The 111,609-nt window shown below is 44.9% G+C and overlaps 3 protein-coding genes, 1 long non-coding RNA gene and 2 other non-coding genes across 10 annotated transcripts; 4 read left to right on the forward strand and 2 right to left on the reverse strand.

Moving 5' to 3' along the window:
• Positions 1–23,074: 23,074 nt before the first annotated feature.
• Positions 23,075–57,385, reverse strand: LOC143804889 (uncharacterized). The gene is made up of 5 exons (XR_013221123.1): positions 57,316–57,385; positions 46,879–47,016; positions 46,536–46,736; positions 44,511–44,651; positions 23,075–24,670 (listed from the first exon to the last, which is right to left on the reverse strand). It is a non-coding gene; the product is annotated as an uncharacterized LOC143804889 (long non-coding RNA).
• DKC1 (dyskerin pseudouridine synthase 1) lies at positions 57,344–71,295 on the forward strand. 2 transcript variants are annotated; one of them, XM_077283441.1, is made up of 17 exons: positions 57,344–57,493; positions 57,567–57,616; positions 61,421–61,507; positions 62,089–62,180; positions 62,643–62,827; positions 62,913–62,977; positions 63,299–63,425; positions 63,927–64,057; positions 64,255–64,398; positions 64,493–64,613; positions 67,388–67,506; positions 67,729–67,832; positions 67,909–67,957; positions 68,180–68,242; positions 69,017–69,118; positions 70,140–70,238; positions 70,996–71,295. In XM_077283441.1, exons 1-17 carry the CDS (start codon positions 57,478–57,480, stop codon positions 71,047–71,049), a joined length of 1,608 nt encoding a protein of 535 aa, XP_077139556.1. In that variant the 5' UTR covers positions 57,344–57,477; the 3' UTR covers positions 71,050–71,295. The 2 variants fall into 2 exon arrangements, with proteins under 2 accessions (XP_077139556.1, XP_077139559.1); XM_077283444.1 differs by lacking the exon at positions 70,140–70,238 and having other exon boundaries at positions 57,397–57,493.
• Positions 63,784–63,858, forward strand: LOC143810803 (small nucleolar RNA SNORD83). The gene has a single exon (XR_013223187.1). It is a non-coding gene; the product is annotated as a small nucleolar RNA SNORD83 (small nucleolar RNA).
• LOC143810802 (small nucleolar RNA SNORD83) lies at positions 67,546–67,618 on the forward strand. The gene has a single exon (XR_013223186.1). It is a non-coding gene; the product is annotated as a small nucleolar RNA SNORD83 (small nucleolar RNA).
• A 13,753-nt stretch (positions 71,296–85,048) lies between the features above and the next one.
• CMC4 (C-X9-C motif containing 4) lies at positions 85,049–93,987 on the reverse strand. 4 transcript variants are annotated; one of them, XM_077283449.1, is made up of 4 exons: positions 93,906–93,987; positions 92,673–92,765; positions 87,318–87,385; positions 85,049–87,227 (listed from the first exon to the last, which is right to left on the reverse strand). In XM_077283449.1, exons 3-4 carry the CDS (start codon positions 87,376–87,378, stop codon positions 87,052–87,054), a joined length of 237 nt encoding a protein of 78 aa, XP_077139564.1. In that variant the 5' UTR covers positions 87,379–87,385; positions 92,673–92,765; positions 93,906–93,987; the 3' UTR covers positions 85,049–87,051. The 4 variants fall into 4 exon arrangements, with proteins under 4 accessions (XP_077139564.1, XP_077139562.1, XP_077139561.1 ...); XM_077283447.1 differs by having other exon boundaries at positions 93,835–93,964; XM_077283446.1 differs by having other exon boundaries at positions 93,816–93,950.
• A 12-nt stretch (positions 93,988–93,999) lies between these two features.
• BRCC3 (BRCA1/BRCA2-containing complex subunit 3) lies at positions 94,000–106,176 on the forward strand. The gene is made up of 8 exons (XM_077283445.1): positions 94,000–94,181; positions 95,321–95,440; positions 98,877–98,964; positions 99,159–99,247; positions 101,775–101,830; positions 104,050–104,181; positions 105,373–105,416; positions 105,716–106,176. The coding sequence occupies exons 1-8, from the start codon at positions 94,077–94,079 to the stop codon at positions 105,865–105,867; spliced, it is 786 nt and encodes a 261-aa protein (XP_077139560.1). The 5' UTR covers positions 94,000–94,076; the 3' UTR covers positions 105,868–106,176.
• The last annotated feature ends 5,433 nt before the right edge of the window (positions 106,177–111,609 follow it).

Raw genomic sequence — 111,609 nt, forward strand, 5'->3', positions numbered from 1 at the left:
TAAATCCCTGAGTGCCAAGAGCTGTAGCGGCACGTCCCCGCCATGTTCCCACTCCGTGGAGGAGAGGCGCTCTGAGCGCACATCTCCCATTCACATGATCCGGTCAGCTGACTGGATCTATAAGCAAGTCAATTTGGTCTTTAGTTTCTTTTATCCTACAGAGCTCTAAATCCCCTGCTTAGCCACAGAGTAAAACGATGCAATGCTAGGAGCCTTCACCCACCACTAGAGGGAGCTTGTGGTGAAATATGTGCATATATATATATATATGTATGTGTGTGTGCAATGGACTATGTATAGATTTATTGTGTCACTGGCAATAATATAATCTCTGTCTTGAAAGCTGCAGGTTCTTACCCAGGTGTTAATATGTATTTTCCTGAGACAAGTAGACTTCTGTCTCCAATCTCACCAGGGGGTCCTGCTAGAAGCCAAGAAGAAAGGGAACATTTGACATTCCTAGCTCTTGGAAGAGAGATGATAATTACGGCCTGATAGTATCTCTGTGAGAACTCTTACCAAAAGGATCTCAAGGGAAAATAATATATTCATTGGGGGCGCGGCCGTGGTCCAATCAAAAAAACAAGCAATTATGATATTAACCTGAGGGGCTGGTCTAGAAACCTGACCTCCAGACCAAAGCTATAAATTAGGGCTGTATACAGAGAATGGTGTTCACATGTGAGGTGTTATGGTTTCCAATGGCAAGGAAACATCAGAAGCGTAGAATAAACAGACAAGCTCTCGGGTGATGGAAACTAGAGCTGACCGCAATGCTAAACCTACACACCACACTAGAAGTAGCCAGGGGGCATTCCTGCGTTGTCTCTAGATGCCGCGCGCCAGCCGGAGAACTAACTACCCCTGGTAGAAGAAAACACAGTCCTGGCTTGCCTCCAGAGAATGTCCCCACAGGAGATAGCAGCCCCCCACATATAATAACGGTGAGAGCAGATGAAAAGACACACGTAGTATGAAAGCAGATTTAGCACAGAGAGGCCCGCTAACTAAATAGCAGAAAGATACAACAGAGGACTTCGCGGTCAGCTGCAAAACCCTTCAAAACACCATCCTGAAATTACCTTAACTCATGTGACAACTCATGCCACTGGAGTGGTAATTTCAGCCCAACAAGAGCTTCCAGCTGCAGAGATTCACATAAGTGCAAACTGGACAAAACATATAAAAATAGACTTAAGGACTAAAGTGTCCAACTTAGCTGAGCAGAAAACTGGGAGCAGGAACATGCAACAGAATCACTCTGGATACATTGATGGCCAGCATTAGAATGACTGAGGAGCAAGGTTAAATAGGATACTCCCACATCCTGATAGGAACAGGTGAACTGAGAAGGCAAAGCTTGCAGGACACCAGTACCACAAGAGACCACCGGGGGAGCCCACGAACCGAATCACAACAGTACCCCCCCCTTAAGGAGGGGGCACCGAACCCTCACAAGAACCACCAGGGCGATCTGGATGAGCCCTATGAAAGGCACGGACCAAATCAGAAGCATGAACATCAGAAGCTGTAACCCAAGAATTATCCTCTTGACCGTAGCCCTTCCATTTCACCAGATATTGAAGTCTCCGTCTGGAAACACGGGAGTCCAAGATTTTCTCCACCACGTACTCCAATTCACCCTCAACCAGCACAGGAGCAGGAGGCTCAACAGAAGGCACAAGTGGTACCTCATACCTCCGCAATAATGACCGATGGAAGACATTATGGATAGCAAAGGATGCTGGGAGGTCCAAACGAAAAGACACAGGGTTAAGAATTTCCAAAATCTTATAAGGACCGATGAACCGAGGCTTAAACTTAGGAGAAGAGACCCTCATAGGGACAAAACGAGAGGACAACCACACCAAGTCCCCAACACGAAGACGAGGACCAACACGACGATGGCGATTAGCAAAACGTTGAGTCTTCTCCTGGGACAACTCCAAATTGTCCACCACCTGCCCCCAAATACGATGCAACCTATCCACCATGGCATCCACTCCAGGACAATCCGAAGACTCCACCTGACCAGATGAAAAACGAGGATGGAACCCTGAATTGCAAAAGAAAGGGGAGACCAAAGTGGCAGAACTGGCCCGATTATTAAGGGCAAACTCAGCCAACGGCAAAAAGGAGACCCAGTCATCCTGATCAGCAGACACGAAACACCTCAAATAAGTCTCCAAGGTCTGATTAGTACATTCCGTCTGGCCATTTGTCTGGGGATGAAATGCAGACGAAAAAGACAAATCAATGCCCATCCTGGCACAAAACGCCCGCCAAAATCTGGACACAAACTGGGATCCCCTGTCGGAAACGATATTCTCCGGAATACCATGCAGCCGAACCACATTCTGAAAAAACAGGGGCACCAACTCAGATGAGGAAGGCAGCTTGGGCAAGGGCACCAAATGAACCATCTTAGAAAAGCGGTCACACACCACCCAAATGATGGACATCTTCTGAGAAACAGGGAGATCAGAAATAAAATCCATAGAGATGTGTGTCCAAGGCCTCTTAGGAACAGGCAAGGGCAACAACAACCCACTAGCCCGAGAACAACAAGGCTTGGCCCGAGCACAAACATCGCAAGACTGCACAAAAGTACGCACGTCCCGAGACAGGGAAGGCCACCAGAAGGACCTAGCCACCAAATCTCTGGTACCAAAAATTCCCGGATGACCTGCCAACGCAGAAGAATGAACCTCCGAGATGACTCTATTGGTCCACTCATCCGGCACAAACAATCTACCAGGCGGACAACGATCAGGCCGATCCGCCTGAAACTCTTGTAAAGCACGTCGCAGGTCTGGGAAGACAGCAGACAATATCACCCCATCCTTAAGTATACCCGTAGGTTTAGAATCACCAGGGGAATCAGGTTCAAAACTCCTAGAAAGGGCATCCGCCTTCACATTCTTAGTACCTGGCAGATACGAAACCACAAAATTAAACCGGGAGAAAAACAACGACCAGCGCGCCTGTCTAGGATTCAGACGTCTGGCCGACTCAAGATAAATCAAATTTTTGTGATCAGTCAAGACCACCACCTGATGTTTAGCACCCTCAAGCCAATGACGCCACTCCTCGAATGCCCACTTCATCGCCAAAAGCTCCCGATTACCGACGTCATAATTTCGCTCGGCGGGCGAAAATTTTCGAGAAAAGAACGCACAAGGTCTCATCACTGAACAATCTGAACTTTTCTGCGACAAAACCGCCCCCGCTCCGATCTCGGAAGCATCAACTTCCACCTGAAAAGGAAGAGAAACATCAGGCTGGCACAACACCGGACCAGAAGAAAAACGGCGCTTAAGCTCCCGAAAGGCCTCCACAGCAGCAGGAGACCAATCTGCAACATCAGCACCCTTTTTAGTCAAATCAGTCAAAGGCCTGACAACGCTAGAAAAACCAGTTATGAATCGACGATAAAAGTTAGCAAAGCCCAAAAATTTCTGAAGGCCCTTAAGAGAAGTCGGTTGCGTCCAGTCACAAATAGCCCGAACCTTCACAGGATCCATCGCAATAGAAGAGGGGGAAAAAATGTACCCCAAAAAAGAAATCTTCTGAACCCCAAAAACACACTTTGAACCTTTAACAAACAGAGAATTGGTCCGCAAAACCTGAAAAACCCTCCTAACTTGTTGAACATGAGATTCCCAGTCATCCGAAAAAATCAAGATATCGTCCAAATACACAATCATAAATTTATCCAGATATTCACGGAAAATATTGTGCATAAAAGACTGAAAGACCGAAGGGGCATTTGACAGACCAAAAGGCATCACCAAATACTCAAAATGGCCCTCGGGCGTATTAAATGCGGTTTTCCACTCATCCCCCTGCTTAATTCGCACCAAATTATACGCACCGCGAAGATCAATCTTAGAGAACCACTTCGCCCCCTCAATGCGAGCAAATAAATCTGTCAGCAATGGCAAAGGATACTGATACTTGACTGTGATCTTATTCAAGAGTCTATAATCAATACAAGGTCTCAAAGAACCATCGCTTTTAGCTACGAAAAAGAACCCCGCTCCAAGAGGAGACGAAGAAGGACAAATATGTCCCTTTTCCAAGGACTCCCTAAAATACTCTCGCATGGCAGCATGTTCAGGTACAGACAGATTGAATAGACGACCCTTAGGAAATTTACTGCCAGGGATCAAATCTATGGCGCAATCGCAATCTTTGTGAGGAGGAAGAGAATTAAGAGTAGATTCCTCAAAAACCTCACGATAATCAGACAAAAACTCAGGAATTTCAGAGGGAATAGATGAAGCAATGGAGACCAAAGATGTGTCCCCATGATTTCCCTGACATCCCCAGCTTAGTACAGACATTGTTTTCCAGTCAAGGACTGGGTTATGAGTTTGCAACCATGGCAATCCCAGCACCAACACATCATGAAGATTATACAGTACAAGGAAGCGAATCACCTCTTGATGGTCTGGAGTCATACGCATAGTCACTTGTGTCCAGTATTGTGGTTTATTACTAGCCAATGGTGTAGAATCAATACCCTTTAAAGGTATAGGAACTTCCAGAGGCTCTAGAAGATCAAACCCACAGCGCCTGGCAAAGGACCAATCCATAAGACTCAAAGCGGCGCCAGAATCCACATACGCATCCGCAACAATAGAAGATAACAAACAAATTAGAGTTACAGACAAAATAAACTTGGACTGCAAAGTGCCAATAGCAGAGGATTTATCAACTTTCTTTGTTCGTTTAGAGCATGCTGATATAACATGAGTAGAATTTCCACAATAGAAGCACAAATGATTTTTGCGCCTATAAATCTGTCGTTCGCTTCTGGACAGAAAGCTATCACATTGCATACTCTGTGGTGCCTCTTCAGAAGACACCGCCAACTGGTGCACAGGTTTGCGTTCCCGTAAACGCCGATCAATCTGAATTGCCATTGTCATGGACTCATTCAGACCAGTAGGCGCAGGAAACCCCACCATGACGTCTTTTACAGCATCAGAGAGACCTTCTCTGAAAATTGCCGCCAGAGCGCACTCATTCCACTGAGTAAGCACAGACCATTTTCGAAATTTTTGGCAATATATTTCGGCTTCATCTTGCCCCTGAGAGAGGGCTATTAGGGCTTTCTCAGCCTGAATCTCCAAATTTGGTTCCTCATAAAGCAACCCCAAAGCCAGAAAAAACGCATCCACATTGAGCAACGCAGGATCCCCTGGTGCCAATGAAAATGCCCAATTTTGGGGGTCACCCCGCAGTAAAGAAATAACAATTCTTACTTGCTGGGCAGGATCTCCAGCAGAATGAGATCTCAGCGAAAGAAACAATTTACAATTGTATTTAAAATTTAGAAAACAAGATCGATCTCCAGAAAAAAACTCCGGTATAGGAATTTTAGGTTCAGACCGAGGAGCATGTAACAAAAAATCTTGTATATTCTGAACTTTAGAGGCAAGATTATTCAAATTGGTAGCCAGACTCTGGGGATCCATATTTCAACAGATAAAGTCTGAGCCATTCAGGGGTTAAGAGGAGAGGAAAACAGGAGACTGCAATTAGAGCTGGAGTGCAACTTCAGAGGAAGGAGAAAAAAAAAAAAAAAGGTTTCACACAGTTCCTTTTCTCTCCTGCTTCAGCCTATAGATTAAACATTTGGGCTGGCCATACTGTTATGGTTTCCAATGGCAAGGAAACATCAGAAGCGTAGAATAAACAGACAAGCTCTCGGGTGATGGAAACTAGAGCTGACCGCGATGCTAAACCTACACACCACACTAGAAGTAGCCAGGGGGCATTCCTGCGTTGTCTCTAGATGCCGCGCGCCAGCCGGAGAACTAACTACCCCTGGTAGAAGAAAACACAGTCCTGGCTTGCCTCCAGAGAATGTCCCCACAGGAGATAGCAGCCCCCCACATATAATAACGGTGAGAGCAGATGAAAAGACACACGTAGTATGAAAGCAGATTTAGCACAGAGAGGCCCGCTAACTAAATAGCAGAAAGATACAACAGAGGACTTCGCGGTCAGCTGCAAAACCCTTCAAAACACCATCCTGAAATTACCTTAACTCATGTGACAACTCATGCCACTGGAGTGGTAATTTCAGCCCAACAAGAGCTTCCAGCTGCAGAGATTCACATAAGTGCAAACTGGACAAAACATATAAAAATAGACTTAAGGACTAAAGTGTCCAACTTAGCTGAGCAGAAAACTGGGAGCAGGAACATGCAACAGAATCACTCTGGATACATTGATGGCCAGCATTAGAATGACTGAGGAGCAAGGTTAAATAGGATACTCCCACATCCTGATAGGAACAGGTGAACTGAGAAGGCAAAGCTTGCAGGACACCAGTACCACAAGAGACCACCGGGGGAGCCCACGAACCGAATCACAACAGTGAGGGCAGCCTAAGACGCTGATGTGTTCCACCAACTCCATTTACCCCCCTCAGGGAGCAGAAAGCAAACTACCAGTCAGATGATTTCTGTAAGTTTCTCCTGTTTATATTTATACTGTTTTGCATAAGTTGTATGTCTTTTTATTATCATATTTTTATACCTTTTCTTACTTTAAGCACTGAACCTTTTTGTATTAAAGTATAAAACTTTAACAAGTTGAACCTTGAATGTTCTAAAAGAATCCATAGCCTAAGGTGTGTGAGCCTTATGAGTGGTAGACATTATTAGTACTAATATTTCCGGGACTCATCACCAGTGTATTCTGTAAGTGGTAGCAGTGTGTATGAGCGGGTGTGTGGCCTGGGTCGGTGTGTGATTTATGCTCCCATTACAGCATAGGACAGAGGTTGAATGCTGGACTGAAAGTGGGGAGATAGATTAACCCTTGCAGGCACAACCCAAGTCACGTGCTGAGAGCGGGCACATGATGAATTAGTACCCCACGGAGTAGGGATACGTGACAACTGGTGGCAGAGCGGTGGGATAGAATTATTTCTATTAGAGCATTAGTGCATGGTTTAAGCAATTATTCCCTGTACTACAGAATTGGTATCCTTGCGAGGAGTGCACCAGTTCTACAAGGTTCAACTCAGTGCTTACTTAGACATACTTGCAAACAGTTTCCCCTCCCCGTTTTTCTTTTCTATCTTTTATTTGGCAAAGGCTGTTCATCGATACGGCAGCCCAGTACATAACTTTTGGATATGGGATGGACCCCACTCCATCTTAAAACCACCATAACTACTGTAAACCTAGGTACTAAAATAAATACACAAAACACGTTATTTTGGTTGTCAATATGGCCACAGCTTTTATTCAAATCACAGGATTAAATAATCACAGTAGGAGTCAGGTGGAGTGCTAGTACATTGGGATTCACAAGTACTGTGATATCCCCAGCTGTCTGACACACAGCACCAGGACAGACAGCCATAAAGGTGCGGCACGCACTGGCTTGCCATTCAAGCAGAGCCAGTAAACTTTCAGGGCACCAGTGACCCTATTATCCTCACTCCTGTGCTTAACCACTGTGCCCGCCCCTGATTGATGTTACCATTACAACGTCCTTGAGGCTGGCCACCAAAGCCGAGCCTGCTCACCACCATGAGGTTTTACATCCTCTATTAGTTAAAATGAGTCCACCTTAACTTGTCTGCAACTTCCACCTGACTCCTAAACCGCAAAGCCGTGACGGGTTATAAATTCCAAGTCTCATTTGCCACTTTTTTTTTTTTTAATAATTAAATCATTTTTGTAAACTTAAAAACTAGAAGTCCCTGCAAAAGCATTAATGGGACTAAACTTGGCAAACCTCCGACTCACAAAGAGTCATCTTACAGCGCTCAGGAGAGGAAGAACCCCCTGTGGAGGAAACCTCCAGGGAACCATGGCTTAAGGATTGCCCTTCCCTTGGGCTTAGAAGGTTACCACAAATAATAACTCTTTATAGCCAATATACAATTGAACCTGGTACAAGATATACAATGACAAATTCAAAAATACAATAAAGCATCTATCATTATACAAGCAATAATTAAAAAGTTTTAGGACAGAGATAAACAGGGCTGGAGGGCGGGTAATGTTTCCTCCTGTCCATCCTGTGAGAGAAAGAGGGAGAGCCAGAGTTGCCTCCCCTATATAAGCCCCACCCTCCTCACAGTAATACACCAGGCACAACCAGAGAGCCAGCCGTGCCCGCCTGCCAGTGTTTCTGTTGTACCCGTCCGCGTGCCTGTGTCCCAGCCGGGTCTGCCAGAGTGCCCGCTTGCCTGTCTATGTTTCGTTCCCCGGTGGGATCAGCAGCCACAGCCAGACACCACCCTGGAGTGGTAGCTTCCTGCTGCACAAGTCTGACCTCACCATCATAGGCTCCAGCGAAGACCAAGGAAGCTACTTAGTTATGCCCCTTCCAGGGTAGTCTGGTCTGTGGTCCAGTGGGGCCACACCCCTGCACACCCGTGCCAACCAGTCTGGGCGCGAGCGTGACACCTACACAGTTCACTTACCGTAATTATATTAGTTATGTAAATGACTGAACAAAAATAGAAAACATTCAAAACATTATACAGACATTCAGCCAGGAGGCTGAGGCTGTTATGCTGTACAGCGTGACACCCAAACAATCTGTACCTACTATACATCTATCTACTGGCATGCCTATCTAAACCGCCTGCCTGTTACCTGTTTACACCTTGGGAACTGGGATAATTAACATACGGCCTCACCTGCAGTTCAGCACAACAGTTTACAATCTTACAATCAATGAACCCCCCAGGAAGAATTGATATTCTCTGAAAGATTCATCTGCATGTTTAACAGAGACCCTACATAGTCAGAACCAGTGGTAAATAGTGAAATCTTCTGCATGGCACATATAGCCATCCCTGTGCATTAAGATGATCTAATATAGCTGTAGTCCTTATTGACACCCGGGATACCAGCACAGTGCACTTCACTGACCTCATACATGTATGCACACCAGAGGTGTAGCTAGGGTTTTGGTTCAGGGGGAACGAAACTTCTGAGTGGGCCCCTAACCAGGTAACCTTCATTACAACTCAGTGACGCGCCCTAATAGTAGAGGAGAACCTCAGCAGATGACCGTGCTGTTACTGAAGATAATCTCTATATAAAGACCAATATGGATATTTCCGCCATATAGTCAGTGGTAGATACCAGCACTACAGAACATAGATCACAGCACAGTTACAGATACTATCTTACCGCTGACGTGCTTTCTGATGAAATCGTTCATTTTTCCCGTCTTTTCCATCTGGCCCAGACTGACATGACAACTTCTTCCAGCAACGACTCGTCTGCAGAGAATACAACAAAGACGTTTAACTTTTCATATTCCAGCCCCATCACCATCTATTCCCAACCTGCACAAAGTCCTCATCCTACTGATACCCCAATACTGAGCCGCTGCTGCCGTATGTGTCCCTATTACTGCCCCTGATACCCCAATACTGAGCCGCCGTGGCCGTATCTGTCCCTATTACTGAACCTGATACCCCAATACTGAGCCGCTGCTGCCGTATGTGTCCCTATTACTGCACCTGATACCCCAATACTGAGCCGCTGCTGCCGTATGTGTCCCTATTACTGCACCTGATACCCCAATACTGAGCCGCTGCTGCCGTATGTGTCCATATTACTGAACCTGATACCCCAATACTGAGCCACTGCTGCCGTATGTGTCCCTATTACTGCCCCTGATACCCCAATACTGAGCCGCCGTGGCCGTATGTGTCCCTATTACTGAACCTGATACCCCAATACTGAGCCGCTGCTGCCGTATGTGTCCCTATTACAGCACCTGATACCCCAATACTGAGCCGCCGTGGCCGTATGTGTCCCTATTACTGAACCTGATAGCCCAATACTGAGCGCTGCTGCCATATGTGTCCCTATTACTGCCCCTGATACCGCAATACTGAGCCGCCGTGGCCGTATGTGTCCCTATTACTGAACCTGATACCCCAATACTGAGCCGCTGCTGCCGTATGTGTCCCTATTACTGCCCGATACCCCAATACTGAGCCGCCGTGGCCATATGTGTCCCTATTACTGCCCCTGATACCCCAATACTGAGCCACTGCTGCCGTATGTGTCCCTATTACTGCCCCTGATACCCCAATACTGAGCCACTGCTGCCGTATGTGTCCCTATTACTGCACCTGATACCCCAATACTGAGCCGCTGCTGCCGTATGTGTCCCTATTACTGCCCCTGATACCCCAATACTGAGCCGCTGCTGCCGTATGTGACCCTATTACTGCCCCTGATACCCCAATACTGAGCCACTGCTGCCGTATGTGTCCCTATTACTGCCCCTGATACCCCAATACTGAGTCGCTGCTGCCGTATGTGACCCTATTACTGCCCCTGATACCCCAATACTGAGCCGCTGCTGCCGCATGTGTCCTTATTACTGCACCTGATACCCCAATACTGAGCCGCTGCTGCCGTATGTGTCCCTATTACTGCCCCTGATACCCCAATATTGAGCCACTGCTGCCGTATGTGTTCCTATTACTGCCCCTGATACCCCAATACTGAGCCGCTGCTGCCGTATGTGTCCCTATTACTGCCCCTGATACCCCAATACTGAGCCACTGCTGCCATATGTGTCCCTATTACTGCCCCTGATACCCCAATACTGAGTCGCTGCTGCCGTATGTGACCCTATTACTGCCCCTGATACCCCAATACTGAGCCACTGCTGCCATATGTGTCCCTATTACTGCCCCTGATACCCCAATACTGAGTCGCTGCTGCCGTATGTGACCCTATTACTGCCCCTGATACCCCAATACTGAGCCGCTGCTGCCGTATGTGACCCTATTACTGCACCTGATACCCCAATACTGAGCCGCTGCTGCAGTAGGTGTCCCTATTACTGCCCCGGATACCCCAATACTGAGCCTCTGCTGCCGTATGTGTCCGTATTACTGCCCCTGATACCCCAATACTGAGCCGCTGCTGCCGTATGTGTGCCTATTACTGCCCCTGATACCCCAATACTGAGCCACTGCTGCCGTATGTGTTCCTATTACTGCCCCTGATCTCCCAATACTGAGCCGCTGCTGCCGTATGTGTCCCAATTACTGCACCTGATACCCCAATACTGAGCCGCTGCTGCCGTATGTGTCCCTATTACTGCCCCTGATACCCCAATACTGAGCCGTTGCTGCCGTATGTCCCTATTACTGCCCCTGATACCCCAATACTGAGCCGCTGCTGCCGTATGTGTCCCTATTACTGCCCCTGATACCCCAATACTGAGCTGTTGCTGCCGTATGTCCCTATTACTGCCCCTGATACCCCAATACTGAGCCGCTGCTGCCGTATGTGTCCCTATTACTGCACCTGATACCCCAATACTGAGTCGCTGCTGCCGTGTGTCTTTATTACTGCACCTGATACCCCAATACTGAGCCGCTGCTGCCGTATGTCTCTATTACTGCCCCTGATACCCCCAATACTGAGCCGCTGCTGCCGTATGTGTCCCTATTACTGCCCCTGATACCCCAATACTGAGCCGCTGCTGCCATATGTGTCCCTATTACTGCACCTGATACCCCAATACTGAGCTGCTGCTGCCGTATGTGTCCCTATTACTGCACCTGATACCCCAATACTGAGCCGCTGCTGCCGTATGTGACCCTATTACTGCCCTTGATACCCCAATACTGAGCCGCTGTTGCCGTATGTGTCCCTATTACTGCACCTGATACCCCAATACTGAGTCGCTGCTGCCGTGTGTCCCTATTACTGCACCTGATACCCCAATACTGAGCCGCTGCTGCCGTATGTCTCTATTACTGCCCCTGATACCCAATACTGAGCCGCTGCTGCCGTATGTGTCCCTATTACTGCACCTGATACCCCAATACTGAGCCGCTGCTGCCGTATGTATCCCTACTACTGCCCCTGATACCCCAATACTGAGCCGCTGCTGCCGTATGTGTCCCTATTACTGCACCTGATACCCCAACACTGAGTCGCTGCTGCCGTATGTGTCCCTATTACTGCCCCTGATACCCCAATACTGAGCCGCTGCTGCCGTGTGTCCCTATTACTGCACCTGATACCCCAATACTGAGCCGCTGCTGCCGTATGTCTCTATTACTGCCCCTGATACCCAATACTGAGCCGCTGCTGCCGTATGTATCCCTACTACTGCCCCTGATACCCCAATACTGAGCCGCTGCTGCCGTATGTGTCCCTGTTACTGCACCTGATACCCCAACACTGAGTCGCTGCTGCCGTATGTGTCCCTATTACTGCCCCTGATACCCCAATACTGAGCCGCTGCTGCCGTATGTGTCCCTATTACTGCACCTGCTGAGTGGTTCTCTGTGCCCTCTAAATTCTAAAGCACCCCTCTAAAATATAGTAATGCCGGGTGCAAGTGCCCTAGAAAACAGTGCCCATATTTTGCCCCCTAGAAAGTAATATTGCCCTGTGTACCCTTTGATAGCCACAGTAACCTGCGTTCCCCTATAACAATAAGTGCCCACTTTACATTTAATAATGTCCTGAGTCGCTCCCCTATTCACAGCATGATGCTCCCTTACAGTATATTGACTCCTTAGTAGCCCCCAAACTGTTTGATGGCTCCAACAATTGATAATGACCCCCACACTGTAATCTCCATACTGTATGATGGCCCCTAGATAGCCTCCATATACAGTAGCATAATGCACCAAATAGTCCACAATATAGTATAATGCACTCCCCATAGGCAGACTCTATAGCATATGGCAGCCCCCATAGGCAGACACTGTAATTAGGCAGCACCCCCATAGTCAGACCGTGTAATAAGGCATCATCCCCATAGTCAGACCCTGTAATAAGGCAGCACTCCTATAGGCAGACCCTGTAATAATGCAGCACCACCATAGTCAGGCCCTGTAATAAGGCAGCCCCCATAGACAGACCCTGTAATAAGGCGGCAGATCCCCATAGGCAGACCCTGTAATAAGGCAGCACCCCTATAGGCAGACCCTGTAATAAGGCGGCAGATGCCCATAGGCAGACCCTGTAATAAGGCGGCAGATCCCCATAGGCAGACCCTGTAATAAGGCAGCACCCTCATAGTCAGACCCTGTAATAAGGTAGACCCTGTAATAAGGCGGCAGATCCCCATAGGCAGACCCTGTAATAAGGTGGCAGATCCCCATAGGCAGACCCTGTAATAAGGCAGCCCCCCATAGTCTGACCCTGTAATAAGGCTGCCCCGCCATAGGCAGACCGTGTAATAAGGCAGCCCCCATAGGCAGCACTCCCATAGTCAGACCCTGTAATAAGACAGCACCCCCATAGTCAGACCCTGTAATAAGGCAGCCCCCTTAGTCAGACCCTGTAATAAGGCAGCACCCCCATAGGCAGACCCTGTAATAAGGCAGCACCCCCATAGTCAGACCCTGTAATAAGACAGCACCCCCATAGTTAGACCCTGTAATAAGGCAGCACCCCCATTGGCAGACCTTGTAATAAGGCAGTGCCCCCATAGTCAGACCCTGTAATAAGGCAGCACCCCCATAGTCAGACCCTGTAATAAGGCAGCCCCCATAGTCAGACCCTGTAATAAAGCAGCCGCCAGTCAGACCCTGTAATAAGGCAGCCCCCCATAGGCAGACCCTGTAATAAGGCAGCACCCCCATAGTCAGACTCCGTAATAAGGCAGCCCCCCCATAGTCTGACCCTGTAATAAGGCTGCCCCGCCATAGGCAGACCGTGTAATAAGGCAGCCCCCATAGGCAGCACTCCCATAGTCAGACCCTGTAATAAGACAGCACCCCCATAGTCAGACCCTGTAATAAGGCAGCCCCCATAGTCAGACCCTGTAATAAGGCAGCCCCCATAGTCAGACCCTGTAATAAAGCAGCCGCCATAGTCAGACCCTGTAATAAGGCAGCCCCCCATAGGCAGACCCTGTAATAAGGCAGCACCCCCATAGTCAGACTCCGTAATAAGGCAGCCCCCCCATAGTCAGACCCTGTAATAAGGCAGCCCCCATAGTCAGACCCTGTAATAAAGCAGCCGCCATAGTCAGACCCTGTAATAAGGCAGCGCCCCCATAGTGAGACCCTGTAATAAGGCAGCGCCCATAGTCAGACTCCGTAATAAGGCAGCCCCCCCATAGGCAGACCCTGTAATAAGGCAGCAGCACCCATTAAAAAATAAATAAATACTCACCTCTCTTCTTCCTGGTTCCTGCGCTGCGCCCGATGATCTCCTGACAGCGGGCGCCGGGCAGTGATGTCATCGCGCCCGCTGTAAGTGTCGGCGATGTCAGACGCCGACACTGATGGGGATGATGGGAGAAGGAGCGCAGCGCTCCTTCTCCCATCAATGCGATCAGCTGTATCGGCTAAATGCTGGTACAGCTGATCTTCAGATGACGGGCGGAGGGCCACTGCTGGCACCAGGCCCCCCTGCCTGCTCAGGGGCCCCATAGCGGCTGGGCGGCAGAGCAGGGAGATCGATCCTCCCTGCTCTGCCGCAGAATGTAACTATCGGCTGCCGCGCCGATACAGTTACAGTAGCGTAGCTCCGGGTGGGCCCCCTCAGAGCACCGGGCCTGGGGTGCCTGCACCCTCTGCCCCCCATAGCTATGCTACTGGTTATGGCCTATTCTATTGATGGTGATAACATGGTGATAACATGGTAACTTGTTTTCAATAGACAACCCTTTTATACAACCCCTGGCAAAAATGATAGAATCACCGGCCTTGGAGGATGTTCATTCAGTTTAATTTTGTAGAAAAAAAGCAGATCACAGACATGGCACAAAACTGAAGTAATTTCAAATGGCAACTTTCTGGCTTTAAGAAACACTAAAAGAAATCAAGAACAAACATGTGGTTGTCAGTAATGGTTACTTTTTTAACCAAGCATAGGGGAATAATTATGGAATCACTCAATTCTGAGGAAAAAATTATGGAATCATGAAAAAAATACAAACAAAAAAACCCTCCAACACATCACTAGTATTTTGTTGCACCACCTCTGGCTTTTATATCAGCTTGCAGTCTCTGAGGCATGGACTTAATGAGTGCCAAACAGTTCTCTTCATCAATCTGGCTCCAACTTTCTCTGGTTGCTGTTGCCAGATCAGCTTTGCAGGTTGGAGCCTTGTCATGGACCATTTTCTTCAACTTCAACCAAAGATTTTCAATTGGATTGAGATCCAGACTACTTGCAGGCCATGACATTGACCTTATGTGTCTTTTGTCAAGGAATGTTTGCACTGTTTTTGCTCTATGGCAGGATGCATTATCATCTAGAAAAATGATTTCATCACCCCCAAACATCCTTTCAATTGATGGGATAAGAAAATTGTCCAAAATATCAACATAAACTTGTGCATTTACTGAAGATGTAATGACAGCCATCTCCCCAGTGCCTTTACCTGACATGCAGCCCCATATCATCAATGACTGTGGAAATTTGCATGTTCTCTTCAGGCAGTCATCTTTATAAATCTCATTGGAATGGCACCAAACAAAAGTTCCAGCATCATCACATTGCCCAATGCAGATTCGTGGTTCATCACTGAATATGACTTTCATCCAGTGATCCACAGTCCATGATTGCTTTTCCTTAGCCCAGTGTAACCTTGTTTTTTTTTGTTTAGGTGTTAATGATGGCTTTTGTATAGCTTTTCTGTATGTAAATCCCATTTCCTTTAGACAGTTTCTTACAGTTCGGTCACAGGCGTTGACTCCAGTTTCCACCCATCCGTTCCTCATTTGTTTTGTTGTGTATTACCTGTTTTGGAGACATATTGCTTTAATTTTCCGGTCTTGACGCTTTGATGTCTTCCTTGGTCTACCAGTATGTTTGCCTTTAACAACCTTCCCATGTTGTTTGGATTTGGTCCAGAGTTTAGACACAGCTGACTCTGAACAACCAACATCTTTTGCAACATTGTGTGGTGATTTACCCTCTTTTAAGAGTTTGATAATCCTCTCCTTTGTTTCAATTGACATCTCTCATGTTGGAGCCATGATTCATGTCAGTCCACTTGGTGCAACAGCTCTCCAAGATGAGATCACTCCTTTTTAGATGCAGACTAACGAGCAGATCTAATTTGATGCAGGTGTTCTTTTTTAATATGAAAATTTACAGGGTGATTCCATAATTTTTTCCTCAGAATTGAGTGATTCAATAATTTTTCCCCTATGCTTGGTTAAAAAAGTAACCATTACTATTAATGATTTCTTTTAGTGTTTCTTAAAGCCAGAAAGTTGCCATTTGAAATGACTTTAGTTTTGTGCCATTTCTGTGATCTGCTTTTTTTCTACAAAATTAAACAACTGAATGAACATCCTCCATGGCTGGTGATTCCATAATTTTTGCCAGGGGTTGTATAAGAAATATAAGACATGAATATCAAGATGAAAATAGTAATGGATACTTGTGCTTCAGCCACATATAAGATAGAAATAGCAGAACAGTAAAACACTCACATTTACACAGGGCAAACATTTGATATGTTATAGTCCTCGTATATATGAAATTGTTGCCTTCAAGAACTGTTATTGCATACCTCCCAACTTTTGAAGATGGGAAAGAGGGACAAAGTTTGCGGCGCGCTAAGCGTGCCGCGGCAAATTTTAGGCCGCGCCTCTGACCACACCCATTCATAATTAGTCACACCCATATCCACGTCCCAACCACACCCATTTAGCACTGCTGATCACACTGTTTCATATACAATAGTTATAAACAAAAAAATATGGCCACACAGTGCTCCATACCGTATAATGACCACACATGATGCCCCATACTGTATAATGGCCACACATGACGCTCCATACTGTATAATGGCCACACATGATGCTCCATACTGTATAATGGCCACACATGACGCTCCATACTGTATAATGGCCACACATGATGCTCCATATTGTATAATGACCGCACATGATGCTCCATACTGTATACTGGCTGCACATGATGCTCCATATTGTATAATGACTGCACATGATGCTCCATACTGTATAATGGCCACACATGATGCTCCATACTGTATAATGGCCACACATGATGCTCCATACTGTATAATGACCGCACATGATGCTCCATATTGTATAATGATCGCACATGACGCTCCATACTGTATAATGGCCACACATGACGCTCCATACTTTATAATAAACACACATGACGCTCCATACTGTATAATGACTGCACATGATGCTCCATACTGTATAATGGCCGCACATGATGCTCCATACTGTATAATGACGGCACATGATGCTCCATACCGTATAATGACCACACATGATGCCCCATACTGTATAATGGCCACATATGACGCTCCATACTGTATAATGGCCACACATGATGCTCCATACTGTATAATGACCGCACATGATGCTCCATATTGTATAATGACCGCACATGATGCTCCATACTGTATACTGGCTGCACATGATGCTCCATATTGTATAATGACTGCACATGATGCTCCATACTGTATAATGGCCGCACATGATGCTCCATACTGTATAATGACCGCACATGATGCTCCATACTGTATAATGACCGCACATGATGCCCCATACTGTATAATGGCCACACATGATGCTCCATACTGTATAATGAACACACATGACGCTCCATACTGTATAATGACGACATGCATACCGTATAATGGCCGCACATGATGCTCCATACTGTATAATGACTGCACATGATGCTCCATACCGTATAATGGCCGCACATGACGCTCCATACTGTATAATGACTGCACATGATGCTCCATACTGTATAATGACCGCACATGATGCTCCATACTGTATGATGACCACACATGATGCTCCATACTGTATGCTGGCTGCACATGATGCTCCATACTGTATAATGGCCACACATGATGCTCCATACTGTATAATGGCCACACATGATGCTCCATACTGTATAATGGCCACACATGATGCTCCATACTGTATAATGACCGCACATGATGCTCCATACTGTATGATGACCACACATGATGCTCCATACTGTATGCTGGCTGCACATGATGCTTCATACTGTATAATGACCGCACATGATGCTCCATACTGTATAATGGCCACAGTTCTCCATACTGTATAATGACATACAGGCACGCAGCTCACACACATGCACACGCACACAGCTCACACACACGCAGCACACACACAGCTCACACACGCACGCAGCTCACACACATGCAGCATCACACACACAGTATCACACATACACACGCAGCATCACAAACGCAGCTCAAACACATGCAGCTTTGACACAAATGCATCACATACGCAGCCATCACACACACACACAGCCATCACACACACACGCAGTCATCACACACACACGCAGTCATCACACACACGCAGCCATCACACACACACACGCAGCCATCACATACACACACGCAGCCATCACACACACACGCAGCCATCACACACACACGCAGCCATCACACACACACGCAGCCATCACACACACACACGCAGCCATCACACACACACACGCAGCCAACACACACACACACGCAGCCATCACACACACACACGCAGCCATCACACACACACACGCAGCCATCACATACACACACGCAGCCATCACACACACACACACACGCAGCCATCACACACACACGCAGCCATCACACACACGCAGCCATCACACACACACACACGCAGCCATCACACACACACACGCAGCCATCACACACACACACGCAGCCATCACACACACACACCCAGCCATCACACACACACCCAGCCATCACACACACACAGCCATCACACACACACGCAGCCATCACACACACACACGCAGCCATCACACACACACACACCCAGCCATCACACACACACACAAACAGCCATCACACACACACACACACAGCCATCACACACACACCCAGCCATCACACACACCAGATACCTCATACACACATAACACACACACAAATGCAGCATCACACACACACAATGACACACACATGCAGCATCAGACACACACACACATCTCACACACACACATCACACACACACACAATCTCCTCTGTGGTGCAGGGGCGGCTGATCTGTCCATGTGCAGCTCTTCAGTTTTTCCGGCTGCTCACAGCTCTGCACTGTCCCGGCACCTCCCCCGTCTCTCCTTCTCTGCCGGGATAGCAGCTAAGAGCAGGAGAAGCCGGAGCTCCGTGCACACACAGAAGGAAGTGAGTCGCTGACCTCTCATCTTGATCGCTGCTGGCTCTCTGCCTCAGCGTGGCAGCGCAGCGCAGCGCGGCACAGGGGGCGGGGGCGGGATCGGTCGGGAGGAGACCCAGCATGTATAAGAAAAAAAAAACAGCCACAAACCTAAGCTACTCAGGTGCCGCCCCCTGCATTGTCCCCGCCCTAGGCACGTAGTGCGGGACATTAGTGTCCCGCCCGGGATCCCGGGGCTGACTGTCAAAATCAGGACAGTCCCGCGGGATCCGGGACGGTTGGGAGGTATGTTATTGTATTGTGGTATTTTGTGTATAGAACTGTTATTTTCAAAAAAATAAAGGAAAATAGACACAATGTTTGTTATTCCAACATACAATTGTGCTCAAAAGTTTACATAGCCAGCAGAATTTTTGCTTTCTTGGCCTTTTTTTCAGAGAATATGAATGATAACACCAAAACTTTTTCTCCACTCATGGTTAGTGGTTAGGTGAAGACATTTATTGTCAAACTACTGTTTTCTCTTTTTAAATCATAATGACAACCCAAAAGTACACACGCTCTTTTACTAGTGTGGTATTGAGTCGCCCGCCAGGGCCATGGGATACCCGGTGCCGGGTCCGGTGTTCACAGAGGGATGTCACGGTGGTGACCCGATCCGTGGCCCTGGGTGCCCATGTAAAAGGGGAAATTGAATAAAGTTTATGTTCGTGACGCCACCTGTGGTATTCGGTCAGTGGGGACCGATGCTGCTTAGAGAGGTCCACTGGGGTGATGTTTTGGCAGCTAGATGGTATAACTTCCCGCAGGTGAAGTATATCCCCAGGGTTCCCGGTGTGTAGATGGAAGATGGTGAATGGTGCATTAAATAACAAGGACACAGGTTTGCAGTCTCTTTACCTTGATTACAGAAGACTTCAAGCAACGTGACTAAGCAGCTACCTTGGTGTTCACTGGAGCCTCTAGTGGTGAGGTCAGGCTTGTGCAACAGGTAGCTGCCAGGTACCACTCCAGGGTGGTGATTGGCAGTAGCAGCTGATCCCACAGGGGGACAGGACACTAACGACAGGTGCAGATGGGTACTGTAGATAGCTGATGTTCGGACTGGCAAGTACTGGTGGGCACGGATGATGTACAGGCAGGCACGGCTTGCATTTTGGCAGGCAGGCGGGCGTGGCTGGTACTCAGGCCAGCATGCAGGCACAGTTCAGACTGGACGAGCAGGAACAGTTTCGGGAAGGACTGGGACACAGGCAAGTACGAGGTCAACACAGGAACAGATAGAACTCAGTTTAGACAGGACAAACAAGGAGCCACAGAGCCGGAACGGGAGCAGAGCAGGGCCGCAGAAGCGGAAGAGGAGCAGAGCAGTGCTGCAGAGGTGGAACGAGAGCAGAGCAGGGCCGCAGAGGTGGAACAGGAGCAGAGCCGCTGATGTGGAGAAGGAGCAGAGCAGGGCCACAGAGGCAGAACAGGAGCAGAGCAGGGCCGCAGAGGTGGAACGGGAGCAGAGCCGCTGATGCGGAGGAGCAGAGCAGGGCCACAGAGGCAGAACGGGAGCAGAGCAGGACCAGAGAAGCAGAACGGGAGCAGAGCAGAGCGGCTGGTGCGGAGAAGGAGCAGAGCAGAGCCGCAGATGCGGAGAGGGAGGATCAGATTCACACAAGTACTTACATTGAAGTAACAAGTGTACACCAGGGGCACTAACGTTGTGCAGGGCCAACCGGATAGAGTCAGGTGCTGGTACAGGTACTGCGAGTTAAAGGATAGACACAGCAGGGTAGGGAAGGCTCCAGACAAGGATACAAACAAGTTCAGGTATAGGACTTAGTTTAGACATGGGAAAGGTAGGATACAGGTACAGACCTGGGTATACAGCCCCCAGAGTGGCGGAAGCAAAAGCAGAAACAGGACAGGACCTGGCAACTCAGTAGTAGAACACAGACTGAGTGAGAATGTTGCTCAGGTATTTTCCCATTGGTGGGGATGCCTTAAGTACCCGCTGCCTCTTGGCAATAGGCTAGGGACACATTAGGAATGCGCACACTGTCCCTTTAAGAATCAGGAAGTGCACCGCCCTAACCACAGTCAGGAAGTATGCATACACCAAGCAAAGGACACATGGTTTACAACATGGGGCAGTAGGAGGGCAGAACTTACAGCATGGCCCGGAGTGGTGAGTAAGTCAGTATATCAACCTGATGGGAGATGGAAAGTCATGCAGTGATGTCAGCAGGGATGTTACATTGTCCACTACTAGGACAACCCCTTCTTGATCAAAATGTTTGGCCACCATAAAATAATAAAGTCTATACTCACCTCCCTTGCCGGAGCCATTCCCGCAGTGTCAGCACTTGCTCTCTCCGGGCTTGGGCTAATCTCTGATTTCCTCTTCATGCTCAATATGACACGAGGCGGGGACAGTGACACCAGCGCTGACTGGATGCTAGGGTCACATGTCAAAACACAGCATGAGAGCTCTGAGGACAGAGTGAACACCGAGGGAACGACGCCGTCAATCTAGGTGCGTATAGGTTTTATTATGTTATCAGGGCCAAGCGTGGGGTATGAGAAAAAGTTGTCCAAGTAGTGGACAACTTCTTTAAGTTTAGGGACCCACTAAAAGTTTTGCTGTGACGTGGCAGTGGGCGTCATACAGTCTGATCATAACACTTATTAAAAAAAAACCTGGTTCAGTTTTTTAAATTTTTACTTAGCTGCAGTAGATCAGTGGATGTGCGGTTTATGACTTTTTTTATACAGTTATGTTGGATTCAATATAATTTCTGTTGCGTGGAAAGTTCTGCATTAATTCTCAGCCCTGAAGATGAGCCTGTCTAATCCACTGTAATTGAATTCTCCTTGAATTTTACAAAAACTTGTATTGTCCAAAATGTTTATTTTGCCATTCGATCCACAAGAATTCAACAAAATGGAGGCCAAATACTACCGTCATTTTGCTGAGCTGTAGAAGGGCAAGCAAATTGTTAAAAATAAAACCAGTGGTTGCCTCACTACTTACCTGTCCGGCCATCCTCACATCCCGCCAGTCCTTCCTCTGAGCCTCTTCTTTTCCCCTTTACAAGTCACATGGATTCCCTTTTCACTGTAGGATAGGATTTCCAGCATGACCAGGCCTCTGACATCTGACAAGTGTCATGCAATTTACAGCACGACTTCCAGTGATGTCTGAGGCCTGGTCATGCCAGGAATCCTGGCCTGGAGTGAAGAAGCTGAGAGAATGCATGCAACATAGAAAGAGGAAAGAATAGGAGAACCATTTGAAGCGCCAAACCCTAGAGCATAATAAGGAACATTCAATATGCTGTAAATCACATTTTCCTGGAACACCTGAGTGATCTGGCAAATTTGAATGTTGGCAAATCCGCTCATCTCTGTTCAGCAGCCAACAGCAAAGATGATGGAAACAACTAAGGGCTGGACACCATCTTTCAAAGAATCCCATTACTGCCACTTGGGTTGCTTCTATGGTACACCCCTGAGCAAGACGTATACATCTGCATTACACCTGAGACTTACATCTCCGAGGCCCCAGTGCAAAATCTCTACCTGGAACCTCCTCACAACATTTTCATCTTTTTAAATTACTGTATTTTTTGGACTATAAGATGCACTTTTTCCCCCAGATTTGGGGGGAAAATGGGGGTGCGTCTTATAGACCGAATGCAGCTTACCAAGGGGGTGGTGGTTGCAGAAGTTGGGCGAACCTGCGTTCCTGAGCTGGGAGAAGGTGGTGTTCGGCATCAATGGGCCCCCATTTGACGCATTGCATTTTTTCCCCTATTTTCCTCCTGAAAATTTGGGGTGCGTCTTATGGTCCGAAAAAAAACATGGTAGGTCATTTTTATTGATACAAATACAGAAATCAAAATAAAGACACAATCCTTTGACTAATGTATGGTAACACCCACTTGTCAATTTATTCATAAATGTTCAGGAGGAATAAGAGGAACATCACACTGTAGAGTTATAGGAAAAGATATTCACGTGCTGAGGTTGCAGAAGATACAAATGACTGGTAAGGCATGAGTGGGCCGACGGCCGGACATGGGAACATACCCTTAGGCAGTTCCATAAATCTCCCACATTGTATTTCAAATAATTTGCTACTTTACATAATTAGATTTAATTTACATAATTAGGATTAGTTTTATAGATTTATTGTTAGAAACTTTTGTATTGTGTTCATCCATTTTTAGATGAGGCGATATTACTCCAGCTAATAAGCCAACCAAAATTTCTTAAGTAGAGAGCTCATCAGACCATGTGGTGACAGCCTTATATGAAGAAACGAGAGGTCCAGGTAAAGTGCTCACCTGAGAGAGTTGTGTAGGTAGTACAAGTCCCGTAAAAGCTCCGTACCGGCAGCTGCCGCCTCACGGCTGGTGATGGCCTCCACCAAGATGCTTGACCAGAGGAGACAATTCACTCTTTCAGGCTGCACCACCTTGATCCAGACATGAGTTTGATAGTTTTTATTCCACAACGTGTTTCAATGTCGGCCTGTCGTCTTCATCAACACACCAATCCGGCATCGAAGCACGTTGTGGAATAAAAACGCCTTATTATATCTTCAGATGAAGGATCTTTATTTTGTAGTGCAGCCTATAACAGTGAATTGTCTCTTCTCACCACACATGCATTTCTTATATTCTCGATAATCACAATTTGATTTCCTTAAAGGGATCCTGTCCACTTCCCCAAGTCTCCCACACTGCCAACATTTCTTTATTACACTGTTAATATAGCTTAAAATAAACCCCTTTGGGTGACTTTTTGCTTTATATGTTACCCTAATATCATTTTATAAGTTGGCCAGTGATACAAAGCAAGGGGGCAGGTTTGAAACTATATTAAAAGTTGAAGATATACTTTGAGGAGGTTTGGGGGACATTTGGAAAGTGACTGGTTTCCTTTAATTGAATTTTTGTTTTTGCTTACATTCCCACAGTGACCTGAAAACACCTTATTTTTATACCTATATATTTTGTCCACATCACCAGGTCTGGACTGGTCCACGGGAGGACAGGAGAATCCTCCGGTGGGCCCCTGTGAAGGAGCGCTAATAAGTACTGCTGTTGCACTTGATTCACAATTTGCAGAAAAAGGTATAATATAATCATTCATTAAACAAGCTAGCCAAATTAATATTACATAGGGGAAAAGTACATTTGTGTACAGGGTCAGGATATTTTTGCATGTAGTTGAACGGTGGGCACAAAGAATTAATGTTACTGGTGGGCCTTTACCAAACCAGTCCGACACTGCACATCACCATTATAGTTCTTCAAATTCTTGCACGAGTAAGTATTTAATCCTTTGTGACACCAGTCCTCAAACAGCTTATCACAACTCCTCCAAGCATGAAAATACAGGATCCCCAGGCAAGTCCATAGCCCCAGCTGAACTGGGAATCGGGAAGAAGAAATTTTGCCGCCTGAAACTTTAGGGAAAATAGTATGAGAGCACTGATCTGCAATAAAACTACAGGGAGAAAAAGACAATTTATTAGCAAAGGACACATTTACAGGTTTTAATAAATGCATATGTCTGTATAACATTGTGCGAAAGGATAGCAAATATAGACATTGAGCAAAGAAATGAATCTATACAAAAAGAGAAAAGTATGACGGCACCAGGATAGGTGGTTTTAGATGGCCTTCAAGTGAGCAATTTACTGCGACAATCAAAGTCTTCTGTGGCAATCAGACCAATGGTGGAATACAATCGCACTGCGGTGCTCTACCAAACAGTAATTCGTATTGAACATCCAAAGAAAAAGAAAAGGTGGCACTCACCAAGCGATGTATTAAAAATCCTTTATTCTTCCATGTATTGGAGTAAGGACATGCCTTTAGGGCAAGCAGGTAAACGAGAGGCTGCGGGGAGTGATCCGGACGACGGCCGTTTCGCGCACAATGCGCTTCAACGGGTCCAGTTATGTGACTGGGAAGCAAAACCGTTCCTTTATAGTGAATACAAAAACAGCTGTGTGATATCACTAATTAATCTGTGCCTGGATAAATAGATACAATCTTAAAAAACAGTCATAATCACATAAATATGCAGAACAACAAATATATTGCAATAAACCAGTTATTTCTATAAAAAGACAGACATGTCTAACTTATCATTCAGACCCATTGGACCTTGAGCGTTAGCTCTCAGAATCCATTTTGCTTCCTGTTGTAGGAGAAGCTTGTTAGAATTTCCTCCCCTCGAGGAGTGTTTAACTATTTCCAATCCTGCAAAGTTCAGTAGTCTGGGGTTAGCATTATGCTTTTCCCGCATATGGTTAATCAACCGTAAGGAACCTTTTCCTGAACTAATAGAACTAAAATGTTCTCTAAATCTTGTGCACATTGGACGAATAGTTTTGCCTATGTAGTAAAAATGGCAAGGACAATAAAGAATATATTCAACATTTTTACTCCTACAGGAAATGAAATCTTTAGTAATATGTTCTATAGGACCTATTTTTAACGGACTATGTATTAAATGAAACTGGCAATAATTGCAATTTCCGCATCTGTAATTACCTGAACTGGAGGTGGTTTTTAACCAATTTTTGTTCCTCCGGTACTATGCGATTCTGCACCAACATATCTCCCAGATTTTTTGTGCGTCTATACGCAAATTGTGGATTGCCAATATTCATTCTGGCTAGATCCCGATCTGAGTGCAAAATGTGCCAGTTCCTTCTAGTGGCTGTGTGAACAGCTCTGTCCATTGGGCTGTGCTTAAAATTAAAAATCACCTTCTGTTCAGTTTTAGCTTTCTGGATGTCTATAGATTTATCCTTATATCTTTGCTTTTTAAGGAGATCGGTCTGTGTGACATTTTCTGCGCGTTTTTCTGCCTCATCAAGTAACAATTTCGGGTAACCCCTCTCCAAAAAACTTGACTTTAGATTTTTTAATTGTCCCTTATATACCTCATCTACATTAGTAATCTTACGATATTGGAGCATTTGGCTATAGGGCAAACCACGTTTTGTGTGAAAGGGGTGTGCACTTTCAAACAGCAACATATTATTTGTGGCTGTTGATTTTTTGTGTACACAGGTATTGATGTGTCCATCCACACTGTCAATCTTCACGTCCAAAAAAACTAAACTGTTGCCTCCAAAACAGGGTGTGAACCGCATGTTTTCAACATTCGCAGTATTTAAGTAATTTACAAATTCCTCAAATTGTTCTTTTGTCCCATCACATATAATAAATATGTCGTCAACATATCTTAAAAGCAACGTATATGTTTAAGAAGAGGATTAAGGGAGCTATAGATGTATTTATTTTCAAAAACCGCTATAAATAAGTTGGCAAAAATGCATGCGACCGGCGTACCCATAGCGGTACCGGTCTTTTGAATATACCACTTTTCAAGAAATTTAAAGGTATTATGTGATAATACAAAATGTAAACCTTCTAGGATAAAAGAAATAAGACTCTGATCTATGTCACTATATTTCAATACCTTTTCAATGGCTTATATGCCTATATTTTGTGGAATACGAGTATATAGGCTAACAACATCTATTGAAGCCAATGAAAAGGTAATTTGCCAATCATATTCTTTCAAACCCGACAAAAAATCCCCAGAATCTTTAACAAATGAAGGTACTTGTCTCAATAGTGGTTTTAATAACCAATCCAGGTATTGTGATAGCGGCTCAGTTAAAGAGCCAATCCCTGATATTATAGGGCGCCTTGGAGGTTTTATGGGATCTTTATGTATCTTAGGGATACTGTACCAGAACGCCATGTGGGGAAATTCAGGGAATAGATTCTCCCCTCTTTTTTTAGTCAAAACTCCAAGTGTTACATATTTATTTAATAAAGTTCTAAATTTTTCTCTATGTTTAAAGATTGGATTTCCATCTAGATGTGCATAGGTGTCAGAATCATTTAGTTGGGATAAAGCTTTTTCTATATAGTAACTACGATCAAGTAGAACAATATTCCCACGTTTATCCGCCTTGCGGAACACTACATCTGACCATTTTTTCATTTCCTGTAACGCACTCCTTTCTTGCTTTGTTAAGTTCTGATTAGGGGGATGATAAAGAATCACCTCCACGTCTCTGATGACTGAGTCGTGACAGAGGTCGATAGCATTCCCCGGAGAAATAGGCATGTAGTTAGAATGTACACCACCCTTAAACGGAACATTAGCACCTTGTGTACTACCTACATGAAAAGGTTCATCTATACTTTTCTGTTATGGTTCTCAATGGCAAGAGAACATAGCCCAGCGAACATAAGAACTAGCTCTTGGAAGGATGGAAACTAAACTGACCATGAACTAAACCTGCCGCACAATTAACAGTAGCCGGGTAGCGTTGCCTACGTTTTATCCCTAGACGCCCAGCGCCGGCCGGAGGACTAACTAATCCTGGCAGAGGAAAATACAGTCCTGGCTCACCTCTAGAGAAATTTCCCCGAAAGGCAGACAGAGGCCCCCACATATATTGGCGGTGATTTTAGATGAAAAAGACAAACGTAGTATGAAAATAGGTTTAGCAAAATTGAGGTCCGCTTACTAGATAGCAGGAAGACAGAAAGGACACTTTCATGGTCAGCTGAAAACCCTATCAAAACACCATCCTGAAATTACTTTAAGACTCTAGTATTAACTCATAACATCAGAGTGGCAATTTCAGATCACAAGAGCTTTCCAGACACAGAAACGAAACTACAGCTGTGAACTGGAACAAAATGCAAAAACAAACGAGGACTAAAGTCCAACTTAGCTGGGAGTTGTCTAGTAGCAGGAACATGCACAGAAAGGCTTCTGATTACAATGTTGACCGGCATGGAAGTGACAGAGGAGCAAGGCTAAATAGCGACTCCCACATCCTGATGGAAACAGGTGAACAGAGGGGATGATGCACACCAGTTCAATTCCACCAGTGGCCACCGGGGGAGCCCAAAATCTAAATTCACAACAGTACCCCCCCCTCAAGGAGGGGGCACCGAACCCTCACCAGAACCACCAGGGCGATCAGGATGAGCCCTATGAAAGGCACGGACCAGATCGGAGGCATGAACATCAGAGGCAGTCACCCAAGAATTATCCTCCTGACCGTATCCCTTCCATTTGACCAGATACTGGAGTTTCCGTCTGGAAACACGGGAGTCCAAGATTTTTTCCACAACGTACTCCAACTCGCCCTCAACCAACACCGGAGCAGGAGGCTCAACGGAAGGCACAACCGGTACCTCATACCTGCGCAATAATGACCGATGAAAAACATTATGAATAGAAAAAGATGCAGGGAGGTCCAAACGGAAGGACACAGGGTTAAGAATCTCCAATATCTTGTACGGGCCGATGAACCGAGGCTTAAACTTAGGAGAAGAAACCCTCATAGGGACAAAACGAGAAGACAACCACACCAAGTCCCCAACACAAAGCCGAGGACCAACCCGACGCCGGCGGTTGGCAAAAAGCTGAGTCTTCTCCTGGGACAACTTCAAATTGTCCACTACCTGCCCCCAAATCTGATGCAACCTCTCCACCACAGCATCCACTCCAGGACAATCCGAAGATTCCAACTGACCAGAAGAAAATCGAGGATGAAACCCCGAATTACAGAAAAAAGGAGACACCAAGGTGGCAGAGCTGGCCCGATTATTGAGGGCAAACTCCGCTAAAGGCAAAAAAGCAACCCAATCATCCTGATCTGCAGACACAAAACACCTCAAATATGTCTCCAAGGTCTGATTCGTCCGCTCGGTCTGGCCATTAGTCTGAGGATGGAAAGCAGACGAGAAAGACAAATCTATGCCCATCCTAGCACAGAATGCTCGCCAAAATCTAGACACGAATTGGGTTCCTCTGTCAGAAACGATATTCTCCGGAATACCATGCAAACGGACCACATTTTGAAAAAAACAGAGGAACCAACTCGGAAGAAGAAGGCAACTTAGGCAGGGGAACCAAATGGACCATCTTAGAGAAACGGTCACACACCACCCAGATGACAGACATCTTCTGAGAAACAGGAAGATCCGAAATAAAATCCATCGAGATGTGCGTCCAGGGCCTCTTCGGGATAGGCAAGGGCAACAACAATCCACTAGCCCAAGAACAACAAGGCTTGGCCCGAGCACAAACGTCACAAGACTGCACAAAGCCTCGCACATCTCGAGACAGGGAAGGCCACCAGAAGGACCTTGCCACCAAATCCCTGGTACCAAAGATTCCAGGATGACCTGCCAACGCAGAAGAATGAACCTCAGAAATGACTTTACTGGTCCAATCATCAGGAACAAACAGTCTACCAGGTGGGCAACGATCAGGTCTATCCGCCTGAAACTCCTGCAAGGCCCGCCGCAGGTCTGGAGAAACGGCAGACAATATCACTCCATCCTTAAGGATACCTGTAGGTTCAGAATTACCAGGGGAGTCAGGCTCAAAACTTCTAGAAAGGGCATCCGCCTTAACATTCTTAGAACCCGGCAGGTAGGACACCACAAAATTAAACCGAGAGAAAAACAACGACCAGCGCGCCTGTCTAGGATTCAGGCGTCTGGCGGACTCAAGATAAATTAGATTTTTGTGGTCAGTCAATACCACCACCTGATGTCTAGCCCCCTCAAGCCAATGACGCCACTCCTCAAAAGCCCACTTCATGGCCAAAAGCTCCCGATTCCCAACATCATAATTCCGCTCGGCGGGCGAAAATTTACGCGAGAAAAAAGCACAAGGTCTCATCACGGAGCAATCGGAACTTCTCTGCGACAAAACCGCCCCAGCTCCGATTTCAGAAGCGTCGACCTCAACCTGAAAAGGAAGAGCAACATCAGGCTGACGCAACACAGGGGCGGAAGAAAAGCGGCACTTAAGCTCCCGAAAGGCCTCCACAGCAGCAGGGGACCAATCAGCAACATCAGCACCCTTCTTAGTCAAATCAGTCAATGGTTTAACAACATCAGAAAAACCAGCAATAAATCGACGATAAAAGTTAGCAAAGCCCAAAAATTTCTGAAGACTCTTAAGAGAAGAGGGTTGCGTCCAATCACAAATAGCCTGAACCTTGACAGGATCCATCTCGATGGAAGAGGGGGAAAAAATATATCCCAAAAAGGAAATCTTTTGAACCCCAAAAACGCACTTAGAACCCTTCACACACAAGGAATTAGACCGCAAAACCTGAAAAACCCTCCTGACCTGCTGGACATGAGAGTCCCAGTCATCCGAAAAAATCAAAATATCATCCAGATACACAATCATAAATTTATCCAAATAATCACGGAAAATGTCATGCATAAAGGACTGAAAGACTGAAGGGGCATTTGAAAGACCAAAAGGCATCACCAAATACTCAAAGTGGCCCTCGGGCGTATTAAATGCGGTTTTCCACTCATCCCCCTGCTTAATTCGCACCAAATTATACGCCCCACGGAGATCTATCTTAGAGAACCACTTGGCCCCCTTTATGCGAGCAAACAAATCAGTCAGCAGTGGCAACGGATATTGATATTTAACCGTGATTTTATTCAAAAGCCGATAATCAATACACGGCCTCAAAGAGCCATCTTTCTTAGCCACAAAGAAAAAACCGGCTCCTAAGGGAGATGACGAAGGACGAATATGTCCCTTTTCCAAGGAGTCCTTTATATATTCTCGCATAGCAGCATGTTCAGGCACAGACAGATTAAATAAACGACCCTTAGGGTATTTACTACCCGGAATCAAATCTATGGCACAATCGCACTCCCGGTGCGGAGGTAATGAACCAAGCTTAGGTTCTTCAAAAACGTCACGATATTCAGTCAAGAATTCAGGAATCTCAGAGGGAATAGATGATGAAATGGAAACCACAGGTACGTCCCCATGCGTCCCCTTACATCCCCAGCTTAACACAGACATAGCTTTCCAGTCAAGGACTGGGTTATGAGATTGCAGCCATGGCAATCCAAGCACCAACACATCATGTAGGTTATACAGCACAAGAAAGCGAATAATCTCCTGGTGATCCGGATTAATCCGCATAGTTACTTGTGTCCAGTATTGTGGTTTATTACTAGCCAATGGGGTGGAGTCAATCCCCTTCAGGGGTATAGGAGTTTCAAGAGGCTCCAAATCATACCCACAGCGTTTGGCAAAGGACCAATCCATAAGACTCAAAGCGGCGCCAGAGTCGACATAGGCATCCGCGGTAATAGATGATAAAGAACAAATCAGGGTCACAGACAGAATAAACTTAGACTGTAAAGTGCCAATTGAAACAGATTTATCAAGCTTCTTAGTACGCTTAGAGCATGCTGATATAACATGAGTTGAATCACCGCAATAGAAGCACAACCCATTTTTTCGTCTAAAATTCTGCCGTTCACTTCTGGACAGAATTCTATCACATTGCATATTCTCTGGCGTCTTCTCAGTAGACACCGCCAAATGGTGCACAGGTTTGCGCTCCCGCAGACGCCTATCGATCTGGATAGCCATTGTCATGGACTCATTCAGACCCGCAGGCACAGGGAACCCCACCATAACATCCCTAATGGCATCAGAGAACATAGCCCAGCGAACATAAGAACTAGCTCTTGGAAGGATGGAAACTAAACTGACCATGAACTAAACCTGCCGCACAATTAACAGTAGCCGGGTAGCGTTGCCTACGTTTTATCCCTAGACGCCCAGCGCCGGCCGGAGGACTAACTAATCCTGGCAGAGGAAAATACAGTCCTGGCTCACCTCTAGAGAAATTTCCCCGAAAGGCAGACAGAGGCCCCCACATATATTGGCGGTGATTTTAGATGAAAAAGACAAACGTAGTATGAAAATAGGTTTAGCAAAATTGAGGTCCGCTTACTAGATAGCAGGAAGACAGAAAGGACACTTTCATGGTCAGCTGAAAACCCTATCAAAACACCATCCTGAAATTACTTTAAGACTCTAGTATTAACTCATAACATCAGAGTGGCAATTTCAGATCACAAGAGCTTTCCAGACACAGAAACGAAACTACAGCTGTGAACTGGAACAAAATGCAAAAACAAACGAGGACTAAAGTCCAACTTAGCTGGGAGTTGTCTAGTAGCAGGAACATGCACAGAAAGGCTTCTGATTACAATGTTGACCGGCATGGAAGTGACAGAGGAGCAAGGCTAAATAGCGACTCCCACATCCTGATGGAAACAGGTGAACAGAGGGGATGATGCACACCAGTTCAATTCCACCAGTGGCCACCGGGGGAGCCCAAAATCCAAATTCACAACACTTTTCCCTGTGTTGCTAAGATGCGCTAGCAGTAACGTATCATTCAAATCGTTTGCATCCATCTGTTGACCTACCATAAAGCCCAAATTACCTATTGGTATTGGGCTTTCTAAATTTACCGTTGTTTCAGCTGCACCTTTATTTTTGGTACTAGCAAAATGCTTTTGTAAATGAAGTTTTCTAATATTTTTAAAGAGATCTATCTTAAATTCCACCAAATCGAATTGTTCTGGTACACAGAAATAAAAACCTTTAGACAAAACCGCAATGTGATGACTATTCAAAGTTCTGTGTGAGAGGTCGGTTTTGAAAGAATATGATTGGCAAACTACCTTTTCATTGGCTCCAATAGATGTTGTTAGCCTACATACTCGTATTCCACAAAATATAGGCATAGAAGCCATTGAAAAGGTATTGAAATATAATGGCATAGATCAGAGTCTTATTTCTTTTATCCTAGAAGGTTTACATTTTGTATTATCACATAATACCTTTAAATTTATTGAAAAGTGGCATATTCAAAAGACCGGTACCGCTATGGGTACGCCGGTCGCGTTTTTAGCCAAATGCTCCGATATCGTAAGATTACTAATGTAGATGAGGTATATAAGGAACAATTAAAAAATCTGAAGTCAAGTTTTTTGGAGAGGGGTTACCCGAAATTGTTACTTGATGAGGCAGAAAAACGGGCAGAAAATGTCACACAGACCGATCTCCTTAAAAAGCAAAGATATAAGGATAAATCTATAGACATCCAGAAAGCTAAAACTGAATAGAAGGTGATTTTTAATTTTAAGCACAGCCCAATGGACAGAGCTGTTCACACAGCCACTAGAAGGAACTGGCACATTTTGCACTCAGATCGGGATCTAGCCAGAATGAATATTGGCAATCCACAATTTGCGTATAGACGCACAAAAAATCTGGGAGATATGTTGGTGCAGAATCGCATAGTACCGGAGGAACAAAAATTGGTTAAAAACCACCTCCAGTTCAGGTAATTACAGATGCGGAAATTGCAATTATTGCCAGTTTCATTTAATACATAGTCCGTTAAAAATAGGTCCTATAGAACATATTACTAAAGATTTCATTTCCTGTAGGAGTAAAAATGTTGTATATATTCTTTATTGTCCTTGCCATTTTTACTACATAGGCAAAACTATTCGTCCAATGTGCACAAGATTTAGAGAACATTTTAGTTCTATTAGTTCAGGAAAAGGTTCCTTACGGTTGATTAACCATATGCGGGAGAAACATAATGATAACCCCAGACTACTGAACTTTGCAGGATTGGAAATAGTTAAACACTCCTCGAGGGGAGGAAATTATAACAAGCTTCTCCTACAACAGGAAGCAAAATGGATTCTGAGAGCTAACGCTCAAGGTCCAATGGGTCTGAATGATAAGTTAGACATGTCTGTCTTTTTATAGAAATAACTGGTTTATTGCAATATATTTGTTGTTCTGCATATTTATGTGATTATGACTGTTTTTTAAGATTGTATCTATTTATCCAGGCACAGATTAATTAGTGATGTCACACAGCTGTTTTTGTATTCACTATAAAGGAACAGTTTTGCTTCCCAATCACATACCTGGACCCGTTGAAGCGCATTGTGCGCAAAACGGCCGTCGTCCGGTTCACTCCCCGCACCCTCTCGTTTACCTGCTTGCCCTAAAGGCACATCCTTACTCCAATACATGGAAGAATAAAGGATTTTTAATACATCGCTTGGTGAGTGCCACCTTTTCTTTTTCTTTGGATGTTCAAAGAAATGAATCTAATAGCACAAATTCCACATACAACTACAGCAAAGGCATTAATGATTAGTGTGGGGTAATAGTTTAAATTATATTAATTAAAATGAAATTCCGAGCATAAATGAAAAACTCAGCTTTTGGCTAGTCACGTGAAGCTTTACATCTCTGAAATGATCGTCCTTTACTAATCACTGACGTTGATAGTTCCACTATTTGCTGTGCTGTCGGCTACATTGCTTATGTCACTGCTTCTTGGTGGGAAGATGACCCTGAGTTGCATAGGCTTTATATAGAGGACAATGGTCATTTCTGAATTATATCATTACAAAACTTTTGACAAAAAGCAGCAGAGGAACAAGCAGGATTCAGAAAAGGCAGAGGAACAAGAGATGTAATTGCTAACACTAGATGGAGAAGACCAAAGAATACAACAAGGAGATCTATTTTTGCTTCATCGATTATAGCAAAGCCTTTGACTGTGTTGATCACCAGAAACTTTGGAATACCATGAAGGATATTGGAGTGTTGAACCATCACATCAGCCTAATTAGGAACCTTTACATCAACCAAGAAGTACTTGTGAACGGAGCACATCAACATGGCATGGTTCAACATAGAGCGAGGCGTCAAACAAGGCTGAGTCCGGTCACCATTTCTCTTCAATTTATATGGAGAAGCTATTTTCAGGAAGGCTGGACTTGTCGAAAAAGAAGAAGGAATCAAAATAGCTGGATGAATTATCAATAATCTTAAATAAGCAGATGATACAACATAAGAGACCACATTCTTGAGTGAATAAACAGTAATTGACTTGTTCTCAAATGTGCATTCTTTTCTCCGAGTGCTCGTTAGTTGAGGGCCTTATCTCTTAATTTGGCCTCACTGGTGATCCTGCGTATCTGACTTTGGGTCAGAGCAAAACAGCTACAACAATAGCCACAAGCATAGATGGACTGAAGGACTTATGGAGTGTCAAAATGGAAAGCGCAAGCATGGGACTGCTACTCAATACAAAGAAGTCAGAAAACTGTAATAAAGTGAAGGTAGCCATGTGAGTCGAATGGTACAGGAGGCCATAGAGAAAATGACTCCGGAGGATAACATCTAGGCTTCCTGACTGTATTTGAGAGGGTGACAGAGAAACTGCCCCCAGAGCAATGGGGAGAGGTCCCAGCTCCATATCTTACTGGGGAACCGCAGAACACGTACTACGACCTTGCCCTTTAGGATGCCAAGGAGTACAACAAGCTGAAGGCATAGATTATGGCACGTTTGGGTGTCACCCTGGCAGTCTAGGCTTAAGGGGTGCACCTCTGGTGCTATCAAAGGGACAACCCTCCTAAGTCCCAGATGTTCGACTTGCTACACATGGTGCAAAAATGGCTGCAGCCCAAGACCTCCACTCCTGCACATCAGAACTGATCGACCTTGTGATTAGCCGACTTATTGACGCCGATAGTTTGCCTGGACGTCCACCTTTTGGCTTTTGAACAGATGGATGGACTTCATTTTGTACTTTTCCAACTGACATGGCGCTCACATGATGAAGTTTGGCAATTTTCTTGGCCAAGAGACCGCTATCGATGAGCTGGATGATGCTGTTTCTCTTTTCTTGTGAAATCTTCTTCATGGCAGCTCCAAACCAGTGACCTTTCACTTGGGAATCAACCTAATAGCACACTGAGCTATTAGGGAATGTGAAAACAGGTTGTACTTTGTAGTATTCAAGATGAAAAAGATTTTTCCACCACCAGGAACAAAACAGTAACGATGCAGTGACATGACGAGAAATGGAGAAGTATACTAATATTCAGCATTAACTAAGACTGAACAGCATAGAAAAGACATTACAGTGTAATGGAGAAATCCTTGAACTGCAGAGGAGTTTACTCATTGAGAGCTTAAAATTTGTGTTGAAAAATAATAATTTTACCAATGACAAGAAAATATACAAGCAAAGTATTGTCACAGCGATGGGCACTAAAAAAGCAATTGCTTTTGTTGACATTTTTATGGGCTCTACTGAAGATAAATACACCACAATTGCAAAGTATAAGGACAATATAATTCTATAACAAAGAAATGTAGACATTTTCATTTTTGTATGGAAGGGTGATGAAATTTGCTCAAAAACAATTGCCAAGAAATAAATGAAAATGAATGAGGAATTGAATGGACCTTGAATATCCAAAAACACTCACATCGATTTTCTGGATATAATTATCAAACAAAAAAAATAATGGGATCACTACCAGAACATTTTTTAAAGATATTGCAATATATTGTCAATATAAAAAAAATTGTTTTAAAAATATCCCTTTTAGCCAATTTAAGAGGATGAGAAAAAACTGTACCGATATCGACACATACATCAATCAGGGAACTAAGGGACTCTATTAAAAATACAATTTGCTGAAAAGGAGTATCTCCACAAATTAATTGATAATGCCTTTCAAAAAGCAATGCTTATTGATCAAGAATTATGCCTCAGCAATAGCAAGAAAAACAATAAAAAAGATAACCCCTTCAAATTAAGCTTGATTACTACCTACAATAACGCACATTTAGAAATATGAAAAATCGGTGATAAGAACTGGAGCCTACTGCTAAAAGATCTTTTTTTTTTTTTAATTTTATACCTCACAAATAGTAATGAGCGAGAGTGCTGGGATAAACTGTTATCGGAGCATGCTTGGGTGCTAACTGAGTGTCTTTGGCGTGCTCAAAAATATGTTCGAATCTCCGTGCCTGGGATTGCCTAAAGCCGGGATCACACATACGCGAGATACGGCCAAGTCTCGCAGGTGAAATCCCTCCTCTGGCGCCGGCACTTGGGAGCGGAGCGTGCAGCTCCATGTCTTGCTATGCGGCTGCATGCTCCGCTCCGGAGTGCCGGCGCCAGAGGAGGGATTTCACCTGCGAGACCCGGCCGTATCTCGCGTATGCGTGATCCCGGCCTAACAAACAGCCTCGAGACACACAGGCAAAGGGACTTGAACATATTTTTCACCCTTGTTTTTCTCACTGATTTTATCCAGGGGTATAGTGAGCATTTTAAGCCCACAGGTACGACACAGAATTTGATAAAATTAGGTCGTCATATTGAATACGTCATCATTCGTGTTGAGCGTAAGTGCTCGCTACTCCAGTTTGCATCGGGTGCTCGGGTATGCACCAAATATTGCGGGTGCTTGAGTGACATGCTCGAGTTCCTGCCCCGCATGTTTCATGGTTGTTAGACAAAACTAGCCGTCATATCGTCATCATTTTTTTTTACTTTTGCAAAAAATAACACCTAACTCCAACCCTAACACAACCCAAAACACAGCCCTAACCCCAACCCCAACCCTAACTCCAAAAAAATGGAAAAAAATATTTTATAATTTTTTTCTAACTAAAGGGGTGAAAAAGGGGGGGTTGATTTACTATTTTTTTTCTTTTGATCATTGTGATAGGGTATATCACAGTGATCAAAAGGAAAAATTCCTTATGTTGCAGGGCACCGGCCGGCAGATCTCAGCGGGCGCACTGTGCATGCGCTTGTCATTCTTTTTCCAGGAAGATGATGCGGAGGGCTGGGAGACAGATCAGGAGGGCTCTGGGATGGCGGAGTTAACGGTGGGGGTCAGGGGGGCCGCTTTTCTCTCTTCTCTGATATGGTAAATCATATCAGACAAAAGAGAAATTAATTTTAAATTGGACTTTGTTTTCTGTTCTTTGATCATGTGACAGGACACCATAAAAACTGGCCCTGATCATGTTCTCCAGGTCTCAGTTACCCCCGATAGCCAAGACCCCGGAGATTTTCTGATGATGGGGGGTGCTACAGCCTTTTTCTCAGCGCCGTTAAAAAGCATCTCATCTGACTAGAGCCCCTTCTTCCAAAGGTCATGTAGGGGACAGCGCTAGCCTCCATCCATGCTCAGTGAGTTACAGCTAGTTTGCAAAGAAGGGGCAAACATTTCAGCCTCTAGATGAGCAAAGCTGCTAGATTCAGACCCCAAAAGACTGGCAGCAATAATTGCAGTTAAAGGTGGTCCTACAAAGGACTCGGGGGGGAGGGGGGGATAAATAAAAATGCACCTCACGTTTTCAGATTTAAAATAGTTTGAAAACCCTATCCTAATTTGTGAAGATATGATATAAAATCCTAGTAAATTACATTTAGTTTGTGGGTCTAACATGAAGAAAATATGGAAAAGTTCACGGGGCATGAATGCTTTTTCAGGGCACTCTATACGAAGCTGTCACGCTTGAGTCGGGAGACCTGCGGCCAGTCTGTTCATTGCGGTCTGATCTCAGTCCAATTTGCACATACGTCTGAATGCACCCAAAGACTTGCTGAAGGGTTTGTCTAAGGCCACGTTCACACGGTCAGTATTTGGTCACTATTTGACATCAGTATTTGTAGCCAAAATCAGGAGAGGAACGATCAGAGGAAAAGTATCAGAGAAAGGCCGGGATCACACACAGCGAGATACATCCGAGTCTCGCAGGTTAAAACCAAGCTCTGGCACCGGCACTCCAGAGCGGAGCGTGCGGCCGCACAGCTATACATGGAGCTCCACGCTCCGCTCCGGAGTGCCGGTGCCAGAGCTTGGTTTTAACCTGCGAGACTCGGCCGTATCTCGCTGTAGTGTGACTCCAGCCAAACATGCACTCTTTTTCTCCAAGAAACTTTTCTCAGTTTGTTTTTGGCGTTTAGTTTGGACATTTTTAAAAAGTATCTAGGACAGCAGATCCTTTCTACTCACTAATATACGTGTTGATTAGAGATGAGCGAATATGTACGGAAAACGATCATCAAACATAAATTCGACACAAATATGGCACATTCTAATTCGTGATCGGTAACACAAGCATTTTTGTTAAAATCGGGAAAAAGTCGGTACAATTTGGTAAAAGTGCAGGAAAATAATAGCGTTGCCACTAAATTATTTTAAAGTAGATGCTAGATAGATAGATAGAAGAAAAGCCAGCAATTCAGCAGCCGTGTAGTGTAAAATCACTGCAGGAGCCGGCAGGATAGAAGAGATGGATTACATACAGTACATATAGAATAAATAGATATATAGATGTCAGTGACAAATTCAATTAGTCCAGTGTGTGCAGCTTACTGTACATGTATTTAATTAATGAAAAATAATTTTTCTGAAAAAAATGGCGTGGGCTCCCGTGTAATTTTCGTAACCAGCAGGGGAAAAGCTGATGGCTGGGGGTCGATGTTTACAGCCTGGGAAGGGGGTAATACCCATGGAGCTTCCCAGGCTATCAATATCAGCTCACAACTGTATACTTAAACCTTTACTGGCTATTAAAATGGGGGACCCTTAAAAAAATAACGCAGGGTCCCCCTATAATTAATAACCAGCAAAGGCTATGCAGACAGCTGCAGGATGATATTAATAGCCTAGGAAGGGGCCATGGATACTACCCCCCCATGCTAAAAACATCAGCTCTCAGCCGCCCCAGAAAAGGTGCATCTCTAAGATGCAAATACTAGGATTTCATCAGCTCACCCAACCAGACGTATTAGAGTCCAATTCCCAATATACATGTGCAGAGCACGGATCACTACCAAGTTCCTGCCGACCGACTCCCAGGTGAAAATGCAAATCCCTCACTTGTCCAGCTCATGCAAATATTGAATGGAGGAGATGAAGATAGAATAAAATCTTGTCCTTTATTAGTGCGTCATAAAAACAAGCTGACGCGTTTCAGGCAATACTGCCCTTAGTTATAGCATAATAAAGACACATTACAACACAATATATAAAGGCACATAACAAAAGGCTACAACCAATCACAATACATGTCAATTAACAATATGTCAAACACCTGAGTACCCATTGGACAAAGACACACACCCTGCCCAACCTGAGTGTTATCCAAATGTTATAGCCACTAAGTCTATATACAATATTGCAAGTTGTAAGAATACAACAATACCCTTCGTCAATATATGTCAATACATATAAATACCCCCACATATATACATAAAGCACATATCTTATGTTTATACATGAGAACATCACTTAATAAAAATACATCAGATCTGTTCTATAATTCATTCCTTTGGGGAAACAAGTATCTAATGTTAAGATCCCGGCTGCCTCTCCGGCTCGTAGAGCAGATCTGTGATCTCCTGTGAGACCTGTGAGATCTGTAAGATCTGTGAGATCCATGACGTCGCTGTCACATGACCGTGACGTCATGGAAGGTCATTCTGGCATACCATCCTGGGACCGGAAGCTGCCGCCTGCGGTCGTCACGGTCATGTGACCGCGACGTCATCACAGGTCCTGCGCGCCTGCGCGAGAAGGACCTGCCATGACGTCACGGTCATGTGACTGCGACGTCATCACACCCTGGAACTGGAAGCTGACGTCTGCACCAAGCACAGGGCCAGGACTTCAACGGGCCTTCGGAGGGTGACTATATGTTTATTTTTTATTTTAACTCTGTATACTACAAGGCTCTGTGCTGTATACTCTGTCGCTGTGCAATATACTACGTGGCTGGGCAATATACTACGTACGTGGCTTGCCAATATACTAAGTGGCTGGGCAATATACTACGTGACTGGGCAATATACTACGTGACTGGGCAATATACTATGTGGCTGGGCAAGATACTACGTCACTGGGCAATATACTACGTCACTGGGCAATATACTACGTGTCTGGGCAATATACTACGTGGCTGGGCAAGATACTACGTCACTGGGCAATATACTACGTCACTGGGCAATATACTACGTCACTGGGCAATATACTACATCACTGGGCAATATACTACGTACGTGGCTTGCCAATATACTACGTGACTGGGCAATATACTACGTGACTGGGCAATATACTACGTGACTGGGCAATATACTACGTGACTGGCCAATATACTACGTGACTGGCCAATATACGTGACTGGCCAATATACTACGTGGCTGGGCAATATACTACGTGGCTGGGCAATATACTACGTGGCTGGCCAATATACTACGTGGCTGGGCAATATACTACGTGACTGGGCAATATACTACGTGGACATGCATATTCTAGAATACCCGATGCGTTAGAATATAATATATATATATATGTATATATCTATATATATAATTGTCTAAGGTGCACTTCTGTCTGTCTGTCCTGGAAATCCCGCGTCGCTGATTGGTCAGGGCCCGTCTTTCTGTCCTTCTGTCTGTCACAGATATTCATTGGTCGCGGCCTCTGTCTGTCATGGAATCTAAGTCGCTGATTGGTCGTGGCAAAACGCCCACGACCATTGCCACGACCAATCAGCGACGCGCACAGTCCGGAAGAAAATGGCCGCTCCTTACTCCCCGCACTCACTGCCCGGCGCCCGCATACACCCCTCCGGTCACCGCTCACACAGGGTTAATGACGGCGGTAACGGACCACGTTATGCCGCGGGTAACGCACTCCGTTACCGCTGCTATTAACCCTGTGTGACCAAGTTTTTTACTATTGACGCAGCCTATGCAGCGTCAATACTAAAAACATCTAATGTCAAAAATAATAAAAAAAATAAAAAAATCTATATATATATAATTGTCTAAGGTGCACTTCCGTCTGTCTGTCCCGGAAATCCTGCGTCGCTGATTGGTCGCGGCCGACTGGGCCCTGACCAATCAGCGACGAGGGATTTCCAGGAAGGGGTGTGGTCTCCACCATCTCTGCCGGTGCACAGGAGAGAGGAGCGGGACAGTATACTGACCAGGAGGGAACATGGAGGCGTCTGGACAGTGCGTGTACCATCCCGGGTGAGCGAGGGAGGTGGGGAGGAAGCCGGGGACCGGGAGAGGGCAAAGAGTGGAGGGTAGAAGGGGCTGCGAGAATGCCGGCCTGTGACGACGTATTGTGTGCGGGCACCCGGAGTCCTGCATGTGCGGACAGTTGGGGCGTGGGAGCCAGGGCATCGGGGAGAAGGAGCAGGGTCCCCCGGACAGTGTGTGTACCGGCCTGGGTGAGCAAGGGAGGCGGTGAGGAAGCTGGGGACCGGGAGAGGGCAAAGAGTGGAGGGCAGAGGGCACTGCGAGGACGCCGGCCTGTGACTACCTATTGTGTGCGGGCACCCGGAATCCTGCATGTGCGGAGAGCCGGGGAGAAGGAGCAGGGTCGGCGCCCGAGTGAGAAGCAGTGGCGCCGGGGAGAAGGAGCAGGGTCCCCCGGGAGAGGGAGCAGAGGCGCCCGAGTGAGAAGCAGTGGCATCGGGGAGAAGGAGTAGGGTCCCTCGGGAGAGGGAACAGAGGCACCCGAGTGAGCAGTGGTGCCGGGGAGAAGGAGCAGGGTCCCCCGGGAGAGGGAGCAGAGGCGCCCGAGTGAGAAGCAGGGGCGCCGGGAAGAGTGAGCAGAGCTGCGGCTACGCCAAGCATGTGCAAACCTCCAACATCCTGTGCCCAGAATCCCCGACATCCTGCACCCCCAACCCCCGAGAGGCGCAGTCCTCTCGCGCATTGGCGCGGGATTTGAGACATGCTTCGCTGATTGGTTGCTCCCGGCCGCCCGCGACCAATCAGCGATATTTGTGCAGGATTTAAACACCACTCACAGCGCAACATGCATACATGCGTACATATTCTAGAGTACCCGATGCGTTAGAATCGGGCCACCATCTAGTTTTAGATAATTGAGTGCGATTTGTATAAAAAAAATCCTAGACTTTAGCCAACAGGTTGTCACCCAGTTTATATATGGGATCAAATAATTCAGGAAAAAGAGCTTATTCCTGGTTAGAAAGTGCGGGGAACTACAAATGCGGCATGAGTAGATGTGGAATGTGTCAATATATGCAAAAAAACACCAAATTTAGAGCATAAGATGCCCAGCATGATCATACTATCACATTGTTACTCCAGATCTGTCATATATGTGGTTTCTTGTCAGGTCTGTAAGGGCAGTATTGCCTGAAACGCGTCAGCTTGTTTTTATAACAAAGAACAAGAGGAAGATCATGCCCACATATACGGGAACACCTCAATGTATAAAAAATACAATACTTTATTGGTAGGTATCAAAAAATACATGAAAGACAAAACACAGGAAGAGTTAAAGACACTTAAAAATTGCAAACATGCAACATAAACCTATACAAATATCATGTCCTGATATGGGGGCAATGATGACCCACAAGAATATTCCCCAAAGCAATGAGTGCAATATTCCTCCTAAAATTAAATCAATCTGAACCACAGTATGCAAGCAATTAATATACATAATATATGTCAATATCACAGTACCAAATGGGCCCAGAAAAAGAATATATATCACTCTGGCACAAACTGTGTGCCTAGTCCAGGGCACCAAGAAAGAAAAGTCAGTTGGACATGTGGAGAGTAATAAGAGGAAAGGGGACTAATATAAAAAACCCTAATCCTCAAACCAATATACCCTCATACCAACAGTCCAAGGGTTCAGAATGGACTGTTCCTATCCCACACTTTTTTTCCCCCACTGCTCACATGACTCCATTCTGAACCCTTGGACTGTTGGTATGAGGGTATATTGGTTTGAGGATTAGGGTTTTTTATATTAGTCCCCTTTCCTCTTATACTCTCCACATGTCCAACTGACTTTTCTTTCTTGGTGCCCTGGACTAGGCACACAGTTTGTGCCAGTGATATATTTTTTTTTTCTGGGCCCATTTGGTACTGTGATATTGACATATATTATGTATATTAATTGCTTGCATACTGTGGTTCAGATTGATTTCATTTTAGGAGGAATATTGCACTCATTGCTTTTCCTGTGTTCTGTCTTTCATGTATTTTTTGATACCTACCAGTAAAGTATTGTATTTTTTATACATTGAGGTGTTCCCGTACATGTGGGCATGATCTTCCTCTTGTTCTTTATTATGTCTATCCCCAAGCCCATGGCGAACCCTCTTGTCTTTAACTGATCTGTGGTGCCCTCCACCCTTTCTAATATTAAGCTTGTTTTTATGATGCACTAATAAAGGACAAGATTGTATTTTCATCTCCTCCATTCAGTATTTGCATGAGCTGGACAAGTGAGTGATTTGCATCTCTAAGAGGCGCAAATTCTGGCACTTAGCCTCGCTGTTCCCCCTTGCCCTGTAGCAGTGGCAAGTGGGGTGATAGTTGGAGGGGGGTTGATGTCACCTTTGTATTGTTAGGTGACATCAAGCCCCAAGGTTAGCCCCGGAGATGTGTCATATTCGTGCCGAATTTATGTTTGGCGATCGTTTTCCAAACATATTCACTCATCTCTAATATTGAAATATTCGCTTATCTCTAGTGTTGTTTTCCCACATTTTGCCCAGTCCATAATTATTAATTATTACACATTACCTGATGCGAGAAGCAGGAGAGACATACTGCAAAATCTCAATGGCTGCTTCACTTGGCAGATCCATAGCACACAAACTATAAACCACACTCCGCAAATAAGTGTAGCACAAAACACCAACACCAGGGTAGCCATTTGCCAGTCTATGAAAGAAATACAGAATACAATTTACAACTGTTATCGAAACATGACACGGAACACAAATTAAAAGCTGCTTTTTACAGTACAAGCAAAAGCTATGAGATTTCAGAAATCACACTTTTTTTTCCTGACTTAATTGTAAATGTCACTTCTTTCAGCATTTTTTCACCATAGAAAGGAAGCACAAAAACGCTGGAAAAAAAATGCAACTTTGCGTTTTGCTGCATTTTTGGTGAAAAAACCTAACTTTATTAAAAATGTACTCTAGACAAATGACACATATTGGCCAAGAAACACAACATTAAACACAGCAAAAAACAGCATAAAACACAGCAAAAAACACAGCATAAAACACAGCAAAAAATGCACCAAAACCTGCTTTTTCTAAGCAGCATCTTTACTGCCAAGAAAGCACGTTTTGCCTGCAGAAAAAACACAACTTGAAATGTAGCCATAAACCTATATGATTCGTTTTTCAGTTCCACTTTTTCAATCTACATTAATTACCGTAAAACTTTTTTTTTTTCTGAGCAGGGTTTATTGATGCAACCCGATTTTGTATACTTTGTGCCATTGCCAGGCTCACGCCTGCTGAGAGTGCAGCCGTGGTTTTTCCAGATATGCCCATTCCGTCAGAAACGCGTTGGTGTTATTTTTTTGTGGCATAATGTTACATAATACACTGGGGTAAAGTCTTATAAGAATTCTACAATATAGGATGTATTTTGTCTCACCCCTGTGGGCCGGATGGGTTTCTTTCTACTTGGAAAAACTTGTTAAATACCTGCAGAATTTTTTAGCCAAAAAACTCAAAGTCTGATAGCGGCATTTAATACATGCCGGCTTGGTGGCGCACCATTAGCAGCCGCCGATGGGTTGTTATAACATCAGGGGGGCTGTAGAATACCTCCATACTCTGAAACCCAGCCTGTGGCTCATGATCAAAGGAGACCGTGGTTTTTACTATATGCAGCGATGCCGTGGTATTGTTGTATATAGTACAAGCGATCAGATGATCGCAGATTAAAGGCCCTTTAAAAAAGTTAAAAAACGTTTTATAAAATCTGAAAAATAAATAAAAAAACATAAAAGTTGAAATCACGCCTCCTTTTCCCCCCATTAAAAATAAAAACACATGTTATCACCACGTTCTTGGAAGTCCGATTAATCAAAATATAGAAATAACCCACTTGATAAACACTGCAAATTAAAAAACAAAATATTCAAGAATGCCAAAATTACGCTTTTTGGTCACTGCAATTCCACAAAAAAATCTGTACGTAGCAAGCGATCAAAAAGTCACATCTATCCCAAAATGGTATAAATAAAAATGTCTCGTCCAACAAAAAATAAGCCGTCACACAGCTCCATCAAGTGAAAATGTACGGGTCTCGGAAAATGGCGACACAACCCAAACATTATCTTTTTTTTTTTTTTTTACAAACTTCTGATTTTTTTATAATAAAAAAAAACTGGACATGTTTGATATCAATCCCATTGAGAACCTGTGGACAAACAATATCGCTGAAATTGTGATAAGCTCTGAGCACTGATTAGGTAAGAAGGGGCGGTCATCGGTCAGGATTTGGGCCAGAAGTCAATATCCCGGTGCCGGGTAGAAGGGCAAAATAAAAATGAAAGTCAACACCGGAAATTTTGAGTACGGTATTTACAGAAACTTGATGGAATTGTTAATAAATGTTTAAAAACTTATAAAGTGTTTATAATTGTGCTCCAGGAACCATAGATACAGGAATGCCAAGACTGAGATGTTCCATGCAGATCATACAAATTGTAACAAAACTAATCAATAAAATACAATATTCTTCTTTCCCAGCTAATTCTTGTGTTCTATATATTGACCAATGTGCTTTTCTCCTACTCACCGCTGTGCAGGACGGATCTGCAGTGCCACGCATCCATTTGTTTATTGCATATTTCCCACAGAGATAGAGAGAAATGCTTGGAGGTCACCCAGGCAGGACTAACAAGAGCCACCACGTCTAAAGCCAGCGCCAGGAATCCACACAGCAGAACAATCAATGTGAAATGCCTGGGAGGCATCGCCGGAGGCCGCTCACACGTCTCTGGAGGCATCGCAACCACGGATGGAAAAAAATAAATATTTAGGAATTAAAACCCAGATTCTTCTGATTTCCAATCTCATCTACTCATTCCCATCACTCCGGTGTGGCCGGTAACGTCTACACCGCTGGGCTTTACACTTACACCGCTCTTTGGAAAATGTTCTGTATCCTTCATCCCGTCCTCCGAAGGCATCACATGATGCTGACACCGTAAGCCCCACAAAACAATGTAGCACACAAACGTGACACTGTGTGACCTTCAGCATGGACCTCTCTGGACCTGCAGCGCGTGCACAACAGCAGAATGAGTTCAGAATGTGACACAGATTGATCACTGTTAATAAAATTACTCGTTTTTTTGGACTAAATTAATCTGAGTTTCAGTAATAATCTAAAACATATCTATCTATCCCATACTGGGACACCTACACATCACAATTAAGACAGCGGCACAAATCGTTCTGAGATTGGACCGCCATCTACGGACTGACCGCAGCTCACCTGAGCTTCATGTATATCTATGGACGGATGTCTAAACGAGCCTTTACAGGAGCTTTAAGGAAATCCTATCCTAAATGCATAATCATCAGTATGGAATGGGCCTCTCCTTTAAAGAGAAACCGTCGTTTTAATTTTTATTTCATAAATAATAGTTCACATGAAAAAAAAAAAAAAATTGTAATCTATCTTATCAGAGAAATCCGCTTCTTGCTCCTCCTGGACTGATCAGTCATTATCAATTCCTGGATAAAATTTGCATTCAGTGAAGACAGGTTTCCCCATTACCGAGATATGAGCTGACAGTTGGTGTTTTTAAAATTCTATGAAGGGAGGAGCTAGAGACAGATCCATAGAACTTTATGAGCACTAACTGAAGCACAATATTCAGATTTATGCTTTTAAAATATATAGAAAACCCTGCATCATTTCCTTTTCACTTCTCAAATACTTACTACTTTATGTTGGGATCCCAGTGTAAAACATGTAAATTTGTAGGTGTAATGTGAAAAAAAGGTGAAAATGTTCACAGGGTGTGAACACACAAGTGCTGTGTGTGTGTGTATAGATAGATAAATAGATACAGTGGGGGAAATAAGTATTGGATCCCTTGCTGATTTTGTAAGTTTGCCCACTGACAAAGACATGAACAGTCTATAATTTTAAGGGTAGGTTAATTTTAACATTGAGAGATAGAATATCAAAAATAAAATCCAGAAAATCACATTGTATAAGTTATATAAATGTATTTGCATTTTGCAGTGAGAAATAAGTATTTGATCCCCTACCAACCATTAAGGCCGGCATCACACTAGTGTGTTTTACGGACGTATGAGAGGCGCAGAAAATACGGATTGCATACGGTACAATGATTCTCTATGGCCCAGCTCCTATCTGCCGTATTTTACGCATCCGTAATATACGGTCTTGTACGGCCGTAGAAAATCGCAGCATGCTGCGTTTGTCAGCGTATTGCGCAAAAAAATCTGCCAATGAAAGTCTATGAGGGTGAGAAAAATACGGATTACACACGGACCATGCGTGTGACTTGCGAGAAATACGCAGCGGTGTTCTCTAGAAAAGCCGGTAATTCAGTGCGGTGTACAGTAAAATCACACTGACAGAATAGAATAGAATAGGTAGAATAAAAGTCTACACATAGAATAGGCATATATATATATACAGGTCCTTCTCAAAAAATTAGCATATAGTGTAAAATTTCATTATTTACCATAATGTAATGATTACAATTAAACTTTCATATATTATAGATTCATTATCCACCAACTGAAATTTGTCAGGTCTTTTATTGTTTTAATACTGATGATTTTGGCATACAACTCCTGATAACCCAAAAAACCTGTCTCAATAAATTAGCATATTTCACCCGTCCAATCAAATAAAAGTGTTTTTTAATAACAAACAAAAAAACCATCAAATAATAATGTTCAGTTATGCACTCAATACTTGGTCGGGAATCCTTTGGCAGAAATGACTGCTTCAATGCGGCGTGGCATGGAGGCAATCAGCCTGTGACACTGCTGAGATGTTATGGAGGCCCAGGATGCTTCAATAGCGGCCTTAAGCTCATCCAGAGTGTTGGGTCTTGCGTCTCTCAACTTTCTCTTCACAATATCCCACAGATTCTCTATGGGGTTCAGGTCAGGAGAGGTGGCAGGCCAATTGAGCACAGTAATACCATGGTCAGAAAACCATTTACCAGTGGTTTTGGCACTGTGAGCAGGTGCCAGGTCGTGCTGAAAAATGAAATCTTCATCTCCATAAAGCATTTCAGCATTTCCCCAGGTAAAGCCACTTTTGAACCATAAACAGCGGCAGAAGCGCCTGACCTGGGCTACAGAGAAGCAGCACTGGACTGTTGCTAAGTGGTCCCAAGTACTTTTTTCTGATGAAAGCAAATTTTGCATGTCATTCGGAAATCAAGGTGCCAGAGTCTGGAGGAAGACTGGGGAGAAGGAAATGCCAAAATGCCTGAAGTCCAGTGTCAAGTACCCACAGTCAGTGATGGTGTGGGGTGCCATGTCAGCTGCTGGTGTTGGTCCACTGTGTTTCATCAAGGGCAGGGTCAATGCAGCTAGCTATCAGGAGATTTTGGAGCACTTCATGCTTCCATCGGCTGAAATGCTTTATGGAGATGAAGATTTCATTTTTCAGCACGACCTGGCACCTGCTCACAGTGCCAAAACCACTGGTAAATGGTTTACTGACCATGGTATTACTGTGCTCAATTGGCCTGCCAACTCTCCTGACCTGAACCCCATAGAGAATCTGTGGGATATTGTGAAGAGAAAGTTGAGAGACGCAAGACCCAACACTCTGGATGAGCTTAAGGCCGCTATTGAAGCATCCTGGGCCTCCATAACATCTCAGCAGTGTCACAGGCTGATTGCCTCCATGCCACGCCGCATTGAAGCAGTCATTTCTGCCAAAGGATTCCCGACCAAGTATTGAGTGCATAACTGAACATTATTATTTGATGGTTTTTTTGTTTGTTATTAAAAAACACTTTTATTTGATTGGACGGGTGAAATATGCTAATTTATTGAGACAGGTTTTTTGGGTTATCAGGAGTTGTATGCCAAAATCATCAGTATTAAAACAATAAAAGACCTGACAAATTTCAGTTGGTGGATAATGAATCTATAATATATGAAAGTTTAATTGTAATCATTACATTATGGTAAATAATGAAATTTAACACTATATGCTAATTTTTTGAGAAGGACCTGTATATAGACTGTATATATGTTTTTAGGAATATTTTGGCCGATGGATCCACGATTTGTCCATTTTGCAAGCCTGCGCAACAAAAATCGCCGTACGGAAGCCATACGGATGACACGCGGATACATTTGTCCGTAAAAATTGTATCCTCGCATTGAATACGGAACAGTGTTTTGGGAAAATTACTGCGTATTATGGCCGTTAAATACGGACAGTATTTCCCTGCGCTGAGTGTGACGTCGGCCTAAGAGTTCTAGCTCCTACAGACCAGTTAGACTCCTAATCAACTCGGTACCTGCATTAAAGACAGCTGTCTTACATAGTTACCTTTATAAAAGACTCCTGTCCACAGACTCAATTAATCAGTCAGACTCTAACCTCTACAACATGGGCAAGACCAAAGAGCTTTCTAAGGATGTCAGGGACAAGATCATGGACCTGCAAAAAGCTGGAATGGGCTACAAAACCATAAGTAAGACACTGGGTGAGTAGGAGACAACTGTTGGTGCAATAGTAAGAAAATGGAGGAAATACAAAATGACTGTCAATTGACATCGATCTGTGGCATCATGGAAAATCTCACCTCATGGTGTATCTTTGATCATAAGAAAGGTGAGAGATCAGCCTAAAACTACACGGGGGGAACTTGTTAATGATCTCAAGGCAGCTGGGACCACAGTCACCAAGAAAACCATTGGTAACACATTACGCCATAAAGGTTTAAAATCTTGCAGTGCCCGCAAGATCCCCCTGCTCAAGAAGGCACATGTGCAGGCCCCTCTGAAGTTTGCCAATGTACACGAGGATGATTCTGTTAGTGATTGGGAGAAGGTGCTGTGGTCAGATGAGACAAACATTGAGCTCTTTGGCATTAACTCAACTCACCGTGTTTGGAGGAAGAGAAATTCTGCCTATGACCCAAAGAACACCGTTCCCACTGTTAAGCATGGAGGTGGAAACATTATGTTTTGAGGGTGTTTCTCTCCTAAGGGCACAGCACTACTTCACCGCATCAGTGGGAGAATGGATGGAGCCATGTACCGTAAAATCATGAGTGACAACCTCCTGCCCTTTGCCAGGACGTTAAAAATGGGTCATGGCTGGGTTTTCCAGCAAGACAATGACCCAAAACATACAGCCAAGGCAACAAAGGAGTGGCTCAAAAAGAAACACATTAAGGTGATGGAGTGGCATAGCCAGTCTCCAGACCTTAGTCCCATAGAAAACTTATGGAGGGAGTTGAAGCTCCGAGTTGCCAAGTGACAGCCTCAAAATGTTAATGATTTAGAGATTATCTGCAAAGAGGAGTGGACCAAAATTCCTCCTGACATGTGGGCAAACCTCATCATCAGTTACAAAAATCGTCTAACTGCTGTGATTGCCAATAAGGGTTTTACCACCAAGTATTGTCATGTTTGCCAGAGGGAGCAAATACTTATTTCTCACTGCAAAATGCAAATACATTTATATAATTTATACAATGTGATTTTCTGGACTTTATTTTTGATAGTCTATCAATGTTAAAATTAACCTACCTTTAAAATTATACTGTTCATGTCTTTGTCAGTGGGCAAACTTACAAAATCAGCAAGGGATCAAATAGTTATTTCCACTACTGTATACAGTTGTGATAAAGTGCTTGCTCCCGTCCTGATGTCCTATTATTTTGCATGTTTGTCGCTCTTTAATGTTTCAGATCACCAAATTTATATTAGACAAAGATAACACAAAATGCAGTTTTTAAGAAGGTCTTTATTACTAAGGGAAAAAGAAATCCAAACCTACAGGGCCCTGTGTGAAAAAGTGATTGCCCCTAAACCTAATAACTGGTTGGACCACACTTAGCAGCTGCAACTGCAATCAAGCGTTTGCGATAACTGGCAATGAGTCTTTTACAACGCTCTGGAGGAAGTTTGGCCACTCATCTTTTTAGAATTGTCATAATTTAGCCACATTGGAGAGTTTCCAAGCATGAACCACCTGTTTAAGGTCATGCCACAGCATCTCAATCGGATTAAGGTCAGGACTTTCACTAGGTCACTCCAAAGTCTTAATTTTGTTTTTCTTATGACATTCAGAGGTGGACTTGCTGTGTTTTGGATCCTGCTGCATTACCAAGTGCACTTCAGCTTGAGGGCACGAACAGATGGCTGGACATTCTACTTCAGGATTTTTTGGTAGGCAGCAGAATTCACGGTTCCATTTTACCACAGCAAATCTTCCAAGTTCAGATGCAGCAAAACAACCCCAGACCATCACACTACCACATTTTACTGTTGACATGATGTCGCTTTTCTAAAATGCTGTGTTACTTCTACACCAGATGTAAGGGACGTACACCTTTCAAAAATTCAACTTTTGTCTCATCAGTTCACAGAATATTTTCACAAAAGTTTTGGGGATAATCAAGATGTTTTATGGCAAAACTGAGATGAGCTTTTATGTTCTTATTGCTCAGCAGTGGTTTTTGTCTTTGAACTCTGCCATGCAGGCCATTTTTGCCCAGTCTCATTCTTATGATGGAGTCATGAACACGGATCTTAACTGAGGCCTTCAGTTCTTTGGATCTTGTTATGGAGTCTTTTGTGACCTCTTACATGAGTCGTTGCTGCTCCATTGAGGTAATTTTGCTTGGCTGGCCACTCCTGGAAAGTTTCACCACTGTCCCATGTTTTCGCTATTTGTGGATAATGGCTTTCACTGTGGTGCGCTGGAGAAATAGCTCTATAATCTTTTCCAGACTGGTAGATTCCAATTACTTTGTTTCTCATTTGTTCCAGAATTTCTAGGGATTGCGGCATGATGTCTAGCTTTTGAGTATCCTTAGGTCTACTTCACTTTGTCAGGCAGGTTCTATTTAAGTGATTTCTTGATTGAGAACAGGTGTGGCAGTAATCAGACCTGGGTGTAGCTAGGGAATATGTAATCAGCTTTGAAAATTTGATAAACCACAGTTAATTTATGTTTTATGGGGGGGCAGTCACTTTTTCACACAGGACACTGTAGCTTTGGATTTCTTTTTCCCTTAATAATAAAGACCTTAATTAAAAATCTGCATTTTGTGTTTACTTGTGTTATCTTTGTCTAATATTTCAATTTGTTTGGTGATCTGAAACTTTTAGGTGTAACAAACATGTAAAAGAATAAGAAGTCAGGAAGAGGGTAAACACTTTTTCACACAACTGTATACAGGTGGTGAGGCAGTGACCGGTGTTATTTGCGAGGGTCGCTATGTGTCCCCCAGGATGCGCTCAGAAGCATATTGAGGCCGCTGGAGTGCATTGCAGTCACAGGCGTAGCTGTGATTGCAATGCAAAAATAAAAGTAAGTGTTGGTCTTGGGCAAGCTATTTGTCCAGGGCAGATTTAAGAAAACCTGCATGGGCTTTTATTTTTTAAATGGACTACAGGAAGGTAGTGGGGTTGGTCCGTTTCCTTCCCCGGGCCGGGTATTCCATGTGGCCTGCGGCCACAGGTTACTGTAAAAACCCTTGCAGCAGAGTGTTGGGTGTGTCAGAGTGGAGTTTGCAGCAAGTAGAGTAGATGGCTCTGCAAAAGGCTCAGCCTGTGTGAGAGTAACACAGAACCCAGCAGAGCAAACTCTTGGCACCCTGCAGCGTGATACGTTGGTGCCATCGCCCTCAGCATCCAGACTCCCACGGACTGTTTTGTTTCCCGGCTGCGATCTGGATGATAACCTTATGCTGTTCACTGTGTGAGTGTGGACATTAAAAACGTTTGCTGTGAACTTTTCCTGTGGCCACTGTCTGTCACACTGAACCAACCCCGCTGCACTACAGTTAGTGGAGAATGCAGGCAGTGTGAATTGAGGCATACCCCAATGCCAGCTGCATGTCTGTCATTAGCCCTGCCACACTGCAACCCAGGCCTGCGGACAAAATGGAGGAAATCCTGAAGCCAATAACCTGTTGCTGCAGCAAAATGCAACAACGCATGAGGCACCTCCAGAACCAACCCCGGAACGTCGCGAGGCCCGAGAAAAGGTCCACTCCGCTTTGAGGAAACTGAGTCCTGAAGACTACGTGGAAGCTTTCCTTACCGTCTATGAACGCATGGCAGAGTGAGAGAACTTGTCAACGTCCCAGTGGGTCAAAGTGGTGGCTCCATTCCTGAACGGTGACGCGCTAAAGGCCTACTTTGACCTGAGTCGGGAGCACGCCCAGGACTACGCCAAACAAAAAGGTGAGATCCTTGCCCGACTAGGGGTTAATACCTATGTGAGAGCCCAACGGGTATTTTCATGGACGTTTGTGGAAGCCCAGCCTGCCCGGTCTCAGGTTTATGACTTGCTACACCTTGTGAAAAGGTGGCTCCAACCTGAGAATTTTACTCCGACCCAGAAGGTGGAGAGGGTGGTGGTTGACCGGCTGGTGAGAGCTCTGCCAGCAGCCATACAGCGTTGGGTGGGGCAAGGGGACTCGGGCACTCTGGACCAGGTAGTGGGACTGATTTAGCAGTACACGGCCACTCAGGACTTTATAAGGGACACGGCTTCATTACAGCTGTCACGTTGGGGCCCACCAACCCAGGAGCATGGGAAAAATCCACGTCCCTCTACTGGGGCCAATCAGGACGGAGCCCCTACCGAGGGGGTATCCCCGAAGGGAGAGTGACAGCAGACCCATGTCCCCTAAGTCGGCCTCAAGGTCCAGTCGCACCGCAGCTATCAAGTGTTGGCGGTGCCAGGGCCCTGGACATGTGGCTGCTAACTGCCCATTGACAGCTCAACCCATGGACTGTGGGTATACTTGCTGTGTGTCTATGTATGCCCAGCCAGTCTACACTGCCACTACAGGCACTGCCGGTACCGAACCCCAACTGTGCAAGGTACTCATTAATGGGTACGAGACGGTTGCTCTCTTGGACTCGGGGAGCTTAGTGACTCTGGTACATGGGTCCCTTGTTGCTGGGGACAACCCCAATGGTCGGAAGGTGGGGGTGGTATGCATACATGGGGAACTCCAAAAGTACCTGACCGCAGAGGTTACATTTTCCATCCCGTGTAGAGAGTGTAACCCCGATAGCTTTCCCCTAGAGGTATTGGCAGAAGTCAAGGAGACACCACCGATCCCCGAGCTGGAAGTGTCCCCTAGTAAGTTCGGGACAGCTCAGCTCCAGGATCCCACCCTTGCTTGGGCACCAGTAAGGGTGATAGAGGTTAATGGAGTGGCTCAGTAAGGCCGGTTTCACATTAGCGTTTGTAGGAGCTGCGGAGGGCTGCGGACTTCCTCCGTGAAGCCCCGCCCTCGGCCGCACCTCCGCCGCTAGCTCCGCCTACTTCTGCATGCGGCCTGCGTACCTATCTTTAACTTTAGGTACGCAGGTCGTGCCGCAGTATGCGGATGCTTCCGCATGTGTCGTTTTGACGATGTGGCGACCAGCGTAGGACGCAGCTTGTAGCAAAATTTTTTTCCGCATCGTCAAAATGACGCATGCGGAAGCATCCGCATACAGCAGCATGACCTGCGTACCTAATGTTAAAGATAGGTACTGAGGCCGCATGCAGAAGTAAACAGAGCTAGCGGCAGAGGTGCGGCCGAGGGCGGGGCTTCACGGAAGTCCGCAGCCCTCCGCAGCTCCTACAAACGCTAGTGTGAAACTAGCCTAATTGGTGCAGAAATGGTTTTCCCTGCATAGCTGTCAACCAAGACCTATTGTATAGGGTTGACAAAATCTAGGATGAAGTGGTAGAACTGATAGTGCCTCAATCCTACCGTCGCGTGGTGTTCAAAATGGCTCACACCCACATGCTGGGAGGGCACTTAGGGCCAAAATGATGCAGGAATGCATACTGCAGTTTTTTTGGCCTGGGGTCTACGCGGAGGTCCAGAGGTACTGTGACACGTGTCCGGAGTGCCAGCTGACCTGCCCACAGCAAACTACCAGAGTCCATTGGTACCTCTGCCCATCAAACAGTTACCTTTTGAGCGGATTGTGATGGATCTTGTGGGGCCGATAGTAAATTCTGCTGTGTGCTCAGCCCTGACGTCCGGGGGACACAGAAGCATCTGCTGTGTGATAAGCCTTGACGTCCGGGGGCCACAGAAGCCCCTGCTTTGTGATAAGCCCTGACGTCCGGGGGTCACAAAAGTCCCTGCGGTGTGATAAGCCTTGACGTCCGGGGGCCACAAAAGCCCCTGCTTTGTGATAAGCCCTGACGTCCGGGGGCCACAGATGCCCCTGCTGTGTGCTCAGCCCTGACGTCTGGGGGCCACAAAAGCCCCTGCTGTGTGCTCAGCCCTGACATCCGGGGGCCACAGAAGCCCCTGCTGTGTGCTCAGCCCTGACATCCGGGGGGCCACAGAAGCCCCTGCTGTGTGCTCAGCCCTGACATCCGGGGGGCCACAGAAGCCTCTGCTGTGTGCTCAGCCCTGACATCCGGGGGGCCACAGAAGCCTCTGCTGTGTGCTCAGCCCTGACATCCGGGGGGCCACAGAAGCCCCTGCTGTGTGCTCAGCCCTGACATCCGGGGGGCCACAGAAGCCTCTGCTGGGTGCTCAGCCCTGACGTCCGGGGGCCACAGATGCCCCTGCTTTGTGATAAGCCCTGACATCCGGGGGCCACAGAAGCCCCTGCTGTGTGATAAACCCTGACGTCCGGGGGCCACAGAAGCCCCTGCTGTGTGTTCAGCCCTGACGTCCGGGGGCCACAGATGCCCCTGCTGTGTGCTCAGCCCTGACATCTGGGGGCCACAAAAGCCCCTGCTGTGTGCTCAGCCCCGACGTCTGGGGGCCACAAAAGCCCCTGCTGTGTGCTCAGCCCTGACATCCAGACATCCGGGGGCCACAGAAGCACTTGCTTTGTGCTCAGCCCTGACATCCGGGGGCCACAGAAGCCCCTGCTGTGTGATCAGCCCTAACGTCTGGGGGCCACAAAAGCCCCTGCTGTGTGCTCAGCCCTGATGTCTGGGGGCCACAGATGCCCCTGCTGTGTGCTCAGCCCTGATGTCCGGGGGCCAGAGATGCCCCTGCTGTGTTATCAGCCCTGACATCCGGGGGCCACAGAAGCCCCTGCTGTGTGCTCAGCCCTGACATCCGGGGGCCACAGAAGCCCCTGCTGTGTTATAAGCCCTGACGTCCGGGGGCCACAGATGCCCCTGCTGTGTGCTCAGCCCTGACATCCGGGGGCCACAGAAGCCCTTGCTTTGTGCTCAGCCCTGACGTCCGGGGGCCAGAGATGCCCCTGCTGTGTGATCAGCCCTGATGTCCGGGGGTCACAGCCCACTGCAGACATTCCCCACACCCTGGGCAGGTAATGGCGCCGTCTCCTGTCCTTCTATACCGCTCGCACGTGTAGCACAGTCGCACTATACACACGTGGTGACCAGAAGCGCAGCAGTGCACACGGAGGAGGCGGGGCCGGGCTGCTGGCGCGGCCGGAGGAGGCGGAGTCAGGCTTGCCCCTCCCTTCTCTATATCACGCTGCCGCGCCTGCGCCTCGGCCTCAGTCACCGCGTGGAGAAGGGGCCCAGAGCAGACATGGCGGACGAGGCGGGTAAGCGCGGTACACCCCCGGGTATAACGCCACGTCGCCGCAGCGGTTACTAATGAGTGTTGTGTTATTGCAGGGGCCAGAAAGTCCAAGAAGCGCAAGAGTCAGACGCCGGGGGAGGTTGCGGTGAGTGTGACCGGGGACGGCCCGGGAGCGGGTTTTTTTTTCTCCCTCCTTTTTTCTCCTTTTTTCCTGATATCCCGTCTCCGCTCCCCGCCGCCGCCGTCGTGTCCGGAGCACGTGGTGCGGCCTGTGCTGTAGGCCTCAGCCCTCCACGTGTCAGCGGTGCACGGGGGCTCCAGGGCTGCGGCTGAGGGCGGCGATAGACTGGAGATGTTGTTCTGCCTTGTGGGGTCGGTGCCCCCTGCCCGCCATCCGGGGCTCGGTGCATGGAGCTGCTCTGTGATCCAGCGGGACCCGTCGCTGACAGTCGTCATGTGGTCGCTGACTGCGATGGGGGCATCATTCCATGCTCGTCCGTGTCCGGGGTCACTATGTTGGTCTGCTGATGACCCCTCATTCCATGCTCCCGTCACATGTCCGAGGTCACTATGGGGGTCTGCTGATGACCCCTCATTCCATGCTCCCGTCACATGTCCGAGGTCACTATGGGGGTCTGCTGATGACCCCTCATTCCATGCTCCCGTCACATGGGTCACTATGGGGGTCTGCTGATGACCCCTCATTCCATGCTCTGTCACTATGGGGGTCTGCTGATGACCCCTCATTCCATGCTCTGTCACTATGGGGTCTGCTGATGACCCCTCATTCCATGCTCCTGTCACATGTCCCGGGTCACTATGGGGGTCTGCTGATGACCCCTCATTCCATGCTCCTGTCACATGTCCTGGGTCACTATGGGGTCTGCTGATGACCCCTCATTCCATGCTCCTGTCACATGTCCGGGGTCACTATGGGGTCTGCTGATGACCCCTCATTCCATGCTCCTGTCACATGTCCTGGGTCACTATGGGGTCTGCTGATGACCCCTCATTCCATGCTCCGTCACATGTCCGGGGTCACTATGGGGGTCTGCTGATGACCCCTGTACTTGTCACTGCGGAGCTAGACCGTGATGTTCCCTATACAGCGACGCCGGTGTATGAGTATACGGCGCAGGCCCCCGAAGGGACATATCATCCCCCTTAGGCTATGTGCACACGTTGCAGATTTTCTGCAGATCAGCAGCGTTTTTTGCCGTGCAGAAACGCTGCAGATGCGCAAGTGATTTACAGTACAATGTAAATCAATGAGAAAAAAAATGCTGTGCTAATGGTGCGGGAAACTATGCGGATTAAAAGAAGGAGCATGTCACTTTTTTGCGGATCTGCAGCGTTTTTGTACCCATTCCATTATAGAAATCCACAGGGGTAATAACTCGTCAAATCCGCACCTGCGTTTTCTGCCAAAAGATGCAGAATCTGCAACGTGTGCACATGGCCTCAAAAATAAAGGTAGAAAAAAACCTCATGTGTTATCACAACGTTCAGAAAAGTCTGATCAGTCAACGCTGTAAGTGACAGAAAAGAATCAATGAAACCATCACATCTGCCCCAAAATGCTATCAGTAAAAATGTCATCTCTCCATCATCTAGCTATCGCCCTATATCACTTCTCCCTTATGCCTCCAAACTACTGGAACAACACGTCTACCTTGAACTGTCCTCCCATCTCTCTTCTTGCTCCCTCTTTGACCGCTTACAATCTGGCTTCCGGTTACACCATTCCACTGAAACTGCCCTAACTAAGGTCAGCAATGACCTCAACCGCCAAGAGCAAGCGACACTACTCTGTCCTCCTCCTCGACCTGTCGGCTGCCTTTGACACATTGGACCATTCCCTATTACAGACCCTCTCATCCCTTGGCATCACAGACTTGGCCCTATCCTGGATCTCCTCATACCTAACAGACCGGACATTCAGCGTCTCCCACTCACACACCACCTCCTCACCTCGCCCCCTATCTGTCGGGAGTCCCACAAGGTTCAGTCCTAGGGCCCCTGCTCTTCTCCATTTACACCTTTGGCCTGGGACAGCTCATAGAATCTCATGGCTTCCAGTATCACCTCTATGCTGATGACACACAGATCTACATCTCTGGACCAGATATCACCTCCCTACTAACCAGAATCCCTCAATGTCTGTCCACTATTTCATCCTTCTTCTCCGCTAGATTTCTGAAACTTAACATGGACAAAACAGAATTCATCATCTTTCCCCCATCTCACGCGACCCCCCCCCCCCCCCCCCCCCCCAATGAACCTATCCATTACAGTGCATGGCTGCCCACTCCCCAGTCCCACAAGCTCGCTGCCTCGGGGTAATCCTTGACGCTGATCTCTCCTTCAAACCACATATCCAAGCCCTTTCCACTTCCTGCCGACTTCAACTCAAAAATATTTCACGAATCCGTACATTCCTCAACCAAGAATCTGCAAAAACCCTAGTCCATGCCCTCATCATCTCCCGCCTTGACCCTCAACCTCCTGCTCTGTGGCCTCCCCTCTAACACTCTCGCACCCCTCCAATCTATTCTAAACTCTGCTGCCCGACTAATCCACCTGTCCCCCCGCTATTCCCCGGCCTCTCCTCTCTGTCAATCCGTTCACTGGCTCCCCATTGCCCAGAGACTCCAGTACAAAACCCTAACCATGACATACAAAGCCATCCACAACCTGTCTCCTCCATACATCTGTGACCTCGTCTCCCGGTACTTACCTACACGCAACCTCCGATCCTCACAAGATCTCCTTCTCTACTCCCCTCTTATCTCCTCTTCCAACAATCGTATACAAGATTTCTCTCGCGTATCACCCCTACTCTGGAACCCTCTACCACAACACATCAGACTCTCACCTACCATCGAAATCTTCAAAAAGAGCCTGAAGACCCACCTCTTCTAGCAAGCCTACAACCTGCAGTAACCACCCATCAACCAAACCGCTGCATGACCAGCTCTACCCTCGCCTACTGTATTCTCACCCATCCCTTGTAGATTGTGAGCCTTCGCGGGCAGGGTCCTCACTCCTCCTGTACCAGTTATGACTTGTATTGTTTAAGATTATTGTACTTGTTTTTATTATGTATACCCCTCCTCACATGTAAAGCGCCATGGAATAAATGGCGCTATAACAATAAATAATAATCCAGACTTTACAGGTCTGGTAAAATGGTCACACAGCCCCTCACACTCCTTCCCAATCTTTTTTTTTTTTTTTTTTCTTTTTGGTGAAAAAAAACCTGGACATTTTATCCCATAATTGTAACTAGCAGATGGGTATTGCCAGGTACCTTCTACCACTAAATGTACACAGTAACGACAATGTCAGAATTGTGTTTTTTTTTTTTGTTTTTTTTTCCTCCGATTTTCCAGTACATTGTGGTAAAATGAATGGTGTTGTTCTAAATTTCAACTGGTTCTGCAAAAAACAAGCCTGTGGGGCAGAAAAACATAAAAAGTTATGACTGAGAAGGGGAGAAAAACCGTAATTGGCCACATCGGGAAGGGGTTAACTCTCTGGTCAGCACCTTCCACACTACTAGGACGCCCCCTCTCCATACCCCATGCTTGGCTCCAATTTAATATACTCCCCTCCTGTGTTTGCACCATTCCCGCGGTGTCTGCACTCATCTTCCCCGGGCTCTCGTGCGGTTGTTATGACCCTGGCGTCAGGCTCCACCTTCTGTTGAACTGAACATGGAGTAGGTAAGAGACCGACGCCAGCACTGATTGGGCGCCAGGGTCATGTCACGAAAGGATTTTCTTTTTTTGGGGGGGGAGGATTACCAGGATTGTCAAAGTAGTGACCAACTTCTATAAGATTCAAAAACCTTTTTTTGTAAAGCTGCAGTGATGTATCCGTAATGTGAGTAATTTGCTGACCCCGATCCAGATACATTGTATAGAGCAGTGTCTCCTCTTTGTTACAGGATATACAGCATGAAGGAAACTTTATGATACAGCCGGAATCTAAAGTTGCCCAATTGGACACATCTCAGTGGCCGCTGCTCCTAAAGGTCGGTGGTTACAGCTGTCGGGGGAGCTCTTATATCTCTTATATGTAGCAGCTGGGCGTGCAGACCACCTAGTGTGCGCTTCATTCATTTTTCATCTCTATAAACAGCTAATTTGTAAGGTTTTCTTGCATGTCATGTTTGTGCACACAGTGTAATGACCGGGATGTAGTGCACGGACTGCAGACATCAGTCTATGCAGGATACATGGTGGATGATTGTAAATGTTTACAGGATCCACCATTGCACTACCTATAGCATCCCATGTCTGCACTGTATATTACATACAGGATGATGCAGCCACTGTATGCTAGTGATGGGCAGTCCGGCTCTTTTTGGTGATCTGGCTCTGCTCCCCAAGAAAAGTCTGGTCCGATGGGTGTCGCAGGTCTGGGGCCTCCCATTTTTTTGCGATCTTGCTTCATCGCTTGCCTGTATCGCCCTCTTGCGCAGGCATACTTATTTGTCCTGTTGAGGGCAGAGGAAAGTACTGCAGTGCACAGGCGCCGGGAAAGGTCAGAGAGGCCCAGAATTGTTGTGGTTGCGAAGTACTTTATTTTTGTGTTCTTGTATTAATTTGGCAGAACTTCGATAAGCTAAATGTGCGGACAACACACTACACTCCCATCCCGTCCGGCTCCAACCCCTTGAAGAGGGACATCACGGAATATATTAAGTAAGTGTTCAGGTATGTACACTCAGCACCACTCTGGCCCATGGACTGTTCTGTGCAGCAGAATCATTGTGTGGAGGCTAGAGCCGCAGGTGTGGGCAAAGCCCATGGACAACAGTGGTGCTTCTGTTTTTTATTCCCCCACCCCTGTTGATGACAGACAACAAAAGTTAATGCAAAAGAGATTCCTTGAGCTTTATACCTTTCTAATGGATCCCCAATTTCATTGCTATAAAGAACCTGGTGGCCCCAGCCGGCGATGGCCCTCTGCATACTCGCAGTGTTGAGTCTGCACTAGTCTCATTACAGCACCCCTGACTGCGACCCCTTATCTTTGTAGTTGCTCTGGCTATGGTGCACATCTTGCATGTCCTTGCGTTGTGGAAGACTCCACATAAGGTGCTGGGGATATTATTTTTCTTAGTGCTTCTCTTACCTGTGGAAAAATTGTTAATTTCTCATCAGAACAGGTTTTATTAATCTGGATAAACCTGCCAACCCGTCCTCGCATGAAGTGGTCGCATGGATCCGTCGTATTTTGCGGGTAGAGAAAACCGGTCACAGCGGCACATTGGATCCTAAAGTCACCGGTTGCCTCATTGTCTGTATTGACCGCGCCACTCGTCTTGTGAAGTCGCAGCAGAGTGCAGGTGGGTCACTCGTCTTGCTTACACGGTGTGTGTCCTTTAGTGTGTAACACACGCTGACACTTGTTCTGTGCTTTGTTTCTTGTAGGGAAAGAATATGTTGGTATCGTGCGTCTCCATAATGCGATAGAGAACGAGCAGGTTCTGTCCCGGGTAAGGTTCTCCCCAGTACATGTTTCTCTGGGTGTAATGGCCCCTCCAGTTTACGTGATGACACAGTTTATCCATTCTCTGATCCTTGGTCTGTCTCTAAGCACTTGCTTTCCTTCACTGGAGTCTTGTGTGCTGGAGGCACTGTTGGGGCTGGTGGCCTGCGTTTTGCAGCGTGACCTGCGCCTGGTGCTGAGAGCAGGAGATAACAGATTAAGGTCAAGAAGATGCTTTGCTGTCTGATAAACTCGGCCTGTTTTCTTATTTATGTTGCTTTGCTATATCCAGAATATATTAAGGTGTTTAGTTTTTTTTTTTTCTCAGGCTCTTGAAACCCTCACGGGTGCACTGTTTCAGAGACCACCATTAATAGCTGCTGTAAAGAGGCAGCTGCGTGTCCGAACAATCTATGAAAGTAAACTAGTAGAATATGACCCTGAACGCCGGCTGGGTGAGTGAACTGTGCCCACGTTAACTGTCTGAGGAAGCTTGCGCCCCTGTCTGTCACTCTAGTCATTCTCTATTGTGCTGCCCGAAAAAGCAAAGTGCAACAATCACAGCCCCATTGGGAATGGATCAGTGGTCGAGCGTGTGCACTGCCACTCCATTCTGGTGGGAGTAGAGGGTTGTGGTTTTGAATGGACCCTCACATGTTAGCAGTGGCCAGATAGAGCTGTTCAATTGCTCTGTTTTTGACTGATCGGCTGGGTGTCTGACACTGACCTTCAGACATTGACCAATCATTAAGATAGGTTATCAATGGATAAAATAGTGGACAGCCTCCTTTATAGGACAGCGCACAGTATTGAGCCATATGATGTATGTGAACTCTCAGGAACCTTGTGTGATGCTGACATGTATCTATCACCCAATAACTGATGGCACTTACTAAAATGCATGCGCATATATATATAAAAAAATTTTTTTAATGAAATGCCCTGTTATCCCACAGGCATATTTTGGGTGAGCTGTGAAGCCGGTACATATATCCGAACGTTATGCGTCCACATTGGTTTGCTTCTCGGGGTTGGTGGTCAGATGCAGGAACTTCGCAGGGTTAGGTCGGGTGTCATGGGAGAGAAGGTAAGTAACTCAGTACTGTGCCCCCCAAATGCGTTGAGTTCAGCCACAGGCTTCTCCCTGCGGTCTGTTAGTTAGCTTTGGGACATTATTAAGCTCACAGGACTCTGGGCACATTGTGTCTTGTCCTTTGAGCTGACAATTATGTATGTAAGATCTTGCCTATATCGGATTGTTTTTTATTTGTTTTTTGCCTCTAGGACCATATGGTCACGATGCATGATGTAATGGATGCTCAATGGCAATATGATAACAATAAAGATGAAAGCTATCTGCGTAGGGTTGTCTTCCCTTTGGAAAAGCTGCTGGTATCCCATAAAAGATTGGTTATGAAGGACAGTGCAGTAAGTCGGCTTCTCACCTTCTACCTGGCAATGCTATTCTACAATCTGATTTGCTAAGACATGATTTTTTTTCTTTTCCCCCTTTTTATTAAAGGTTAACGCTATATGTTATGGGGCAAAGATCATGCTCCCTGGTCTTCTGAGGTACGAGGATGGCATTGAAATAAACCAGGATATAGTGGTCATCACAACCAAAGGAGAAGCCATCTGCATTGGTAAGATGTGGGTTTTAGGCTATGTGCACACGCTGTGGATTTTGCTGCGGGTCCACAGCAGTTTCCCATGAGTTTACAGTACTATGTAAACCTATGGGAAACGCAATCCACAGTGCCCATGCTGCAGAAAAAAACGCGCGGAAACGCAGCGGTATATAATCCGCAGCATAGCAATTCTTTGTGCGGATTCTGCTGCGATTTACACCTGTTCCTCTATAGGAATTTGCAGGTGTAAAAGCGCAGTGGAATCCGCAGATAAAACGCAGTGCCTTTTTACCTGCATATTTCATAAATCCGCTGCAGAAAAATCTGCAGAGCTCTAAAATACGTGTGCACATACCCTTACACTGGCCTAAAGTTTTGAGACCGATACAAACTTTTGGCTTTCAACAAGTTTGATCTTTCAGTGTTTACATCTTTTCGTCAGCTGTTTCTATGGTTACTGAAGTGCAATAATCAGCAATTCATAAGAGTTTTCACTTTTTATTGACTTTCTGTAAAGCCCTCAATATTTACAGAGTGCTCCCTTATTTTTCCAGACTTCTGCCCTTTGTCTTCCTGGCAGGTGGACATCGGCTTCTGGGCCAAGGGTTCCCTGACAACATATTTTTGCTTGGGGATTATCACAATTTCTGTTTGTCCAGTTGCTATTTCAGAACTGACCACATTTTCAATTGTATTGAGATCAGGAGTTGCTGGGCCATGAACCTAAAACTAATTTGTTCAGCCACTTGGTTATCACTTCTATCTTGTCACGTGGTCTTCATCAGTCTGGATGCTTGGGGGATGTGCAGAGTCATGGTAGCTGTCACCTTTTCATCTCTGGACAATCCTCCAGATGTCCTGAAGATGCTTCATCAGAGAAAATAACTTTACCCTAGTCCTCTTTAGTCTACCTGGACTTCCTCTCAATACAAAACTCACAAAAATTGATACATATGCGTGGCCGAGAGACAAGGTTTGTTATCTCTCCCAATATTTCTGTCCGAAACAATAGGACAGTCTAGGAAACTCCCCAATAAATACAAAACAGAACGGAGTATACAAATCCCAATACGCATTTTATTTAAAAATTGTATAATTTTATTTGTATTATCAAAATATATAACTCAAACTGAGTACTCAAATATAAATACAATACATATAAATAAATAAATAAATAACAGGATTAGTGGAGGAGGAAACGCTATGATAGTGGCGGAGCGGGTGAAAACACCTATCACATCATATCACAAGGACTGCTATTATGGGAGCCATAGTGTGAAAACAATCTGTGGCAATAGCCCTAATCATCATAGCTATATTGCTTAAGAAAAGGTGCAACAGTGCGGATTATATCACTAGCTAAATTGCCATAGTGCCTACAGGGCTCATCACCTCATATCATATAGAGCAGCTTACCCATTAAGTCTGAGATGTCTCACCACGCTCCACTCACCACCCCCTTAAGGGGCACTGTTGCACCTTTTCTTAAGCAATATAGCTATGATGATTAGGGCTATTGCCACAGATTGTTTTCACACTATGGCTCCCATAATAGCAGTCCTTGTGATATGATGTGATAGGTGTTTTCACCCGCTCCGCCACTATCATAGCGTTTCCTCCTCCACTAATCCTGTTATTTATTTATTTATATGTATTGTATTTATATTTGAGTACTCAGTTTGAGTTATATATTTTGATAATACAAATAAAATTATACAATTTTTAAATAAAATGCGTATTGGGATTTGTATACTCCGTTCTGTTTTGTACCTGGACTTCCTGCAGAATGTCACTGTCTTCAGGAGGCAAGTGTCGTCTTTACTGCCCCTTCTTGACCCCAGCCTTCACCTCACTGTTTGTGCAGATGCAATGACTCCTGTTGAAGCACACTGGAGCTAGGAACGGCCGTCGTCCAGTTTCTTTCTGAGCCTGCTGTCATGTTTTTTTTAACCTTTACAAATAAGAATTTTTAAGGGGTGGTGAGTGCCATTTTTCTTCTGGCATTCCACAGATGCACAGACACCTGCTGCTATTCAGCAAGCTCTGCGCTGGTGCTGACCTGATCCAGTAGCGGAATGCTCTTTTTAGGATACGGTCCTGGCACTGGCTGGACTTTCTTGGTCACCCTGAAGCCACCTTCACAACAACTGACCCGCTCTTAAAGTTCTTGATATCTGATAAATGGTTGATTTTGGCGGGCAATCTTACAAGTGGCAATGTCCTTGTTTGTAAAGCCCTTTTGATTCAAAGCACTGATGACTCCATGTGTTACCTATTTTGAGGTAAGGCTATGATTTCAAGCCTTAGCCCTTTTAAAGCAACCAGTCTGCTCCTATAATTCAGTCAGCAGACGCAGTGATATCAGCTGCCTTGTCCTCATTAACTCTACTGAGCCACCAAGATCATTGACATTGTGTAAGCAGGTCATTTTGTGGCACAGAAATTTAATGGAAATTTTTTTTAATTGTTTTGGTGATTGCACTCCATCTTTACCAGGAAAATTAAGTTAATCTGTCTATATAACAACTTGGTTATGCAAATTGCCACTAAAAACTGAAGCAACAAACTTCGTGAAAACCGAAACTTGTCAGCCTAAAAATTATAACCATTTCCTATTTTGGTGAAAACATGTACACTAGCAGCAGTAGACCAAGATCAGATCGTTGCATCTGGTGAGCGTGTGCTGACGTCATTGTGGAGGGAGGGGGCGCTGTAACATCGCTTCTTGTGATTGCTGTGTATAGAGGTGTTACGGGCTCAGTATATTAAGTCGTATCTTCCCCTTTCAGGCACTGCCCTTATGACTACAGCTGTGATATCTACATGTGACCACGGCGTTGTGGCAAAGATTAAACGTGTTATCATGGAGAGGGACACCTACCCCCGCAAGTGGGGCCTCGGACCTAAGGTAAGACTGCCCTGGATGGTGGCTACTGTAAGTCGGTGAGCCATATGATGTATGCATGATTTGTGAACTTCGTGATGATGACGCTATATCTATCACCCTATGACTGATGGCTCTTAGTATCATACTCTTTCATATTGACCAGACCTGCTACCCCAACTGGTTGGCTAATATGGCAGCTGCTATTTTTGTGGACTAAAGTTGACTTTTCTTTAAACTTTGCAGGCAAGTCAGAAAAAAATGATGATTCAGAAAGGGATGCTAGACAAGCACGGGAAGCCCAATGAGAACACGCCGGCAGGCTGGAGCCAGGGATATGTGGATTACAGGTATCTGCGGTCACTTTATTGCCGTGTCTCCCACCCACCATGTATGTAGTGTTATTAATCGGGGGGTTTCTTGCAGTTCAGCACAGAAGAAGGTGGCCGCTGCAGAAGTGGAGACTCCAGCAAAGGTTTGTCTGTGCATTATTCTTACATGCAGGAAGTTATCCCCTTCTTGCCGACCTGTGGTATTATAGGGGAGTCATCCTGCAAAATAAAATGGCTATTCCTAATCAGAGAAGCATTATGTGCCTCTCCTGTTCAGGTATATGGCTGACACTTCCATTGCGGATTTTTTTTGTAAACTTTGTTTGATCTTTATTTTTTTTTTATTTTTTCCCCCCTCGTTTTAGAGGAAGCATGTGAGCGAGTCAGAAAGTGACACTGCAACACCAGTTTCCACAAAAAAAATTAAGGTAATGTCTAGCCGTGACCAAATTTTATAGTTTGGTCCTCATCTCCTGTTTCTGTCTTAGAGTTCAGATCCCTCTTATTTTTTTTTCTTTAATTTAATTTTTTTTTTACACCAGCTACAAAAAAAAAAAGTGAGGACTTACATTTTACATTAGTGTTAAGCAACTACCTAGCGGTATCTCCCAAGCGGTATCGCCCAATCAGTGAACATATTGCAACTATTAACTATTTCCTGGTTGAGAAACTGAAGCATATGACAAAAGTTGAGCCCACTGTTAATTTCTAGCAGTGCTTTTTCAGGGCAATACTTACAATTGCAGGCTAAGGGCATTTCCATTGCTACTTTGGGTCTTTTAACAGGCTGCAGCGGTAATGTTCACCGCGGTGATGATCTCTGCAAACAGCTTAGTGACACATCACTGGAGTTGGGGTCTCTGCCTCTACATTATGGTGCTGTCAGATTACATAGGAAACCCTGCTGACAGATTCCCTTGAGTCATTGACTGAATATTTGTCGTTTTGGAAATCAAACTGCATTCCTTTGCCTGCTGCGTGTCTGAATCCTATTGTCTTCAGACAAGGAGGACCTGATTCGGCAGCAATAGGATCACGTGCACCTTCCCTTAGGTTTAGGCATGACTCTTATGGTCTGTATAACTTGGCACAGTTTTATTTGCTGTACTAACAATATACAAGTAGTTGGTAACCGATATAATCCAAGTAGACAACTGCAATTAAGGACCACGACTGTGTAAGAATGCCTGTGTCCTCCACAGATTAAACCAGAGAGTGGTAGTGACGGTGAAAGTGCCTTAAAACCAAAGAAAAAGAAGAAAAAGAAACATGAAGAGGAGAATGTGACCGAAGATCCTCCACAAGTGAGTACTATTCAGTGGGAAGGACCCTGCGTTGCTCAGTTCAACAGTCTGTTTGGGGTTGGGGGACCTTATAGATCATTTGCTGGGAGTTAATGGTTTAGTCTAGGGTCCCGCTTTAGATTGAGCCTTTTTTTTTTTTTTCTGTTATGCTATGTGTTCACACATTGCTTTTTTTTCTGCAGCCAAAACCTTGTCCTTGGTAGTTTAAAAAAAAAACAAAACTGACTTGTGCTGTGTTCACACGTTGCCTTCTTTCTACTTTTTTTTTTAATTAAAAGTGCAGAAAGGCGACAAAGTTTTCCATCAGTTTTTGCAACGTTTAGTGAGAAACAGCAGGTACAGCCGGATGTGAAACCCATTTTTTTATTTTTGTGATTGTTTTCACAAGTCTGAAGCACAATATCTTTGTATCCTCACATGAGCCTGGATGTTTGTATTAGTACAGTGTAATTAAATAAGTGATGTGCTAAAGCAAACAAATCCTGACCAACCCATGCCCGACCAATGTGTGACAGTAAACCATGACTTACCTATTCCATTCTGTCAGTCTTAAATAAACAATGACCAGTCCATGCAACTCTCCACGCTGTTTTCATGAACTCGTATGAATATTTTTCTTCAGAATAGTAACTTTTTTTTTTTTTTTTCAGGCATAACTTTTTCTACTAAATAATTAGATCAAATTGCCTGTTTTCTTATCAACAAGTTTTGTGGTTTCACAAGGATTGCATTTGGTGGCCAACTGACATTCCTTGTGACCGCTTCTGTCTTGGGCTATGTTCACACGTGGCTGCTTTTTTATGAAAATTTAAAACTGCTTTTTATGGCTGCAATAAGCTCACGTGCACCTTCCCTTAGTTTTATACAGGTCATAAGATACATGCCTAACTTGACAGTTTTTTTTTTTGTTTGCTGTACTGACTGTAAACAATACATCTAATTAATAACCAATATAATTCAAGTAGACTAAGCCGTAATTAAGGACCAAGATAAAGTGTAAGAATGCCTGTGTTCTCCACAGAGTAAACCGGAGAGTGGTGGTAGTGACAGTGAAAGTGCCTTAAAACAAAAGAAAAAGAAGAAAAAGAAAGATCAAGAGGAAGAGGAGAATGTGACGGAAGTAAGTTCATAGAAAACAACCAATTGCAAATGTAAAAGGGGGAGTTGAATTGGTCAGCCATGGTTTACCGAAGACATTTGTCGTGCATTGTTTGTTTTCACTCATTGGTAGGGCATTGTTTACTTTCATACGTAGGAGCATGGATGATATAGTAATACCACTGAGCCAATGTGCTGCCCATATGTGCCAATACTATGAGGCTACCAAGACATTATGGTCTAAACTTTTGGGGAAAATTGGAAAAATAGGTTTCACATCTTGCCATTTTATTTTATTCACCAAAAACTGATGGCCTTGTTCTTGCACCTACAAACTATTGCTTTATTTGGGTGAAAAAAAGCTGCAGTGTGTAAACATAGCCTAAGACGGAAGCTCTCTGCCAACTGAGCGCTTCTTTGTTTGGGGGTTGGAATATTTTTCTGCTGGCATGTCTAAAGTGTATAGGGGGGTATTTGATAATTCAAAGACCATAATATGATGTTGGCATTGTGTTTTGGCAGTCTGGCATGAATGTATAAATACTCATTCTTTAGACGTTTCAATGTCCATTTTAGATCTGCTTTCAATGGGCTTCACATTTACAACAAAAATTGACTAAATATCTTGGCCATGATGGCAAGTCAGATTTAACTTTTTTTTAATTTTATTTTGAACAATAACTTAACCAATTCAGTTGTAGAATTAAGGTTACTTAATTTACTGGACTTAAGCTGGGTTCATAAGATTTTAATCCGATTTTTATCTTTATCTTTTTCAGTTGACTAAAAGCATGAAAAAGAAGAAAAAGAAACACAAAGAAGCTTCTGAATAAAGATGTCCATGCTTTCTCGTCAGTGGTGGAATGTGCTCGGGCGCTCTGGTCTTTGCTACTGAGATACTTTGTCCTGTTTTAAGGATTGTATAGATTTTTTTTTTGTTTTTTTTTGTTTACATTTTTGAGATCCCTTTTGTACATGATTCGATAAGTTGTGAATTATGGATGTTATTAGGAATAATGATTTGGCTCAACTTGCAACTTTTTTTTTTTTCTTCCCCTAATAAACATTCATTTTTACGATGTGTCTTGTGCGATCGATTTGTTTTGTGCTGTTCCCGACATGGGTGTTCTCTGTAGACACTGAGAAGGAAAGACGTGCTGATTGGCCATGTTGGGATGGTGTAAGTGAAGAACATGCAGATGTGGAGATTCTTCTTCCCGATTTTATTAGTTTGTTTTTGCCAGAATTGTTTTGAAACTGCATCTTTTTCTTAGTTGTCCACCTCACCCTCTCGTCTGTTGAACCCATAATTTACACTACAGTAGTGTATGAAATTATGACTAAGTACTCTGACCTCTTGATGAATTTGGTGCATCTTGCACCACTGCACCAAGACTGATTCATAAAGACTAGAATTTTGCACAAGTTCTTGCTTCCAATCAGAAGAGGTGCACTAGGTTCTGGCACGAGGCAGTAGTCCGGGGCTCCCAGCTGATGGCTGCAGACCACGGATTTGGCCTCTGGTCCAGAATCCTGCAAATTGATCTGTTCATCCATTCCCAAACCAATTTATCACAAGGTGGATTTATAAAGGCTCTATTAGTCTTGTGCTGATTTGGATGACCCAGTTTCTGTAGGGTGTTATGTGCTAAAATTTACCAGAGAGCAATACTTTCAGGACCACAGATGTAAAATACGGTAAGTCTTATCACTGTGTGAGACTGGTGCAGTTTTGCTTTTATCCTCCCTCTTTGCACAGAGCCATAACCTGATTTCCACTCTCCTTCCAGGCAGGACATAGTCATTTCTTGACCTCTGTAGGGACAGGATCATCAGGCTATCACCCTAGTACCCTCACTTATCTTCCCTTCTTTTGAGGACCATGCTGTCAGACTACATCCCGCTTCTCCATACAAGTGGAGGTTATGTATTGTCCTCCCATCAGTTCCTGGATCACTTTGCCACCTGGTTTCCACATTTTCTTTACGGTGATATCCCCACCCTCATCATGGGTGACTAACATCCCCATTGCTTTTCCCCTCACCCCATCTGCCACTCACCTTTTCTCTTAACCTCCTCCTTTGGCCTCTCGCAGCATACTAACTCCTACACATGAAGATGGAAACGCTCAACCTGGTCTCCCGGCTCTGCTCATTGCATGATTTTACTAACTCTCCTCTCCCGTTCTCTGACCACAACCTTCTTTCATTCTGTCAAGAACTACCTGTCTAGAAATACACAGGACGTTAACACCCAGAAACTTGTGAAAAACTTGAAGTCATCATTGGCCCCTATCTCCTCCCTCTCGTCCTAATTCTGCACTGAAACATTATAATGAAGCCCTGCAACGTTCTCTGGATGAAGCTGCACCTCCTATACAAAGAACAACTTGGCACAGATGGTGACAATCCTGGCACACACTGCAAACACGTTTCCTGCAGCGGTGCTCCAGGTGTGCCGAACATCTGTGGAGAAAATCCAATCTACCTGAAGATTTCATCCATTATAATTTTATGCTTAAAGGGAACCTGTCATCCCCAAAATCGATGGTGAGGTAAGCTCACAGTCATCAGGGGCTTACCAACAGCATTCTGTAATGCTGTAGATAAGCCCCCGATGTTACCTGAAAGAAGAAAATGGTTAGATCACTCACCCAGGGGAGGTCCCGCTGCGGTCTGGTCCGATGGGTTTCTCAGGTCCGCTCCGGCGCCTCCTATCTTCCTTCCATGACGTCCTCTTCTGGACTTCACGCCGCGGCTCCGGTGCAGGCGTACTTTGCCCTGTTGAGGGCAGAGCAAAGTACTGCAGTGCGCAGGTGCCAGGCCTCTCTGACCTTTCCGGCGCCTGTGCACTGCTGTACTTTGCTCTGCCCTCAACAGGGCAGACAAAGTATGCCGGAGCCGCGGCGTGAAGACCAGAAGAGGATGTCATGGAATGAAGATGGGAGGCGCTGTACCGGACCTGAGACGCCAATCGGAGCGGGACCGCCCCTGGGTGAGTATAATCTAACGTCTTTTTCTCCTCTTTCAGGTAACATCGGCGGCTTATCTACAGCATTACAGAATGCTGTAGATAAGCCCCTGATGACTGTGAGCTTACCTCACGATTGATTTTGGGGGTGACAGGTTCCCTTTAAAACATGCAACTCTGCCCTTCACCTCTGAAACAAACCTATTTCAACACCCTCATCGCCTCACTATTCAGGAATTCTAAACATCTTGACACTTTTCATTCCCTACTCAAGCCAAGAGTGCAGGCCCCAACCGCGGATCTGCGTGCTGACCACCTGGCAAATTATATTTCTTTTACATGAAAAAACTGACCATATCCGACAGGAAACTTTCTCCCTGCATACCATGCACTTTCCTCCCTCCCCCTCTGCACCTCGCTCATGCTGACTTTGAACCAGTCACAGAAGTGATCAGGCTCCTTGCATCTTCTCGCCTGACCATTTGCACCAGTGACCCTATCCTGTCACATCTCCTCTAGTCCATTTCCCCTGCTGTCACCACTCAACAAAAATTTTCAAACTCTTCAGGTAATTTTCCATCCTCAATTAAACATGCCATCATACATCCATTAGTTAAAAAACCATTCCTAGACCAAAACTGTGCCGCTAACTATAGACCTGTCTCTAATCTTCCCTTCATCTCTAAACTCCTCGAACGCCTGGTCCACTCCCATCTTACCCGCTATCTATCAGATAATACTCTTCTCGACCCTCTTCAATCTGGTTTCCGCTCTTTACACTCCACTGAAACTGCCCTCACTAAAGTCTCTAATGACCTACTAGCAGCTAAATCTAAGGGTACTGTCACACAGTGGCACTTTGGTCGCTACGACGGTACGATCCGTGACGTTCCAGCGATATCCATACGATATCGCTGTGTCTGACACGCAGCAGCGATCAGGGACCCTGCTGAGAATCGTACGTCGTAGCAGATCGTTTGGAACTTTCTTTCGTCGCTGGATCTCCCGCTGTCATCGCTGGATCGTTGTGTGTGACAGCGATCCAGCGATGCGTTCGCTTGTAACCAGGGTAAACATCGGGTTACTAAGCGCAGGGCCGCGCTTAGTAACCCGATGTTTACCCTGGTTACCAGCGTAAAAGTAAAAAAAAACAAACCGTACATACTTACATTCCGGTGTCTGTCCCCCGACGTTCTGCTTCTCTGCACTGTGAGCGCCGGCCAGCCGGAAAGCGAGCACAGCGGTAACGCGGTGACGTCACTGCTGTGCTTTCCGGCTGGCGCAGACACAGTGGAGAGAAGCACAGCGCCGGGGGACAGACACCGGAATGTAAGTATGTACGGTTTGGGTTTTTTTACTTTTACGCTGGTAACCACGGTAAACATCGGGTTACTAAGCGCGTCCCTGCGCTTAGTAACCCGATGTTTACCCTGGTTACCCGGGGACCTCGGCATCGTTGGTCGCTGGAGAGCTGACTGTGTGACAGCTCTCCAGCGACCACACAACGACTTACCAACGATCACGGCCAGGTCGTATCGCAGGTCGTGATCGTTGGTAAATCGTATAGTGTGACAGTACCCTAATGGTCACTACTCCATGCTAGAATTATCTCTTGGATCTCTCTGCAGCATTCGATACTGTGGATCATCAGCTCCTCACTATGCTCCCCTCCATCGGCCTCAAGGACACCGTTCTCTCCTGGTTCTCCTCCTATCTCTCTGACCGCTCCTTCACTGTATCTTGCTGGTTCCTCCGCCTCTCACCTTCCCCTTACTGTAGGGGTTCCGCAAGGATCAGTCCTAGGCCCCCTCCTCTTTGTATACTGCCCCTATTGGACAAACACAGTAGATTTGGTTTCCAGTACCATCTCTATGCTGATGATACCCAATTATACACCTCTACTCTTGACATCACCCCTGTTATTACAAAACACCAGTGATTGTCTTACCACTGTCTCTAATATCATGTCCTCACTCTGTCTGAAACTGAACCGGTCAAAAACTGAACTCCTTGCATGTCCTCCCTCTACTAACCTATCTATGCCTGACATTGCCATTTCTGTGTGTGGTTCTACAACATGCCCACAGTCTTGGGCTCATACTTTGTTCAGAGCTTTCCTTCACCCCACATCCGATCAGTGGCTCGCTCTTGTTATCTACACTTCAAAAACATTTCTTCAATTTAACCTCTTACTTTCGACTCTGCAAAAACTTACTGTTGCTCTTATTCATTCTCATCTGGACTATTGTAACTCTATTAATCGGCCTCCCTTTTACCAAACTCCCCTTTCCAATCTGTCTTGAATGCTGCAGCCAGGATCATATTCCTCACCTACCGTTACACTGATGCCTCTAACTTGTGCCAGTCATTGCACTGGTTACCCATCCACTCCAGAATTCAATATAAACTTATCATTCTCACCCAGAAAGCACTCCACGGATCAGCACCACCCTACATCTCCCTCGTCTGTCTACCACCCTACCTGTGCCCACCGTTCTGCTAATGACCTGAGGTTAACATCCTCAATAATCAGAACCTCCCACTCCCGTCTCCAAGACTTTTCATGTGCTGCACCAATTCTTTGGAATGCACTACGCAGGATAATTCAATTAATTCACAATCCTCACAGTTTTAAGCGTGCCCTAAAAACGCATTTGTTTAGACTGGCCTATCGCCTCAACACTTTAATCTAACTATCCCTGTGTTGCCCATTCAAAATTTTCTTCATAACCAGGATCCTCGTATCATGTTCTCACATGCTTAATGCATTTAATTAGCCCTCTGTGTCTGTACTTTTCCATATTCTGGCTGATAACTGGATCATGCAGCAGTACAAGAACACCTGATTTCTTACACTATGGCTGGTCAGAACAACGAAAGCAATTGTGACCATCCACCTTTCGTGTCTCCTGTATTTCCTCATAGATTAAGCTTGCAAACAGCAGGACCCTCATTCCTCTTGGTATGTGTGGATTTATGTGATTGTTATGCTGTAATGTCTTATTGTCTGTACAAGTCCCCTCTAAAATGTAAAGTGCTGCGGAATTTGTTGGCGCTATAGAAATAAAATTATTATTATAAGGCCTATCCCACCTTCCAGTGCTTTTCCATGTCCCCACTGGGAACTCCTGGGCCGGTCAAGCCATCCAGGGTGGACACTTAGCTGAGGGACCTGTATCTGACATATGGACTCGGGGATCTCAGCCTTCTCTTCCCCGTCAAGTGGTCTGGGGCCGACACTTCTTCGGTCAACAGCCAGCTAGTCTGCCTTCAACAATAATGCACTGTTCCTGGTTTTGACACTGCTGCCATCCATGGTGGGCTCTCGGTACTACAAGCTTTACAGCGTGGAGAGGAGGCAGAACAGGTAAATGCACTTTGTAAATGTGGTCTCAAAGGGCAAGGCCTCTGGGCTGATAGTCGTGCCTTTATGTGGAAGCTCGTCCCTGTCTCTGTTGCAGTCCGGGTGTACAAATATAATTTTAAAGATCTTGTGCTGTACCCTCATTTATTTGCACATGGTAGTACCATCGCCTTTATTTTCTCCAGGATGAGTGAGCCTAGGTTTGAGAACTTGTCTGAATTACCAAAACACAAAATAATTTGGACGTCGTATGTCTGCACTAAGGACTTGTTTAGAGGCGGTTTCAAATAAGGTCCATCTCTTGTGGGAAAGGGTCCTTCCTACCATTGTACAAGCGTTAGCCCGCTGCGGATATAACATCAGTTCATGATTTACTTCTTATGCTTACAGGTGCTTCTCACAAAATCAGAATATCATCAAAAAGTTAATTTATTTCAGTTCTTCAATGCAAAAAGTGAAATTTATATCAATAATCATCTCCCCTTCCTTCTTACCTACCCACCTGTCCTCCTCTGCTGACCTGCTCCTCCACCTCAAGTCTGTCCTAATAAAACATAAAACAAGCCGGCCTCTCTCCTCCCACCTGCTCTCCCTTTCTCTGCTTCTTACTGCTGGAAACATATCTCCCAACCCTGGATCCCCACAGCTCATACCTCCCATTACTACCCCCTCCTACCGCTCCCTATCTAATAAGAACTACTGCAATCTTTCCAACATAAAACCCGTGCCCCTGACACCCACCCCCCTGCTCCCTCTCTGGAGCACTCTGGAATGCCCGCTCAATCTGCAATAAGCTTCATGTGATTCATGACCTTTTTCTCTCACAAGCTTGCCTTCCTCGGCCTTGCAGAAACATGGCTAACACCCTCTGACACTGCCTCCCCTGCTGCGCTGTTATGCCGAACTCAACTTCACCCACACCCCTCGCCCCGGCAACAGACTGGTGGAGTGGGTCTTCTCCTTTCTTCAAACTGCACCTTTAACCCAATCCCACCTCTACCCTCCCCTCTTTTGAAGTCCACTCTGTCCGCATCTACTCTCCCTACAACCTCCAAGTGGCCATCATATACCGACCTCCGGGCCTGGCCACTGCCTTTATTGACCAATTCTCCACCTGGCTTCTTCACTTTCTGCTGACATTCCCACCATCATCATGGGTGACTTCCAACATCCCCACTGATACCCTTCAGTCAGCAGCCTCCAAACTTCTGTCCCTTACTTCATCTTTTGGACTTACTCAGTGGTCGTCCGCAGTCACCCACACAGACGGACATACATTAGACCTGGTATTCACCCGTTGATGGGCATGGGTGACAGGTGAGGAGGACAGGGATGAGAAAGTGAGTAGATGGTGGTCAGATAGAGGGAGAGGGGAGGTTGTGAAGTTAGATAGGGAGCAGAGACGGGTGAAGACCAGGTCTAATGTGTGTCCGTCTGTGTGGGTGGCTGAGGAGGACCACTGAGTAAGTCCAAAAGATGAAGTAAGGGACAGGAGTTTGGAGGCTGCTGAATGGTGGGTGTCAATGGGGATGTTGAAGTCACCCATGATGATGGTGGGAATGTCAGCAGAGAGAAAGTGAAGGAGCCAGGTGGAGAATTGGTCAATAAAGGCAGTGGTCGGGCCTGGAGGTCGGTATATGACGGCCATTTAGAGGTTGTAGGGGGAGTAGATGCGGACAGAGTGGACTTCAAAAGAAGGGAGGGTAAGGGAGGGTAGAGGTGGGATTGGGTTAAAGGTACAGTTGGAAGAAAGGAGAAAGCTCACTCCTCCACCATGTTTGTTGCCATGGCGAGGAGTGTGGGAGAAGTGGATGCCATTTTTAGATAAGGGCCCTTTCACACTGCGCTTTGTCACACGTTCGTTGGTCCTGTTGGGGCTTATGTCCAAACCCCCCCCCACCATACACAAAACAGGATTCGGGCTTTTGCGCCGACAGAGTCAACGTGCGCTCTGCACAATTTTCATGTGCATTCACCTACTTGAAGCGGACACACACATGTAGTAGACTGCATCTAGATGTTCGTCTTAAGTAGGTGTAGGTGCCTGAAAATGATGCACATCAATGATGCACGTTAGTGCATATGCTCGAATCCCATTTTGTGGGGAATTCTGAACGTAAGCCTCGATGGGACCAACGAACATGCACAAAAACAGAACGTGAAAGGGCCCCAATATACAACTTTGATTTTATTTTCAGAAATCATCTTCACGCATACATTTTTATAGCTTTGGGCATTTACGAAGGTAGCAATAATAAAGGGGTATTCTTAAGTTCTTAACATTGCTTTAATTATCATGAAATTAAACAAGTAATATACTTTCCAGCTGCCATCTTCTGTTCTCGGTGCTGCTCTGGTCGTCTGCTGCAGATTGTGAGCTGCTGGATCACTCTAGTGTTTGTTGAGTGAGCTGGAAGTCCTTACTCAGACTTACACTGAGAGCTTGTGACCGTCGCTTCTTTCTTCTGGTCAGTCAGAAGTTGCAGTCACAAGATAGAGGACTGATACCAGAGAAGCGCCACGAACAGCTGAATACAGTGGCTGGTAAGTGTATTACTTGCTCGGGAACTTGCATTAGTGGCACCACTCCAGCACTGAAATAATTAATGCCAGAGTGCTGCTTTAGATAGACAGCATGAAAATAAGCAAGTTTGCAATTGACTTACTCTTTCGGTTGTCATTCTCCTGCAATTAAAGCTTCTATCTTTCTTAGTGTACAGCTGATTTCCATGGCGCTCAGCCACTAGCACATGGCCAGACCCTGGCAGAGAGTAGTTACATTTCAGGAAAGTGATTAACTTTTAACATCCTTGTCTCCTCTTCAGTCCACTAATTACCACACATTAATTAGCTACTCGGCTTTCTTCTACTCAGCTCCTGACAAGCTGCTGTTATAAGTCTTGCAAAATAGTTAGTCCTCATCATCTTCTCCCAGATCAGGTCTCCTAATGGCTCTCGCAGCCTGGAACTGAGTGCTTATTAAAATGCCCTGTTATCTCAGTATGCAATTACAGTGATTGCAGTGTGGACTCTGAACAGACTCCTCATACCTGAATGTCTTACAGCAGAACTTGTGCTGAGCTTTTTTGGTTTTAAAACTACTAATCACAACTGTCAGCCACGGAGGAGAGCCCGTCCTGCCATAAACCGGTTAGTAAGGAAACTGCATAGCTCCGAGTCAGTCCAGAGAAAACTTGAGAATAACCCATTTAACATTTATTTTCATTTTAGGAAAGGAGTGATTTTGACCAATGCACTATTCTGGTTGTTGGGAGGATGAAGTCAAATTAAAGAGAATTTGTCAGGATAATTTTGTAAAGTAAAGACATGGCGATTTAATACTGATTACATTGATACCTTTAGTGAAGAAATCTGCTTTGTTCATCTTTAATCACCATTTGAAGTTTTTACCTGAGATTTTGGTACACAGGGGCCGGACTGTGCACCTAGATTTTTCCCTGTCTGTGATCCCTCAGCCACTTTGCCTGCCTTAGGCCTTTGAATAACAGATCACTGCATTTTCAGTGACTTTCATAATGTTTTTTTTTTTTTTTTTTAAATCCCTTTAAAGATGTTGAAACAAAGCAGAAGCATTCATGAAATATCACTAGATGGCAAATATCTACCTGGAGACTGGCAGGCTAGCACATTGTATACAGCAAAAAAAATGAAGATTTTTGGTAGTCACTGCATAACCTTTTCTCGTAGCCATCATTGGGGGACACAAGAACTATGGGTTATATGCTCCCAACTAAGGATACATCTTAGAAAAAAAAAGCGGAGTCTTCCCCAACTTTATATACCTTGGCAGCTGACATCTAGCTATTCATTTTGTGCAAAAAAAGTAGTAAGAGCAAAGCCAAGACATCCACCCCCTAAACAAGAGAAGTGATGTGTCCCCCAATGAAGGCTAAAGGAAAGATTTTATAGTGAGAATCAAATATCTTCATTTCTTGGTCAAGTCATTAGGGGACTTGGGAACCAAGGACAGTAATGCAAAAGGAAGAATGGCATCATGTTCCTACCCAAGCAAGCTGGATTCTTGGGCAGTTCCAGAAAATATGTATCATGCTGCTGTATTGACCACAATTCCTCCAACATATAGATGAGTGCATTGGGTTAATTTGAAACAGTCTAGCTGGGGTGTAATACCATCTAGTTAGAAGCTTGTGGTAAGATTCTTGAAGCGACATGGATATAGTAGATGAGTATGTAAGAGAAATTGATTGTTCCCAGCCTTCTGGGTCAATTGTTGCGTGGAATTCAGATTCCCATTTTGACATGTTAGATGATTTGACAAACTCTGTGTTGTTGTTAAACCAATTGTATATGTAATTCAGACTCCAGTAGACCTTACGACCAATATTACAAATAAGGTTAGCTACCGGTTCAGAGAGCTGGGGTTTTTGCTAATGAAGTGTTTTACTTGATCTTTTAATATCAAAAATTGAAGAAAGGCCGATGAGGGAACATTAAATTGGGATTTTATAAAACCAAAAGAAATGCAATCTTTACCATCATGGATGTTTCTTAATTTTTTCATCCAGAATTCTGTCCAGATGGGGTCCAGCAATTGTTTGTTAAGAGATAAAATGAATGGAAGACGTACATTTTTTTAATAAGTTGAACCTGAGCAACCCTTTCTTTGGTTTGGATAATTTCTTCCAGGCTGAGGCCTGAGATATGGGTTGTGTACTATAATAGTCGTTCTTGTTCAGAAGTTGGTTTATTATGATTGAGCTAGGTGAGATGTTGTTGTTGAAGGTTAACTCTAAATCCAACCATGCTGGAGTTTCATTTTGAGACCACCAATAAAAGTTCTGCTTTATCAAGTTCGCGTAATAATACGCCGAGATGTTTGGTAGTCCGGCACCTCCAACATTTTTACTTTTGAATAAAATATTAGTGACAGTTCTCTCCTTGTTTCTCCAGATATAAGAGTTGAGTGTAGATTGAAGGCTGTTTAAGTACGATACTGATATTATTAAAATACAGGAAAGATATATATCTTGGTACCATGTTAGCCAATTTGTTACCATCTTTTCAGTGAGCAATTAAAAGGTATCAACCACTGAGGACTCTCAATTCTAAATATTTTGATAATATTAAAGGAAGAGATCTGAATATGTAGAGTATCTTGGGAAGAATGAATATCTTTACGGTCCCTTAAGTCTTTGGCAATCGTTTTCAAAAGGGAGTCCATATTGGTTGGGGTTAGGTATTTGATATCTCTAGTGATTTTTATACCCAAATAAGTAGAATCGTTTTCAGCCCAGCTCCATGAGGAGATTTGTTTTATTTCATTAATTTGTAATTCATTTAGGATGAAGTGTAAAATTTTTGATTTGGATTCATTAATTTTTAAGTATGAGATTTTGGAAAAGAGAAGAAGTTGATGTTGGAGTCTAGGGATGGAGTTAATTGGATCAGACAGGGTTAGGACAATATCATCGGCATATAAGCCGATTTTAAATTCTCTGTTTGAGGAATGGATTCCGGTAATTTTCTTATTGTCTCTAATTGATTGTGCCAATGGCTCCATAGCAAAAATGAACAGTATTAGGGAAAGGGGACACCCCTGTCTGGTACCGTTTGAGATATGAAAAGGGATTGAGAGATGATTATTGGCATATATTTTAGCCTTTGGGTTTGAATACAATGCCTTGACTGAGGATAAACAATGAGAGTTAAATCCGAATTTATGGAGTGTGGTTTAAAGGTAGTCTCAATTTAGGCGGTTGAACGCCTTTTCGGCATCTAATGAGATAATAGTGGAACCGATTTTTTTTTTTAAGAAATCATTTTAATTATTGACCCTCTTAGTTCCATCCATAGATTCTGCCTTTTATAAATCCAATCTGATCTTTATTGAATTAACTTTGGAAGAATAGCATTAAGTCTATAGGCTATAATTTTGGAATCGATTTTTCCGTCAGTGTTGATTAAAGAGATCGGCCTATAGTTAGCTATTTGAATTGGGTCACTGTTAGGTTTTGGTATAAGGATAATTGTCGCCTCGAGCATCTCTTCTGGGAAATTTCCAGCTGAAGCTGCTGAGTTGAAGATTTGTGCAAGATGGGGGGCTAGTATTTCGTTAAAGGCTTTTTAATATTCATTAATGAATCCGTCGGGATCAGGGGATTTAAAGGGCTTTAACTCTTTGATGGTTTCAATTATTTCTTCTGAGGTGAAAGTGGATGTGAGGGTATCTATGTCATCCTGTGCTAATTTGGGGAGATCAACAGTTGAAAGAAGGAATTCTATTTCTTGTTTGTTGGGTTGAGGCAAGGGATTAACTCATTTGATGTTGTATAATTTTGAACAATACTCAGCGAACAAGTTGACAATGTCCTTAGGATGCATTAGACTAATATTTTTTTTAGAAAGAATTTATCAATTCTACTCCTTAGCCTCATTTTTTAAAATCTATTTGTCATATATTTAGATGGTTTATTTAAGGAGGTATAAAGTTTGAATTTAGAAGACTTAGTCGCTGGGTCATAGAAAGAAAAAATGACCGCTTTTAATTCTTGTCTTAGGCTTCTAAGATCAGATTGTATTAAGGGACATGGAGTTGTGCAATTAGTTTGGGCTGATTCTTTTAGTTTTATTAGGGACCGGAGCTCTTTAATTTTAGCTCTATTGGCTTATTTCGTTCTCGAGATTTGAATTAGAACTCCTCTTAAGACAGCTTTATGTGCCAACCAGCATGTGAAGGGCTTGAGAAGGTCCGTATTATTTTCTTTGAGGTAATTCTCGATGGCAGAGGAGATTTCTTTTTTTGTTGTTAGGATTAAGAATTATAGAAGCGTTGCCTTTCCATAGAAATTGATTTTTTATTGTTGGGCCATCAACTATTTCACAAAAAACTGGGGCATGATCTGATATCGTCTTTGGTTCTATGGGTATTGATTTAAATTTGGGGATCAAGAATACGTCTGTGACAATGAGATCAATTCTAGAGACAGAATGACGAACGTCCGAAAAGTGGGTGAACTCCTTTGAGGTTGTGTTTAAACATCGAAACACATCAAATAGTTCGTTACTGAACAACCAGTTGTTTAAAGTGGTTGATTTGTATCTGCTTGGTGAAGTGGAGTCTAGATGTCCATCTGGGATTATGTTAAAATCTCCAATAATTAGTAGAGTTCCTTTTTTTTGATGTTGCTAATTTGTTTAATTTTAGAAATCTCATGTGCACCTTGTTTGGAACGTAAACGTTAACGATGGTGTAAGTATGATTGTTCAAGTTACAGACCAAGATGTGATAATTTCCTTTGGTGTCTTTAATTTCGTCCAGGAACTCAAAGGAGAAAGTATCTTTGATCATGGTTAAAACCCCGGCCTTTTTTATTCAATTGGTGGATTCAAAACAGTGGGGGAAATTTTTTACCGTGAAAACAGGATGGTCATTGGTTTTAAATTTTGTCTCTTGAGGGCAGACTATATCCATGTGGGCTTTAATAATTTCTTTTTTAATCGTGAAGCGTTTATTGGGATTATTTAGTCCTCTTATATTATAGGTCATAAGATTTATGCTCATTTTAAGTTAGGTTCTTAATTAGAGTTCTAGAATGGGCTAATTAGTTGAGAAATGTACCAATTATAAAGTGGAATTAAGAGGGAGACAGACAATTAACTACAATTAAGAGAAGTGTAATTAGTGTTGTGGTTTTTTAGTAGCTAGACTGAAATAATAAAACAATAACCGTAACAGTCGTTGACTATAACAGGATTGAATACTTGCAGCAAGAAAACAGTAGTTAAGTAAAACTATGGTCCAAACTTTTTTAAAGTACCGAACGTCCTCTTGAAGAAATCCTTATCAAAAGGATTCTCCTTCGCTTTTTGGGGGAAAGTTCGTGGGTATGAAGCTCTTAAAGGGATCATCTAGTATGAAAGCAATACAGTTAACAAAAGACATTGCACAAGTTTAACAGACAAAATTTAGACAACTGTGATAGTCTTATGATAATGGATTAGATTTGAAGAATTGACTATCATGTTTGTAGAGTAAATCAGAGTAAGTACATACAGAATATGGGTAATTCTAAAGAAATGGAGTCTGTTGATATTATAAGATAGATAATATATTCAGGTGATGTTGTTTCCCGGAGGGGAAGTAGGCTTAGTGCGCGAAGCAGGGTTGATTGAGGCCAGGAATCCTTGAGCCTTCCTCAGGGGGGAAAAGCAAAACGGGGATTAACCCTGTATTAGAATTGCCTACCGTTAGTAGGCCCAGACTCTTTGTATGAGTTGGAACAAGAGAAAAGGAGAATGAGGATTAACCTTGTAGGTAGAATTCCTACTAGAGTGGTCACAGAATGAAAACTGTGTCGAGATTTCAATATTTTAAAAATAATCGCATAAAGTAACCTAGATCGCTGAACTGTGAGATTGGGTCATATATTTGTGACCTTTAAAATTATGCCTTAAGATACAGTTTTCAAAATGTAAATGATTCTTTAAAAGTCAGTAGATTGAGTATGACAATGAGCTGGGCACTTAAACAGATTTAATATTACAGTCTCAGTATTTCAGAATAGACTATTATCCTCTGGTATCAGCCACCGGTATTTTCCATCTCCCGATTAATATCAGGAAGTAGTTGATATAGCTGGTATCCAGGTGGCAATAGATGTGCCTCTGTGAGTCTAGGGGTTAATGTTCAAGGGAGGAATAGCAGAGGTGACTGATGATCATTAAGGCTAATACCATCCGCTTTTGTTTTCTGCTTTCTGCTAATTACTGTTTAATGAGGATCCCAGATCTATTGTTGTCTCCCTTGGGGTAATATCAGCTACCAGGAGCTCAAGGAGACTAACTTTCAGGTGTCAACAGCTAGCGTTAGTGTCTGCTGGTGTCCGCTGATGTCAGCCACTGAGTGTTTCTCCGGCTCCGATGTCTCTGCAGTTCCCGCTGTAGTCTGGAGGAGTTGCTTGTAGTCGTCAATGTGTAGTCTTGTTACTTGTTGGATCCTCCGGACAGCTTGGTCCTAGTATAGCGGTCCTTTTCATCTTGTCCGCGTCTTTGGTCGGGATCCAACGATGCTCGGCGGTGGTGAGGGTCATCACTGCGATGTCAGAAGTGCCGGGTTGTTTTTCACCTGTTTCCCCGATCACCTCTCCCTTGTGCTCCGGTCTTCAGTCGTCGCTTCTCAGGTGGTTGTTTCTTTCTCTGCAGGATGGCGGGCACACCAGCGGGAGGTCACTGTAGCCACTCACTAATGTCAGCTGCTCCGCAGGATCTTGTCACCGGGTGCTGGCTGCAACCCCGCCAAAGCTGTCCGACAGCAGTCCTACGTCCTCGGAGCACCTGGTTGTGGGCAACCTCAGAATCATCCAGCAAGGACCCATTGATGCAAACTCCACAAGGACCTTGGCGTGTTGTCCGCCGGTCTGCAAGATGGGGGAGGGGACAGTCACAGTGTGCTGCGAGCAACGCGAGAAGGGCTCTCACCCGCGGTCCTGAGCTATCTGACTTCTGATGCTGATAACTCTGGATTAGAGTATCCAATTCTTTTAAAAATGGGCTCAAAATGTTCTTGAAGATTTGTAGGTTAAGCCCAGTATGAATATTAGTGAATAATAAATCTTCCTGTAGCTTAGGTAGTAGCTTTAGAGGTACCCTCAGAACTCCTTGTCCCTGCAACTTATTCCATCCAGGTTCTAAACCATGCCCCCCATAACCATGATTTTTAATCACAGCTTTCATGCGTCTTGGCATGCTTTCCACCAGTCTTTCACACTTCTCCTGGCGCACAAATGTAAGCAGTTCTTCTTTGTTTGATAGCTTGTGACTATCCATCATCCTCTTGATTATATTCCAGAGGTTGTCAGATCTGGTGATTGGGCTGCCCATGACAGGGTTTTGATGTGATGGTCTCTTAATTTTTGCCAGAACTGTATGTCAGATTGCCCCCAAAGGAGAGGACTGAAGGGTGTCCAAGACCAGATTGAGGTCCTCTAGATCCAAAAGAATTCAAACGGTAGCAACGGGTTTGCCCCAACATTCAATACTGACCTATGGTCCACAAGTCAAGTTCTGCCAGACAAGCATAACCAAGGCAGGACCCTGGCCCTTGGGAGACAACTTTAGCTCAAAACAGGTCTGCAAAAATTAAAAAGGAAAATAACGTCATAGGAGCGCTGCCAATAAGTCTTCACCTATGGAAAAGAGGCTTTCTAAATGAAATGGTAGAAACGAGAGGGCTATTTTTTTTATATAGCCAAGGCATGGCAATAAACACTTTTTTTTATGCAATTAATGGGTGAATGGAGCTCTATGGAAATGTGACGTATACACCAAAGTTAGACTCTGTTCACATAAAATTATGGTTCTTCCATGATATAGTAATCAGATATCCCCGTAGTGGAATAATAAATTCTTCATTCACTTATATATTAATGGTAATGTCAAAAATAAAATGTAAAAGTAAAAATATTAATGTCCATTTTTTTCAGGATATGTTGTGACATCCTTCCGGCTGTACTTGCCAGCACTAGCTCTTAATGGATGCAGCTTTGCGGTGGTCCACAGGTGATGATCCTTTGTCTTCAGTAACTGGGGGGTCTCTGAAGCCGGAGCAGCACACGGACCCCCGTGGGAGCAGCTTAGAGCAGCAGATGCGCATTGCTTCAATCTCTTGCTGACAGCAGTGCTCCTTATAATTGTTTACTGTGAAGACAAAAGAAGTGTGAACATCACCATATTGTGCGGATTGTACAGAGCAGAACGTGTTAGGACGACGCGCTTATTGTGGCGTACACTGCAGGCATTGTTGGATCGCACACGCAGCCTTCTGACACGGATCCTTTCTCTTAGGCATCACTCACCTGTAGGAAAGAGGCAATAATCAATAAACTGCATACATAAGGGTCATTTGTAAAACGACCACAACACATGGATACAATAACAAAGTTTATCGAAACTTGTCTCACACGATCAACGCATTTCGGAGCATTTTGGGCTCCTCTCTCAAACACATAGACATATGTACTGCATTTTTCAGAATATTGGGCGTAACTTACTATAATTAACAGCCTGGGGTTAAGACAGCAGAAAACAGGAAAAACTTATGGCCTACTAAGCGTCACAATGCTGCCTTGCTTAAAGTGCAGCTACTGGAAGAAAAAGAACTTATTTCCTCCCGGAGCCGCCAGCTTTCAGTCATTGGGCCGTGCACGGACTGGCTATGGTCACCACTCACTATACTGTATACACTCCCCGGCACTTTGACAGATCGCTCTGCACAAATGTGCTGCATCCTGAGCGGTTAAAGGTTCTGGGGGGCTTACTGTAAAGTGAGGGGTGCAGTGAGTGGTGGCCGTAGCCGCTGTGTGTATGTCCCTATGACTAAAAGCTGGAGGAAGTAAGGGAGCTTCCACACTGCGTTCCCGTCAGGGCTTAAGTCTGAACCCCCAGCAAAATGAGATTCAGGCGTATACGCCGTCGGGGACATTGTTGGGAATACCTGCCGTGGATGCAATCTTTCTCCTCCGGTTTCTTGATTGCTCTGCCGGTCGGTCCGCCCTGGGGGCGGAGCTAACACGTACATGGGTGGTGCCTCGTGTGTGGAAGTGGTGAGCTTTGTGAGAACACGGGACACCGTGCTTCCCACTGGTTTCGAGGTCCAAGAGACAGGACGCTGCCTTGCCTGGTGTTAGCCAATGGTGGGAATTTGGGCACCTTTCTGTTCAGATGAGCAGGAACTGGCTCCCGGACACGACTGGGAGGAATGCATCTCCCGATTATTACCCCGGATAAGGCCTGCTTCTAATCCAGACCAGTGATGTATTCAGTTCCCTCGCGCAGTGGTATGGCAAGTGCCTCCTGGTTGAGCTCTGGTTGCTTCTCAGTAGTTACTAATGGCCCTTATTGCTTCTTCTTCATTATCTATTGTCCTTGGGTTTCCCTTTGGTTTTTTTTACAAGCTTTAGATTTACTCTTGTACCTGACTCCACATCGTCCACGTCACCACATGCCAGCTACCCTATGACAGCAGTCTGGGACGGTCTCTGTAAAGCCCCCTCTCCTACGGGAGTGGGGGAAGAATATCCCTTTAGGACTTGCCTAGCAGTGGTGCCTTGTGTAAAATGCGCTTCTGCTGGTCCGATGCGAGTCGTTACAGATTAGCCATTCCTCCGCATAGCAGCCATTCACTATAAGGGTGCAAACAGGCGTGTATGCCAACTGTAGGCAGACATCCTGACATAGTAGATTACTAGTAGTTGGGGGTTCAAACACAAGCCCTGATGGGACCAAGAACGCAGCGCGAAAACACCATAAGTTAATTTTCTCCAGGTAGCCGCTTGCATTGTAGATGGCCGGTATTATAACTTTATTAACCCTATATCTGCAAGTAAATAGCTTTTTCCAAGGTGACATGTGCCCTTTAAAACTTCCCTGTTGGTGTAAAGAAGAGGAGGGATCGATATCATTACTTTAAAAGCACAAGGGTAGCATAATTAGGTAATAGATCGTGTTACTGTTGTCCTGCTGCGTGTGTTATGCACATAAAGCTTTACAGCACTCATACACGGCACACATGCTGCTGCTACATACACACACCTCAGCTACATGTATGCACACACCTCAGCTACATGTATGCACACACCTCAGCTACATGTATGCACACACCTCAGCTACATGTATGCACACACCTCAGCTATATGTATGCACACACCTCAGCTACATGTATACGCACACACACCTCAGCGATATGTATGCACACACACCTCAGCTACATGTATGCACACACTTCAGCTACATGTATACACACACCTCAGCTACATGTATACACACACCTCAGCTACATGTATGCACACACCTCAGCTACATGTATGCACACACACTTCAGCTACATGTATGCACACACCTCAGCTACATGTATACACACACCTCAGCTACATGTATACACACACCTCAGCTACATGTATGCACACACCTCAGCTATATGTATGCACATACACCTCAGCTACATGTATGCACACACCTCAGCTACATGTATGCACACACACCTCAGCTACATGTATGCACACACACCTCAGCTACAGGTATGCACACACCTCAGCTACATGTATACACACACCTCAGCTACATGTATACACACACCTCAGCTACATGTATACACACACCTCAGCTACATGTATGCACACACCTCAGCTATATGTATGCACATACACCTCAGCTACATGTATGCACACACCTCAGCTACATGTATGCACACACACCTCAGCTACATGTATGCACACACACCTCAGCTACATGTATGCACACACACCTCAGCTACAGGTATGCACACACCTCAGCTACATGTATACACACACCTCAGCTACATGTATACACACACCTCAGCTACATGTATGCACACACCTCAGCTATATGTATGCACATACACCTCAGCTATATGTATGCACACACCTCAGCTACATGTATGCACACACACCTCAGCTACATGTATGCACACACACCTCAGCTACAGGTATGCACACACCTCAGCTACATGTATACACACACCTCAGCTACATGTATACACACACCTCAGCTACATGTATACACACACCTCAGCTACATGTATACACACACCTCAGCTATATCTATGCACACCTCAGCTATATGTATGCACACACCTCAGCTACATGTATGCACACACACCTCAGCTACATGTATGCACACACACCTCAGCTACATGTATGCACACACACCTCAGCTACATGTATGCACACACACCTCAGCTACATGTATGCACACACCTCAGCTACATGTATGCACACACCTCAGCTACATGTATGCACACACCTCAGCTATATGTATGCACACACCTCAGCTATATGTATGCACACACACCTCAGCTACATGTATGCACACACCTCAGCTACATGTATGCACACACACCTCAGCTACATGTATGCACAGACACCTCAGCTACATGTATGCACACACCTCAGCTACATGTATACACACACCTCAGCTACATGTATGCACACACCTCAGCTACATGTATGCACACACCTCAGCTACATGTATACACACACCTCAGCTATATTTATGCACACACCTCAGCTACATGTATGCACACACCTCAGCTATATGTATGCACACACCTCAGCTATATGTATGCACACACACCTCAGCTATATGTATGCACACACCTCAGCTACATGTATGCACACACCTCAGCTACATGTATACACACACCTCAGCTATATGTATGCACACACCTCAGCTACATGTATGCACACACCTCAGCTACATGTATACACACACCTCAGCTATATTTATGCACACACCTCAGCTATATGTATGCACACCTCAGCTATATGTATGCACACACACCTCAGCTACATGTATGCACACACCTCAGCTACATGTATGCACACACACCTCAGCTACATGTATGCACACACCTCAGCTACATGTATGCACAAACACCTCAGCTACATGTATGCACACACACCTCAGCTACATGTATGCACACACCTCAGCTACATGTATACACACACCTCAGCTATATGTATGCACACACCTCAGCTACATGTATGCACACACCTCAGCTACATGTATACACACACCTCAGCTATATTTATGCACACACCTCAGCTACATGTATGCACACACCTCAGCTATATGTATGCACACACACCTCAGCTACATGTATGCACACACCTCAGCTATATGTATGCACACACACCTCAGCTGCAAGTTGTGTACTCACTGCCACATTTTGAAGATCCTTCCAGACAAGTGATTGATGGCCTGAAAGTTCCTTCATTTAGTCAGGACCGGCAGCATCCGTGCACCAGATCTGTGTTGGGCAGGAGGAGAGAGCTGTTCTCTCAGTGATTGGGAAGGACACTGTATCACCGATGTTCTTCGTCATAAGCGTCAGACTCACTTTTTTTTTTGCTACAACAGTGCGTCTACAGGTGTGTTCACACTGAGTGCACTTCAAAGAGTTATGGAGCAGAAACTCTTCAATCAAAACTTTATGATTTTTGAAAATATTTGACTCCAAAAACTACTGAAATACACAACCAAAGACAATCAAGTGTCTTCAATAAGGGTGGTCCTACATAAACACAAAGGAGGTGAGGAGGCTGCCTTCTAATCATCATATACTCCACACATCGTCCGAGCTAAGGTACGTGATACCTGCGCCAACATCGTGACATGTGAACACTTATTTCTGACTCCACACCATGGCTGTTGTGACCAGATTATGTTTTATGTCACATTTTCATGCTGAAGGGCCAGCAATTCTGATCAAGTGTTTTTGATGAATATTGGAGAATGTTCCACGTCCTCTCCCAATATGTAGTAGGTGTAATAATATTAGAAAATACTTCCAATGACAAATGTAGTATAGTTCTTCTGATTAACTATGCTGCTTACCCCATGTACATGGCATTGCAGTAGATTATGTGTCCATGGCTACAACCACTGATATACTGACAGTTAGTTGTTAGTGGTCATAACCATGGATATCTAAGCTACCGCAATGCCCTGCACATGGGGGTAAGCGAGATAGGTTATCAGGAGAACTATACTACATTTCTCATTGGAGGTATTTACTATTATTATACCTACTACATATTGGGATACGATCTTGGAGATGGGAATGCCCCTTCAAGTTTTGTAAGACTGCCCTCATGGGAGGGTCAGGGATATCCCATTCTCAGTACATAAAACCTTTTGGCTGTTGATTTCTTATACATATGTCTTTTTGAGCGCGACAAAGGAGAAGAGTTCCAATGAACCGTACAATTGTACGTACGTCACTGAGGACACCTTGTAATTTTCACCTGGATGGGCTGCCCCCATCTCATGTCCTGGTACCTTTATCCGAGCCATGGAACAGACTTATCAGCAGCGTCTCTCGTATGCTAGATCCAGACACAAGTCAGAGCTGACATGGAGGGCGACCTGACATGTGCTGACACGTGTCCCCAGCTCCTGGGATTGGAGGGGACATAGTTGTGGAACTCCAATGATATAATGTGTATAGCTGGGAAATCACCAAAACCCCTTTAGGTGGGCACAGAAAGCAATCACTTGGAGCTTGATGTTGCTTTGTATCCTATGGCACAGGCGAGTGTGAGCGCTGCTGCTCTGTGTACATACCGTCTATGCGACAAGGCGGGAAGCAGTGGATGCAGGAGACCCCGAGACCCCTAGTGGTCCACCATTGCTCTACAATATAGCATGGAGGAATTTCTACAAGAAATTGAAAAAGAGAAGGAAAATAATAGACACTTCTGTATTTGGAATTAATTCACACAAAACAACAGTTTTATATAAACATGTAAATTGGAGTTTAAAGACGTACAAACAAAATCTGTGAGTCTTAAAGGAATATTCTCATCTCCAAGATCCTATTCCAATATGTAGTAGGTGCAATATTAGCAAATACCTCCAATTAGAAAAGTAGCATAGTTCTTCTGATTAGCTAGATCACATACCCTCATTTGCAAGGCATTGCAATAGCTAAGGTATCCATGGTTACAGCCACTCATATAGTGACTGTTACTTGTTAGTGGTTGTAACCATGGATACCCAAGCTACTGAAATGCCCTGCACCTGAGGGTAAGCGATATAGCTAATCAGAAGAACCTAGCTACATTTCTAATTGGAGGTATTTGCTATTATTATTATACCTACTACATATTAGGAGAGGATCTTGGAGATGGGAAGAGGGTCCGCTCTGCTGACATCTTCTCCGCTCACGTCCTGGCCCCTATTAATGACTCCGGCTCCCTTCACACAAGGACGATTCATCATTTGCAGTTTATTTAGGACACTGATTTTTTTTCTTTCTTGTGATATTTACTATTTTTTTTTACAATAAATTCTTTAAAATGCCCCGACGCTTCTCGTAAAATAAGTCAATGAAAAAGGTGCACGTCCGGCCTAAAAATGTCACAAAACTGGCGCAAAATTTACAGACAGACATAAAATCCCTGGAAAAAAAACAAAGTGGCAATTTTTTTTTCTTCTTTAGGTTGAATGAATGAGATGAATAAGCTGAAAATGTTCGGAAATCCCAAAACAAAACCACAATAACAAAAGGAAAAAAGGCGAACACATAAAAAAAGCTAAAGGAAAGAGGCGAAAATGAAAAACAGGAGAAAAACACCAAATGTTGGGGAGAAAAGGCGCAAATGCAATAATGACGGAGCGATGGCGCTCACATATAGGCTACTATATATACCATATACAGGGTATAAGAGGAAGAGTCCAGAAACAGCAATATCGATGTACACAAACCTGATAAACACATACACACCCCTCCTGCTGTAGGACACCAGGGAGTCGGGAAACCCCGGAGCAAGGCTTGGTAGAGAAAAGAAAACACACCCTGGTTCAACCTAAAGCGCAGGTGGATAAGTTGCCATTTTCTAGAAGACCACACCGGGTATAGTGAAAGCTATTGACTTCAACAAAATGGCGCCTGAACCGCAGACTTTTTTTCATTTCCTGGCACGCAAACCTCGTCACTAGAGCTTCCGTTGTACTGCACGGGACAAGATGGCGGTGCAGGCCGTACACATCGAAGGAGATGCTTTTTTAGTGTGTGTGGCTCATTCTCTGAGCACAGAGCGGGAGGAGGTCATGGGCCTGTGTATTGGTGAGGTGAGGAGGCGTCCGGCGCCGCGATACAGCAGACACTGTGATTAGGGACCAATCACAACTCGGCTTTCATTTCAGCCGGTGAGAGAGATTTGCCAGTTGAAACCTGATTGGTTGCTGTGGACAACTGCCACTTTCGGCCACTTTTAGTCTTATACGGTATACTATACACAGAATCCAGGCCTGTGATTGGTGGGACCTGTAGGACCCCCACTGAATATGACACCGGTCTTAGCTGTCGTGACGCGCAGAGCTGCTAACGTGGACAATTGTGGTCCAGTCTGTTACCACAGAGCATGTCCCATGGAAGCAAAGCCCCTCTTTCTGGCAGACCCTTACACCTGAGCTGTAGGAGAAATGCTCCACCGCACGCAATCCAAGTGGGGACCCCCCATCCGTGTGATCAGTGACTATCCCAGAGCTCAGACCCCCAACTATCGGCAAATTATCACATTTTTTGTCTTAAGTTTACAGCTCGTTTCCTAGGTTACAGACCACCTCTGCCATGGCCGGTTTCCTCGGCAAGGAGCATGTGCTTCCAAACTGTTTGCAGTTGCTGTCCCGAGGCCGGCGGGGTCGCTGTCCGGAGGCCGGCGGGGTCGCTGTCCCGAGGCCGGCGGGGTCGCTGTCCCGAGGCCGGCGGGGTCGCTGTCCGGAGGCCGGCGGGGTCGCTGTCCGGAGGCCGGCGGGGTCGCTGTCCGGAGGCCGGCGGGGTCGCTGTCCGGAGGCCGGCGGGGTCGCTGTCCGGAGGCCGGCGGGGTCGCTGTCCGGAGGCCGGCGGGGTCGCTGTCCCGAGGCCGGCGGGGTCGCTGTCCCGAGGCCGGCGGGGTCGCTGTCCCGAGGCCGGCGGGGTCGCTGTCCCGAGGCCGGCGGGGTCGCTGTCCCGACTTTAGTCCCTTTGTGCTGTTCCGATGCTGTAGAAATGACCTTATCTCAGGACAGCGCCTCAGTTGTGCCAACGGCTCGAACTCTGTTTTCAGGAGGGCGTCGCCCCCCAACATGCAGGGGGCAGAGAAGAGCAAACGTGAGACCTCCCCTGTAATGGCAGCGTGTGCAGGTCTCTGATCCAGAGTCCTGATTATGCAGAGCGTGTGAGGTGTGTGCGCGGCCCCCTGAGCCATGTGCCGGTCTGTGTCCTACAGGTGGATACTCAGCGAGTCGTTCACATCCACTCAGTGATCATCTTACGGCGGTCCGACAAGAGGAAGGATCGGGTGGAGATCTCACCAGAACAGCTGTCGGCAGCCACTATAGAGGCCGATATATCCTTCTGTATAAGGACACGTGTGGTATATACCATGCTTCACTAAGGAGAAGGGGGTCTTACATTGTTTTTGCTCTGAAAGATGGGTCGGGACTTATTTTCAGGAGATGTCTTACTGCACACACACATGTAGATACGCACACACACTGCACACACACATGTAGATACGCACACACACTGACTGCAGACACTGCACATATACATGTAGGCGCACACACACTGACTGCAGACACACTGCACATATACATGTAGGCGCACACACACTGCAGACATACATGTAGGCGCACACACTGCACATATACATGTAGGCGCACACACACTGCACATATACATGTAGGCGCACACACACTGCAGACACTGCACATATACATGTAGGCGCACACACACTGCACATATACATGTAGGCGCACACACACTGACTGCAGACACTGCACATACACATGTAGGCGCACACACACTGCAGACACACTGCACATATACATGTAGGCGCACACACACTGACCGCAGACACACTGCACATATACATGTAGGCGCACACACACTGCACATATACATGTAGGCACACACACTGCACATATACATGTAGGCGCACACCGCACATATATATGTAGGCGCACACTCACTGCACATATACATGCAGACACACTGCGCATATACATGTAGGCGCACACACTGCACATATACATGTAGGCGCACACACACTAACTGCAGACACACTGCACATATACTTGTAGGCACACGCACACTGCACATGTAGACGCACACACACTGACTGCAGACACACTGCACATACACATGTAGGCACACGCACACCACATACACATGTAGACACACTGCACATATACATGTAGGCGCACATACACATATACGTGTCTGGCACACGCACACTGCACATATACATGTCTGGCACACGCACACTGCACATACTCTGCACTCTGAGGTACATCATGAGATGCTGGTGATATATATCTCAGACAGAGGAACCTGTAATATGGGGGTACAAGGTCTTACTTCAGTCCCCCAACTCTTCACTGACCTCAGGCCAACCTTTCATGTAAAACACCATCCACAGCCTTGCGTAACCAGGTGAAGCCTAGAACTTACCGTCACATATGACATGATCAGTCTGTGTGCTGTACCGAGCGCTGGCACCTGGGGTTGGTGAATGGGGCACAGCTGAGGAAGCTTCTACCTTGAAGACATTTCCTTCCATGATTCTTAGGGGTGACGGTTAATTCTTGGGTTTATGCTGCCCAACAAAGCCCTGGACCCACTGTGTGGTAGATGAAGGCATGGAGGGTGACTAGATCGCTGCTATCATACAGGTATATGGAGGAATCTGAGAGGTTACCCTCCTTGACTGTCTAATTCAGCTGAGCCGCCTTTACTGATGTGAACATTTGACCAGACTGTATAGGCCCACTGCCACGTCACGGCGACCCTCTCAGTGGGTCCCCACTCTTCTGGGTGTAGCGGCCCCTGCAGTGTGCTGAATCTTCTCTCAGATTGATGTGAATCTATGCGGATAAGACTGGGGGCTTCATTAGGGCCTTTTCTAATGCCCGTATTTTGGGCTTAGAATCATTTTTACAATTTCCTTTGTGCTGATTTCTGACCATGTGAAAGTTGAGTTGAACTTTGTTGTCATAAATCAACTAATATGAGATCTAGAAAAGGCCGATAAGGCTGGGGCGATGCCAAAACCTTTCCCGGGGATCACAGGTCGCACGTCCAAAGGTCAGCGCACGCCACTGCTTCATGGCAGCATAGTGTGAGGTCCCACGACAAGCAATCTGACCCCACTAAACCCGCGCTTTACTCACATGCATCCATCTCTGGCCTAAAACACTTAAAGGGAGTCCGTCACCCAAAAATACATTTTTAATGGGCTATTCAGTGGTGTAGGGGACTTAACCCCTAGATCAGCCGCACCAGCACTGTATCTGTTGGTACAGGGCCTGAGATAACCTTTAGGGTATATGCCAATGAGGGGGCTTCGGCGCACTATGGGTGTGGCCAATAGTTTGGTGCACCATTATAACTCATTTGCATATTGATGCCCTTCCTCCGCTCCTGATTGGCCGTGCTTGCTTCCCAGAGCTTGCGCTGTCCGAATGCTGCTCGCGCGCAGTGGCCGAGCACATTCTCCTCCCTGCCTCCTGAAGACGGTGCACTTCTGAGACATGGAGACAGTGCACAGCCGCACATGCCGGCAGCATTCAGAGACAGTGCCCACTCCAGGAAGCAGGGACTGTTAATCACAAGTGGGGGAAGGGACCCAATATGCACGTATAGAGATATAACGGTGCACCAAACTCCTATCCAGACCACCGGGGGCGCCGTAACGTCCCCAATTGTGTATAGATTACATTATTTTCTCAGGCCCTCTAACAGCACCAGTATAGTTGTTGTAGGGTCTAAGCCCCCTACCAGGACTGTGGAGTCGGTAAACCAAACCTCCGACTCCTCAATTTCCATGACTCTGACTCCACCAAAATGGGCTCCGACTACGACTCCAGTTGGTAAGCCGGTCCTCCGACTCAGACTTCTCAATTTCCATGACTCCCACGCCACATCCCTGCCCCCTACAACACTTTATAGCCCATGTAAAATCCAGTATGCGGGGGTCCCGGACTCCTTATATAAGCTTTTCTATCAAAATGACTGTCAGATTTTGAGTTAACTCAGCAGCCAACAAGGAGCCTGTAAAAGCCAAATGGTGCAAATTCTGTAATGAAAGCAAACTTCCCCAAAAAATGAGTTTTAGCCGAAAATACTGAGCATATACATAAACAAAATGCTACAAAAGCTAATGTTAGTTCAGGAATCTCCTCCCAGCCCTGCGTAGCCATCTATGACACCTTAACAGGGAAGTAGTCCTGCTCAAAAATGTAGTAATGTCAGCTGTCAACCCGAAACTCGTCCACCTTCATCAACAATATCAACTGTTTAGGTGCAAAGTGCTTCTTTTGAAGCTTTTCCCCCCTCGGCAGGTACAGATGGTGCTGGCTCTAGTTGCCCTGTCCTGCTGTGGAAGCATCATGGCGTTTTCTAGCAGAGCAGTGAATCTCAAATTCAAGGTGTTAATTGATTAGATTATCACTAGGGGACTAGTTGCCTCCTGCTATCTAGTCCTCCTGCTCTGTATAACCCCGCCCCCACTACTGATTGGCAGATTTCTGTATGCTCTACCAATCAGAGAGGTGGGCGGGGTTATGCACTGAGAACTGCTGGATCTACAGCAGAGAAAACTGCGATTTTATCACAACTGCAGCAAGCAGCCCAGTAAGTGACACATCGCTGGAATCAGGGTCTTTGTCCCTACATCATGCTGCTCTCAGATGGGGATCATTACTGTTTGAAAGATCAGGATATATAAAGATCTTTTTGCACCATTTCCGGCAGGTTTTCTTCTTTCTTTAACTCCTCTGCACAGATTGTCGGAGATTACCGGACGTCCCATGAGGGTCGTGGGTTGGTATCACTCTCACCCACATATTACAGTGTGGCCGTCCCATGTCGGTAAGAGACTAAGGCTGTATTCACATATCTGTGTGTCACGGGCCGAATACGGAGCCTGCGGCTGCCCAGACCCAAACTCCACAGCGACCGATCCGTCCTCGGACCACACGACTCGGATGTGTGACTGTGGCCTAATGAGCAGAAGTAATGCAGGCAGAGGGTTACTAATTAGTGGTGTCTCCCGCCGTGTACAGATGTGCGCACCCAGGCCATGTATCAGATGATGGACGCCGGCTTCGTGGGATTGATCTTCTCCTGCTTCATTGAGGACAAGAACACAAAGGTCAGTTCTCCTTTTTTTCAGTCTATTCTGCTGATGCATGCGCACAGGGAAAGTATCATCCCGACGTTACCTGTTGGGAAATCTGGCTTTTGCTTTTGTTTTTTTTTTGCTGGATAAATGATAGATTTATTTTTATTGTACTGGTCGTTAGGGACACGGTGATCCCAGGTATGTGTCCTTTTGTAGGTGTTTGTGTGTTGGTTTAAGCATCTCTTTATTCAGATTTTTCTTTAGTTTAGTTTTACATTTCCTCGAACCCTTTCACGACCTATGACGTATATTCAAGTCATCGGCTGTGTCCCTGCCTTTGATACGGCGCTGAGCCCGCGTCTTCCCTGCACTCGATGGCCTTTAACACCAGCGTTCCACCCGCTGCTTTTAACCAGTAAAATGCCAGGTAATTAGTGACAGCTTGATTTAACACACACCAGCCTGTCGCGTGATCGCGTGGCGCCGATTGGTTATCATGACAATCGGGGGTCTGCAGAAGACCACGCTCATCACCGGCGTTCATAGATCATGATTTTTGCTACACGTAGTAGCGCTGCAGCCCTGTTCTGTATAGTACGGACGATCGCAGCTTCATGTCTACTAAGGAGACTATTAACCCCTTTATGATGGTGCCCTTTTTCGTTTTTGCGTTTGTTTTTCGCTCCCCTTCTTCCCAGAGCCATAACGTTTTTTATTTCTCAGTCAATATGGCCATGTGAGGGCTTGTTTTTTGCGGGACGAGTTGTACTTTTGAATGACAACATTGGTTGTACCATATTATGTACTGGAAAATGGCAAAAAATTCACGTGCGGAGAAATTGCAAAAAAAAAGTGCAATCCTACAACTGTTCTGTTTCCCCCCCCCCCCCCCCATGTTCACCAAACGCTAAAACTGACCTGATATTATGATTCTCCAGGTCATTGTGAGTTCATAGACACCTAACATGTCTAGGTTCTTTTTAATCTAGCTGGTGGAAAAAATTTCAACGTTTGTTAAAAAAAAAAAAAAAAAAGCGCTATGTTATGTTATTTTCCAATGCCCGTAGCGTTTCCATTTTTTGTGATCTGGGGTCGGGTGAGGGTTATTTTTTGCGTGCCGAGCTGGCGTTTTTAATGACACTATTTTGGTGCAGATTTGATCGCCCGTTATTGCATTTTAATGCAACGTTGCGTCAACTCAAAAAACGTAATTCAGGAGTTTTGACTTTTCTTCTCGCTATGCCGTTTACCGATCAAGTTAATTCTTTTTTTATATTGATAGATCAGGGAATTCTGAACTCGGCGATAGCAAATATGTGTGTGTTTGATTTTCTTTTTTTATTGTTTAATTTTTAATGGGGCAAAAGGGGGGGGTGATTTGAACATTTCGATTTTTTTATTATTTTTAACATAACCTGATTGTCTGCTACATGCAGGCGATGATCAGATCACCTGTATGTAACAGAATTGCTGACTTTCTATGAGCGCCGTCCACCGGGCGGAGCTCATAGCAATCTGGCAGTGACAACCATAGAGGTCTGCTGGAGACCTCTGGTTGTCATGCCGACCCATCGGTGACCTGCAATCATGTGACGGGGTCACCGATGGGTGGGATTTCCAGTGCTCTTGCTGGAAGCACGTGTTAAATGCCGCTGTCAGAGTTTAACAGCTGCGGGTGGATCGCGATTCCACCTGCGGTTGTTAGGGGCACATGTCAGCTGTTCAAAACGGGGGGGAGGAGACACAACATGCGCAGTATATGTACTGTGCATGTTGTGAAGGGGCTAAAAAACAAACCCATACACTTGTCTTCTCTGTGAACTCATACTGACCTGGAGAATCATGTTACCAGGTCAGTTTTAGGTATAATGAACATAGTAAATAAAAAAACAATTGTGAATTGCACTTTTTTTTTTTCAATTGCAATGCACTTCGATCCCCCCCCCCAATTTCCCAGTGCATCACAATATTAAATGGATGATTTCCTTCAAATGTACAACTCGTCCCATAAAAAACAAGCCCTCATATAGCTATGTGGACATAGTAATAAAAAAACCTATGGCTCTGGGAGAAAAACAAAAAAAACGAAAAATTGCAAGGTCATGAAGGGGTTAAATAGCTAAAAACATTTAATGAATATACAAATGTTTTACAACATTAATCCCTAAGGGGGACATAAACACGTGATCCCTTGGTCTCGCTGCGGGATGCCAACGGAGTGACAGAGGGAGCGATCTCCATCTGTCGCATTCTATTAACCGTGGCATGTAAGGCGTTGAACCGCTGCAGACACCGCAGGCATGGCGCTTGTCAGGTAGGTAAGTATTTTTGTTTTTTTTCTGCATATTACGGCCGGCTCTCCATCCAGATGACACGGCTCGGCTTTATCCACCACTGTATCATATAATCATCAGAGGGAGAATAAGGGACACACGATTCTTCAATTTTGCTCCTTGTGGAAATCTGCAGACTTCCCAGTTTCCTGGCCATATTGTTGTTCTTAAATATACTGTTTTATTTTATTTTTATAATTTTGATGCTTCTCCCTCCTCTCCAGACTGGACGGCTCCTCTACACCTGTTTTCAGTCAGTCCAAGCACAGAAGAGCAACGAGTAAGTGACTTTTAGGGCCGGTTCTGTCCGTGCTTATGGTATGTACCGGTCTGTGCGGAGATCAGACCCCTGTTATGCACCAGGGCAGTGCACTAAGTGACCCGCAGTCCAAGGGGAGCGCCATTCAGTGCCATCACCGCCACCCCACCATGCGAGCACGTGGGAACGATGGGTTGCCCTGGCTGAAGGCGCCCATGACTGCCATGCTGGTACTCCTGGACTTCATAGGAGACCTTGATTTTAGCTATATACAGCAATGGAGTGGCATTGCAGTATATAGAATATGTGATCAGATGATCACAGTCTCCTATTGGGACAAAAAAATAATTAAAAAAAAAACATCTTAGATCTAAAAAAAAATCGAAAAAAAATTGATTTGCCTTCCTTTCTCCCATTTAAAAGAAAAAATAGTATTGACTGATGTAAAATGAATATCTCAGAAAATGGCGACACGTAATAAGAATATATACAAGTGCTTCTCACAAAATTAGAATATACAAATAATAGTGAAACTCATATATTATATAGTCATTACAAACAGAGTGATCTATTTCACGTGTTCATTTCTGTTAATGTTGATGATTAGTCAACATTAACAGTCAGTCAAAAAAACAATATGGCTATAAAAAAATAATCTATGTCTCTTGGAAGGGGGGGGGGGGGAAATTAGCATGTCAAAACAGAAAATTAATCGGTCAAGAATGGATTAAAGGTAATGAGGAAGTTAAAAAAAAACCTAATGAGGTCCAACAGTGCTATTAAGCTGCAGATATTGGGATAATCTTGAGGTTAATAGCTGTCCGGCTGCAATAATGAAAGTGCTGCTTATGGGAGAAAATGAACTGTAAGAACATCCTGGCACTGACTGAGAGCTAGCTCAGCAGTGCATCAGGCCTGGCTGTCAGTCAGAGCCAGCTGTCAGAGCTGACTCAGCAGTGCATCAGTACAGGGCTGGCTGTCAGTCAGGGCCAGCTGTCAGTACAGAGCCGGTTGTCAGAGCAGACTCAGCAGTGCATCAGTACAGGGCCGGCTGTCAGTCAGGGCCGGCTGTCAGAGCTGACTCAGCAGTGCATCAGTACAGGGCCGGCTGTCAGTCAGGGCCGGCTGTCAGTCAGGGCCGGCTCAGCAGTGCATCAGTTGGCTGTCAGTTAGAGCGGGACACGCTTCAGTGCTGTGAGCAGTGACTGTAATTGCTCCGAATCACCGTTACGTTCCTCATTTTTCATGCTGAGCGTGTTCTCACACTGAATGACAGCTCGCTCGGTTCCCAGAGTCATCACAGTCTTCACTCAGCCCACGTGTGCACATGCGCACTAACACTGCCGCCGCCTGACTGCACATACAGTTCGGAGTAAAACCAAAATCCAGAAATAGGAACTAAAGGAGAGAGAAAGCTACAGACAAGGAATTCATATAAATATGTAGTTATTTGAGTAGCAGTGAGTCAAATTACAAAAAATGTACAAAAATTATTTAAAAGATTAAAAAGAAGAGTGCAACACGAGACAACTAATCAAAGGTACAATATATAATTAATTATATGTAATAATTTTTGTACATTTTTTGTAATTTGACTCACTGCTACTCAAATAAAGACATTTATATGAATTCCTTGTCTGTAGCTTTCTCTCTCCTTTAGTTCCTATTTCTGGGTTTTGGTTTTACTTTGTATATTTAGTGCTCTCCACTCTCCATTATACCACACCTGACATCTTATTTCTCTTAATTGTTTCACTTTTTGTGAAGTTTTTGAGGTTATTGAATTATTGGTATATTTACCATTTATTGTTTATTATTTTTGTGTGTGGTTCCTTTTTGGTACATACAGTTCGGGTGGGCTCTTTCTCCTCCCTAGCCCATTTCATACATTTCCAGATGTCTTGGTGTAGTGATCAGCGTCTGCAGAGAGGAGCCAGGGAGATGGATGTGCTCACTCGCTCTGACCCTGTGTGCGCCGCAGGGCTCGGGCAGTGACAGTGTGCATGCGTGCACATACATTTGATGACGTTGGGCAGCGCTGATGTGGGAAGTGAGCCCAGTCAATCATTACTAGAGGAGATGTATAACGAGAAGGTGTAACACTGGCCGTGGGTGCTCTGAAGCCCCCTCATTTGCATGCAAATTAAACACCTTTTGCTTAGGCGATGTGCCAGTAACAGTGCGATTGTTTTCTCAGCTTCCAGTTGCTCTTATACCTCATTCTATCTTCTGTCCCACAGATATGAAAGAATAGAAATACCACTTCATGTTGTCCCACATGACACGATCAGGAAAGTCTGCCTGGAGTCAGCGGTGGAACTGCCCAAAATTCTGTGCCAGGAGGAGCAGGATGCGTACCGCAGAATACATAGGTAGCGGCTCACCTTCTCCAATCCATTTTCCATGAATAGAATGACACTATGGCCTCCTAAGCACAGAGATAGCGGTCAGCCTTATATTCTCAGCAGTAGAACGATCACGTGGTGGAATAGAAGCGATGTATGGACTGGTCACTGGAGACGTTACTAGTGGTCGCTGACTAGTCAGGGTGGCTGGACATAAATTTGGGTTTTCACAGCATTTGCTGCTTCGGTGTCAGACACCCACAGACATTCAGTATGGCACCCAATAAAACAATGGTTACAGTAATGCGTAGATAAGTATTTAAGATGCTTGATCTTTACCCCATTACCCCCACCACACAGGAGAGACCAATCCAGTCATGTAATAAGCTGCGCGGCCCATAAGAGGGGAAGGGACAGGCTAGTATTTGCCCAATTAACTCATTAAAGAGTGGATTTCATTGACATGGTTTGTATTAAAAGTATCGAATGAATATTAATAAAGTCCCTAGGGTTGGCACCCTAAAAGTAGCGCGATGGCGCTTCTGCTCCTCGTCTACTGGCCCTCACTAATCAGCCCTATAACACCATGATATCCTAAGAAACAGCTGTAAGGAAGCCGCGCTCCTAGCCCTGCCGGAGAGACCGTTTTCAAGCGGTAAAGCCACGTGGCCTCTCGTTGTAAGATGGCCCTTGCCGAGATACAAAGGGTTGATTTCCCAGGCACTGATGTTATAGCAAGGCAGGATAGGTGGTACATATTGTGTTTGCTAGAGCCCCCATTTTCGCCGTTGGTACCAGTGTGCCTTTGTACCAGTTTTGGTCTTTATTTTTGCTTGTGTGTTTTGTTTGCTTTCGACCCTTCTGACCAGGTTTTGGCTATTTTATATGACCTAATAAAAGTTACATTTTACTTGCCACAAGCTGCTATTTCTGTAATTAGGGTTACTGTGGATTGCCACAATAAAAACAGAAGCAGCAAACTTTATAAAAACGTTATAAAAACTTTGTGAAAACCTTTGGCCACGGCTGCATAACCGACACCTCTATATCGGGCTGTTTTGCTGTGAATTAATGACTGATGCTGATTCATACGAAACTTACTGGAGAACCAGCTGTAGAAAACTTGCACCCAGACCCCCACAGAAGGATAAAAAATAAATAGCTGAAAAAATATAATAATCTTTTTTTTTGTTTGTTTGTTTGTTTGTTTGTTCTCAGCCTGGGACATCTAGATTCCATCACCAAGATTCACAATGGTTCTGGTAAGTGATCAGACAATGGAGATGAAACCAAAGAGGCAATGTTTGTATTCTTATCTGATTTCCTTGTAGTATTGGGGGTAGCTGGCTAGACTTGGGGATCAAGGAGAAAAATTGTATAACCTGCAAAATATCCCTTTTTTTGATAATGGTATTCAGTGGCTGGCATACGGTTGGATGCATTGTGGCTACACTTTCAGCATATACGCTGGCGGGTTTTCTGTGTAACCGGACCCGAAATTTCCTAAATATCGTTATCACCGTATTCGATAAACTTAAGTCCATAACATTTTGTCTTGCAGTTTTTACTAAGAATTTGTGTGGCCAAATGTCTGCAGTCAGTGGTCCGCTTCTCCAGTGGCTCGAAGACCGTCTCCAGCAAAATCACCAGCGCGCCCAGGAGCTCGAAAAAGAGAAGGAGAAGCTAATGCAGGAATTGGAGAGCCTGGAGTGATGGTCATCGGTCACTTGTGACGAGTCCTGATCGCAAATTCCACCTTCGTGTAAACCTAAAATAACTTGGGCACATTGAACTGAAAGATCTCAATGACGCGACATAATGTTAATGCAAAATATATTTATTTTTGTCAACAAAAGAATCCTTTTTTGTTCACTTTTTTTCCTTTAGTAGAATTTCTCGTCTTCTAATTGTATAGGAAATAATCTATTGCTTTTTTTTTCCCTCTTCATCCACATAATCGTATGAGGGCTTGTTTTTTTTTGTGGGAAATGTTGTACTTTTGAATAAAAAAAAAATATCCTGGCGGTTCAAATTTTTATTTTTTTTTTCCCCTCTCATTTATATCATTTACCGATCAGATTCATTCATTTTATATTTTGATAGATTGGAAATTTCTGAACACAGCAATACCAAATATTTGTATTTTTTATTATTTTAATTTTTAATGGGGCAAAAGAGGGTGATGTGAACTTCTGTATTTATTTTTTCAAAACTTTTTTTTTTTTTACTGTATTTAATAGTCCCTTTAGGGGACTTGACGCTGCCATCGTCCGATCGCCTGCGCTGTACATAAGAATGGCTTCAGCACTGCTATGTATAGTGAAAATCATGATCTCCTATGAAAGATGGACACAGACTTATTCTCACTTTCACAGGAGGATCGTAATGACAGGCACAAAGGTCTTCAGCAGACCTCCAGCTCTCATGGCAACCCATCAGCGCCCCGAATTCATGTCATGGGCATGCCAATGATTGCGTGGAATGACCCCCTGCCGCTGCGTGTTCAATGCCACTGTTAGAAATTGTTGGAGCTCCTCTCATGGCTGTAAAAAGCGCTCGATGGCTGTTTAAATCAGCCATCATGTGCTGTGACAGATGTGGGATCTGCAACCCCCCAACGTATGTGTGCAGCACCCAACCTGTCCATCTGAATTCACCCTATATTGTTCCCTGGATTTCTTCTGATGGTAAAAACGCCATGTGCCTTGCTGATCTCCTAAATTAGCCCTTATCTGTTCCCTCCCCCACCCAGGGAATTGGGGAGTTGTAGTGTATAAGAATACACTAACCAGACTAACAAGGGAAGATGTACAGGAATAAATGAAAATACCAATCATACAAATATGCACTCACAACACAGAGGAATACCGGGAAGTAAAGGAAAGGAAAACCAAGTAGTAGAGGATGAGGATATGCACACAGTCAAATAACAAAGTAACAGTCTTCTAAATAAAACTCTAAATGCTTACTCAAACAACCAACACCTGCAACTCCAGAAACAAGCAATCACTGAATGCCAGAGGCGAGTATATATATATAGCAGGGGGGAGTGACTAACACTAAACAGCTGAGACCATCAAAGCTGGAAAGCTCCAGGAGCTCTTAATTGAACAGATTAAGCCCTGCACTGCTAGTAGAAACCTGCACTGTTTAATATGATGGTGAAGTGTGTCTAATCATTGCAGGAGTATGTGAAATCAGACACTGCAGTCTTTCAGCCCCTTTATGTCGCAGTATAACAAAAACATAATAAACCGAAGATAAAATAGAGTTTGTAGGAAAAATTGTTAGGACACATTCTTTGCTGTATAATGACTTGTATATAGGGCAAAATAAAAAAAGAAAAGGAAAAAAACGCCATCACTCACTGTAATTCCCTGTCGATTTAAGCAAAAAATAAACATCTCTTCCCGATTTGCCCTGGTGCAGTGACAATAGTGGTAATGAGATTTTGGGTTGATGATAGCTGTGATTTGTCAAAAACCACAGCTGGCATCAACCCCTGGTGTTACTACTCTAGTAAGAAAAAGGAAAAAAACACACAAAAAGCCTTTATTCACAAAAACACTTAACAAAAATTAACAAAAACACTCCAAGACAAATGCCCTCGTTTTCCCATTTTTAAAAAAAAGAAAGAATGAGGTGACATCAGTTCACAACCACCTTGGTCTCATGGAGCACTGTGACCAGGAATCGCTGTGAAAAATCGGACTGTGCTGCTGCCATGTCTCGCAGAGCGCAGTCTGAAATACTACAGCGATTCTGCTGGGTTACGCGGACACATGGAGGCTGCGAAATCTGGTAACCTTAGTTCACAGCCTCCAGGTGTCAAAGCAGCTGAGAACTCCAGTAACCTTAAGGCTCCCTTAAGATTTCTGGGCCTCACAGCTGCCACGAGAACTGGAGGCTATGAACTCCATCATAAAAGGAAATGAGATTAGTCTGGTATGACTTGCTTGCTACAAACCCATGCTGGCTCTTGTTAATTACTGTATTCTTATCCAAGTACGTGCTTAATGATTTGCTCAAAGATCTTTCCTGATATAGGAGTAAAGGTACCTTCACACGAAACGATATCGCTAGCGATCCGTGACGTTGCAGCGTCCTCGCTAGCGATATCGTTTCGTTTGACACGCAGCAGCGATCAGGATCCTGCTGTGATGTCGCTGGTCGCTGAATAAAGTCCAGAACTTTATTTGGTCGTCCGATCGCCGTGTATCGTTGTGTTTGAAAGCAAAAGCAACGATACCAGCGATATTTTACACTGGTAACCAGGGTAAACATCGGGTTGCTAAGCGCAGGGCCGCGCTTAGTAACCCGATGTTTACCCTGGTTACCAGCGTAAAAGTAAAAAAAACAAATAGCACATACTCACCTGCGTCCCCCAGCGTCTGCTTCCTGACACTGACTGAGCACCGGCCCTAAAGTGAAAGTGAAAGCACAGCGGTGACGTCACCGCTGTGCTGTTAGGGCCGGAGCTCAGTCAGTGTCAGGAAGCAGACGCTGGAGGACGCGCAGGTGAGCATGTACTGTTTTTTTTTTTTTACTTTTACGCTGGTAACCAGGGTAAACATCGGGTTACTAAGCGCGGCCCTGCGCTTAGCAACCCGATGTTTACCCTGGTTACCCGGGGACCTCGGCATCGTTGGTCGCTGGAGAGCGGTCTGTGTGACAGCTCTCCAGCGATCAAACAGCGACGCTGCAGCGATCGGCATCGTTGTCGCTATCGCTGCAGCGTCGCTTCGTGTGAAGGTACCTTAAGGCTCACTGGCCTGTAATTTCCTGGCTCCATATTCTTTCCTTTTTTGAAGATAGGGACAACATTTGCCCTTCTACAATCTTCTGGGACTTCTGTTATCCAGGATTTTTCAAAGATTGTGGTTAGTGGTTCTGCAACTTACTCTGCTAACTCGGTACCCTAGGATGTAACTCATGTGGACCAGGAGATTTAAATTTATGTAAATCATCTAAGTGTTCCTTCACCATCTCTCTGTTCATAGATAGTGTGGATTGTTTTATTCCTTCGGTGACACCTTGAAGATCAGTTGATGTTACAACTGCTTTCTTGGAGAACACAGATGCAAAATAGGAATGTAAAAGTTCCACCTTCTCAACATCATTTTTAACAACTTGACCCTTTCATCCTGTAAAAATCCTGTAGCTTCTTTGACTTTTCTTTAGCTTTTGATATACCCCTTGAATCACTTTTTATTGCTTTTGGTCTCCCTTGCAAGCCTCATTTCATTACTGGCTTTAGGTAATCTAAAGCTTGCCCTGGATTCCCTGCAGACAACAACATATTCTTTAAGTATGCCCCCCTCTTTCCATGTTATATCTATATCTTTTTTAGCAAGTGCTTAAGTTCGGTGTTCATCCATCCTGGTCTCTTTAAATGCTTCCAATTCTTTTTGGGATCGTTACTGATTGTGCAGTGAGAATTTAATTTAGCGAAATCTCCCATCCTTCTTGGACATATCTGTCCTTTAGAACATACAGCTATTGGACCTTTCTGAGTCCATTAAAATCTGACTTTCTGAAGATCAACCTTAAAGTCTGAGTCTTCACTGGTCTTGTAATTCAAAATTCGAGGATGGCATGATCGCTGCCTCCTAAATTCACAGCCACCTTTATTTCCTCAACCACTTCCTCCCTGTTGGTAAGAATTATTTCCAAGATGGAAGATCCTATTGTTCCTCCTCTAACTTTTGAAAGATAAAGTTGTCAGCGAGAGAAGCTAAGAATTTGCTGGACCTGTTACTTTTGCCTGAGATTCCCAACAAATATATGGAGGGTTAAAGTCTCCCATGATCCCTGTCATACTATTTTTTAGAACAAAGACATTTGAAAAGAGGTTATTCATATCTTGCTTCTGTCCTGGTGGCCTATAGTACACACCTTCAGTAGTGTCCTTTCTGTTCTCTCCTTGTATTCTTACCCTGTGCAAAGCGTCTCAAATATTTTTTTCTAATATTCACTAGCCATTTTTCTATTCACATTTTATGCATTTCATATTGACATGCTTTAACACGATTGAGTGCAGGCTTTTTTGTATATTGTACATGTAAGTAGCTGTTTTTGTTATGCACCTATTCAGACTAGTTTTCATGTGCCAGTCAGTTTTCTGTTGTTTCAATGTATTCTTACCCTAAGAAGAGTTACCATTCTCTGAAGCTTGGATCTCTGTGGATTTATACATTTTCCTAACATACAATGCAACACCTCCCCTCTTGTTAATCCTGTTTCTAGTAAATAAGTTGTAACCTTCAAGGTTTGTATTCCAAGCATGTATATCATCCCACCAAGTTTCAGTGTTGCCTATGACATCATATCTGTCTTCCAGTGTTAGCAGCTCCAATTCACGTTGTTTCCCATGCTATGTACATTTGTATAAACACATTTTAGTGTGTAGTCAGTTTTTCTTAAGCCTCTATTTTCATTCAGAATTTTTGATATTTGCTCTTTATTTCCACTTCTAATAACAGAGTTCTCAAAAGAATTTATTAGCTACATAATCTTCCTGGCCGTATAATTCCCATCCCATATTGCTCTAGTTTAGAGCTCTCCTGGTGAGTGTACAAGGTGTCTACCAAATATGTGTTTTCCTGTTTTTGTAAAAAGCAACCCATCCCTAGCAAGGAGTCCGTCATACAGGTAATTCATTCTATGGTGAAGAAACCCAAAAATGTTGCTGATGGCATCATCGATGTAGCCAGTTGTTCACCTGTAGAATCCTATTCAATCTCCTTGGCCCATGTCCATCCACTGGAAGGGTGGATGAGAAGACAACCTGCACTCCCACTTCCTTCACTTTCTGGCCTAGGTCTTCAAAGTATCTGCATATAGTTTCCAGGTCATTTTTTGCTGTCATTTGTTCCTACATTAGTAGACTTGGGTACTCGTCTGTAGCACTGAAGAGTCTTGATAACCTATCAGACACATCTTTGATTTGGACACCTGGTAGACAGCACACCACGCGAGGTAATGTCTGGTCGGCAGATAGCGACTTCTGTTCCTCTCCTACACACAACCACCATTCTCCTTTTCTTTTTCACCACAGTGCTTCTTTTCTCCCTTCAGAGGCTTCTGATTGCTTACTGGGGTGTTCTTTGTGGACAAAGCACTTTTATTATGTACATCTTCATAGTTGTCCTTCATGAGAGCCTGTAGCTTTTCTTCAGTTGCATGGGTGCTGACTGCCTTCTCATCCTCCGGCTTCATTGGTTCACATGCTTCTTCTGCAGGTACATTGAAAGATGCTTCTGCCCGAACATTCTGAATAGTTATTTCTACCTGTCAGTAGTTTTTGCAGGAACACTGAATGGTTCTTCTCTTGTCACATTCTGAAGAGATTCTTCTGCTCTGTCAAGAAAATCGTCATCTTCTTTGTTGAGCTTCAGTGTAGATATTCTCGCCTGAAGACTTTGCATCTTTTCCTCTAACAGAGTCACAAGTTTT

Source organism: Ranitomeya variabilis, chromosome 2 (genome assembly GCF_051348905.1).
Source record: "Ranitomeya variabilis isolate aRanVar5 chromosome 2, aRanVar5.hap1, whole genome shotgun sequence".
NCBI lineage: Eukaryota > Metazoa > Chordata > Amphibia > Anura > Dendrobatidae > Ranitomeya > Ranitomeya variabilis.

Bases quoted from the DNA above. Each gene is read 5' to 3' on its own strand.
- DKC1 (XM_077283441.1), top strand. The intron at 69,119-70,139 runs GTGAGTACTATT...TGTTCTCCACAG, and splicing joins TGACCGAAGATCCTCCACAA to AGTAAACCGGAGAGTGGTGG. The intron at 70,239-70,995 runs GTAAGTTCATAG...TATCTTTTTCAG, and splicing joins AAGAGGAGAATGTGACGGAA to TTGACTAAAAGCATGAAAAA.
- CMC4 (XM_077283449.1), bottom strand. From the start codon at position 87,378: ATGCCTAAGAGAAAGGATCCGTGTCAGAAGGCTGCGTGTGCGATCCAA. The intron at 87,228-87,317 runs GTACGCCACAAT...TTGTCTTCACAG, and splicing joins GATCCAACAATGCCTGCAGT to TAAACAATTATAAGGAGCAC.
- BRCC3 (XM_077283445.1), top strand. From the start codon at position 94,077: ATGGCGGTGCAGGCCGTACACATCGAAGGAGATGCTTTTTTAGTGTGT. The intron at 94,182-95,320 runs GTGAGGAGGCGT...TGTGTCCTACAG, and splicing joins TGGGCCTGTGTATTGGTGAG to GTGGATACTCAGCGAGTCGT. The intron at 104,182-105,372 runs GTAGCGGCTCAC...GTTTGTTCTCAG, and splicing joins GCGTACCGCAGAATACATAG to CCTGGGACATCTAGATTCCA.